Genomic DNA, 126,245 nt, shown 5'->3' with positions numbered 1-126,245 from the left:
TTAAGATTATTTTAGGATGAATGTAGAAAGTGCATAAATCAGGACAGAAATATTTTTAGTAAAAATAAGGTGAATTGGACTTCAACTATAAAGATTTTAATACGGTATGAAATAAGGTATGGGCTAAACTGACACAAACTGGTGTAGCTTCCAACACCCAATCTGTCTGGTTTGCTTTTTCTGTGATGATTCTGCTCCGTTCACCAAGATATACGTGACCTTGCTGCGGGCTGAACTCTGCTGCTGCTGCGCCTCCACCTGACACCCTGAGAGTGAGAGAGCCGGGGGACAGAGCAGAAGTGCCACAGTCGGACGGACAGCCAGGCCCCAGCCCAGCTCTGACACGGCGTGGAGGTGTGCAGGTGAGTAAAGACCAATTGGGGATACATTTTTTTTTTTTTTTTGGTATGTGTGATGCTTGATTTTTGTGTTATGTGAGACAAATGAGACCTGTCTCAGAATCTTCTAACAGCTTTGTCTGTTACTATAATTGCTCTGGATGCAAAAGAACATTTCAAATTGGAGTTCTTCCTGTAACTCGCGGGATTAAAGCTTTCAGATGTTACTGCAGGGTAGTATGTAACCACCCTGCTCTCTTTTCAGTGGTTGCCAGTGAGAGGACAAGGGGCAACGGGCACAAGTTGGAACGAAGGAGGTTCCACTCAAATATGAGAAAAAACTTCTTCACGGTGAGGGTGCAGAGCCCTGGAACAGGCTGCCCAGGGAGGGTGTGGAGTCCCCTTCTTTGGAGATTTTCAAGACCTGCCTGGATGCAGTCCTGAGTAACATGCTCTGACATGCTCTATGCAATCCTGCTTCAGCAGCGGAGTTGGGCTAGATGATCTCTATGGTCCCTTCCAACTCAAAATGCAGTGAAAATTCAGTGAAATTCAGTACAATGCCATTCCTACATATGTGCCACCCATGCTCTGACTGGTCTAGTCCAGCAGGCGTGACAGTCACCTGTGCGTGGATGCTGTCTGGGGGTTTAACAAATGCATTTTAAGGATGTGAGGAGTGCAGTGAGACACAACCAAACGCCACCACAGGGGCTGTGCAGTTATTTCAACTGGTACCTATTTTGGTGCAAACTTGGTTGCGGATGAGGTTATTTTGGTTCAGTTTCAGTTCACGCTACTCAATTGGAACGAGTGCAGGGCTTTGAAACCAGTTTAACTGGTTCACGTTGAAAAATGAAATATTTGAAGGTGACACTAGGCTGTCACTGTGGCCTTCCCCGAGGACGGTGCCCTGTTCCCCGGGGGCTGCTGGGGTCCCTGTGCCCAGCAGCGCCTGGGAGGGGGATACCGTGATGCCCGCCGGTTGCTCCGGTCGAGCCCGGCGGGCAGGTGCGTCCGTGGCGCGGCTGGGAGGTCGCTGCCGAGGGCGGGCAGTCCCGGTGCCGCCGACCCAGGGAGGGAGGCGAGGCGGTGGTGCGCTGAGGTGGGGGGGCAACGCTTCCGGCCCCGTTACCCTCGCGGGGGCGCGAGGGATTTCTCCGTTGAACAAAAAAACACGTGTCGAGCCTACCGGGCCCGTCCTTCGCCCCGGGCCACCGCGTCTGCGGAGGCAATGGGCGACCCGCCGGGGTTCCACCGGGGTCTCCGCCCGCCGCCGCCGGGGCACAGAGAGGGGCGGAGGGGGAAGCGCAGCGCTGCCGCGGGAGCCCCGCGGTCGCCTCGCCGCGCCCCATGGGGATCGAGAGCTTCTGCAGCGCGGACGCCTACGAGGGGGAGGCGGGTGGGACGGGGATGGTCGGACCGTCGGGCCCGAGGAGGCTGCGCCCGGTTGGGGGGGAGTGGGAGCCTCCTGTGACGGCGTTCACCGCGGGCAGAGCGCGGGGGGCTGCGTGCGGGAGCATCGGCACCAAGCGGCCGCGGGCTGGGTGGCGGGGCAGGGCCGTGGCCGGGGACCCGCGGTGTCCCCGCAGGCGGGTCGCAGAGCGGGAGCTGGCGTGCCTCGTGTGCGGGGGTTCTGGCAGGGAAGCGCTTGGAGGGGGGAACTGGTGAGGAGCGCTTGTCTAGGAGAATGGAAACCGGTTCCCGAGTGAGCGGAGCAGCCTCTTTCTACCGCCTTCGGCCGCTCGTCTGCCTTACTCAGAGCTGTGCGGGTAGTAACAATAACGGTGACCGACCGCTGCCATCCTACTGAAGGGTGGCGTGCTGTCCTGTGAAGGAGGCCAAAGATACGCTTTCTGAAGGTTAGCAGCTCTATCGCATGTTTGCACAGCAATCATTTTGCTCTTCCTTGACGAAGAGTGGTGAGTGCAGCCCGCTGTGGGTGAACTGAAAACCAGCTGTGCTAAAGTGAGTGATGTGGCAACGTTGCAGTGTGGGTCTTGCTCAGCTGAGATTACAGGGTTCCTCTGCAGAGGTACACAGGTGTAGGCAGTAGTGAGGCCTCTGGGAGGGCAGGAGGATACTGAAAAATCTTTCTAGGGAGCAAACAGGTTGCATGGAGAAGGAGGTTGTGTGGAGGAAGGGAGGAGAGAGAGCTGGAAGTTTAAAAAAAAAAAAAGTGGGGTGAGAGCTACTAAAAGCAACATACAAGTAGGAGGAAACACGTGGACTTTCTTAGACTGTTCAAAGAACCTCTCACATATTCATCGGATATTTGCCAAATAGTTTTGAGCAAATGAGCAGCCTTACTAGTAAAAAAAAATTAAAATTGCATGTTTCAACAAATGCCATTGTACTGTTTGTATCATGAACCATTAAAATATTATTCAGCAAATATTAACATAATTAAGACTTAAAGATATTTAGCTTTTTCAGCTGATCAGAAGTGACTGCTAACTTTTACATTGTTTAAGTTCCTATCAGTTTTCTGATCATTTTGGGGTTTTTCAGAAGTGGCCAAGTAAGCCATCATCAAAGGTATTTTTTTTCCCCTCTTTTAGGATGAGACATTTTACTTGAAGAGCTTTAGAGAATGCATGTTTCAGAATTCAGTTTATGGAAAAACTGACTTGAGGGAGCAGTAGTTTCGTGAAAAAGAGCTGCCAGTTCTTTGAGTGGTGGAACTGAAATGTCATGTAGAAACAAGAACTGCACTTAGGATGTTGGAAGCAATGAGTTTATATAGAATTTCTGATGGCAAATTCTTTCGTTATGAAAACACCTAGAATTCTTGTATATGCTACAGCCATTTCTGATGTTTGTGGTGTCATAACTACTCCATACATTTTTGTTCACTAGTTGCATTGGTTTCCAAGAATATAGATGGTTTTGTGATTTGTCATACTTTTCCAAATCACATGGAGTCAGCCTTTCATTTCTTCCAGCTAAAGATCCTGTGGGTGTGGTTGGTTGATTTTTGGATTCTTCTAATCCTGCAAAAGAACAGTTGTGAATTCTAGTTGGTGTAAGATGTGTCTGGAAAAATCTTTTTTTTTGCTGAACTTGACCTCATAAACAACATTCTGCATCCACTTTATTGTTGCACTGTTGCTAGTAGTGTGTGTGTGTGTGTGGTAGTAATGCTAATTTTGGTGCTTATGGATGCTCTGGCTACTTAATTTTCTGGTATTTCCATTGTTGTTACTATTTGAAGCTGAAGTTGTAATGGATTTTCAGAAAATGCCTATGGATATGCAGTGTTTTTCTGGGCTTCTAGGTATCACCAGTGTGTGTGCAATTGTCGTCTTGTCTTGTGAAGTGCACTCTTGCGCTTCTCAGAGCTGGGTGCTAGCAAGATACCCGATGGCACGTGTTACTGCATTCTTGTGGTGAACTATATGGCCACATCAGCTGTTTTGGTTGATGCTGAAGCCTTGCTAATGGAGCAGTGGGATCTCCTGACACTGGCAAGCTCGCCTTCAAGGGAGATGTGTTTTCTGTCAAGCATGGGAGCTGAGTTTGGGGCAACTCAGTTTTAAATTGTGGGGGTGACTTTGCAGGTCTATTGGACCCTTAAAGACTGTATGCTAATCTTCTTAAGCTTTGCTGGCCAGGATTTTTCTTGTGCGCACACCCAAGGAATGTTATTGTTGAAAGTTCTTGTCTGAGAATTACACAGATTGGTTTTATTTAATACTTACTCTGAAAGGTCAACAGCCCAAGCAAGTTTCCCATCTTCTTCGTTCTCTCTTTTTTTTCTTTTCTTTTTTTTTTTTTTTCCCCTTCTCACTATTGAACCTATCTCTGTGCCCCCACTCTTCTTTTTTTTTTTTTTCCCCCTTCTCACTATTGAACCTATCTCTGTGCATACTCAGCATACTAACTTCACTGCAATCAGATTTGCTTACAAAACTTAACTGTTTCTTGCTTCCTTTGAATCAGACTCCCTTTTGGAAAGAGTACTGTTTCATCCTTGCTTTCTGTAGCATCACTGGGTATCTTGGTATGAGTATCCAATCCATAATACAAAGAAAGGTACAACCGTGTAAGAAAAAGTTACTATTTACTAATAGCTGGTGATGACAGTGAAAGCTTTAAAAAACACTAGTGGGCTAGGGGTAACATTTTGCACTGGTTGCATTTCAGTTCAGTGACTTGAAGGGCCTGTTTAAAGTGGAAAACTTCTTTGTGACCTGACATGCTGAGGTAGCTTTGCCCAGTGTATCACTAGTGTATAAGTGCAGGCTACCTTGCTTTGATACCAGATTAAAAAAAAAACCCAAAAAACTAAAATGGGGTAAGGAACTCTGTCATTCTAGGTAAGCAGGAGAAACGTCAAGGCAGACCTAGAACTTCCTGTACACTTTGGCCTGCTGACCTGGCTGTCTGAACCATAATCAGTGGTGGTTTCAGTGTGGTTATGTTTTGAAATAGTCTGCTTGTTTTCCTTTCTTTTGAATAGTTTCAATTTTTCAGAGTTTGTAAACTATGCAATATCATATTTAGAGAAATCTTTTCATGTTTGAAATTGCTAAAGGAGGAGGTCAAGAGTTTTTGGGACACTTTGGCGATTAGCCTTAAAAGCTCAGAAGGGCTTTTATGAAAATGGAGATATGAAAGAAAAAGTAATTTCAGACTTAACAGTTCCTCACAGTCCTTCCCCAAGTGCTCTGCCGGGTTTTAGAGGAAGTCTCAGTTATTCATACATTAGAAGATGCTTATAAGTCAAACAAAATCTTAAACTTTTGAGGCTCTTGCTTATACTTAAAGGAATGTGAGAGAAATGGCTTGCATTTATATGAGCTTCTATCATGTCCTTCGCAGGCAAAGACATTGTGTTTTTTAAAATGAATTTAGATAAAGCTAAATCTAATTCTTTAGCTCAGTGGGAACTTAGTGGATGTTTTTGGTTTTTTTTTACATTTTTCTAGTTGGACTTCTGGTTGTTGAGGAAGGATTGAAAACAAGTCATTCCATTCACTTCTAGGAGAAAAGCAAATTTTCATCTCCTCTGTTTTGTTTTGAAAACTAGTGTCCTGTAATGATTCAAGCTGTGTCTGCCTGTGTAAACCCAGACCTGTTTCTTTGCTGTTGGTAGAGAAAGCTTTTGTGGAGCCTCTCCTCTGTCAGTGGAGAAAAATGCATCCAAACACCGTTCTAGGCTTAGCGCTTCTTTGTATGGAACCAAACTACAGGAGACAAACAGAATGGTTGGGAAAAGGTGAGGCAGAGCCTCGTACACGAAATCCAGGGTCAGCTTTGGTGGGATAGGGCTCTGCTTCTCGTGCTGTTCTGTGGAATTCTGTCTGAAGCTTTCAGGCATGTTTTATCCACCTTAATAAAGTGTACTTTATTGAGTATTTGTCCAAAGACATGTTTTGTATGTGGGCTGACGTTGTAGCTGGGGGAGATCCACCAGCCTCTCTTGGCTGGTTGCAGACACATTAGGATATTCTAAGACTATAAAGTTGCTTGGAAGGATTTTATTAAGAAAAAAAAATAAAATTAATATTCTGTAAGTCATTATAATGATTATCTGACACTTGTGAAGTGATATTATGTGAGACAAACAGCTGCTATGCTTATATTGTTTATGAGGACAGTAGGACACTGATAGTTTTCCTGAAATAGATTTCTGAAGAAAACCCAGGCATTTTATGTAAGGAGTAATTTCATGTTCTGAGGTTCTGTGGCTTATGCTTTCATGCATTAGATAAGCAGTTAATTGGCGTGTGTCTTGGAACCTTGCATTTTTTTGCACTGTAAAAATGTATCTTTAGTGCTTTTTCAGTGTGTTTGTGGCAGAGCTAGGGAGGGAGTTTGAGGCGCTGAGAGAGTGGTGCTGAGTGGGCCTGATAAAAGTTACCAGTTTAGGATCTTCCGTTAGTTGTAAAGGTATCAAGTTCATGAATGCATTTGTGACCAGCTAGGTATTAAGAGTTTAAAAGAGCATGCAGATCAGAAAACTATTTACATTAGCTGACACAGGAAGGTCATACATGGACCCCATTTGGAGCAGAGGAGGAGCAGCAGCGGAGTGTTAAACAGAAAAACCTTTACACAACGTGGTGCCTTTATTGTACTTAACAGCTGATTGCCTGGTTCTCAGAGCTTGATTGTCGCTGTTTTTTTTTAGCGATGAGCACCAGAGGCTTGTCACTTTGCTCTCATTTAAACCTGTGAAACACTTTATTAGTCATGTGATCAAAGGTCTAAATTTGCATAGAAATTAAACTTATATTAGAAATTAAACTTACCTCCTTGCATCCACAATAGATCAGTTTTGGGGAAAAACAGGAAAATGAAGCCTCATATTCTGTTCTTGATGGAGTTTTCCTTAACAGATGACCTGTCATTTTACAACTGTCAGTTCAAGGTTGTTCAGAAAAGTTAAATGAGGGGAAAACGTCTGAATAACTTGTGCTATTCTATGCAATTACAATGCAGTTTACATTGAAACACTGTACTATACTGGGACTAAGTGAAGGTTAACCCGGGTGGCACTGAAGTCATTCTGGGTCACATCTCTAAAAAGCCTACTGCCGGGTACTGACCTTTTGCTTACTTTTAATAGAGCAGAATTCCGTGCATTACTGTTTTCTCACTGTTTGCATCTGTGGTAGCTTTGGATACAGTTTATCCCAACTTAAGCTGTTACCTTAGTCTGTTTGTAAGATTATTACCCAGGTGTTCAAACTTCTCGCAGCGATTTGAACTCAAAATACAGGCTGTTGCATTATTAAGAAAAAGCCCTGGTTTTAATGCAAAAAGGAGATAAGAGCAGGAATCTTTTTTTCTGTATCCTTTTAAGTGATTTCAATGAAAAACTTTACAGAAGGACGAACTCCACCCTTTGAATTTTGAAATTGTGAATGGTAAATATTTTGTTGTCACGTAGCTGAATGTTGTCTCATGGTACTGGCAGACATGGCAGAGTATGGAAATGCTATGTCTGGTGAAAGAGGCTGAACATTTTAATTTTACAAGTGCTGACATGAACGGTCATATATTTTCCTAACACAAAAAATAGGCATAGTTCAGTGGCTTTTAGCTTCTAGGATTACAAATATCAGCTCTTGTAAATTCCACAGCCACAGGTGCTCCTTTCTCTAGCAACTTATTAGCACCAGCTTCTTATTTTAGGCTCAAGTGAAATAAAGGCAAAACATGCTTTTTTTCTTGTAATTTTACACACAGTTTCAGCTGATGCAATGGTGTCTGTAACAAAGGATTTCAGCTCATTGTAAACATTAGCAAATACCAGTGTTTGGGTTTGGGACAAGGAGGCCAGACATCTGATTTAAGTTCAGGACCAGGTGTAGGAGCATAGAGGCTTTTTCTTGGCTGTGTTAATAGGTCAAATCTGCATTATGTAAGTTATTACTATTGAGAACTTAGTCTTGCTAAAAAAATTTCTAATGCAAAACGTGAGAAATTAAGGGTATTTCTCTGTCACTAGAAACACTTACTGATATTTTTCACCCTAAATCTTCTTTATATAAAGGATTTAAAAATTTTAGCCTCCCTGTTTATTAATATGATTTTTAAAAAAAATGTTTCCCCTCTTACAATAAAGCTTAAATTTCAGAATTACTTTGAAACAAAGGAAAAAGAAGGGTCATGATCTCTTCCCTTATCTGAGGTCCCAATCTGAATGTGGTGTTTTGGGAGCATAATGCTGTCACTTCTCCTTGCAGAAGTATTTTTTGGAGTCTGTGGAGATCTGGGAATAAATCTAGTATTTGGTTGTGTGGCTTTTACTTTTTAGTAGAATCCTGATTTTGTGTGTTCTAAAAATATAAAAAAAATTCTCACGGCTGCCTTTTGTTAAGCATAGGAAGTAGCTGTTGGAAATACATATTTGTAAAATCTGTACAAGTATGTAAAATTTTTCTTCTACTTTCCTTTTTGCAGAGTACACCATTAAATAATACAATAAACCAGTAAACCACAAATTTCATGTAGTATAGGTATAGTTAGTATCCTAGTGTATAGTTAGTGTCTTCATAGGTATAGGTATAGTTAGTATCTTCGAATGAATTGGCAGTGTATCAAAAACTTTTATTTAAATGCAGCATAAGCTCTCTTTGCGTGCATCACAGCAGAGGTACCATTTTACTTGCACATCCTGTGTTAACTTCAGTTGCAAGAAGAATACTACATTGTGTCACAGGAGAAATCCATGTATTTTGGCTAACTTCCTGTTTATTTAGAAAAAAAAAAGGTAGAGGAAATAAATGTCAACTAAGGTGGAAAAGTATGTTTGTCCTTGTATATTATTCTACTTCAACTGGAATTGATTCTAGAGCAATTGGATCCTTTAAGTACTTTTTCAAAAATAATTTCAATATAATATGCATAGTATTTTTATAAAACTTATAAACATGTAAATAGGAAGTTTGTGATGGCTGCTTGTAGTGTTATATACCTCATTTAGTGCCTTGTTTGCCACTGTTAGGGATGTTGCTATTGTCTGCTGCTTGTTTCTGTGAATATTGCTGAGCAGACGGGAGAACTGTGAGTGTGGGTATTTCTGCTGCTTTTTGCAGGAGTTCTGGAGTTTTGTTTTTTTTTTTTTTTTTGTACAAATATCTGTTGCTTGTGTTATCAACCTGTCACCTCTTGTGATTTAGCCTGTACAGTAAGCACAACAGGGAAAATATTATGCTGGTGAAGATTGTGTATGATTGTACTGCTTGTAGGCTCTGTTCTAAATATACTCTTAAAAAAATGGTGAGCTTCATGTTTCATGACCTGACTCCAAAATGTGAATGACACAATAAAGATGCTGTGTTTACAGTGCTTTGAGAACATTATTTCTGTCCTTCTTCAAAATTTCTAACACTGAATCAAATAAAACTTACTTGGTAAGCTGAGTAACTTTGGAGAACTCTTTAAATTCATGACTTGAAAACAGACCTCCTTCTAACATACTGCAAAATCTGGATCACTTCTGTAGTTCCATGTTTTCTTTAATTCTCAGTGTGATCAACAGTGTCACTGTTTTTACTGTTGGTTTTGATGGAGAATGGTGGTATCAGGGACCTTTAAAGCAGCCTTAAGAGAAGTCCTTCTCTGCTAGTAGCTCTCCTGAGGCTGTAGGCTCAGTCAGATCAGGCAAATCTCCTATTTGGGGAGAGGCAGGCAGGAAACTTGCTGTCCTAGATAGCGTAGGCTAAAGGCCAATGGCCTTGTGGCATCTGAAGGAGAATGGTTGAGTCACTTCATGGGTTTATAGGTGCTACGCTGGAGATTTTTTTAATATGATATCTACAGCTGCCAGATTGTGAGAGTTCCTATTTCAATGAGAAAGTGATGATACTATTATAGTGAAAGTTGTCAGTTGCAATTACAGTGTTAGTGCCTGAGAGAGCTAGTTAATTGCATTCTACTAAATGTAAGCATTGCATTAAATGAAAAGTGTTTTTTATTGCTAGGAAAATAAGATTGAGAAACCGTATCTTGTATTACAAAGGAGGTGTTTCTTCTGTGGACGATAAAGAAGTAGTGGGTACACACCGATGTCAATGTCAAACTCCATTTGAAGGAGTGAGTGTTTACTGTGATATTAAGATTCCAATGTGGTTTTGTAATTTCATTTTCTGCGTAGGTGTGTGGTAATGTTTAAGTAATTTTTCAGTCACAGCTGGTTCACACAGGTGCATTTAACAGAGTGGTTAGCAGTCTGCATGTCTAGCACACTTGTGCACAGCAGGCTTGAACCTGAGTGATTTTTGGTCTCTCCTGTTTCTGCCAGTGCGAATTTTCAAATGTGCTTTGGGTCAAGTAGGATTATTGATATGAGAACAGGCGGCTGCTGGCTGCTCACTTAACGGCCTTTCCTGGCTGCCAGAAGAGAGGCAGCCAGCCACAAGGTCCCGTCCAGTGTCAAACACTGTTACTGCTCGGATTAGGCACACTGGAGGCATACACCTTCCTCATAGTCTTCCTTCCCTCAGCAGAGGCAGAATAACTGGTCTTCTGTGTTGCAATTCTGTCTTAGTCCTACTGCCAATGTTTTTATCGTGTCTGTTCCTGAAATTTTAGACAGGAATAGTGTTTTATTTTCTGAGCGCTTATGTACTGTTAAATAAGAGGTTTACTTGTGAATAGATCCATGTGATTCTGGGGAACACCAAGCATTTTTTGTGCTCTTCTTGGAGATAGAGCGTTTCACTTCAAATGCGATAGGATGCCTTTTTTAACAGAAAACATGCTATTTGGCACAAAAACTGTGGACTGGTATTTTTTTTAAGTCACGGTGCCGGTGATTGAAATGAAAACTGAGAAATAGGTCGGATAAATTTAAAAATACCCATTTGCTATTCTGGGAAACTTTAAAATTGTCTAGGGATTTTAAAAGGAAAAAAAAAAAACAGCTGGAAACTATTTAACATCTGGGATGTGATTCTTCTGGAGTAGACTAAAACTAACCCAACAGCAGATCTCTTTCCTCCCATCACCTACCAAGAAAGGAATGAGAATCACGTTGATTCTTCTTCTGTGGATTTCTGCAGTCATAGTTTAAATTGAAGGCTGCCTCCAGATTATACAGTCTAGTAGCTATAGACCTAACCTCTTTTTTTCCTCCTCCTCCTCCATTGCAGGAGGCTGCTAGTTTGCATAAGCTTTCAATGGATACTTGGGTTTCTGTCATTTGATGTGCCCTTGCAAAGTCGAAGGGTTAGCTGATTAGTCAGTGTGAAAATTGTTATTAATCTTTGAGATGTGAAAATGAGGCAATTTAGTGCTCTAATATAACTTGCTAAAATAGTGTTTCCAAACCTTGAGTTAGAAGAAACGTCATAACTTTTCTGAATTAATGTTTGTTAAATACAACAGTCTGTTTCAGTGAGTGTTCCTGCGTTGACTTGTAAAGAATTTTGGTTTGTGCTGGAAAAGAATAAAACTCTGAAACTAGGTTTATGTAAAGCAAAGGAAAAGCATGTGCTTCAAGCTGGCAGAACTAGTCTAGACTTGTGTAACGGAACATTGCAATTTGCATATGAATATGTGTTGGTTTCATGATGAGTGTGACATATTTTCCAGCTGGGATTGAATCTTATAAAGCTATGGCACCCTCCATGCAGAATGCAAGGCATGCCTTTCTTTTGAAACGGATTGAGTTCCACTTGACTTTGACTCTGAGGGCATTAACATCTCTGTTCAGACCAGGGGCCTGTTTCTGATGTGGCCTCCTGCAGTCCCCTGTCCTGCTTGTCAGCTCACTCCAGAGCGGCCCGAGCACCTTTTGGACAGGCATTAACTGGGAAACCTGTTCCAGTGGCTGATGGGCCGTCTGGTCAGCCTGTGGGGAGCCCGTAACTCAGCTGGGCGAACTGGAGTTAAAGGCATCTTGTGAGGACAGCGAGTGCTCAGCAGCAAGTATTGGGTCTGTAGCTCTATTGCTGCCTGGGCTACTGCCCGGTGTAGGCATAGCCTGAGAGAACTGCACCTAGGGAATTGCCAGGAGAAAATACCACCATCTCTCTCTTTGTGCATGCTTTCCTCACCTTTTGTCATCTGAAATGAATGTCAAATGAAAGGGGCCTCTGCACCTCACCTGTGTGTGGCCACTTCTCTTGTACTGAGACAAATGATTATTTAAACTAAGCAAACTGCTATTTGATATTAACAGCCTCTGGATCAAATCCTGGAAAAATATGAAAGAAGATACACTGATGTTGCTGTAGGTGTTAAATTCTGGCAGTAATCTTACCCCAAACTGCCCATTTGTCCCAGCCTTCTGTTCTTAACCCTGAAGTACCATTGCATTGTATCCGCTTGCCTTTCATGCACCAACGCCTCCAGATAACCTGCAAATATGGAGGTCAAATAAAAGATTGTACATGTTTTAGAATATCCTCCAGCCAATGTGCATAGCAGTCATGCATACAGCATTTCTTTCTTTAACTTACCCAGAGCAGTGATGTGCATTACCTGCTCTGGCCTTTCTGGCAATTGCCTGACTCGTTTTACAGCAAGCATTTAAAAACACCAAAAAAGGAGACAGTTACTTGCTTAAGCAGTATGTAGATCTCAAAAAAAAAATTACTCAATAAAATGTCAATGCTCTTGTTTGTTTGTTGTAAAGCTGATTACATCCTGTCAGTTTACTTGTGTAATCATATTAACTTAATTTGTGAATTGTAAACTGTTCTGCAGAGTCATGAGACTTTTTCTTGGCCATTGTGCAGGAGTGAAGCAGCTGGGACTTAGAAAGCCAAAAACATTTGTGCGGTGGCTAAATGTAAGGATGACTCAGCTGAAATTTCTGATGATGTTATGCCGTTGGGGAACTTAATAAGCATGTGGCTCGCCCACAGAGCCTCACAGCCGCTGCCTTGTCACGAACAACTTACATGACCCCTATGCAGATACACTAAAACATAATTGGGGGTTTCATGCTCTACTAGTGTTAATTTCCTTGAATTGGCGTTAGTAAGTTTGGAGATTTTTTTTTAAACTGAAAAATTAAAAGTTATATTCAGTGAGAGAATGCTGTGGAATTAGAGGAGAAGAATAACAGCTGTGTTCCCTGTGCATATTGTCTGTTGTATCTAACTGGAAAGAAGTCCTGTATCCTGACAGAAATTGAGCAGGAAGTTGGGAAGGAAAATATTTTTGTTTATACATTTTTCTAGAGAAGTTTGGGTGGGTGTTTTTTTGTTTTTTGTTTTTAAGCAAACCAAACTAAACCAGTAGAAACTATGATCTTAATACAGAACTGTCAAATTTGAGTGGAAGCTTGTGCTATAGTAAAATAACATCTAGTTAGCCTTAAATTGAAATTTTTGCAAGTTATATCTTTGATTTCTCTCTAGATCTATTTTTCTCTCTTTTTAATTGTGTTTGAAGCCCTCTAATTAGTGGAAGATGAGGACAAATAAAGATCAAAGTGTGGCAGTTTGGAGCAGTGGGATCTGTTTCCAGCTACAGTGTTGGAACAGAAGGGGCATGCACTACAGCTCCTTTTGGTTCTGTTTCCTCAACTATAAAATGTGGATGATGGCACTTGTTTCTGTGACCAGTTCAGGCTTTTATAGAGGAGAAGGATTACTGACTGCCATTATGTCCCAGTAGTGGTACTGGTGTTCTGTGCAGTTGTAAGCTGTGCAACCGTCTGAAAAAGTGCTTTGCAACTGAAAATGACATTATCGTTATCAAGCCTTTGGGCATGGGACTGCATCTCTTGGCTGTGTGGCTTTTAAACAGAAGCCTGTGAGCTATGCTTTGGCTGTTGAATTCTGTAGCCTGTCTGCAGCAGTGATATCTCTGTATTGCATCATTCTGTTGGACAGTCAGAAAGCTACAGCACTTGACAGGAGGTGTCCCTTGTGATAATTTTACAGGAAAGCCAGTAATTCTAAGGTAAAATTTCCCGCAATTTCCTGTCTTCTTGGGAAGGTTTAAAACTTAAAATGTTTCAAACTATGAAAAGTGCAATAGAATTAGATACATCACAGAATGGATCAAGTTTAATACAAGTATAAATAAATACACAGTAGGAGATACAGAATAAGGCAGATAGGGACTGGTGTTTTGTTTTGTTTTTAATTCTGGAGTTCTGTGTTTGCTTCTTCTTCAACTGGATCAGTTTTCTCTTTCCAGGATTGGAATCTGACATGGCACACAGAAAATCCAGACTTCACCCAATGCTTTCAGAACACAGTCCTGGTGTGGATTCCTTGCATTTACCTGTGGGTCTGCTTCCCTGTGTACTTCCTATATCTTCGTTGTCATGACAGGGGATACATACAAATGTCAAACCTCAACAAAGCCAAAACGGTATGTGACTTTTTGAAATCGGAATTTATTAAGCTTACCTGGAGGTTTGAATATATTTTCAGCTATGTTCTAGCACACTGTTTTTGTTGAGCATCAATGTTGGCCTGTGTGCGCACTACAGCTGCAACTTATTCTAGTTGTGTTTGATTTCTAGGCCTTGTGTGTTTCTGTTGCACTTTTATCAGTAGGCTTTCTGAAATTTACTCTGACATATCAAAAAAGCTTACAAATCCCGTGTAAGACCAGTTGAAGAAGACTATTTTAAGGCAACTCAATCTTAAGGTCTTTATTTCAATAATAAAAATAATTTTTTTATCCCATCAGCTTCCTAAATTATGCAGCATAGATTTCTAGAGCTGCTGCAGGTGTTCTATTCCACTTCTATTGTGAAATAGGTACTTTATGTTTTCTTACTTTTTTTTTTTTGTTCCTGTAGAATAAGTGAAAAGTTTTAAGGAGGAGTATAATAGCATGGTGGATTGGAGAGTTTTTTGTCTCTGCAGCCTCTTACTCAGGAGCGAGATTCACCAGCTTTCTGCTTCATAATACACTGAATTATATGGTACTAAAAATTAGTAAACTCTTTTCTTCTAATGGGGATCCAGTAGGTAAAGCCAAATTACTCTTCTTTTGTGCATGTTGTAGAATTGCCCCAAAGAGGTGATCTGATTTTGACTCCTGTTGAACTAACACATAACATCTAGTGTTCATGTATATATTGTGCTGCCTAATCTATGTGAACTGACGTATAAAATATGCTTTTGTATTGCAGGCTTTGGGCTTAATACTGTGGATAGTCTGCTGGGCAGACCTTTTCTACTCTTTCTGGGAAAGAAGTCAAAATATTTTCCGAGCTCCAGTTTTTCTTGTTACACCTACAATATTGGGTATAACAATGGTAAGTTCTGTTACCATCTTTGTTCACGCATCTTAGTATTATTCAGTGTTGTAATTGTTTAAGCTACAGTCTTTACTTACAGACTTAATCTGCTGTTGCACTATGAAATATTGACTCAGAAATCTCTGCTTCCTTTTAATAAAAAAAAAACAGGAAAAAACCCCACCAAACCAACCCAGTTGTGCCCAATGCGTTGCATGTCAGCACCCAGGCCAGTGATAGTTGCCTTGCCTTATTTTGATAGGCTTGAGCTACCATTCATTTAGTAGCATTCGAGCATGGGGTGGAGGAGTCAAGTTGAGAGAACTGATTAAAAGCAGATTAATACAAGTCACGCTGAACTTGGTAAAAGACGGTTGAAGGTGTTGCATTATTAAGTATGTTATTGCAAACTGTCTTGCATGTAACATTCTTTAGTGCATGTTTTCTTTGTTATATTTCATGGCAGGGTGGAAGATCTTAAAGGCCGTAAGGCACATACGTGTCCTCAGCTAACTCCTTCTACCTAGATGCACAAGTATTGTCTACTTTCACACCAGTATCTCTGCGGCCTGCATTTCAAGGAAAATGCCTTGCTATTTATTAATTTATTGTCAGTTGCCTTACATTTATCGCAGACTTGGAATGGTAGTGATTAAACACGAATACTCAAGGTGGGACAGGAGGGGACACAATAACCTCAACAGCAATAACAACAGCAAAAAACCAAACCAAAAAACCTCAACACCCATGAAACATAGTGACAGATGGGAGAGCTGTTAAGTAGTTTGTGGTCATTTAATAAAATGATTGTCAAGCTTTTGTCAGGCTGATTGAAAATGCATGTTGCAGCAGCCAAGTGAGATTACTAAATTATGCCAGCTTCCTAAAGGATTCTGAAAACACACAAAATACAGAAATAGGGTAATATTTGATGTTTGTGTTGGTGTTGTGGCTTATATGGAAACAAATCTTTTTATTTTAAAAATAATTAGTCAGGAAATACTTGGAAGGGATAGTGTGTCACTATAATTGCATGTTGATTTGCGACGTAGAACCAGAAAGGTAAAGAAATAAAGACTGGCAGCTTTTGACAGTGCTTTTGCATATGTGGTCTTTTGCTTCTATGTAATGTGTATTCCTTTTCCCTTTTTTTGTACACTTCCTATCATTACTGGTCCAGAGAATTTTCTACTTAGATATATTTTTTAATTACACTTAAAATCTCTGGGTGTTAAAATGTATGGGAGATTCTGGATTTGAAATATTTAATATGCATGCTTAAACACAGTATATTGTATATGTGTATAGCATGTTGTAAAGCTTAGAACTTGGGAATATATTTTATCTTATTTGTCCACAGTTGCTTGCTACATTTTTAATACAATATGAAAGAATAAAAGGAGTCCAGTCTTCAGGTCTAATGATGATTTTCTGGGTCATCGCATTGTCATGTGCCACAGTGGTTTTTAGATCCAAAATAATACATGCCTTATATAAGGTAAGTGATTGCTACCCTCATTGAGTTGGAAATATTCTGAAATGCTGCAGTAATAGAGTAGTTGCTTGCTAATTATGCTGGTCAGGTCAGTTAATGATCCTTCAGTTAATGTAATTATGCTGGTCAGGTCAGTTAATGATCCATTCAGTATACCTTCATTCCTTTGGTTATAAAAGCAAAACAAGCAAGACTTAATGACCCTTGTTTTGAAATGCTAGTGAAATTTGTAGTGATCTTAACTGTAGCAACAGTTGCCAAGAAGATTCTGCTAGCTGTTCCAGAAAGGAGATGTGTGTGCTTGACTACAATAAAAGTGGGTAATCTTTGATATGAAACTGTTCTGGGGGTTTACGTCATCTTCCTGTTGATTATATTGTGGATTTCCTGAAACACTTGCTTTGATGATCTCATCTGCTGAGAAAAAATGAAAGTGTGAAATATAAATATGTCAGTCTGCTTTATAGTAAGGCCACCTCAAATATCAGATTAATTGTGGAACTGCCAAATGGCATATCACTTTTATTTCTTGAAACCTTTAAGCCATGTTTTGAATTTTGAGAACTTCAAGCCAACTTTTGCCTTTAACTGTTGGGAGTGGGATTTTACTGGCGGGTGGGGTTATGTGTTGATGTGACTCCGTGCTTTGATTTCTGTGGTTTACGCTCTATGTATAAGTCACAGTCTAAAAAATGGAAAAACCTCTGGAATTTTAGCACAATGCAACAAACTATAATCTAAACTCTGTTCCTCCGATTCTTATTTTCTGTGTACATGCTAATTAGGATATTTGCTTTGAAAACTCCTTCCTATCCAGTGCATATCTGGCCTTTCTCCTGTAAAGAACACCTTGACTTCAAACTGGGGCATGCTGTGTTGGTACAACCCATGTCTTGAAGCGAACTTCTCTAGAGAAGAAGTTCATGCTTGTGTATTTATGGCAGTGGTTGATTAAAAGTAAATGTTATCTTTCCCCTCCTTCACTCTCTCTTCACCTTCTCTTTACCAAAATATACATTGACTTTAATTTGCAGGGGAGTGGGTAGTGTAACATTTATGTAGTTTGCAGAATTTACAGTAAGGAGCTGTTTTATGTTTAACAGTAACATTGTTTTAAAGAAATTCCTCAAGCCTTCTGATTGGAATATTATCTTCCTTTGCAGGATGCTGAAGTGGATGCATTTCGTTTTGTCACCTTCTGCATCTACTTTATCCTGTTACTTGTACAGCTCATCCTGTGTTGTTTTCCAGAACGACCACCTTTGTTTTCCGAAACAGTAAATGATCCTGTAAGTGTTGTCTATACTGAGTGCTGAATATCATACCTGCAGTATTCTGTACAATGAGTTATAGGACCATAGTCTCCCAGATGCCAAATAATTCAAATCTTGTTGACTTGTTTGCAATAGAGTGTTCTTTCTGTGCTTTAGTTGGTGATGCAGAAGGTGAAGCTCATAACATGCAAAACAGGGTGCGCTGTATTTAAGAGAAAGAGCAAAAATACTGTTTCAGTGATTCCTGAATAGAATTCCTGAAGGTTAAGTCATAAGTATTTGTATTCAGTAGTACTTCTGGCAGGTGGTGGGAAATGCTTATTTGAAATGCTGTCCTAGTCATCTGATACCATTCAGTAGGCAGTAACTCATAAGGATGTATATTCCCTTCCTGTGAGGAAGAATCTGCACCCAGAAAACCTGTGCGTCTGGATAGTTGCATTTGATTTCCATATTTATCTCTCTTGTGTGAAGCAAAAATTTAACCAGCGCAATTGCAAGAACAGTTAATGTTAGAGGGTGGTCTGGATGTAGAAATTTAGTTTTATATAGACATGATCTTTTTGCATATGTTCTTAATTATATGTGCTGCCTATATGGCATGGATTTAAAGATACCCAAAGGATGATGGGTCATTATACTGCTTGCTTAGCCTAGACCTTCTGAGTCCTAGTGGAGTGGCACTTGTCACTAATGGGAGTTTGGATGTGCCAAGTTTAGGAACTTCAGTTCTATGTTTTTTGTAAGGTGTAATTCTGGTTGAATGGATGTTAGGTAGCATTGACTGAAGGAAGGCGTAAAATGTGTGAGGCGGGGAAATAAGTGTTGCCTTTGTAACTGTGGAAAAGGTCTGTAACCAGCTGCACTTACTGAATTCCACAGTTACCTTCTCTGTTGATACCCAGTGTGCTGGTGGTGCTCTGCATTGCCACTGGCAGAGTCTGTGTGTACGTGTCTGGAGGGAAGAGTAGAGAGCTGAGTCTTTGGATCCTCTTCATCTTTGGGTTCTTTTAATCTTATTTGGGGATAAAATGTATTTGACAGGATACTACTGTGCATTTATGGAAACCTTTTCTGCTTTGATCGCAGTTACAATAATTGCAAGGTGCTTTGAGACCCCAGTAGTTTGTTTGTGGATTTTCTCTAGGAAATAAGGCAGACTTCAAATTTTAACCTTCTGTTTTCATGAATGCTGTGTTTGTTGAATGTTTTGATGGGGAAAACAACAAAGCTAGTCACATTAGTCGGTCTTAAATTCTGCTTTATTCCCTTCTGCCAAGCATTTCCAAACTAGAAATGTTTGTAAGTCTTGACTAAATTACTACTTTAAGCCAGAAAACTACAGTGAAATTTCTGTATACATCAGCATCTACATCTTAGAAGTCAAACAATGCATTTTGTTTCTTGTTTTCTCTTTGTTTACATTATATAAGTGCAGACTTGTTACAACTTGTGGTCTTCATTCTAGCTGACATGAATGTCGGTAGGATTAATAGTTCTTTGTGTGATAACTATTTAATTTTATCAAAATAGTATTATTTTAACAGTAATCTAATATGTTTTAATGTTTTCAACTTTTGCTTTGTGGGAATGAAGTCTAGTTTCTGGTAGCACAAGATCTAGTGAACTCTTGAATTTAGAGTTTCCACCTGTAAGTAGATTTAAAAAAGCATAAAGAAAAAAGTAATACAGCATTTTATGTAAAATTCAGAATATTTTGAAATTGTTGAAGTGGAAAGCATTCCCTGTATTTGGCGAAGTAGAAATCTGTCTGTCAGGAATGTTAATGTGGTTGAAGGCTGAAAGTACCGCTTTCTCCTGCTTCCTTTTTTTTTTTTAACTTTCAGTTTAAAAACTTTTATTTATTCATTAAGGGATGGTGTTGAGTTTGTTTGCAGTCATTTCGTTTTAAGTGTTTGAATGCTTTGGAAATGTAGAACTCTTATCCCTTTCAAAAAAAGCATCTGTCTCATACTTACTCTTATTTTTCCCTACCAAGTTGAAAAAAGTGTTGTGTGAAGAAGAGGAAATGCCGGAGTCTGTTTCATGTAGCTGGATTACAACACACTTCAATAGAGTTTAGTGGAGAAGCCAGGTTACACAAACATGAGTTGAAAAATGCAAATCTTGGAAATAATTGGCTCTGCTTTAATTGCAATACTCTAATGTTGTCTGGTGACTTTTGTAGATAGAAATACCTGAGTTGCTCCAATTATAGGTGATGATAAAAACCTAATGATTTGTGTGCCAAGGGAGTAGGTGGTTTTAGCATTCTTTAGATACTGTTTAGAGCACTGAAAGAGGGAAAAGAGAAATCTGCACTGGAATTCTGCAAGTAAATCACCTTTAGTGCCTCTGAAAATCTTCTAGCGTTCCTTTCTGCTGCTTTAATCCAACTGGATGAGGAGAGGATGGTAACCTGAAGAGTAGTTAAACCAGACAGTCGGTGGTGCTGGGTGTAGCACATGAGCTAGCTGCGTAACTTTATGGATACTTATGTTTCCTGTGATTATTGATGAATGAGATGCAGAGTTTTAGCGGCTGTTTTGGGATGCTTTTATGGAGTTTACAATTTTTTTTTTCTTTTGTGCATCTGTTCTGACAGACTCACAGTAATTAACTGCTATAACAGTAGAACTGAATTCTTCATTTATTACTAATGCCACCCGATTAACATATTTATGCTCTCATATGGTAGCATACCTTGTGTTGATACAGGTAGGCACTGATCCCGACATCTTGAGAGACTGTCTGTCCTGCACTGTCTTATAAAATTCCCTCAACTATTTGTTGTGTTGTTGTTATGGAACACTGCTATTCCTGTGTCCCAGTGGTCTAGTCCGCTGACAGCTCTGAAGCTGTGCTTGTGTTTTCTGAACAAGTTCTCAACAGCATGAATGACAAGTTTAGTAATGTGAAAAGTTTAGTAATGTGAATAAACAAAAGGAATTTTCTGATTGTTTTGTTTCTTTTGGCCTGGTATCAGTCATTTGGTATGTGGATTGATTTCTCTTTTTCCTCCTTTAGAATCCATGTCCAGAGTTTGGTGCTTCTTTCCTCTCCAGAATCACATTCTGGTGGATCACTGGGTAAGATCAAGATGATGCATAAAGCACCAATTAAAATTAGATGGCGTTTTAGGATCCTGCTTTCAGAGCTAATTTAGCAATAATCGTGCAATAATAATTTTGGTTGTCTGGGTTGGTTGTTTTGTAGATAGATTAAACTGATATTTTTTTCTAAGTGTGATTAAACTTTTTACTTCCTTTGTAGTGTCTCTGTAATTTTCAATTTTGCCAGTATTTATTTAGTATGTTTGATGAAAGAATATATATATATATATATATATATTTAAAAAAAAAGTTTGGGAAATATAAGGAGATATAAATTATCTGCTGTATTTAGAAACTAAGGCATTCAAAACTGTTGGCTCTTTTTGTACAATATGTTCTTTTTTTCATTAACTTAGCTTTGGTTATGCTGTATGATTTGATCACAACACATGTTCTTGTGAGTTAAAGCACAGAAACATGTAAAATAATATTGCTGTATAGTTGTGGTTGGTACTTGGCCAGAGTTCCAAGAGAAAGCTAGATGAAAGGAATTGCTTTGTAAAATTAAAGGCTAATAAAAAGTTTTGAAACTTGGTAGGCATGGAAATATTAATTGCTTGGCTGACTTTCAAATGAGATCACTTCATCCTTTATTTTCCCTGAAATTTGAATTCAGTAGCATATCCTGGCTCTTACGATGTTTTGGTGTCTAATTTTCACAGTAAAGACAGGAGGATTTATGTTTTAGCATCTGGACCTGTGTTGCTACAGTTATTAACTCTTGCATGTGTTTCTGTGAAGAGCTGGCTCTGTTTTGGGGCTGGATGTAAGGACCACTGTCTTGTGACATTATATATACACACGCGTATGTCATATGTATGTAACTCTAGTGTTCTTAAATATATAGTGCTGATTCTTTCTAATACAGGTTGATGGTTCAGGGTTATCGGAGACCTTTGGAAGCCAAGGATTTATGGTCATTGAATAAAGAGGACAAATCGGAAGAGGTAGTACCTGGTTTGGCTAGAAACTGGGCAAAAGAGTGGGCAAAGACCAAGAGGTAAGTTCAGTTATCCTTGCTGGCAGTTCTTCCAAGATGTGGAGGTTCAAACACTTAAGTTACTGAGCCTCTACTTAGAAATGTTTGTCATCTTTTATCAAGCCTGCTTTTGTAGGGCCCAAGAGGCAGCTCTGTATTTGTCCTTAAGTGTATACCTAATAGGAACCAAGTAGGGTGTTGTGTGTCATCTTTATGAAGAGTTACAACAAGTTTTTCTTAGTCTTTCTTGAACCAAAGCTGATTATTGTTACTTTTGGTGTGTGATGTTTCCCTGAGGAGGGAATTTTTTCAGTCAAACTTCAGTCCCCTAATTTAGGAGCTTGGGCTCCCTCTATAGTTAGTGAAGCCTAAGGAGGGCAGTTCAGGGTGTAAAAGTGAGAAGCTTATTTCTTTCCTTTGACTATATAGGGAGCCCAGGCATCTAAGCCAGATGACTAAAATTAGAAAGACTGCATGCCTGCAGTTTCCATCCTACTTTCATCATCCTTTACTGCAGTAAATAGAAGTACCTTTTCATTGAAGGAAAATTGCTTGCTTGCTTACACAGTGTAAATACAGTTCATCCTCAGAAGTCTGAAGTATGTAGTTTGGCATAAGGCAGATGTATGAAATGAGTGTGTTCAGTGCATTGGGGATGACTTGGCATAAATCTGACTGCAATCTTCTAACTGTGGTGGTGCAGTGAGACCCTTTAATGAAAGTTCAGCGTACTTGGTTCTAGAATAATAATGTCTATTGCTCTTTAAGTTTAACACAGGTTACAGCCCTATTTCTTATTCCCCAGGGCAGACCTACAGGAGAGATTCAACAGGAATGTTACCTATCCCAACAAAGATGACCATTTCTGAATGGCCATTTCATTTAGCTATGGTTGTATGATTAAAAAGATGTTTGGTTGACAGCAAAACACAGTTAAACTATTAAGAAGGGCAATAAACAGCTCATAAACATCCCATTTGTATACAATGCATTTTTCCAGTTGGCTTTTTGCTTGAATAAAGGCTACATTATATATCTACTCTTATTTCAGGCAACCATTAAACATGTTATACATGTCCAAAAAGCAGCAAAAATCAAGTGACTCAAATGGTGATGTGACAGAAGAGGCTGAAGCTTTGATTATAAAACCATCTCAGAAGAGCTCTGAAGCATCGTTATTCAAGGTGTTATATAAAACCTTTGGACCATATTTTCTCATGAGCTTCCTGTTTAAAGCTGCACATGATCTCTTGATGTTTGCAGGCCCAGAAATTCTGAAGTAAGACCTATATACTTTATTATTGTATTAAAAGTATGTGAACAGAATTTAAAACACACTGGTATTCCACCCACAAAGATACTGTGCCTTCAGCTGGTTTCATGGGGAAGAGTCGTCATGCAAGTTAGAGATGATGCACACAGATAATTTTGGTCCACTGGTTTTCAAATTGATGGATTAAATGGTTTAACTTTCTATGTTCCTTTCCAACACTAGGAAGGCCAGGAAGGAACATAATCAACAATAATAGGAGTTCATTTAATTCCATGGTAACCTGTAATGGTTGTGGAAATACAAGTCACAGTATGTGAAGCAACTGAGTGCTAAGGGGGGTAGGAGGAGTTGTATTGCCTTAAGGTGAGAAGTACTAAAACAACTGTAGGTAGTTGTATTTTATCGGGAGGGAATATGAGACTTTTAGTGTAGCTCCAAGAGAATGCTGTATGCATAAGGTATGTGATACTTTATGTTTTAAAGTAGTACATTGTTAGGTGGGGGAGGTATGTGTGCAAGTATAAAATGATCTCCAGTTTTTAAGAAGTTTGCTTAAGTGTTTTATTTAAGTTTGGTACTTTGGGTGCTTCCATTACCTATATAACATTTGGAACAATATAAAGTTGTAATCCCGACATTTCATTTTAATTTGCATATATCAAGAGGACTAATTCTCTGTCCACAGGTTGCTAATCAACTTTGTAAATAACAAAGCTGCCCCAGACTGGCAAGGCTACTTTTATACAGGGCTGCTCTTTGTTTGTGCATGTCTTCAGACACTGATTCTTCACCAGTATTTTCATATTTGCTTTGTAACTGGAATGAGACTCAAAACAGCTATTGTTGGTGTAATTTATCGAAAGGTAGGTGTTTCTTTAAATATATGACAATACCTCTCAGTTACTGTGTGAATGCATCCCTTAAGTCTGAATAATTGAAGTAGTTAAGAGACTCTGGTAGGCTGATTCCTAGCTCTTAATAGAAATAAGTGAGTATCTACTTCATAAATAAAACCAATAAGATAGAGCAATTTTCTGATTTACTATTTAAAGTTCAGGCACCTTCTTTCCACTGCCAAACAGAAACCGTGTCTCATTTAGACTAGGTACTGAAACTGCTTCAGTTTGTGCAGAAATGAAGAGGCATATACATTTATAGCTTCACTGGGGACTTAGCAGCAATGTCACTTCATCTTAGAATAAGCTGGAACATTTTAGAACGCCACAGGCTGATTGCTCTGTGTGAGAAAAGTGTGTGACAAGAAGTGAAGATTCCGCTTCTTATACTAAAAACAAGCAAACAATACCCCCTAAGCAATAAAACCACCAACTGACCAACTCTAACCCCAAAGACTGCCTGTTGTCTTTAATACTCTATTAGTTTAAACCCAGCTGCTTGCTTCAAGCAATGAAAACTTCCATTTTGTAAGATGTAAATAGAATATGAAGCAGGAACGGGTTTGCTTGTAACTTTAAAGGTGCTCTGTAAAGCAACTGAAGTCTGTGGAGAAAATGGAAATGGGTAGGTCTTCCTTCACATTGCCTTAATTGTTTTTTATTTTTAATCTGTACCTAGGCACTTGTTATCACAAATTCTGCTAGAAAGACTTCTACAGTGGGTGAGATTGTGAATCTAATGTCTGTGGATGCTCAGAGATTCATGGACTTGGCCACCTATATAAACATGATTTGGTCTGCACCTCTGCAGGTGATACTAGCACTGTACTTACTGTGGCAGGTGAGTATTGTATGTTCTTTCCTGGTTTGCCTTTGGCAATGTGCTGCGTCCTATGGTCATGACTACAGGGAGCTGTTTTTCAAACCATTGGAGGGTTTACAGCAGTGTGCAGAAAATGCTGTTTGTTGAGAATCCATTCAGAGCTGCTTTTGTCACTGCTGTCAAGAAGGAAGGCAGGAGGTTCTTAATGTGCACATCAGGAGTTGGACTAGATGATCTCTAGAGGGCCCTTCCAACTCTGTCAAATCTGTGAATCCATGAATCTGAGTGCATGTGGGGAGGATGCAGATGGGAGCTGCTGTCTTTTGTGGGACTGCAGCAGCTATAGATCCCACTTGTCACTTAATTTAAAGAAAAGTGGTCTTGGTTCTGAACTCTGAGAGTCACCGAATGAGGTGTTTGCTATTTCTAGTACAGTCACTAGGCTGACTTTCTCACTGTCAATCAGAAAGGTAATGAACTTCCCCAAGATGTCTGTCCCTCCCTGCATGGATCTCTACTTCAGAAGAACAGACAAACCAGCAAAAACTGGAAAGCATGAAACACATAAAAACACTCTTTATGTGTGTATAGATAGGTTATATAGAGAGATTGATTTATCTCTCCATATACACTACTCTATATGGAGGCTATCTATGTAGGTTTCAAAAATCAAAGCACATAAACATCAACCCAATCCCTTACTTCATCCTTCTTTTCTTCCCCCAAGCCGTTCTTGGAACGGGGAGAAGAGGTTGACTAGCTAGTTCAGAATGCTTTTCTGTAGCATATGCAGTGGTTTGAGCCAAGATTTTTAAAAATTAGTTTGAATAAATGTTTACAATTAAGTGCTTTTCAGAATTTAGGTCCTTCAGTGCTGGCAGGCGTGGCTGTCATGGTCCTTCTGGTTCCGATAAATGCTGTGATGGCGATGAAGACAAAAACTTATCAGGTTAGAACCTTTATTTCCTTTTAAATTTTTTTCCCCTGCCTCTATTTATCCCTTAAAAAAGGGAAGGGAAAGAAAAGTCAGAGGTGTTCTGTATGCAGAAAAACCAAACTCCTGTATTTTTCAGCCCTACAGCATACTGTACTTAATAGTCTAAAAATTTTACAGTAGTTAAGACCAAGGTAGCAGATTAGGCAGCTTCAGAAAAAAAACAATGATTGGATTGGAATTAGTTTAGTTTTTAACTTGCTGCCTAAGAAACTAAAGCGCAAACGTAAAAGACTCTCTGCCTTATAAACCTTAATGAGTGAATTTCCTAGATGGTGATTGCAGTGTTGGGGGGTGTGTGTGTGCACGTGGGGTTTAGTTCTTGGCTTTTTTAATTTTTTTTTTTTCCTGGAGGGATCAGGAGGAAGAAGTCTTAGTTCTTGGCTGTTCTTGATCCCTAGTTGATTTTATGTAGAGGGGATCAAGTTTGTTACAGAGAGCACACATAAGTAAATGTAGACTCAAACTCTGACGTTTTCTATTGCAAAAACTTCTAACAGCTCCACCACGTGCTTTGTGGTACAGACTTCACTAACTGAATTTACTGAATGTCAGAGGAGACTGTTTTATTTAAAGGAAACCTGTTAGGTCTAGATGTTCATGAAAATATACCAGAGCTTTTGGGTCCTCTATGGGAGAAGTCACAGCCACACTGCCACTGGTAAGAGCTGTCTGGGATAGCTGTACTGGTGTAGTCTACTGACTCTGCCTAGTCAGAACGTTTCAGCTTTGCACTGTGCTCATTAAAATACTTTATGAAGATGGAAACTTCTGAAGAGTGGGCTTTCTTCTTATTGCTGAATGGAAAACTTTTTGCACTAGCACACCATCAGAAAGCCATCGATAGTGCTGAAAATGAAGCAAAACCAAGTTTGGTCTAAGGTTAGATGCAGACTGCACATCGCTGAAGCTTTATTATAGTGGCTTGTTTTTTAACCGCATATTGTACCTAGGAGGAAGTGGAGTCCCAGGGCTCGCTGATGCAGGGTTAATCCCACTTAAACCAGTGCCACAATTGTTTTGATCTTGGTTTGGATTTTTAGTTGCATGAAGCATTCTTTTAATTGGTTTAAAACATCATGTTAACTCTGCATATTTGTTTGTTCAGATAGCATCTCAGATTTCCTGCTTGGGAAGCTAGTAAGCTTTTGATGATAATGAGGTAAATTTTGCCATTGCAAAATACAAAGCTCAGTACTTTGTGGGTCTGCCAAGTATTGTGCTCTGCTAATTATTCTTTGCAATGTTGTTTTTAGGTGGCTCAAATGAAGAGCAAAGACAACAGAATTAAGCTGATGAATGAAATTCTCAATGGGATTAAAGTTCTGAAACTTTATGCTTGGGAATTAGCCTTCAGAGAGAAGGTATTAGAGATCAGACAGAAAGAACTCAAAGTCCTAAAAAAATCTGCTTACCTTGCTGCAATGGCAACCTTCACTTGGGTTTGTGCTCCTTTTTTGGTAAGTGAAACAATCTAGAAGTCTGCTCTCCTTTTTGGGATCCTACTTTCCAAAGTAATGCTTAAGAATTTCTTTTGGTTTTTTTCTTTAATGAGTGGAAGAGTCAGAATGACCTCCACAGCAGTGGGAGATTGAACACTTAGGCCTCCACTTCTCTATGAAAAGGTGCTGCTGTTTTATTTGAAACATAGTAACATCCAGGTTGGATGTATTCTAGAAGTTAATGGCTCAAGTATTTAAAAGTAAAAGCCTCTTCTGCATCCTTCTCTATTTTTGGTGGTGTACTTGAAGAATTTAAGATTAAATGTATTGTTAGATTTGAGAGGTTCCCGATGTGCACAGTACCCTCCAGGTGGTAGCTGTGGCTGACAGAGGAAAACTTCCCTTATTTCAGCATCTTTCTGAGACCAGCAGGTCCTTAGAGAAGAGTCTTTGATCAAATGGGACATGATGGACCAGGTATACTTCTGGCCTGAATTCTTCCAGCGTCTGTTTAAGAACAATTTGGAGAGATAAAGCCATTAAGTACCCTGGAGTTGCTTTAAATTCTTATTTAAAAAAAAATATTATTCTTGATATTATTCTTGATATGTGAAACATCCCCACTGTGTTGTGGTTAGCTTACATTTAAACTAATAAAAGGGAGAGAAGGGTGAGATCACATCAAAATTGCTTCAGACCCTATTTGAACAAGGGGCCATTGCTCTTGTCTGCAGAAGCAAATAAAAGCCATGACTACATTAGGATAAAATATGTGCTGTTCCAGTTGAAGGTGTTTAAGTGTACTTTCCAGTCTCAGATTCCTTCCCTGCAAACATTTTTAGTGTTTACATTATGTTTTGTGCATGATGAAAGGCAGAAGAAGCAATGCCCTGGGTAGGAAACATCAGCTGCATTCTTAAGTGAATGCTTTTCTAAAAGAAGTCTGAGATGCTTTTAATATAAATACATTATTAAATGAAGTTTCTAAATAAAACTCTGCAGGTGGACTCTTTAATGCTGTTCTGTGGAGTCCGAGAAGACAATTGCCTAAGGAGTAGCTCTGTTTCAGCACACATGTGAATGGTCCTACACTGTAGGGGGTTTGCCACTGGGGTAGCATCAGTACAGACCAATGTGCAGGGCTGCTGTTTAACATCCTGTTTCTTGGACTTTTGTCCTTTCCTGTGTGTTCTTCTGAACTTTTAATTGTTGCAAGTGCCTACTTGAAAGCACTTTTGCCATGCAAAACTCTTTATTTCCTCTGCTCCTTCCATGGCCAGGGCTCTTTAAAATGTTGTTTAGTAATGGTGTCAGGAACTATTAATTTTGCGGTACCTCCCCAACTGCTGTGTGTGCTGATAAGGGTGTATTTCAGAGTAATTGCTAGTAACACAAGAGTGCAGACGTGCTGCTTGTGAGGTTATTCTTTGGACCCTGTCTTGTTTTTGATCACTGTGGGAGGGCTTTCACCCTGGGATATGCTTGTCCAAACTAAGGATTGTACAAACAAGCTACTGTACCAGGCACAGCTGAGTCAGCTGCTGTAGGAAGAACAATACATGTCTTCACAGCAGTCAGATCTTTAACACAAATACTAATGTCTTCAATGGATGCTGTGCTTAGATGAGACTGTTCCTTAGGCATTTGAGCTAATTGTTTCAAGTCCTGTGGGAGGGGGAATGCCAAAAGCTAGCCTACCTTGATTTCTTGTATTAAGTAGCAGTCTGTGGGAAAGAGTTGCTGGATCTTGTGATATGCTCTGAGGTTTTACTTAGTTTACTTTAATTTTACTATAATTTAAGCATCCACACGTTTTTACAAGATGTAAATAAGTATGGATTTTTGATTTATTTTTATACCTTATGATTGATAATAATGATTCAGTGTCGCTTTCTTGTGTGAATCTTAAGCTTTTCTGTTGTGAACTGCTTAGGTACTATAGGGCTTCATCTTTGTGACGCAGTAACATTTCAAGTTTCTTGGAAAACAATCTATCCATGATACAGTGGGCTTTACTTGGAAACCTAGGGTTGTGGTAGTCTCTACAAAATAAACAATGGGTTAGCATTGGGATGTTTCGATCTTTTATGACTATATATGTTACTGATCCAGTATCTGGTACCACGGGGAGTGCCTTAAAACTGAAGACAGTAGTGAGAACAACTAGTGATCATTCCTCTCCGTCCCTCCTCCTACAGTGTAACCACAAATAACCCGGGACATTTATGGTTTCACCTTTGCAATGTGAAGAAAGTGAGCACTTGATACCTTTCCAAAAGGAGCCATCAGCTTCCTTTACAACAGTAGATTTAAAGCAAATGGTTGTTTTGCAGAAGTTATCAGGAACAAGGATTTTCCCAGAACATTGCTCGCTCTTTGATTTGTAGATTTCTGATTCCAGTTGCCAGACTGTGTGACTCCCAAGTTATAGCTTTAAAAAATGTTACCCTAACTGTAACCATTACACTTTGTTTCAGGTCGCCTTGTCCACCTTTGCTGTGTATGTCACAATAGACAAGAACAACATCTTGGATGCTCAGAAGGCATTTGTTTCCCTAGCATTATTCAACATCCTCCGATTTCCATTGAACATGCTTCCTATGGTTATCAGCAGCATAGTAGAAGTAAGACTTCAGTTATTAACAGGGGTTTCTGTGCAGAAGTAGCCACTGGGTGGTTAGATTACATTCCTGTGCTTAGAAAATGTCCACTGGTGAAATTCAACTGTCTCAGAAAGGCAGCTTTGCATTTCCTGTCTTTTAAGTGCTGTGCAAGAAAAATCATCAATCCTAATTAAGGGTAGATGGGTGTTCCCAAAATCAACCATATTTCTTGTGGTTTGGGAAGTGCAAGTTTGATGGCTATCCAAGAAACTATGCAATGGATTTAAGGAGGGATTAACAGTGCATAATAATGATGTAATGTATATGTGGTGCAAAACAACAAGCTCTTAAATATAACAAGCAGAGTGTAAGATAGTTTTGCATCCCTTTCCCATGCAGGCCAGTGTCTCCTTGAAGCGCCTTAGGGTGTTCCTGTCTCATGAAGAATTAGATCCAGGCAGCATAATCAGGGGTCCCATCACAGAGGGTGAGTTTCATTTTCCTGTTGAAAATCAGCGTGTGCTGGTTTGGTGTGGCTTTGCAGTGTTTCTTTTGCTTTCTGTAACAAACTTATTGCATTTTGATGGATTTCGCTGATAAATTTTAGCCAGAAAGCAGAGAAAGGAGTTTGTAAAATGAAAATTACACTAGGTTTCTAACACCTCAGGTAATTTCTTTCTGCTCCCCAACTCCTGTGTCTAAACTGCAGGATGGTTGCATCCAGACACAGATGGTCACTTTAAAAATTACTTGTTAGGCTGTTTTAATTGTAGCCATTTGAAATTTATAGGCAGTTAACAGAATCAGAATTAATGCTGTGCCAAAACCCAGAGTTTTGGTGAAGAACAATCATCTAACACTTCAGCACCCTGGAAGGAGAAAGGATAAGTCCCAATTCTGGTAAATGCAAAGGGCGTTACTCCCAGCTTCATTCCCACTGTATCCAGTATTGCTGGTCTGGTTATACAGAGCCATTTAGGAGACAGATAAGTGTGAAGGCAGACTTTCTATGCCTTTTTCTAAAGAGGCATAGAAAAACTAATGCCCTTTTTCTTGCAAAACAAAACTTGACTTCAACTGTGTCAGTCATTTCTAAGTATTTTTCTTACTTCCTTTTTACAAAGATAGCGAAATCCCCATCACTCTCTCTCACATGGTTAGTTCAGCTCTGTATCATTTTAGTCACTTGGCTTTCTGGTAAGCAGTCATCGACTGTAATTTTTTGGGAAATTCTCTTCCTCTTTGTTAATTGATAACCATGAATACATTGCTCATAAATCTTTAGTGTGGGGTTTTGCTGGGTTTTTTTGTCCACAATGGGTTTTACTCGCATACTAATGCAAATACTTATCTAGGCTAAGTATTTATTGCATACTTGGTTGAATTAGGAGTGGTATATTTTGAGTTGTCACTAAAAATCTACAGATGACAGTATCATGCGACTTCATTTGGTAGTTTGAATTTTCCCCTAGAATTCTTATAGTAACTTGGCTTCACACATGGAATTGGCAGTTTAGCTGATGCTTCCACTGAAGCACAAGACAGGCTGAGGCCAAGTGCTGCGGTGGAGTTGGATAAAGGAGGGTGCAGCTCAGTAAGTCAGGATCTTTGTATAGTTGACATTCATGTACCTCCTGGTTACTGAATAAGTGTAACCTCAGAACCTTCTGCTGTCTTGATAAATTCAGTAAAAGCCCAACACAAGCTTTTGGTAAGCAGTGGATTGTTTTTCTACTGGAAAAGTAGCTTTATACCTCTGCCTATGTGTGCTTAGATTGACTTCTGTGGCCTGAGCACTGGCACTTTTATAAATATGATTTTTCTATTTGTCAGCTGAAGGAAGCATTGTTGTAAAGAATGCAACGTTTAGTTGGTCCAAAAATGATCCTCCTTCACTGAACAGGTAAGAATGAGTACCCTTCCTTCTGCTCCGTAATCTTGCTGCGTCATAAGTGACCTGTATTTGAATTATAACATCTATATGCAGAAGAGTTTGTTGCCTTAAGGGAACAGGAGAACAAATAACACTTGCTCTGTATCTCTTTCTTTTTAAACCAGGGGTTTCGTGAATTAGAGGAATTTACAAAGTATATTTTATGTTTGTAATACATAAAGGGGAGTAGCAAGAGGTATAATGGGAAAAGAGAAAGCCTGTGAGATTTCAAGCTCTTGCGATGTGCTGCAGATGGTATGAGCACCATCTAGAGGATGCAGCCAGATTAGCCCCTTGTAATTATCCCTTGTCCCTCATGTTTGCACTGTCCTCAGAGTCTTCCTTTTAAAATCTCATTCTTGCTGAACTGAAGCCATCCTTGATTCCTGTGCAGGAGAAAACCAGTGAAGAACTTTGCATGTTCTTAGAACTAACTAAGTAATGGGGGTGATGCAGCTACAAGTAGTGTCTTCCCTGTGTCCTGTCCCCTTCCTTTATTTTGGCTGCTCTTTCTTGGGTCTGAAATTGCATATTCTTTGGGACAAGGATGCTGTTTGGGAAGTATCCAGTGGTATTTACATTTGTGTTCACAGAAGATTTGAGAGGAATATCAAACAGCTTTTGTTCCCCTTTTGGCTAATTACATATTAAGATACTATGTCCTAAGTATAAGAAGAGCTGGTTGCTTTCTGGATGAGGGGTTTGCATTTGCAAACAGTTAAAGTTTCTGTGCTGTGTCAGCATTTGCAGTAGTGTTCACATTGCATCTGGCTTTATATGGGCTGTTCAATAGACTGTTTAACTACTGGGATGTGCCAGCAAGCAAGGCTGAATTCTATGTACTTTATTTCAGCATTAATTTCACTGTTCCTGAAGGCTCCTTAGTAGCTGTTGTTGGTCAAGTTGGCTGTGGAAAGTCTTCACTGCTGTCTGCGTTACTGGGGGAGATGGACAAAAAGGAAGGCTACGTGGTTGTCAAGGTGTGGTATCTGAAGAATTGTTGAGCTATGTGTGGGTATTGCCACAGGGATTCTAGATTCCCAAGTGATGTGAAGAGGGCAAGAGACAGCCTTCCAAATGAATACCTTTTTTAGTCTGATTTCCTGGCAAGTCACGTGTGTGCCTTAGCCTGTGCTCTGTGTAATTGCCTGATAAGCCTTGACGCAACAACTTGTAAATCTGTCGGTTTCAGATTTAGCCAAATAGAATGATGGGGGTCTCAAGTTTTCTGGTGAGCCTTGTTGGCAGCCAGGCATGAGGTGGGGAGACCTTGTTATACATACTCCAGCCTGATGGTTCTTACCTTCTTAGACATCAGAGAATTACAAGGAGAGAGGGTTCACCCAGATACCCAAACATGGGAAAAGCTGCTGTTGTAGTTGTACTTTCTTAGACATCAGAGTTGCACAAAGCTCACAGAGGAAAAATCACCTGTAAGTAAGTAAATAAGTAAAAAGTCCTTGTTTTGGATTTTGCTGCTGCTCTAATGTATGGAAAGAGAATTATTTTAAGAGCAAAACAAATATGTTGCATTTTAAAGAATGCACGTTTAGTCACCTCCAAAATTGTCCTGGAAAAATAAAGTAGGTGAGATCTGAATCGCTGATTGTGCAGAAAGAGAAGGCAGAGCTAATCTTCAAAGCAAAATACTTTGCAGTAGCTCAATCTCTTCCTTTGAAGTGACTTTAAAATAAAAACTGCTTTCCATACTTTCTGCAGAAATCTCTTGGCAGGGATGCATTTGTGAAACCCTTGCGTTACAGATTAAATTGTTTTATGCAGAATATAATTTATAACTATATGAAACAACTAATGACTTTTGACATTCAGTAATTGCACAAACATTCTCTAAACAAACGTTTCTTCCAAGTTTATGTTAGAGAATCATGTTTTGTTTGAGGTCCTTTATTTTCCACCTACACGCTTTGTTACATTCACTCATAGAGATTATTATAAAAATAACATTTTGGAGGAGGTGGTAGACCAAGAACTCCTTTGTGCAGTTTTGAAATGACCATAGGCAATTTGTGAGGTGATTAGCACAGCCTGCCTCACAAAGCCCTGCCGTGCTTTGACTTTTTGTGCAGACTTTCAGTCTAAAGTACTGAATAAGGAACTTTATTTTTCTTACAGGGCTCACTAGCCTACGTTCCTCAGCAAGCCTGGGTCCAAAATGCAACTCTGGAAGATAACATTATCTTTGGAAGGGAGATGAATGAGAACCGGTACAAGTGTGTGATTGAGGCTTGTGCACTGCTGCCTGATATAGAGATTCTTCCTACAGGAGACAAAACAGAAATAGGAGAAAAGGTATTTAAGTACCCGCTCTACCATAGCAGTGCTATTTCATGTACTTAAGGCCGTATGACTTCTATTCTACCTTATCTTAAAATTGTATTGAATTTAAAACATTCAGAGTGGAACTTCTCTAGAATAAAGAGGCAAATTTGAACAGTATGTTTTCCTTGCCTTTAACCCTCAAAGGGAGGAAACCTCTCCTCAGTTACAAACGAAAAGCATCTTCCCATGGTCATAGAGCAGAAAAATGTATGGAAACAGGAAGAGAAGAATCTTCTGAACACTTCAGTTTCATTTAAAACAAACAACCCTCCTCCCCAAGCCCCTTTTCCAAAGCCCCCAAAACAACCCACCAAAACAATCACCACCCCAAAACCGTCACTTGGTTGCAAAAGTATGTGTGGGATTTAGAAACTTGCATCGCTGTTGTAGTGCTCTGTTATAGGAGCAGATCCAGGTGCCCCCTACCCACGTGGCAAGCAGGGTATGTGTGTGTAACATGCTTGGTGTTCTGCTGAGCTGATGCTCCCCAGAAGACAGGAATGGTAAGGTTACGTGCGTTGCCTGCTGACTAGTTATAGACAGGGTATAGCTGCCACCTGACAGCTCCAGATTCAGCACAAGTGCAGCTTTATCTTCCTTATTGCTCATCAGGCCAACCAAATTGTAGAATGTGAACAGTCTGTTTATTAAATCAGATGTAGCACTGCAGAAATGCAGCTGAGAAGATAAGTAGCCTCTGAATGTACAGAATTAGCTAGGTTGGCCTGGGTTAATTGCTTTACAGGACTAGCAAACACTTTTATTTGTCTAGCCCCTCACTGACAGTGAGAACTTAAAAGCCATGCTTCCTTCCAGTGGGATTTTGGCTGCGATTGCTTATGCTGTTGTGGTAGTGGAATTATTCATGATGGAGATCTGCTTCGTACAATGTTGAAATTTCTCTAATTTGCATCAGCCACCTGTGACTTGTTTCTTTCACAAACTGCAGCAAGACATCTCTTTCCAGCTGTAAATAAAGGATCATATTTTCTTGTTTCCCCAGGGCGTGAATTTGTCTGGAGGACAGAAACAGCGAGTCAGTCTTGCTCGGGCGGTTTACTGTAATGCAGATGTCTATTTATTTGATGATCCTTTATCAGCTGTTGACGCTCATGTTGGGAAACATATTTTTGAAAAAGTTATTGGACCAAAAGGAATACTGAAAAATAAAGTATGTCATAATGAGATACTTGTCTCTAGAGAATGATTTGTTTTTCTTTGCTGAGTTCAGATGATTCCAAGATGTCAAGTTGCATATTCAGATTTTTGTTTCAAACAGCTGAAAAATGAAGGGATCCTTCTGAGATTTTGTGTTGTTATAATGAATACTGTGTTGTTATAATGAAATGTGCTCTGTTTTCTGTAATTCAAAATTATTTGATGCAAAAATCAAGACAAGGACAGTATTTTTTCTTAAAAATGCTGTGTATCTGTCCGTAGTTATTACTGTGTTATACTCAGAATTCAAACAGCAGGAGCAGTAGTTCAACCATTGTATTTGAGATGTTAGAAAAACTTCAGGTTTTTTTCTCTTGCTATTTAGACACGGGTTTTGGTAACCCACGCAATCAACTATCTGCCTCAAATGGATACAATTCTGGTAATGACTGATGGAGAAATCTCTGAGATGGGCTCCTACCAGGAGCTGCTGAAGCAAGATGGGGCTTTTGCCGAGTTTCTTCGTACATACGCTAATGCTGAACAAAACATGGAGAACAGCGGTAAGTTTACAAGTAAATTCTCATGGGATAAGCTGATGTGTGGCATGTTAAAGGAGTCATGTTAAAGGAAAAATATTAGTAGTGGAGGGAAAGTTAGCAGAAATTGTTATTTCTTGTGTTATACCTATACCTAGAGGTGCCTCTTTCTTGAGAGCATTGAAGGTTGTGAGAATGAACACACATTCTTTCTTTAAATAATTTGTCTCATTTGCAGGGATAATATTAATATCTATCAGATGCGTAAAAGATGGCTAAATATTACTAAAAATCACAGGTTCTTGGATAAACACAGAGTAATCTGGGATGGGAGTCAGTCTGAGGTAGCTGGAGGGGATCGGCACACCCGCTTTAAAAGGGAGGCTCCCTTCTGTCTGACGTTACATGTTGGCAGCGTGAAAACGCTTAAGCTGGAGCAAAGTAGAAAACTGTGGATTGGTGCTTTTTGCCTGGAATACATCCTGCTTCTGCAAGGGTGGGAAAGCCTTTCCTCCTATCCTGTGAGGTTTGGCTGTGAATCTGCTTCCCATTGCCTTCCAGCCTTTCTCTCCCATTGGGGTTCCTGAGGGTTACCTGCTGTCTGTGTGCTGTGCTGCTGCCTTTCCCATCCTTGGCTTGTTGGTGTTTCTTCTGTGTGTGGGAAAACTCCCTGCTCCACAAAGCTGCCCCAAGTGAGTCTTCGGGCTGGCTCAGAGGGGAGATATGAGCATCCCCTTCTTCTCCATCATCCTACTTGATGCAGAAGGCAGTGACAAGGATGGCAGCAGTAGGGAGTGCAGTGTGCAGTGCTGTCACTTTCAGTTGTGAATATATCAAATGGATGCCTTACAGTGTGTAATCTTCTCTGAAGTATGTGGAACTACATGTAAAAGAAACTGTGAGACTATCTAAAAAGCATCCACATTCTCTTGCTTTTAGCTGTTGTTTGATTCTCTGGCATTTAGTGTGGGTGATATGCTGATGCCAATGCTACTCCTCCCTGTGCAGTTTGGTCTGGATCATAGATATGCCCTTGACTCCTGTGAGTGTGTTTCTTTTTTGGCATTGTCCTGTGTCCTGCCCTCCGCCTCCAGACTTGTAGCTGTTGCTGCAATACCTCTTGCTGTAGAGGTAACAAACAGTTACTTTAAGATTACCTTCCTTAGGACTATTTTCACTCATTTCCTATACAAACTAGTGCAGCAGATGTTAGTTTTTGTTTTAATGTGTGTGTGAGTTGGTTTTGTTGTTTTTTCCAAAGGGCTTCAGTGTAAACTTTGTTTTGTCCTTGAAAAGCCTGGAGCTATTTTTAGCGTTTGTGCAGAGTAAAAGTGGCTCCACAGAAGTGCAGCTGCACCATAAGGTTGAAATATTTTTTAACTAACTGGTTCATCTGTGGTCTTGACTGCAGTGCCTGAAAGCTAGAGATATACAGCACAATTAGTAATTCTAAATCTTATTTACATTGTGTGGGCTGTGCTTCAGATGGCTGTCTCTCCAGCATTTGACTCTGTGACTTTGCAGTCAAATAGAAAGCTGAAAGACCTTTCAGTGGCTACTCAGTTCACTTTTTTTATATGAGAATTGTCGGCATCAACAGGCTTACTCAGTTTTGATTTGGAGGGAAAGGGGGGTAAAAGTACTCTGAGAACTGCTAAGCATCTGGACTGTAGGATTTAGTTCAACAATCTTGTGTATTTTGAAATTTGTGTAGTGGATGTTTTCCAAATGTTGTTGTGGAGTCTGGACCTGAGTTGGAGTCTGGACCTGAGTTGTAATTCAGGAAACAATCTTGACTTTCCCTTAAATTTATTTTACCTCTAGTAAAATTCAACCTTTTCCTTTCTCTTTCCTATTTGCTGCCTCTGCCCCAAATGGCAGAAGCAAATATTGATTCAAGATGAGTGCTGTTAGAGTATCAAGATGCTTGGAAATGTGAAATATCTCGCTACTTCTTACTAATCTGTCTCTGCGGGATGATGACTGGGGGCTACACAGGAGGAGATGGGACTAAGTAAACCTGTGCTGCCACAGCTCTCCTTCTCTCATTGTGGTTGCATGACTAAAGACAGAATAGCAGAGCTCTGGGAGGAGAGATGTGGACCAAAGTTACTACTCTAAAAGCTTGATGCTTTGCATCTTTTATGTTAAGGTCAGGGATTGTCTGAAGATTCTTGGGTGAGGTCTTTTCCCCATCACTGAGGAAAATGTGTGTGGTAGTTCCCTGTATGTAGTGAGGTTTTTCTGTCATTGAGGCCACTTTAGAGTCACTTTTTTGATTCACTTTTCATTAGTGCATATCTTGAAAGAAAGGAAGTTTCGTCATCTGTCACTTGTAGTCACCTGACTTAAAATTTTTCTTTTTCCTCAAGTTTGTCTTTTGACTCTCTATGAGGCTTGGGATTAAAAAGAGATCCATTTCAGCAAATTTGATCCTGCCGTGGGCATTTATGGTTTTGTGGTTTAGGTTGTGCTATTTAGATGCATTTGTGTTTGTAAAGATTGCAAATGGTTGAGTGTGTTCTGGAAAAAGTTAATTATATATACTTTTAGACTCAGATCCTTCTTTAGAAGGAACGATTCAACCTCTGGAAACAGGTAACTGCTTTGTACCATGTGGCTATATATTAGTGCTTGTATTGGAGTAATATGAGTAGCTGCAGTTCCTTGAGTCATTTTTGGAAGAATTTTGTCTGCAAAATAGAAGGTATCTGCTTGGTTTGCATGTGACTTGTTTGTGTGATGCTACAACAGTTGGTGTGTCAGCTTGCAGATAATTCAGCAGCAGGTCTTTATCATGAGCACTTCCATGAGGAAGCTTTAAATAAACTTTAAAGATGCACCCTGGACTTAGGAGCGTAGCGAGTGTACCCAGAGCAGCATTGGTCAGGATTGAGCCCCAAAGGTCCTTTTTGTTCTCACAGCTGTTCCCACAGAGCCCTTGTTGGGAGTTTATACCCTGGGTGCATGTGCCAGATCTACTATGGCAATCTTGAGCGGTTTTCATTCTCAAGAGGCAAATGCAGTATAAGCAGAAGATCTTTGTAGCCTACAACACAAAATCAAATTTAAGAGCTGTTAGGAAGATGGTTTATTTGTGGTTTTTTGTTCATGTGGGTTTTGAACTTTAGTGATACTCTAAAGCGATATAATGCTGGAATGTTTGCTGGTTTTCATATGGGAGCTTTTCAAAAGAGATGCTGTCAAGTGCTTAAAATAACCAGCAGTCCCATATGGGTTTGCTCTCATTCGTGTAAATAAAAATAAGAACTCAATCATTGAACTTTTAACTTTTTCTGCTTTTTTTTCCTGCTTTTAAACCACACTGAACAGTTTAGCTTTGGGTTTTTAAAGTAATGGACCAATGTTCAGTTTGCAGACACAGGAGGGAGCAGCTTTATGTTCAAACAGTTTACTCTTAATGTATTGACAAACTGGTTTATGCATATATTTTGCTTTAGTATAAAAACTTGAAAACTTCAGACTCTGAATCTACACAATTTTTCTTGCATATCATTTGAATAGATGCGGGTAGGCTTTTTTGTTTCCATAAACTATGCATAGTCTGAATTAACTTTTATATTTGAAAATAGAATTCCATTCAACTGAGAGTTAGTATTTTAGGAATTTGTCATTTGTGTAGTATTAGGAAAATGGTGACATAAGAGTCACCATGTTCAAGAGTAAACTCTTGAACATAAGAGTTTTACTCATGGCCCTGTATTACACTGAATTGAGTTGCTCAGAGAAAGCTGAATATTCAAGTGGGCAGCTACATGAAGTGTTTTAAACAATTCTCTCGTGTGTGCTGCATCTTGTTACAAATGGGATTTTGTGGGATAATGAGACTTTTTTTTTTTAGTGTCATTCATAGAAAGATCTATTGCTTATATTAATTTGGTTCTGATGGTTGCATAAAGCCACCAGGCTTTTGCATGTTGCTTCTTACTTTTTTTTGCAGGAAGGCTCCAAGCTAAAAGCACATGACTGTTGCTCTTACAGCTTTGCTCCATCATTTACTGGAATGTCTTCTCATTCCATTCTAAAATGAAAATAATTTATAGTTAACTGTGTAAAAGATGTGGTCTGAAAAGGAGTGGTTGTTTTGTTTTGTTTTTCCGCAGAGTGAGTCATAGCATGACTTGGTATTGCATGGTTTAACTTCAAGTATGTCCTCATAATTATATTACATTGTTACTATCGACTTACATTTGGTAGAAAAATAGAAAAATAAGTGTTTGCTGTATTGGCAACTAATCCTGTTGGGGTGGAACTAAACTGATTTATTCACCTGGTCAGTTATCTGTTAGTATATATAAATACTTGTGTTCCCCTCTTTGTGTGTGCATTAGGACTGCACCTGGCACTTAGGATTGAAATGAAACCTTTTTATTTTTTCCTTATCACTTTCAAGTTTTACTTTTTCACACCCCTCCAGATACAAATAGTCCATCTGGAAAGGAAGGAAAGCCTGTAGAAAATGGAGTCCTTGTGAATGAAACCCCTGGAAAGTTGATGCAAAGGTGTGTAGTCTCTCTTTTTTTCTTTCTTTCTCCCTACCTCCCCTTCCCCCCCTTCTATCCTGTTAGTCAGTTGTGGATAAACAGTAACTTGGTGTTTATGGTATTTATTAGAGGAAAATATATCATGCCAGATCCAGCAGCCTGAGAGAGGTGAGGCTGCTGCTGCTCCAGTGACTCCAGGTCTAACAGTAGTAGCAAGGCTGATGGTGTGCTCCCAGCAGGCACACTCACAGAGGGTGTACATACACACAAGATGTATACGTGGCTGGCCATACAGATCACGGACACTTGGAGCACCAAATGACATCCTGTTCCCACCTCTTGCTTGAGCAGGATGGAGGTTCACCAGTGAGAATGTAACAGATGTGTGTGTGCAAGGTGGATCCCTCCACCAGTTGGGCTCAGACACTCAGTCTGTCCAATAGCTGCCCCTGGACCCCGTCTCCCCAGTTGCTAGCCGCTGGGTGTACAAACCTCTGAGGCTGCAGGCCTGCTCCAGTGGCTGGTACATACAGACTGTCGCACATGCGTGTCTGCACACAGAGCTCTTGTGCTGCTCTTCTTCCGTGAAGAAATAATTGTGTTCTAGCAAGATACCATGGATTTAGCTGACCTAAGAGAGAGAGTATCGTATTGGCTAGTCCAGCTTTCCTATGCTTTCCTAAGCTATCCTTTCTCCATTTGACTGCTGTCAAGTGGGATGAAGTACTAAGTGGACCTTCAGCCTGACATAGTGCAGCTGCTGTTGTGCTTGAGAGAAGACAATCACTGATTATACCTTCCCAAAAATCAGTCTCATAGTCAATGCCTTATGACACTGTAGAGATACTGTATTTCTGGAAGCTAATGAGTTCCTGGGAGTACAATTGCCCATTTTGATGCCAGTGTGGGTACCCTTTTTGCAGTTCAGCAGCTGCACTGTGTACGATGATAGGGTTTGTAAAGGCTTATGTTGAAGATCACCAAGCATTTTTCTTTCGGGAGTTTGATTGCTCAATCAAGACTTCTTTGACTGGCTGTCGTGTTATTTGTATCTGAAGATGGATACTTGAGAACTGAATGCCATCAGGGAGGATTTAGGAGAGGGCACTGTGAGGGGAGGAGGGAAGCACTAGTAACCAATGGTCTGATGATGACTGTTTAGGAGATTGATTATCACTGAAGTATTGTAAGACACTGACTTGGAGCCGTGGACTATTGAGGTCTGTTTATGAAGTAAACACCTGGCCTGTATCATGCTAAGACTGAAAAATAAATGTCTTCAAACAGGCAACTCAGTAACTCTTCAACGTACAGCAGAGACACTGGGAAGTCGCAGCAGCAGAGCAGCACGGCCGAGCTGCAGAAGCCAGCTGCTGAAAAGAATTCCTGGAAATTAACGGAGGCTGACACAGCGAAGACTGGGAGGGTAAGGTCTTCCATTCCCACTTCTGCACTCTCAGTTTCAGAAAAATCCACAGGGTTCAGAAGAAAATAGCTTCCAAAGACTATGTAACTGGGGTGAGAAAGGCCTGAGCGGATTCTTGGACTTGCTGCTTGTTCTGTAGTACTTCATGGAAGTGTTGCTGTGCCTTCTGCTCCCCAAAGCGAAGCCCCAGGTTTGCGTGCAGAAAGAGTGCTGACAGTAAAACTTCTGTTTAAGATGATGGGCTTGACCACATCAAAGAAGAAATGAAAACCTTGCAGGTGTTTCTTAGAGAGAGGTTGTGACAAATTGTGTGACCTAATGAAATCTGCCCTTCAGTGTAAGGAGCTGGAATTGACTCAGATGAATTTAAGCCAAGTTTCCACTGTAGACACCAGTATCTAATCCCAGGATACCCAGGGCTTTCTGAGAAACCTGAGAGTGAAGTTCCTGGGAAAATGGCAGTTACACCTCCTAGCAATGTTGCATGTATTCTCTGGTTAAAGATAGATCATAGGCTACAAGGCATGTGGAGCAAGGATTTAAGGATTTAATTAAAGCCTATGTAATCCTGTGGTAAAAAGAGAGAGCCCAAAACTGGAACTCCTCAGTGAAGTTTTTGGCTTTGCCACTGACACTGTGTGTTACTTCAGGCACTCTCTCCCTACCCTTGCATTCGAAGACAAGGGAAGGATGATGTGTGCCTGCCCTGAAGGATGTTGGGTTTGGTGTGTCTCCACAGAACGCTTTACAGTTGCTATCTAAAGTGCAGCTGTTGTGCTTTTATGGCCTGATGCAGGGACACTGACTTTAAATAGGGGTTGAAGAAAAGGGAATTGCTGGTTTTGAAACAATCTGAAAAATATTTATTTTTTTTCATTTCTGTCATCAGGTAAAGGCAACAGTGTACTGGGACTACATGAAAGCAATTGGACTTTTTATCTCGCTCTTGAGCATTTTCCTCTTTATGTGTAATCATATAGCCTCCCTGGCTTCCAACTACTGGCTAAGTTTATGGACAGATGATCCTGTTATCAATGGGACACAGCAGTACACAGATGTCAGACTGGGAGTGTATGGAGCACTGGGAATTTCTCAAGGTTTGCTTGGTCTTCCCTATTTTAAGATTAGCTGGTTCAGAATGTTTCTAATGCTCTTGGTGACCTTGTATCCCTAGAACTGCAGCGGCAGTTTGCCAAGGATTTGAGTGTGGGTTGGTTTTTTTTCCCCTTTGTAGAAAGATGAAAAACTTGAGTGAATAAAGAGAATTAAAAAAAAAAAAAGGCAAGCAAACCAACCTATAAAATTATTCAGTTAGTGAATATCACTTTCTTTTGTTTGTACAAAACAAGAATGAGAGTGGTTTGCAGGGGCTGATGACCCAGGAAAGGGTTCCTTGGTCTGTAGACAAACTGTGCTGTACTGATTAGTAGGACAGGAGACCATGGCTATACTGTATCCCTTGCAGCCATGGCCTGGCTGAGCTGTATAAGCTGGTGTTTCCTCTGACTGGTTGAGGGCCCGTCCAAGGCACCAGGGGAAGGCCAGCTGAGTGGCGTTTGATGTGTCCTCTTTGTGGTCAAAGTTTGTTTCCCGTGAAACCTATCACCTCAAGTACTCCCCTTCAAAATTGCCATAAAGAACTTGTAATAAAAACTAAATGACACCTTAAAATTCAGTGATCTTTACTCAAGGAAAGTGCTCAAATATTACACAAAATTTTGTAATGGAGAAACAACCTCTTCCATGAGAGAAGTGTGGTGTTTTCACTGATACTTTTTTTTTTTTTAATTACTTGGAGTAATGGCTGAGTTACCTGTAGTGAACCCTTAGTGCTCAGGATTATTGTACTGGATCATGCTAATGCTAAATGATGACAAAATGAAGGGAAATGTTTTGTGTGAGAAGCAGAAGCAGTTAAAACAAGTTTTCTTTTCTAGGTATTGCTGTGTTTGGCTACTCGATGATTGTGTCAATAGGGGGAATATTTGCTTCACGACACCTACACCTTAACCTGCTGCACAATGTCCTCAGGTCTCCAATGAGTTTCTTTGAACGTACACCCAGTGGAAATCTGGTGAACCGTTTCTCAAAGGAGATAGATACCATTGACTCCACTATTCCACCAATCATCAAGATGTTCATGGGCTCAACATTTAATGTGATCGGGGCTTGTATCATCATTCTGCTGGCCACACCTATAGCTGCTGTCATTATTCCACCTCTGGGACTTGTCTACTTCTTTGTGCAGGTGAGGGGAGCTGGGGCACTAGGCACTAGGACCAGCAGTCCTCTGTTATTTAAGACAGTTCTCACTCTGCGCTAGGATGGATTTTAATGTGTTTGACTTGAGTCATGCTTGACTGACTGTGCTTTGCACGGTTTATTGATTAGCTGACGTTGGCAGAGCATTTCCTTCTGTTGTCAAGTATAGAATGACTTCTGTGCAGAAGGTAATCCTTTAATACCTAAGCAGACTTTATAAAAATGCCATTAGATTTTGAGGCAAGTTTTGTATAGCTCGTTGCTCCAGAGCCCAGATATGGAAAATGCATGAGCTTTTCTATTACTTGCTTCCAAACTAATGAGTAGCCTTTAGAGGGGTATGTGTGTATTACTGAGCTTTTCTATTACTTGCTTCCAAACTAACGAGTAGCCTTTAGAGGGGTATGTGATCTGCCTGTTTTGTCAGAGTATTGTTTACAAAGCAAGAGAGATGATGACAGGTTTTCACTCCTGTCTTGTGTAGGCAGGGTGTGCTTGCTTCACTCTTACTTTACTCTTAGAAATCTACTAGATCCAGTATGGATCAGAGAGAAGCTGGATTTTGACTTTGGCAGCGATGTGTGTGTTTTATACTGTTGAACTAAACTTGCAGAGGAAATAAAAAGGAGAAGTTGGCTCTCGCATGAGATGCTTTGATTGGCAGTTGTTTAAAGACAGCAGAGCATATGTAATGGGCTTTTTAGGCCGTAATGTGTTGGAAAAGGCTTGTATTCCCATGTGTAAGTTGAATCTCTGTAACTAACAGCCCAAATGGAAGGGAACTCTCTTATGATCCCCTTTTCAGATGCAGTCTGGATGTAACCATAATTCTCATACTCTGATTCGCAGAGGTTTTATGTGGCTACTTCTCGCCAGCTCAAACGCCTCGAGTCTGTCAGTCGTTCCCCTGTATATTCTCACTTCAATGAGACTCTCCTGGGAGTCAGTGTCATTCGAGCCTTTGAGGAGCAGAACCGTTTCATAAAGCAGAATGACGTGAAGGTGGATGAAAATCAGAAAGCTTACTATCCAAGCATTGTTGCAAACAGGTAACCGTGGGGTTGAAATATTGAAAGGCAGTTATATAGGGAGGGCTTGATTCTGCTGCCTGTGCTCCTTATCAATCACAGCTCTCGGCATACTTGCCCAGAGTAGGGATTCCTGTGTGGATATATCTGTTTCACAGATGTTTTTCTTAAACTTCTGTGATGGAATTAAGATTACTTCTGAATTTCTTTTCTTTCTGCCTTACTTCTGGGTAGTATTTTTTAAAAATATTTTAAAAAGTATTTTTAAAAAATTTGGATTCATTGATCCCAATGTTGACCACAGGTGCTTTCTGAACTGACAGGAATTTATGCACCTGAAAGGTTTATTAATTTTGCATACTAGTCTTAAAAAACAGGGTGGCCATATTTCTAATTCTCTATGGGTGAATTACTAGAAATATGCGTTGTACTTTTCTCTCTTGCAGGTGGCTGGCTGTCCGGCTGGAGTATGTGGGGAACTGTATTGTCCTCTTTGCAGCACTGTTTGCAGTGATTGCACGCAACAAACTCAGCGCAGGCCTGGTTGGACTCTCAGTGTCCTACTCACTGCAGGTAATTTTATGTGGGTGGGGTTTTTTTGGAAAAAAACCAGCTCTGAATTGCAAGACTGCATCAGAATGTCAGAATCTTACTACAGCTTTGGAGGGAAAACTAATATAAAGAACATAGAAAAAGAGTAATACCCACAAATAGCATCTGGAAAGATGCTGGGAAGTTCCTTCAGTGCCTTGCCGGTGTGAGGGGATGTGGCTAAGATGACTCATCCCCTGCATAGAATCATAGAATCATTCAGGTTGGAAAAGACCCTTGGCGTCATCGAGTCCAAACATCAACCCTACTCTACAAAGTTCTCCCCTACACAGTATCCCCCAACACTGCATCTAAATGACTCCTAAACACATTCAGGGATGGTGACTCAACCACCTCCCTGGGCAGCCTATTCCAGTGTCTGACCACTCCTTCTGTGAAGAATTGTTTCCTAATGTCCAGTCTAAACCTACCCTGTTGCAGCTTGAAGCCATCCCTCTTGTTCTATCGCTAATTACCTGTGAGAAGAGACCAGCACCAACCTCTGTACAATGTCCTTTCAAGTAGTTGTAGAGTCTCCCCTCAATCTCCTCTTCCTCAAACTGAACAGTCCCAGCTCCCTCAGTCTCTCTTCATAAGATTTATGTTCCAGACCCTTCACCAGCTTCGTTTCCCTCCTCCGCTCCAGCACCTTGATATCTCTCTTGTATTGAGGTGCCCAAAACTGGACGCAATACTCAAGGAGTGGCCTCACCAGTGCTGAGTACAGGGGGACAATCACCTCCCTACTTCTGCTGGTCACGCTATTTCTAATAGAAGCCAGGATGCCATTGGCTTTCTTGGCCACCTGGGCACACTGGACCTCCATGGGCTGCAAGGGGACAGCCTGCCTCACTGTGGTCTTCACCGTGGGCTGCAGGGGAATATCTGCTCCAGCTCCTGGAGCACGTCCTCCCCCTCGTTCTTCACCGACCTTAGTGTATGAAGAGTTGTTGCTCTCACATACTCTCACTCTTCTGTCTGGCTGAATTGCACAGTTTTGGGTGTTATTCTTTTCCATCCGTTCTTAAGTATGTTATCACAAAAGTGCTACCACCATTGCTGATGGGCTCAGCGTTGGCCGGCAGTGGGTCCATCTTGGAGCTGTCAGGCATTGGGCCTATCAGACACAGGGGAAGCCTCTAGCAGCTTCTCACAGAAGCTACCCCTGTAGCGCACCCACCCCCCAACCCTTCCCACACAGACCAAATACATGTTTGTTTTTAATTTATTGCAGGTAACATGCTTATTGTAAACTGCTTCTAGCCTTCTTTTCTTCTTGCAGATTACAACATACTTGAACTGGCTAGTTCGCATGTCGTCTGAGCTGGAAACCAACATTGTTGCTGTAGAAAGAGTTAAAGAATATGCTGAAATGGAGAAGGAGGTACACTGAATTGTCCACCATACCTGTAGAAGGCAGTGTCCTGTTCTGAGGGCTCACCCACACCCTGGCTGAATGGGCTGGAGGGTGCAGTTGGGCATGTCCTCTGAGCTGAGGGATGGGATGGAGCTTAGTGCTGCCCGTGCCCTCTCTCTAGGGACGGGCTGTATCTCAGCTAGTAGTTCCTGTGGGTGCTTTTGAGGTGTGTCCACTGGCATTTACACAGTGTTATGTAGGAAGTGTGCTGTTCTGTCCTAGGCCAAGCAGTGGAGCTGTACAAATATTTTGCTTTCCTAAATGCTTAAATATTATTTTTATTATTTGTGTTTCTCTTTTTGCTATCAGTGTGTGCAGTAAAGATGATTTACTTTTTTTGATTCAAATCACCTAACAACTAATTTCCTCTGCAATTGTGCCCCTTTTGGCTACAGAACAGAGTTCCCCATGGGTTCTCTTTGCCATGCCTGTCACTTGAACCTGACTTGAGTCACTGTTTTTGCAGCCAAACCTTATGAGGACCCTTCCTAGAATTTTTTCTCAAGTGCTGGTAACAGACCAGTGTTTATACAGTTAAAAACCTTTTTGTTTGGTGTTGGCAGTGAATGCAGTGGGATGTGTTCTCTCTTCTCCCACCTCTGTGGGAGACTGAGGCAGCAGCTGTTTACTTTACCAGCTTATTAATCTTTTAGTGCTTATGTCTCAGTTAAACTGCTTCTAGTTGCACGTCTGGCTTCCCCAATGGCTTCCTTACTGTGGTGGGGACGTACAAACAGGTTATCTGAATATGTGCTGCCTGTATGATTCTATTTATAAGAGGAAAGTTTATACAGCAAGTGGTAGCTGTGATAGCAAAGCCCTTGGCTAGATAAACCGTTTCATTTGCCTTGGGGCGGCTCTTTCCCCCTCTTTCCATCACCCTCACAGTGCCTTTTGCAAATTGCACACTGACAAGGATTTTTCTTAATTGCTTTCCTCAAGTCTTCTGAGCCCGTGAGTGGTTGAAATAGGAATGATCAGATGTTTGTGTGGTTCTTTCAGGCTGAATGGAGTATTGAACAAACGGCCCCAGCCAGCACCTGGCCCGAGGAGGGAAAGGTTGAGTTTCGAGGCTATGGTTTACGCTACCGGGAAGACTTGGATTTGGTTCTGAAAAACATCAATGTTACCATAAATGGGGGTGAGAAGGTAATGAATCTGAACTTACAGTAGAGTGTTACTCTTTATAAATCTCCATGTATAAGCCAAAGAGAGGTCTAACCCTGTTCTGTAGTGTATCTTGGGTCCTTAAAAACTAGAAGAGCTTCTGTAGAATCAGTCTTACTGTAACTGGCAGCTTTAGTGGGCTCTAACCCTTTTCAAGGTGTGTCCTGCACCATGGGATGAAGATACACTATTATGTAGGCTTGTGAAGTGTCTTTTGATCTGGTTTCATTAGGAAGTTTATGCTGTCTTCTCTCGCCTTCCCAGGAAATTTGCTAATTTGTTTGCCTTAAGCAAAGGGGAGTACAGGTTGCAGAGAGATTAACTTAATTACAGTCTCAAAGAAAATAAGCTACTAAGTAGAGGGGGGAAGCCCTGACCTAGTGGGGTGGAATTTGCAAGGTGAGACTCTCTGCAGACTCAGAGTAGATTCCCTGGATCTGGCCAAACTGATGGTAAAGGGGGGATGTTTGTCTGTCTCTTCCGCTGTTTCCTCACACATGCGCTTACGTGCCTCCTGCCTCAGTTCTATGTGGGTTCTCCAATGTCTAATAATAGTGTGATCTTGCACAGCAGCATAAAAGGTAGTGGCAGGACAGATCTGCTCTCTGGCTTCCTTTATTTGAGGTATACGACTAGACATCTGCTTTTTTCCTGATTGCACGCTTTGTAGCTACAAATATGGGCAGAATGCTATCTCAAGAGTGGCTAGAATGGGCAGATGACGAGAGATATCAAGCAACCAAAGTAGCAATCTCGTTTATTTATTTTTAAAAAAGAAAAGAATTGGTGAAGACTTCAGTCTAATTGGAAGCAAAACATACAGTGTGAAACTGAATGCTTTTGGTATATTTTTGCTATAAATTCAAACAAGATAAATATGAAGTCAGCAATTATGACTGTGAAGCATAAACCAAAAAAAGGATTAGAGAAACTTTGGTCTGCTCTACCCACTTCCATCTGCCTTTCTAGAAAAATTGAAAACTTATGTGATTGGCTTGCAAATTTTGAGACTGCTTGTTGTTCTTTTTTTTTTTCATATCCAGTGACTTGTCTTCCCTTTTGATCAGCCTTAATGTGTTACGCTGTTTTGGGATGTTGATAGCCCAGCAAATATGACAACCTTCTGAAAATGTGTCATTTTCAGGTAGATGCTTGGAAATGCTTTAACTCTTCCCTGGAGTAAGTTGTTCCTATATTTCTTCCCAACAGATTGGAATAGTTGGAAGAACAGGAGCTGGAAAATCCTCCCTTACTTTAGGTTTGTTTCGGATTAATGAAGCAGCTGAAGGAGAAATCATTATTGATGGAATTAATATTGCAAAAATAGGGCTCCATGACTTGCGGTTCAAGATCACCATCATCCCTCAGGTAGATGTGAAATCCTGAACTTGTTTTATAACAATACTTTTTCTGTAATGTACTGGGGAGAACACATTTATTCCTTTTCTGATCTATAGTGATGAAATAGTCATTTCAGCATCCTCTTTCATGGACTTTATTCCTAGACTGGCTTTGGTTTGCTTGTGCTGGGTAGGAAGTAGGAGCTTGGCTATGGCTGAGTCGTGATGTGGAAGCAGTACCTTGGCCTCTGGACTCAGGGCTTTGTCAGCACCCCACGCTGAGCGCTGAAATGCTATAGGCAGCTTAGCCTGAGTGGGGAGGTCTCATCCCAGCTGATGACCTGATGGGGGTCCCTTGGTTAACTGGGACTGTTACACCCTTGGCCAGGAAAGGGGAAGTAAAGTCTGAGTATTTCCGCTTATGGAGAGCCCTCAGGGATGTTTTTCTAGAGATTGGTTTCCAATTTCATTTTAGATAGTTCCATTCTTGTTAGTAATGAGAATTAAGTTACTATATAGTCTAGTTGTGAGGGATTGGGATTTTGCATCGCTATTTCAGGGTTGATATGCACTCTTTGGGCCTTCGTACAAAGCATTCTGACTTTGGCAGGATCTCGGGAGCAAGGTGTGCAGTACTGTTCACTCACACAACCCCCTACATGACCATCCCAGTCTAGCCCAGCAACTGTGGGTTTGATAGTCCAAAATGTTTGGAAATATGGCTTTACAAGCACTGGACTTACAGTCTCAAGTCTTGTTCTTGCTGTGTAGCCTTTATTGCCTGCCTGTTCTGATTCAAAGTAAGACCATAAAATGTGGTTATATAAATCACCGTTGCAGCACAGTGTAAAAGGTTTTCTATACCATTTTTGGAAATCTGGGGGGACTTTGCTCTCTCCTTTTGATTATTTTGCATCAGTCTGACACTTCTAGGTCAAAAGTATTTCCAAAATAGTATTTCTCCATGTCCAAGAAAAAAATGCATTCATTTCATTAATGCTGCAGCTGAAGACTTTTGAAATATTTACAGATGGTGTAATTCCCTAAGAAGTGAAAAGTGGTCCCTGCTGACAGAAGGCTGGGCAGGGGGTGCCTGCTCTTTAACCTAATATCCCAGTAAAGAGAAAGTTGGCTTGCTTTTTTTTTTTTCCTTCTGGATTCATGAGTTGCTAACTCATGGAGAGATTTGGAGTGCCATATCTGCAGAGGGCAGAGGTCAGGCCACCAGAAGGAATAAGGGTGAGGGAGAATAATTTACTGTTACTGGAAAAAGTGAGGTCTCACAGCTAAATTCACTAGATTAGCTTGCTTGCAACTGCATCTGGATGTGTTTTCCTTTCAAGTGTCTAAGAAATATTTTTGGATCACTTGCCATGTTCTGTGTACATTGTTAATTACTTCTTTCTGTGACTAGGATCCAGTATTGTTTTCTGGCTCTCTACGTATGAATCTTGATCCTTTTGACCAACACTCTGATGAAGACATTTGGAGGTCTTTGGAATTGGCTCACCTGAAAACCTTTGTGTCGTCCCTTCCTGATAAACTCAATCATGAGTGTGCTGAAGGTGGAGAGAACCTCAGGTATGTCAAAGAGCCATGCTTGTGAAAATTGCCTTAAGAGCTAAATGAGACCTGAGAGAGGTGTGGGGGGGTATGTGTGCCCTCCCACCCGCAAATAGATTTTCCACTTCCAGAAACCTTACAGCTCACTTGGGACAGTATGTAGCTAGACTCTAGCAATAGCAATGCAGTGTGGGGCTCCCCTGGGCCCCACATTAGAATTTGTGGAAGGAGTTGGGGAGTTTTTAATGCATGGTCAGACAATCAACCAACTAGACTTTATCAAATGTGTTTTAAAATCTCAAGTTTGAGAATTTGAAGTAATTTAAGAAATAGAACGCTGTGAGGTTTGACAGCTGGGGCAGTCTTGGAAAGGATTTTAGTAGCAGCAGCAGCAGCCTGCTATTTATAGTGGGTGCTCTGAACTTACCATGGCTTTTGCCCAAGAGATGCAATTTTTCTAAGGGAGTTGTCAGCTTGCTTTTTGCACCATAACAGGGATATATGTTCAGTCTGTAGAAACCATTTAAAGTCCAGTCCTCAACACTGCACTGGTTCAGATCTGCTGACACCGTTTGTCATGTATTCTCCAGTTGCGTTGCCGAGACTTCATTGTGAGGGGGATGTAGTTTCAGTTGCTGTTAGATAACTCTCCAGTGAAGTAGTAAGACTGACCATATCTATTTTGCTGGATTCTTGGCACCTTTACTTTAGAGAAGTTCTTATAAGGAATTTCTGGGCTTCAAAATGAATACTGCAAACTTGTTGTGACTTTTTTTTCCCCACCTTCCCATCCCATCTGCGTAGTGTGGGACAGCGCCAGCTGGTGTGCCTGGCACGAGCCCTCCTCAGGAAGTCCAAAATCCTGGTTCTAGATGAAGCCACAGCTGCTGTTGATCTTGAAACAGATAAGCTCATACAGTCAACAATAAAGTCTCAATTTGAAGAATGTACTGTATTAACTATAGCACATCGTCTGAACACAATCATGGACTACACGAGGTAAAGTAATACCGCTTTTATCTTGAAGAATGGCATGTGTGACCTGCATCGTGCTCTCCTTAAATGAGCATCTTTGTGTTAGCTGAATGTTTACCAGTGCGTTTTTAGGCACCTCTCTGCAGAGCTGCTGGAATTCCTGTTTTGATGGGTGGGTGTGTGTGTGTGTGTGTGTGTGTGTGTGTTTTGGCTTGGGAAGCGTGGCCTGGGGAGCTCCTCTGATCCCTTGATGTCGCGCTGTTGTTGTGCCATTCCTGTTCAGGCAAACTGGGAAGGGGAGGGAGGTGAGGATAGGAGTCTGTTCCTGGGTCTTGTCCTAATTTAGGCACAGCTAGAAGAGGCACCAGAGCTTTAGGGAGCTCTTACCCTAAACTAGCACTGACAGCATAAGGAATCAGAGGGACAGGTCCTGCACTTGTCTGAAGTTTGTGCAATGTTTCTCTTTCCATCACTTGGCTATAGTTCATACAGCCTCCCTCATCCTCAACCGCTGTTAAGGTGCGGTTGAAGACGGAGCTGTCTCATAATTTGAGTTTTAACCTCTCTTGTCCTTTTTGTCACAGAATGGCAGAGAGCAAAGTGACCAGTGATAAGATTTTTGTGTACTTTTGTAGACCTCTCTCTGTGCTGTCAATAGTGAAAGATAAGAGCCAGGAGGGTGCCAGGTCCAGCACCAGCAGTACTGTCACCAGATGAACACCCAGTTGGGTCACTGCAGCAGATAACTCTGTGCAGCAGCACCTGCTAAGGGCCTTGCAAGCATCTCTGCAGTGCCTGGCCAATTAGTGGAGGTAGCTGAAGGCAGTGTTTTAACTGTGAACTGACTTTGCTGGCTTGCTTTGTAAACTTCCTAATTCCGGTTGCATGTTTGTTTTGCATAAGCTTTATCTGCCTGTGTATTTTCTCAGCAGCAGCTGTGTAACAACAGTTGATGTGATGAAGTATTATGAGAAGGTTATCCCAGATCTTACAAGGTCTTAGGGCCGCCCACCTTGACAAGAAGTGCTGCCATCTAGTTTTTTGCTGGCTCAGAGCACAGTTAAGTCTCATGGCTGCCTGCAAATGACTGGGGAAACATCTGCTACACAAAAAATAGACCAGACAGACCATCTGCAATGAACTCAGGAAGGTTCTCACCTCTGTCCATTCACAGAGCCTGGATTGTCTTCACTCCCATAAAATGTCTACGCTGCAGTCAGTGTCTCTGTACATGTACATCTGTGTTTGTTGGCCTTCTGGATTTTCTTGTGACCATGTTTTTCCCCTTCTTTTACAGAGTTTTAGTCCTGGAGAGAGGAGAAGTGGTGGAGTGTGGTAGCCCAGACCAGCTACTTCAGGAAAAAGGCATCTTCTATAGCATGGCCAAAGACTCAGGCTTGGTGTAGCACTTGAACTTGGTTAGTTTGCACGGGAAAGAGGGAGGTGACACATTCAGAGAACTGTAACTTCCCCTGAGCTGGGGTGAACCAGGCAGTTCAGTTTCAGACCTAGTGAAGTCAGCCAGAACATGGCAATGGAAGTAACATAAAAATGCAATTTTCTTTTTTTTTTTTTTTTTTTAATTCTCATTAGTATTGATTTTAGCCAGCTTTAGGAGAAGCACATACACTGTGCAAAACACTTAAGAGACTTATTTTTGCCTGAAATCTGTCATTATATGCTCAAATATAAGGCGGAGTGATTCATCAGAGAAGTTCAGAAAAGCTTTTTCTTTTCATCTGCTGTTATGTTCTGAAACCCCCCTTTGCCTTTTTTGTTTAAAACATTTTTGCAAATGCTAGTTATTTGCTTGTTTGCAGATTCCTCATTTGAAGAGCCATCTATTGTGGGATGCACTCGGAACATTTTGTGGCATATAGTACTATAGTCCAAAGATTTTTCTTCTTGTGAAATAACGTGTGCCAGACTTTCTCATTATGGCATTTACTGTACATGGTTAATGCTTTTATGCATTCTCCAAAGGTTTCATGTGTTTACAGTGTATAGCAGCAAGTTCACTATAATATGTCAGTAGTGCTGGTGTGAAAAAGCACAGTCAACTTCAAAGCAGTATTTAAGCATGTCTAGAATGACAATCGCTCCGAAACCAAATCCTGGCAGCAGTGGGTGTGTTGTGGTGTGCAGTACCTGACCTTACACCCGGTTCACTCAGGAATTCTGACGTGGGTGGTGAATCCTCCTGGTGGTGCCTGTGGGGACCAGGATGGGAAGTGAGGATTTGCCTGAGCGGAGGTCGCAGGCTCGGTGTGACGCTGATTGTAATATCCTTGGCTTTGGCAGTTCTGTGCTTTAATAGAAGCTCTGCCACATCCAGGACCACTAGCCTTATATCAAAGAAACATGCCCTTCATGCTGCTGCTGTTGACTCTTAAATTTTGTGGGAAACTGTTCTGTTACAGTTGTTTAAAAAAAAAAAAAAGTTTTACTGTTTTTTAAGTTGTGTGTCGGAGGGGTCTAAATTCAATTAACAATGGAGTCTGGTTTTCAAGATCTGTGTTGAATGTTCAGTTTTCTGTGGGAAGAAAAAAAGTTACTTTTCTCGTGTTCTGATTAGTCTTATTTAAAGGAAAATGCTGGAAGAAGGCAAACTCAGTCAGATGGACCCAATACTCAGCACTCTGAGAATGTGGACTTCTGTGAATGATGTTGCTGACCTTAATACTAGACAATTGTCTTCTTTAGAGTAAAGCTATTTATTTTTTTGTAAATTATGAATCTCTGAGATTGAATAGACCGAAATTTTCTTTGGTATTTTTTGTAATGACTATACAAATATTTGCAAAGAACTTGCAATAAAAAAATTGAAAAATAACCTGATGTGTCATTTCTTGCTTTATATTTGATAAAGGGTTAGCTTTGGCAGTTCAGGTTTTTGCCTTGAAAATAGAAAACAGAAATTGTTACTGCTTAGACTAGCCAGGCTGCTGAGACTGATGTCTGGGGGGTGTTAGGGTGGGTAAGAAACCTGGAGTGCAATACCTGTCTGCTGTGGTAGGGCTGGTTCACACCTCGTGGTTTCTCTTGGAGTTTGAGCAGAGCAGGATTCAGTGGTGCTCCACACCTTGGCCGTACCTGTGGTGTCTCTGGCCAGTGTCTGCCACATTTCCTGGGCAGCTTGGTGTTGACTTCCTCTGTGGAAATGGAATAGGCAAGAGGTGTTGGGAGTTTGGGGAGAAGCAGTAGGTTTCGGTTTTTCGAATCACTTAAAAACTTATGCAGTGTTGTGATGGACAGAAGGGTGGAAAGATTGGAGCAAACGGTTAGTCAGGAATGGAGTATAGAGCAGAGGAATGAGCTTGTCAGGTAAGGTGTGTGGCTGGTATTGTTTTAATAACTGCATTACAGTGGAGACAGATCTATCTGCAGAGGAGGAACTGTGAATACCAGTATGAGACCTTGCCCGCTTGGGCACACTCATCCTCCAGGAACACCTCCTAGGAGAGGGAGAAGGGCCACGGGCATTGGACATCCAGGCAGTAAAGCTCCCTGTGCTCTCTCTGCCTCCGCAACTAGTTACCACCAACACCTTCCTCAGGGCAGAGCTGCAGAGAACATCAGGATTTCAAATACCTTTGAAAAGTCTTGTGGGTTTAGTGTCACTGGTTACTGAGCTGGGGACTCTGCAAGTACTCTGCAGGTTTGGGGCTGAATTCAGAGGGAGCTGTACTGCTGGAGTTCTTACTTGGTGGAAACTGATCTCACATTTGAGGAAATGGTGCTTTCCATCACACACCGATTAACGAGATTTGCAAGCCTTAATATATTCATGTGAGTGAGTGCTTTGAAAACAATGGACCTGCGCTTAGGAGCGTGGTTTGTTTGAAATACAGAACTTGCAGAATTATGCTTCCGCTGTGTAAAATGTTTGCTGTGGAGGAATGGCTTAAACTGCATTTGCAAGGTCAAACTAGGCACACTGGAAAGTGTCACCGGCTGTTCTCTGTCCTATTTATGGGCTGTTTGTGATCATTTGGGGAACCGTGTGTCCAAAATGGTGTATTTTGCAGGATAACCTTCTAGATAGTGCAGCAAAGGGTCAGAAGACGACTCTGCGTGTGCGCTTCAGTCTTGTTCTTTGTCACTGATGTGGTTATTAATATGCATCACTGTGTTCTCCTGGTTTTATACATTTATGCACTTTCTAGCACAAACTGTTCTGCCCCAGCTCGGGAGTGGGTGCTCTTTTCTGTTTGCCCTAAATACCTGTCAGTGCTTTGTGCCGCTGCTGCATTGATTCATGATCCCCATTCCAAATGTCTGTCCTCATAAAAATGATGAATATCTTGTCTGGATGTGACTTGAACCAAATTGTATTATGCATGATGAGGATCAGTCTGAACTAACCTTCACCGCACACAGAGCCAGCTGAACAAACACAGCTTTCTTCCCCCAGAACCTACGAGTAAGGGCGGTGTCACGTAGGGCTTTGGGGCTGCCTTGAGGTGGGAGCAGTATAGCTCTGAGACCCTCTTCCAGCTGGGAAAGAGAGGGTCACATACTGATCCCTGCAGGCAGTGTTACTTGCTGCAAGGTAAGGTATTAGTCTGGCATTAAAACAAGTAGATTTTCCTAATTTAATCTGTTTTCACCTTTATTTTTTTCTCTTTTTTTTGGCATGTGTTTGGACCTAAAGCTTATTTAGTACCTGGGACACTTGCAGCACTTTTGGGTAAGGAAAATCCATCCTGACGGCTTGTGACTCCCACTACAGGAGAGTCTGGTGCCATTCGTGAGCCTGCTGTAGTTATCTCCTCTGCTAATTGCATAATTCAATCAAATAGGCTAGTCTAGGAAGAAGTACCTCTGCAAAGACCCAGCAGACTTGTCCTTTTAAACACCACTTTCTGTTCCTTAAACCAGATTTTCAAGAAAGGATGGTATCTCCAAGCATTAACTCCTTTATGCATTTTGCTTTAACCAACTTCCAGATACCTTCCTTGTGACGGCTGTCACCTTTTTTGTGAGACTTGAGCTCCTGATTTGTCACTCAATTATGGTAGCACTTGGGCTTAAAGTTGGGGACTCTGGCTCATCTGAAACATTGGGGGGTTTTGTCAAATGTAATTTTGGGAATCTCTTTTCAAAGTTGGGGACTCTGGCTCATCTGAAACATGGGGGGTTTTGTCAAATGTAATGTTGGGAATCTCTTTGCCTTTTCAGCACAGCTTGACCTGTGAAAGCTGATGATATTTTTGCCTGCTCTTACTTTGTGCAAGCCAACAGCCAAACTGCACTCTTTCAAAAATTACCAGTGTGAAAGTATGTTCTGTTTTTTTTCTCCTTCTGTTGCCTTCTCTCTTCATTAGCAACTTATGAACAGACAGCGAGCATGTAAAGATGTTTAAATCAGAGATGATGGTATGCTAAAAGATGTCTGTTTCTGAATTACCCAGCAACGTGGGCACTTCTGTTCCTCTTTGACCTCAGTTAAAATACCAAACCAGTTAAAATACCAAAATTACCTCTCACTGGTTGTAAATGCTCCTGCTTTTGAGATCCATTGATAAACCTTTAGAGTGCTCGTAACTTGTATCTGTTGTTGGGAATTTTTTTTTTTTTGTCTATGCCCTTGAGTAAGGTTTGGAGAAAGTAGAGGGAAAATATCACCTCTTTCCTGAGCACCAGGATGGCAGCAGGCTCAGAGTGGACTTCGATGTCTCAGGCACTTGTCCAGCAGAAGCTCTTAATTGCTCTGAATGTGGCTGAAGAGGCTACAGAGCAGCTGCCAGAGCAGGAACTGCTGGGTTTCACTGGTGTGGGTTGATTCCTGCCATTTTGAACTCTCTCATCCCCTCCCCAGTGTTCCTTTTTATACTACATTTACTTTTTCTCACTGAAGAGAGACATTTCAATACTTGATTCTATTTTTATTTCAGCTTTCTCAAAAATTAGGTCCTTTAACAAAAGTCACAGTAAACAGCAGTATCTCACAGTGTGATTTGTCACATTTTCTTGCTGGGATTCCTGAGACCTGGGGGCAGCTCTCGTGCTTAGTGGCACCCCACTTCCTTTTCCTGCGCCCCCAGTTTTGTGCACTTTGGGAGACAAGATCCAGCTGCTGCCTTGGAGCCCCCCCCACACGCGCGTAAGAGCAGGGCTCAGGTGAGCGGGCCTTACGACGTTGGCAAAAGGTGAAATTTGTTCTGCCTGGAACTTCAGGACACGCTGTAAACAGTTAAGTTTTCTTACTACCAGTGAAATTCTTGTTTGCTGTCCATAAAATCTCGTTGGCCTTTAAAAACAATCTCTGTAATCTTTAAGTGTGGCAGTATATTCGGGCTCCGTTTATAGTATAAATCAGAAAGGCTGTTGTATTTTTCTTTTGCCTTGTTTGCTTTTATACCATAAAAGCAACAAGGTGTTTAAGTTCTGACTGGCTCATTTTCAACAGAAGAGTGAGGTTTTGGTATCTGGAAACATAATGAAAATGGAATTGCTGAGTTTCCTATGGAAATAACAGGGTATCCCTTTTGATCTACTCACTGCGGTTATAGCTCAAACAAGATTTGGTTGAGCGTCAAGCATTTTAGAGTGAAACCAAGATAACTCAATTACAAGAACAATTATTCCTGATAGTAGTGGCATTACGGTGTACTCTGAGAGTCACGCGAGGCCTGATTCTTCCATCAGTCTGTAGAACAGTCCCTTCTGAGCTATTAAGTTTTCCAGAGTATCAAATTCTGCGATCCGACCATTGTCCAAGACTAAAATCCTGTGAAAATTAAAACAGAAGTATAAGCTTGGGGATACACCAGCGGCTGTAATAAACTTAGTTATTTATTTCTAATTATTTCTAAAACAGATGTCAGTACTTGCTTGTTATTCAAGCTTTTCAGCAGCTTTTCAGCTGGGAAACAGCTGTGGGGTAGAAACAGGTTTCTGATGAGTGACTATTCAAGTACTGAGTTTGTGGGAGGAGAGTTTTTGGCAACTGAGACTGGAATAAGCTTTGTGAAACATGTTTTAGCTTCATGATTTTAAGATGAAGCAAAGAGTGGTAGCCATGGTTTTACTGTCAGTGAGGAAAAAGGGGTATGACAGCATCATGTGACAATAAATGGTCTTCGTTTAACCTGTTGGTGCCTACCTGATGTAAGATAACTCCTACAATCTCTAAAGCAAAGTTTTGAGGGTTAAACAGGAACATGACAGAAATGCAAGTGCTGCTCACTAACGCTGGTCTGTGTAGTGCTCACAGGTTGCCTGTCCCTGCCTTCCTCCTCGGGAAAGCAGCTGGAGGGATTACCTGTCGCAGTCCATGAGGGTGTTTATCCGGTGAGCTATTGTTAACACCGTGCTGTCTTTGAAGTGAGTCCTCAGGGTGGACTGAATCTGAAGATCGGTTTCTAAATCCACTGCTGCTGTGGCCTCATCTAGAATGAGGATTTGGGCTTTCCGAAGAAGTGCCCTGGCCAGACAAACCAGCTGTTTCTGACCAGTGCTGCAAGTAAGAAGAGGGGTGGGTCAACAGAGAGCAGTAGTCACTTTTCCCTGGGGTGAATGCTAATATGTGATTAATTTGAAAATAGTAACGAAAAGGTGATTGTCCCTGTCCCTGGAAGGGTGATTGTGGCTGGTGGCACTGCAGGTAACAGCAGGAAACAACCTAAGGCAATGATGGGAGTGCATTGCTACAGCACACGGGAGACCTGCACTTGGAATAGGATTCCAGTGTGTAAAACCCTACGGAAATATAAGCCACCACAATGATTAAGTCTCAAAGGTCTTCCCCTTGGTGTCTTATGATTTGATTTCATGCTGCTAAACAAGACAATAATGCAGTAATTTGCTGTCTGGATTCTGGATACCTTTTTTTATTTTATTTAAATTAATTTTACTGCATGTCCCACTGTTTGTATGTTCTCCTGGCCCCCAGGCTGGCACTGCCCTGCCACTGGCTTTCTGCAGATAAGGTACCTTAGATTTTCCCCTTGGTCAGCGCACTTATATTCCAACTGATCTGGCAAATCTGCAACAAAGTTCTTGAGCTGAGTCAGTTCCAAAGCTGTCCAGATGTCTGCATCAGTGCATTGGTTTAATGGGTCGAGATTCATTCTTAAAGAGCCAGAAAACAAAACTGGGTCCTGAGCACAGAGACAGTACAAACAACTCCTGAAATGAATTATATAAATAAGCGCTCCAGTTTTCCCTGCTGGGTTCAAATCTGTGGCTCATGTCATATTGAATGGGAGACCACCATGGCAGAGCTTATTTTATTATTGCTTTGAAATTTCTGAATGTCTCTCCTCTCACAGAATCTTTAGACGCCCTTCCTAGGTGTTAAGGCTTACAACACTGCTGGAGCATTTTGGAAATTAATTTCGTACCTGGGGAATGACAGTTATCTTGGTTCTGAGGTCATGGAGGCCTAGTTGAGCAATATCTATTCCATCAATTAGGATCGCTCCTTCTGCAGCTTCCACTAATCGCAGCAATCCCACAGCAAGAGTCGATTTCCCAGCTCCTGTTCTCCCAGTTATGCCGATCTGTAAAGTGCAATGGGAAGCTTTTGGTTTTGATGTTGATTGTTTTCAACAGTCGTACAGACCTGTTACATAATTGCTCTTGGCCTTTTGAAGAGAGACAGCTTTGCATGGATCGTATCTTCAGGGCTGTTCAAGATTCATAGTCTAGCAATACGTTCTTAAAGGGGTATAATTTGTAATTGTTTTGTATGAAAAGGAATCTTGAAAGCCTTTGATGGGAAGAATAACTACAAGGCTTGGCAGGAGGACAGGGCCTTGATGTGGCACTCGATTTAAAAAGTGGAATTCCTTTGCTGTAATTGCTAACCTTCTGTGAAATGGAATTTCACTCAGAAGAATGTCTAGTGTATGCAGCAATTCTGGAAACACTTCCTTGCACTAGAAGAGGTGTGCAGGGTGACAGAAGGGCTCTGACCTTAGTGCAGCTTTCACGCTTGCAAGTGACAGTACCCTGGTGTGGGGCAGGGACTGTGTGTCCCAGATCCAATCACTGCAAAGCACAGTTCACACCTCGTGGCTCTTCTGAAACAAATGGCTTTTCTTACCTTCTCTCGCCCGTTGATGGTGAGACTGACACGTGTCAGTGCTAACTCCAAACCGGGCCTGTATCGCAAACTATAGTTTCTAAACTCAATTCTTCCTGCAGTGGGCCAAACTTGATCTTCAAGTTTGCCATTCAGAGTCCAGGGTGCCTAAACACACAAAAACAAACAGTTACATATAAAGCTGATTTTAAATTACCAAATCAAGTGGCCATACTGAAACGGGACGCTTATGAAGACATCTGTGCCAAATTTCCCCCATCTATTTACCGTTTCCAAAAGACGAAAGGGCCTTTAACCTTCATATTGCAAATGTTGAGTTTTTACTTTATGCAAAGATGCCTGAAAACAGGGATAAACATTTGTTCCGTGTCAGAGTTCTGACATTATGAGTGGTTCAATTAAAAAAGATTTATATGCCCCTGTAAACAGAACTGTGAAAATTCTCCTTTAGTAGGGCCTCAGGGCAGCATATGGAGAAATAATTTCAATGATTACAGAACAAAAATAATCACACTGGAGACTTGTAGTGGCTAAAAGGCTATCTAGCAGCCATCAGTTATCAGAGTTGCATCTGAACTCGTGCAATAAAGACGTACTCCAAATATGGGCAGAAAATACAGCTCATTCCACGAGTGTTACCAAGTAAAGCTATTTTAATGGCAATCTAATGCTTAACTGTCTTAAGGAAATAATGATGATCAGAGGTTATAAAACAAGTCTAGTCAGTTGGATAAAAAACAAATGCTGCAGTTCTTTACAGGAAATATAACTGGCCTTTTAGAAAGGGAAAACTAGGGGGTTTGTCCAGGTGGAACAGAAAAATTACTTGTTTAGTTTGCAGAGATGTTCCCTTCTGCTAGTAAGGTCACTAGTTGGTTAGATACCTCCTTAGGAGTCTTCAAGTATTCTCTCACTCTCTCCACAGAAACAATGTTGTTCTCTATCTCCGTCCAGGAACGCACCATCCAGTTCAGAACACCAGTTATCTGGCAGAAAGAAACAGAAGTATTAGGGCAGATAAAATAAGTCTTGACCTGTGCTTGTGAGGTACCTGGTACTTTGTCTTAGTGTTTCTTTATAAAGACCTCCTCATCAGCTAATTACTTCAGAAATCATCCCTTAAAAGGCTAATAACTAACCATAGATCCTTGTGAAAGTGTTGGTAAAGCTGTGTTTAAAGACCCTAGCCAACTCCCCCCATAGTTTCTCGGCGAGTTTACAGAGAATGAAATACTACTGAATTGGATGCTAGAAAATAGTGTAGCTGTTTCTCAGGCTATTGTGTAACTAGTCTGCAAGTAGATGCTGAAGACCTTGCTTCAGCTGCTCAGAGCATGCTGTGATTAAATATGAGTTCAGAGGCAGGAGGGAAAAGATGGCTGGTGCATGTGTTTGAGGTTCATTCCCTAAGGGGCCATGTGCTCCGGATGCTCTGGGTTTCAGCACTGACAGCAGGGTTTGGTAGGAGAAGGCATCTAGAAAGCCACAGAAATAGGCCATGATTCCTTAGAAATTAAAATGGTAGCAGAAATCAAAATGCAAGTTGCTTTTGATGAAAGGCCAGCATGGTATTACTTCAACACTGAGTTACCTGAAGAGCATATGAAACGGAGAAGCCAGCAGTTCCTGGACTAAGATGTGTTCTGCCCATTGCTGCAAATAGTGCTGCAAACAACACGATGCCATTGCCTAGAAACTCCAGGTTTGTAGCAAGCCACCTGCAAGAGGAGGAGAGGACAGGGCTGTTGCTGCGTGCCCTCTTCCTTTCTCCCAACAGACTCTGTGATTACTTTGCAAAATACTTGTGGAGCTGCCTGGATACAGAATACTCAACAGAGCTCGTCACATCCTGGCCATGTCTCACTGGAGCCTCAGCCAGATGCTTCAGTCTGTCCAAACTGGTTGGCTCGTGGTCTGTGCTAGGATTTTCTCCAAGGCCTGTTGGATGAGAGCAGCCAGCACACAGTGTCTTGGGTGAGTTGTAACATCTCTCACTCCTTCTGGTGCTCCTCAGTTGTTTCATGATGGCTCTATTGTCTGATGGGTTCTGTGTGTACCACAGGCCTCATGCACTCTGTCATGTGAGGATGGGCCTCACCAGGAATGTGCTACAGCTTTCTGCATTTTGGACACCATGATACCTCTAGCAGTGTGTCAGCATATGTGCATGCCCTGCCACCCAATGGAGATGGGGCCACGTTGGTTGTGTGAGGGGCACGTTGCCAGAGAGGAGCACAGTGTGAGTGATAATGAAAGAGGCTACCCCACCCCCAAACACTGCACCACTGCCTCATCTTCTATCTACCTCCACCCAAGCCCCAAGAGTAGTTATCTCCACTCACCAAGGCTGTGAAAATAAATTTATGGGTTTTTTTTTTGTACTGCAGATTTGTACCTGTCAGCAACTGCTCCAGGGAAGCATATTCGCTGGTTCTCATCCACCAGAAAATTGTTCTTCAAAATAAACCTCTCCTGGTCCTTGTAAGCACGGATCACAGTGCTCCCCTGGAAAGTTTCTGAGATGTGGGAGTAGATGGGTGACCTGCTGGCAGCCTCTCTGCGTCTCAGCTGGCAGGAGGTGATGACATAGAAGTGCTGGTACAAAGGGAAATGGAAGGGGAAGTGATTAGAAGGTTTATGCATCTGGAGGAGTGCTCCACAGAAAGGCCTCAACAAGCGTAATGGTATGTACTGTCCTAGTGTTATAAAACCTCATGTACAGGTAGGAGATGCCCTTAGAAGGTGAGGTAGCATTCTGCCTGTGCTGTCCTATCTTCATTAAGAATAATCTTGTGGTTAGTTAATTCAAAGCAACCAGGGTACTCTCAACTCACAAAGCCTCTGAACTCACACTTACTTTCTCCTGCAGACTGGCCCTTTGCTTGATGGAGAACAGAGGTGTTAGTTGCACCCTTACTTGCCCTGCCCTCGTGTTAAGTCCTAGCTGGCAAAACACTTGAGGTTTCAGAGCCCACCAAGGAGAGGCACACATGGATGTATTAAAAAGCAGTCTAAGAATTCTGGAGGAAAGGAAAAATGCCTTTGGTCTTAATGTGATTGCATTTACACTAATAGAGACAAGGAAGATAGCTCCAGATTTGATCTGGAAATCAGAAAAGCACAAGCCTCTTTGTGAAGTCTCTGGGATGCTGTGCAAGGGGGAGGTGATGTGGGAAGAGCTGCTGACATTACTCTTGCTCAGATGCAATTTGAGATGATGAAACTAGTTTCTGCATGTCTCTGTTCCTGAGAAATGGAAGGAGGCTTTCTGCAGGGGCACAGCCCTGTTGCTTCAGCCTCTCCTGCCTGTGTATCTATCTGAGCTCCTACCTGGATTGCAGCATAAAGAACAGTCAAGGGCACTATGGCCATTGCTGCCCTTGGTGTAGCCACTATTATCACAAGGTAGATCTCCAGCAAGTTGAACAAGAATCCCAGTAAGGACTTTAGCTTGTCAGGGATGACAGAATCAATAGCATCCATTTCTCTGGAGAAGCGGTTCAGCAAGTTTCCAATGGGTGTTTGCTCAAAGAAGACCATTGGGGATCTGGCAACGTTCCTCAGCAACTGCACAAACAGCTTGTGTGATGCTAACACGCCACCTAGAAGGACTGCTGCTGTGGAGACAAATCTGCCAAGGGCTGGAATATAAAAAGAAAAAGTAATTATTACTAGGTCTGAATAACCTCACCTTGGAGTTCTCCTTTGTGAGATCATGTTTTTCACTTAGTGCTGTGGATGCTATACTAGTGAAAGGAGCTGACTTTCTCTCTGAAGTGGTAGCAATTACGCAAAGCCTCAGAGCTGCAGGGTAAATTACCCTTTATGCAGGGCAGTTACAGAGGGGTGGAAGACCTTCTAGGCAAGCTTGATGGTGGCCACGAATTCAGCAACGTAAATACACAAAGCAAATTCTTTATTCTACACAAAATGAGCTTGACTGGAATTACTTTGAATTACTCAAAGTCTTAGGTTTCCTGCCTACAGATTCACTGTTAGCACAGAAGGGTTCCCATGCCCTCCAACTTGTTCAAAGCTTTCTCAATCTTTTGTCACTTGGGCTGTGATTTTTCTAGATTTGATTTCTGTCCAAAAGCAAGTTAACTTTTTTTTTTTTTTAAATTTAAAGACTGACCCGAAGAATTGTGGCCGTTTTTAAAGAGAAGGATTAAAAAATTGTAGAATTCCATGTGTTCCTCTTTTTCTCTCTCTCTTTACACTCAAAAGACCAAAACCAAGGTTTAACTCAGCATAGAGAAGAGTCACAGCTTGCACTTTGATATAATTAATTGATATTGGAGGAATGGAAAGGGATAAAAGGAAGAAGGATATGCAGAAGACGTTGGATACAAGGGGCAGGATACAAAAATAAGGATGTTGTAGTTCTTCCATTGCTGAATGTTTTTTAGAGGCTCAGGTCATTTAGCACCAGCAGGAAATACAGAGGAAGACACTATTCATCATGGTCTTCTAAAAGGCACAGAAGAACACTTCTAGCACACCATGAAGTGGAATTTCAGAGAGCAACACTGGAAATATTGTTCAGATCCCTTAGAAATCCTCTCTGTGCGTCAGAGCCTGTAGTTTTAGGTCTTGTGCCAAACCTTTAGGGCTGGTGCCAAAAGCCCAGGAGGCTAAGAGCCCATGGGTATGCACTTGTTTATATTCTGAGAAAACATCCTGGATATGGGAAAGGGAGATAGGAATACAGAGAAGAATTAGGTGAGCAAGTTAAACGAACCTTGAATGACTCCTAGTGCACCAAAGACTGCAACTCTCAGCTCCGTGTGCTGTTGTGTCCCATTGTGAACAGGGTCATCTGTCCACAGGCTGAGCCAGTAACCACGAGAGAAGGACACAGCTTGCTGACACATGAACAACAGAATGATGTACACACACAGTGGTAAGCCCATCGCCTTCAGGTAGGCTGCATAAATCAAAGTATTAACCTAGAGTGACACAATTAGGGAAAAACAGGAAGAGAGGTTGGGAGGATCAAGCTTGTTAGCAAGGAAAAGCAGCTTTGCAACAAGGACTGATTTATTACAGTGTATGTACTTCCTGGACGAAGGGATGGAATGTACCCTCTCCAAGTTTGCTGATGACACAAAACTAGGGGTGTCTGACACCCCAGAAGGCTGTGCCACCATCCAGAGAGACCTGGACAGGCTGGATAGCTGGGCAGAGAGAAACCTAATGAAATTTAACAAGGACAAGTGTAGGGTGCTGCACCTGGGAAGAAATAACCCCAAGCACCAGGCTGGGGGCTGACCTGCTGGAGAGCAGCTCTGAGGAGAAAGACCTGGGAGTCCTGGTGGACAACAGGATGACCGTGAGCCAGCAATGTGCCCTTGTGGCCAAGAAGGCAAAAATGGGGTGCATCCTGGGGTGCGTCACGAAGAGCGTGGCCAGCAGGTCAAGGGAGGTTATCCTGCCCTTCTACTCTGCCCTGGTGAGACCCCATCTGGAATCCTGTGTCCAGTTCTGGGCCCCCCAGTTCAAGAAGGACAGGGAACTGCTGGAGAGGGTACCGAAAAGGGTGCCACAAAGATGATTAAGGGCCTGGAGCATCTCTCCTACGAGGAGAAGCTGAGGCACTTAGGTCTTTTTAGTCTTGAGAAGAGAAGACTTAGGGGGGATCTAATCAATGCTTACAAATACTTAAAGGGAGGGTGCCAGGAGGAGAGGGCTGGTCTTTTTTCAGTGGTGCCCAGTGACAGGACAAGAGGAACACAAACTTGGGCACAAACTTGAGTATAAGAAGTTCCACCTAAACGTGAGGAGGAACTTTACTGTGAGAGTGGTAGAGCACTGGAACAAGCTGCCCAGAAAGGTGGTGGAGTCTCCTTCTTTGGAAACATTCAAAACTCGCCTGGACAAGTTCCTGTGCAACCTGCTCTAGGTAGACCCGCTCTGGTGGGGGAGTTGGACTGGATGATCTCCAGAGGTACCTTCCAACCCCATAACCACTTGGTTATGTGTTATGGGTCATAGAAACTATCTTAATCCTTTTTTGTTTTCCTCATGGATGAATGATGAAGCCATACCTAAATAAATCCAAGGTGTTAATGAGCTATTATTATCAACTGATGAATGCTACTGCAATAGGTTCGTGTTATTGCTGAAATGCATGTAAGGTTTTCCTTATGCTGGTTAGTGGTTTTCATTTGTTCTTGGTGTGAGTGAGAATGTGCTTTCTGTAATATACCTGCATTATTCCTATTTTGGAACCAGTGCTTAGATCAGGGCATCCCGGGAGATACAGTTTGCACAGAAGGTGCTGTGTAAAATAATGCAGTTGAATTGCACTGGTTTAACCTCGGCAGTGAGCTGACCTGCCTGCCCTGAGTGGGTCAGCAATGAACCCACGGTGTGTGTCTTTGCCTTTATAGGAAGGTGCTGTGCTTACCCTGCCGTGCTGGGTTTTCTCTCCCTTGGTTAATCTTCCTTTGGTGGCTGGAGCAGTGGGACAATCTTGGCTTACAGGAACGGTCTCCCTTTCCATAGCAGAAGATTTGACTGAACTGTCACTTCAGAAAGAAAACAAAAATCCTTTCAATTTTTAGCCAAGATAATAAGTATTTTAAAGTTGGATCTCCTCCTTATCCATCCACCCCTACGTTCATGTCTATTTTAGGGCTGCAGTTTTTGGGGTCTTCCAGAGTGACCCAAATCATTGTGCATATTTATCACAGGGACTGGGTTCTGTCGAGCTATTGACAGAGGCTTCAGGCATTCACTGGCTGGGGCTGGTGTAAAGTCAGACCTTACAGCCCCACTGGGAAGTGAACAGCAAGCAAATGTATCAACATGCTTTGTACGTGAGCTCTGGAATAAATTCTGTCTCCCTGTGAAATTTGGAGAAAGTGTTGGTCATCCTCCACATTCAAAAGCAGTTTCTTACCTATTCTTCAGTTTTTCTTGTTTGCTAGTATTATTAATTTACAGATCAATCCCAAACCTGTATAATAGCCAGTAAGTATGGGCTTTTGGAGCAAGTTCTTCAGTGCCCAAGACAGCATTAAGCTTACCTAGAGAGCTTCTCCTGTGATGGACCATTTCTAGAGGTGATGGTGCATCTGGCGTCTCCTATAGCTGTGAAATAAATGCATTTCTTTTCTAAATGTTTTAGAATGCCATTTTGTCCGGTATAACTTCTGAGAGACTGGTAATAGGGAAGAAAAATTCATTACAAAGAATTGTTTCTAAGGGCAGAAATATCAAGGTGAGGCTTGAAGAACAGCATATATAGTGGGTAATTCTATTTACTGCATGACTGTTGTCTACTAAGATGAAACTGTTTATTCAAGAACCAATTTTGAGGTAATGAGTCAGCTAATTTAACAGACATTTTTCCTTACACAAAGCAACAGCTTACTGTGATTGATCTTGGCTTTAAATGTCCATAATAAACAAATATAAGACTGGCTTTTCCAGTTTTATTCTCTTTTTTCTCTTCCCAACTGTGATCCAGTGCTGACTCCCTCGCCCCCAGTTCTTTAATGTTAAGCATAATATTAAGGAAACAATTGACTGATCTACCTAGGAAAAATGATTTTAACTCATTCAGGTTACCTGGAAAATCAGTGCCTGCCTTCTCTTCTGCAGTAATGTGTGAATGAAGAAATTCTGCAAAGGCCCCATTTCTCTGTAGAAGTTCTTGGTAGGAACCTACTTCTGAGATAGTTCCATCCACCAGAAAAACAATGTTGTCCACTTGAGGTAAAATGTTGATTGTGTGAGTCACCAGCACACGAGTCTGCTTGAATGAAGAGGAAACAGTTAAAATTGTTCAGGTGTTTCCCTGCTCATTTGAACTGCTGCAGTCAGCTGCCTTCTGAAGACAGACATGCACTCAGCGTGACCTATGATTTTTACTAACTTGGAGATATGTTTGTTATTTATCACTATCACTTCTGATGAAGTTTATCTTTGCAGCACAGCTTTGTGCCTGTTCTGGAAGTGCAGAACTCAGGAGTAGGGACTGATCAACTATAAACTTGCCGTAGAAGTAAGGCTGGAACTAGGCATGTGGTTTGCATGAGGATAAAGACAGTCTTTCAGGAGAACCTAACTTTTCAGTCTTCCTCCTAAGTGAGATTCACTGGAGGACTTCCATGTGCTGTGTGGACTGCAGAGGTGACCCGTTCCACTCCCAGTGTTGTTAACAGCAGCACACCTGCTGCCACTAGGAAAAAAGAATTCAGGAGTCTTGGATAAAGGGAGTAACCCGACTTACTGGAAACATTTCAGAGGCTCTGGTAATTAGATACATTTTGTAATCTTTTACAGTTCAGAAATTACAACACACCTTATCCTTCAGTAAGCCATTGGGTCCCAGAACATGTTCAAAAATGTGCTGTCCAACATGGGCATCAACAGCCGAGAGGGGGTCATCTAGTAGGTAAATCGAAGCCTTCTGGTACACGGCACGAGCAAGGTTCACTCTTTGCTTCTGCCCTCCAGATATATTTATTCCCTGTAAAAAAGTATTGACACTGTTTATTGCAAAGCTGCAGCATATTTGACAACTGTTGGCTCCATTTCACACTGAAGTTTTATGACTTCCTTATTTTTAAATCATTGCTTATCTCTCTCCTCTCCCTCCCTCCAAACAGGGCTCCTGAGTTGGAGGCAGATGCTTTTGGGCAACTCCACTCTCCTGCAAAAGAGGACCCAAGAATGACCTGGATTTGTTGATTTTTGTCTTGAGCAACTCGCGTATCTCTGGTTAGGTTAACTGTCAGGAGGTGGGCTTCAGGAAATCATGGCCTGACTTTTCAGAAATTACTGTGCACCTGCCCCCTGCAAGTTTAGTCCTTTTGTCGGTGTTTTTAAGCAGGATACCCAAAGTTGTAGCTACTCATGGAAAAGCTGGCCAAAATGTAAACCTAAGCCAGTACCTTCTCTCCTATTTCACTCTTCCGCCCTGCAGGGAAGCACTCCAAATCAGGTTGCAGTGCACAAGCATCTATCACTCTATTGAACCATGTTTCATCCATCTCTTTCCCAAAGAGAATATTATCCTCCACTGAAGCATTTTGTATCCAGGCTTGCTGGGGGACATAAGCTGCGATGCCCTATAAAAATGGAAGTAGAAGAACATTAACAGTCTTTTTCCTAAGCTCAACTTGACACTGTGGGAACCCGTCTTTGAAGAAAAACTCTCCCAATTAGCTTTACAGAAATCTGGAATGATCATCACCATTAACAGGTCTCAGAGGGCTTTGCAAAGTATGAGTCTGCAGTCTTATTATTTTATAGAGGAGGAAACAAAGGTGCAAGTACATGCTGTGATTTACCAGAATGGCACTTCAGCTCACTGTCAGAGTGGGAAATCTAACTGGATCTTTGAAGTCCTGTTCTGGTTCTCATTCCCAAGGGTCAGGCTCATCTGAGAGGTCTTAAGCACCTTCAGATAATTAAATGCAGGCTGCTACATACAGCCTTTGTTAAAATTCAGCAGTAAATGGGTCTTCATCAAGTATGCGATGCCTTAGTTAATACCTTACTGTTCCTGAAGACAGCCTAATTAGAAGCAAACACTCGGGGGAAAATGTACCTTCATGGTCACACAGCCGTCGGTCTTCTCCAGCTCGCCAAGTAATGCTGACAGCAGTGAGGACTTTCCAGCACCCACCTGGCCAACTACAGCAAGCAAGGAGCCTTGGGGCACAGTAAGATCTATTCTAGAGAGAAAAGGTAATCTCTTATCACCTTTTAGATACACTTTCTGAAAGAAAATGACCAAAATTCTTGCTACTGTTTTGTAGCAATAAAAATATACCAACTACCCCCCCCAATTTCATATTTGAGGCCTCAGTTACACAGGATTACTCTTCCTGTCATGCTGACCTTTTGCAGCAGAACAGGAGTCATCCCTTCAAAGACACCTGTTTCCAGAAAGTCTGGAAACCCAGATCCAAGACTCGGGTCTCCACTCTTGGAGACAGGGCTATCCCAAAGCATTAGATATGAAACATTCTTGAACATCAGAACTTTTCAACACTGTTTCTTCTCTAAAGTTGCAATGCCTTTTTGAAATAGGCAAGTAGTGATGTCTTATATAAGATCTGCAAACCATCAACTCTACTTTTTTGACTTAAATTACTGTAATTTCATATTTGGACAAGAAAATTGTGTAAAGAAAGCTGTCTTCATATATTAAGGCAACATTCAGATACAGGCAACTTCCCGTTGATATGCTCCCAGGCATAAAAGCAAGATGACATTTTGTCTGACTTTATAATTTCAGAATTCAACATTAAATATGAAGCAAACTCAGAAGCCTCTAAATATTCTACACTGGGCCTTGAGGAATTACTTCATTCAGCATCCACCCTGATCTACAGAACTGAGATGACTAAGGGTAAGTCTGTACCTTCTAAGACAAGAGGTTTCTTTGCTCCAGCAAAAAGTCCCATTTCTTATGGTGATACTTGCCTGTACTAAAATATAAGGAGAAATAAAACACTTGTAAATTCAAACGTAGGTACAGAAACATTCTTGTTTATTTGACTTTATGTGTCATTGTGTATTTCTATTATATAAAATGAACCTTAAGTATAGAAAGCAGGGGTTAATTACCAGATTAGATTTCATCTGTAGAAATAAATAGGCCTAAGAGAGAAAGTGACAGTGAGGGGCAAATATTTAGGATGCCTACCATAGTCAAGAGAGAAAAGAGTGGAAACTGAACAATGGAAGCTACTCCTCTTACAAGACAACAATGCTAACACAGAAGCTCACCACAGTCAGAAGTGTTTCTACTTGAGCTCTCAGGATTCAGTTCTTCCAGATTCAGAAAAGCTGCTAAGCGGTTTAAAGAAACTTTGGCCTGAAATGAAGAAGCACACAAAAGAATAATTTGGAACAGAAAGGGAGCTACAACTCAAAGTGAACACTCATCTTGAAGACCCGCTTAGCCTGTTGACTAGGTGCTTGACAAATGCAGCTCTACAACTCAAAGTGAACACTCATCTTGAAGAACCGCTTAGCCTGTTGACTAGGTGATTAGATTGACAAATGCAGCTTTTCCTCATGTTAACTGCCTTTATTTCCACTTTACTTAGCAAAAAACCCATATTCTTCCCTGTGTTTTCACTTCTGTTCACACAGTGAAATTAGTGCTTTTTCTCCAGTTCATCATGCAATCTTTCCAATGATTGCTTCTGTACGTGAGGACTTGTGGCAGTCTTCTTAGGGTGCAAGAGGGAAATCCAATTTCTTACTGGACAAGGACTTGCTTTTCTCTCTGGCTTGGGCTAACAGGGTTTCCACTGATCTCCCATGGAGATTTTGCTCCATCTATTCAGATTTCCATGGTTAAAAACAGAACTGGAAGCACCTCTGAGATCTAACGGTCCTCGTGATTGGCCTCAAAAGACTTAAGAATAGTTCTTGGTGACTGTTTTGCCAATGTACGGAGCCTTTCTGAAAAACAAAACTACAAAGTACCTTTAGCTGCGAGTCCTTGCACTTCACCATTTCACAATAGCAATTAAATAGCAAGCCCTGATGTTCGAAGCCCTAAGAAATCACCTCTTCATGGTGATATATGAAAAATTACCTATGGCCAAAGAAAAAGGAACAAAGCTTGCAATTAACCTGGACAGCAGCATTTATGGAGAATGGCAGGAAGGAGTGTGCAGTGTTGAGAATATTGATCAGTGTTAAAGATACAAAGGCCTTCTGAGCATCCAGGACGTGTGAGGTATCCACCAGGGTGTAGACAGCAAACATGACAAACGCAATCTGAAAGGGAGCAAAGGAAAAGCAAACCATTTGTGTCAAACAGGGAAGAGAATGGTTTAAGGGTGACAGGCCCCTTCCTAAAGACCCTGGAACCCATTTAGTTAAACCCAGGCTATTGCCCACATACATGGTAACCATCCTGCAAATGTCAGAGGCAAAGGTCTTGCATGTTGGTGACAAAACCAAGTCTGATCATTTTATGCTTGCTCTGCTTTAAGGAAGTTTTGTTGCTGCAACCACAGCAAGGTCTTTATCTTTAGATGTCACACAGGAAAAATCTGTCCAGACAGGAGTACAAAGAGAAACAGAAGTAATAGCATGTTTTATGTAGGAAGGTGAACCACTCACCAGGAAAGTTGATGAATGGAAAGACGCCAGAGATGCTGAGAAGAGAATCTGAGATTTTTTTAGCGCCTGAAGTTCTTGCTTCCGGATACCAAGCACTTTCTCCATGAAGGTTTTCTCCCAGCCATACAGTTTGATTACTTTAATGTCACTGAGAATGGCATTGGTGAGTTTGGCCCGCTCATCTTTATGTTTCATCTGGATCTCCTGTAATAAATGTTAGACTTCTATCATTTAATAGATTGAATGTTTAACAGTGCAATTATTCTGAAAAATGCCTTATTCCTGCCTATGAATTCTGACTAAATTTCCCTGCAGTTGAGCTGTGTATACTGTTTTGCTTATGAATCTTCCAGGCTGGGCTTCCCGTTGATATGCTCCCAGGCATAAAAGCAAGATGACATTTTGTCTGACTTTATAATTTCAGAATTCAACATTAAATATGAAGCAAACTCAGAAGCCTCTAAATATTCTACACTGGGCCTTGAGGAATTACTTCATTCAGCATCCACCGTGATCTACAGAACTGAGATGACTAAGGGTAAGTCTGTACCTTCTAAGACAAGAGGTTTCTTTGCTCCAGCAAAAAGTCCCATTTCTTATGGTGATACTTGCCTGTACTAAAATATAAGGAGAAATAGAACACTTGTAATTTAAAACGTAGGTACAGAAACATTCCTGTTTATTTGACTTTATGTGTCATTGTGTATTTCTATTATATAAAATGAACCTTAAGTATAGAAAGCAGGGGTTAATTACCAGATTAGATTTCATCTGTAGAAATAAATAGGCCTAAGAGAGAAAGTGACAGTGAGGGGCAAATATTTAGGATGCCTACCATAGTCAAGAGAGAAAAGAGTGGAAACTGAACAATGGAAGCTACTCCTCTTACAAGACAACAATGCTAACACAGAAGCTCACCACAGTCAGAAGTGTTTCTACTTGAGCTCTCAGGATTCAGTTCTTCCAGATTCAGAAAAGCTGCTAAGCGGTTTAAAGAAACTTTGGCCTGAAATGAAGAAGCACACAAAAGAATAATTTGGAACAGAAAGGGAGCTACAACTCAAAGTGAACACTCATCTTGAAGCCCCGCTTAGCCTGTTGACTAGGTGCTTGACAAATGCAGCTCTTCCTCATGTTAACTGCCTTTATTTCCACTTTACTTAGCAAAAAACCCATATTCTTCCCTGTGTTTTCACTTCTGTTCACACAGTGAAATTAGTGCTTTTTCTCCAGTTCATCATGCAATCTTTCCAATGATTGCTTCTGTACGTGAGGACTTGTGGCAGTCTTCTTAGGGTGCAAGAGGGAAATCCAATTTCTTACTGGACAAGGACTTGCTTTTCTCTCTGGCTTGGGCTAACAGGGTTTCCACTGATCTCCCATGGAGATTTTGCTCCATCTATTCAGATTTCCATGGTTAAAAACAGAACTGGAAGCACCTCTGAGATCTAACGGTCCTCGTGATTGGCCTCAAAAGACTTAAGAATAGTTCTTGGTGACTGTTTTGCCAATGTACGGAGCCTTTCTGAAAAACAAAACTACAAAGTACCTTTAGCTGCGAGTCCTTGCACTTCACCATTTCACAATAGCAATTAAATAGCAAGCCCTGATGTTCGAAGCCCTAAGAAATCACCTCTTCATGGTGATATATGAAAAATTACCTATGGCCAAAGAAAAAGGAACAAAGCTTGCAATTAACCTGGACAGCAGCATTTATGGAGAATGGCAGGAAGGAGTGTGCAGTGTTGAGAATATTGATCAGTGTTAAAGATACAAAGGCCTTCTGAGCATCCAGGACGTGTGAGGTATCCACCAGGGTGTAGACAGCAAACATGACAAACGCAATCTGAAAGGGAGCAAAGGAAAAGCAAACCATTTGTGTCAAACAGGGAAGAGAATGGTTTAAGGGTGACAGGCCCCTTCCTAAAGACCCTGGAACCCATTTAGTTAAACCCAGGCTATTGCCCACATACATGGTAACCATCCTGCAAATGTCAGAGGCAAAGGTCTTGCATGTTGGTGACAAAACCAAGTCTGATCATTTTATGCTTGCTCTGCTTTAAGGAAGTTTTGTTGCTGCAACCACAGCAAGGTCTTTATCTTTAGATGTCACACAGGAAAAATCTGTCCAGACAGGAGTACAAAGAGAAACAGAAGTAATAGCATGTTTTATGTAGGAAGGTGAACCACTCACCAGGAAAGTTGATGAATGGAAAGACGCCAGAGATGCTGAGAAGAGAATCTGAGATTTTTTTAGCGCCTGAAGTTCTTGCTTCCGGATACCAAGCACTTTCTCCATGAAGGTTTTCTCCCAGCCATACAGTTTGATTACTTTAATGTCACTGAGAATGGCATTGGTGAGTTTGGCCCGCTCATCTTTATGTTTCATCTGGATCTCCTGTAATAAATGTTAGACTTCTATCATTTAATAGATTGAATGTTTAACAGTGCAATTATTCTGAAAAATGCCTTATTCCTGCCTATGAATTCTGACTAAATTTCCCTGCAGTTGAGCTGTGTATACTGTTTTGCTTATGAATCTTCCAGGCTGGGAAATATTTGCTTTTCATCTTCAGAGCTTTATTTTTACTGGCAATACATAAAAAACACAGAAAAGGTGGGCAAACAAGTCAAAAGACTGAACATGTTCCTTCAGACAGTCATGGTCAGCATGAATAAATATTAAACTGTTACTTGATGTGAAATGTTAGTGATATACTTCAGTACATTTTTTACATTTTTTAGTACACTTTTCAGTACAGACTTTCTGGTTTTTTCTTCCCATCATGCCTGCTGTAATCATTGGTAGCTTTTGGGTTCCATGTGATCCTTCTCTGGAAAAGCACAGCAGCCTTTAACTTAGATTTAAAAGTAGTACCCTAGCCTAATTCAAGTCAGCAAACCACTTCATTTTTATGAAGCAAAATGTACCTGAAACTGACTCCTCTTCTTGGTGATCACAAAATTCAGAGGCAAAAGAAAAAGGAATACAGCAATTGAAGCCAAGGCAGATGGCCCAAGAAGCTGCCAGGAGAGAAAAGGGAAGAGGAAGATTACTAGAAATGACTGTTTTCCATTCCCCCTCTCTCACCTTCCCTCTTATTTGAACTTATGCCTAACATCCCTAATGGCTAAGGCTTTACTCTAATCTTGCCTTTGCCTTTCCTGGGAATTGTGCTCCCCAAGCACTGTGGATTGTTAGCTCTCCAGGCCGGGGAACTCCTGTCATCATGCTCTGCTGAATTTATTTGCTTCCCTAAAAAGGACCTACAATAGCGCTGAAAGTGATCCAGAGGCACGCTGACTATTCAAGTCATTTCTGCTGCGGTCCATCTGGTCGTGGATGCATTAAGGAGGACATCTTGTGGCTGGCACAAGTAAGTGAACCGAAACAAATACAGGTTTTGTTTTAAAAAACAAACCCAAACTGTCCACAAACTTAACAGCTCAGCTTGTCTGAAGCTACATCAACTCGTGAGATGAAATGGTAGCACCATACTGTGCCACGTACTCTTTGGACAGCTCTTGGCTACCAGGGTTCATAATGAATTGAGTATCAAAATAGAGAGCTTGTTTCTCATGGTTTAGTTACATCTCTCTACAGACGGCTTACGTTGGCAAGAGAGGTGAGTGCTGCTGTATACAGAGAGATAAAAGTATTCTCTATGCAAATGGTCGCTGAACACTAGCAAACAAAATGTTAATTATGCTCCAACTACATGCAATCATGTTCAGCTTGTCAACATCGATAGAAAAGTGATGATGATTTTTCAAAAGTCTATACTATCGCTATAAGGTCATACTATCCTGCCAGGCACAAGGCATAGTCCATTCTGGACTCAAAGGCCTCTGGAAAGCTCCTGGGAATCACCTGTATCTGTAGTTCCATTTGGTGTGCTGCCAAAAACAGGGACTAAGAAACAGGGCTTTGTCCTGCTGAGAACATAGCATATATTGAATTAAGGGGAAAAAAAAGATATTTTAGATTATCATCCTTTATTTCTAATTCAGGTTTTTCTCTCTCCTTTCTAAACTCCTTGATACCTATGAAATTCAGTGTATCCAATACTCTTTTTGAATATCATATAACTTCAAACTGTTTCACTGAGCTTGTGGTAATCAGGCTTCAGGATGAAGTATGTCAACTTGCTATTTCTGACCATTCTCCTTATGTTCTCTAACTACACTGAGGAGCTTAAAGTGGACTCTCAGCCTGCACTGGGCCACCACATTTTGGTTGAAAAAAAGAGGTGACACAAGAAATTCTGAGGCAGAACCATATTCACAGTCTTTTTCCTACAAGCGACTGAATGCTGAATATACAGGTGAGAAAATGAAGTGAAGGATAAGGTACGGATTTTATACCAATAAAAATATCTTCTAAAAAGAAAAGTGAATCCACAATGCTTCAGAGCTAAGAGAAATATGGCAATTTCAGGATATTCAGACCAGCAAAGCTCTAAGCAGAATTTTGAAAACTCTTTTCCTTTGATACCTACAATAGGAAGGGATTGATAGGGACTGTTACCATATTTTACCTGCCACAGGAAGACAAAGCAGATGATAATCCGAATAGGAGCAAGCCAGGTCCCATTGAAGTAGATAATCAGATCCATTAGCTTTTGGACATCAACAGATACCAGATTAACAATTTCACCTACTGTTGCTGCTTTCCTTGATGCATTGGACATGACTAGGATCTAGACAAGGGTAGAGAAGAAAGGAAAGGTGTCATCAAACAGCTTTGGTCCAAAAATCTAACAATTTTCTTACACAGAAGGAAAAAAAAAAAAAAAGAGATGGAGAAAAATGTCAAATCCTAGGTACTGAAAATGCGCTGTTGCCTGGAATATGTAACTTCACTTTAAGATGAAGAATGTACCATAATCTACAGCATAAGAAAGTTTATGTTGCTTTTTCCTCTTTCCTTTTCTTGGCCTTCCCTTCAGCGGCAAGAGCTGAAAAACAAATAGTAAAATACCTCCCACACACTGTTCAGAGATGAATACAGCACAGAATTATAACCTAAAAGCAGTTTCTAATAACATCTACCCTGATATTGTTAAAAACAAATGTCAAAACTACTAATGTAGCGGTAGAAAAGAAATGAGGCTGAGTAGGATGCTCCAGGCTCACCTTCCTGTACACAAGCCCTGTTACTGCAGTTTTCAGTCTCAATCCCAGAACAAGACACATGTACATATATCGTTGTTCAAACAGAGTCTGGAGACAAGCCAAAAGGAACATAGCCAAGGCATAGAAATAGCCGTGCCAGGCAGGGGCTTCTTGATCTTCAATGAACTCCAGGAAAAGGCTACAAGACAAGAGCAAAATGTTGATGAATCCACATAGAACTGATGAAATATCTGACACACAAAAATACCAGGTTTTTTTTTCTGTATTCTCTCTGGCTGATGTTTATCAGTAAAATAGCAGAAGAATTGGAAAAACTCCTAAGTATCCTATGTCTTATAATATCCTGATTTCTGACGTTTGACCATTCTTGGTTTTGAAGCAATCTCTGATCTCAGCATCTTCTCAGCGGAGACCTCATTTTCAGTGTTAAGGATGGCTCCTGAATTTCATGAATTTTTCATAAATATGCAAATTGGGAGTCATAATCTAAGTAAGTCTTTGACATTTCCAGAACTTCTCTTAATCTTAATGACTAAGAAGTGATTTTTGCCCTTGAAAATATACTGTAATGCAAGTTTGTGTTGTACCAACACAGTCTACAAAGCATTATGTTAACTGACTAAAGAAGTTATTTAAGATGTTTAGGATGCACAGCTGGGCTTTATAATTAGTCAGGCAACACAGAGTCGTAAGACTACGGCAAGTTGTTGACAGCCTGTATAAATGATGTGATATATAGAACCATCAAATAACTCACTCCTGTTCTAGTCAAGTAAAAAGGCTTAGTAAAAGCAAAAAAGTAAAAAGCCTAATGCAGCCTGTCCTTTCCACTGTTGGAATACAGCAGTGGAGAAAGCGTGCACAACTTTTGACAGTGGTTTGTTGTGTTTTTTTCCCCAGTGAGTTGACTGTGGGCTTAGCACACATGATAATCCATCTCTTTTCATTAGCAATAGGAGATTTCAAAAGATAAGTGTTTGTGTGTCGACCTCTGTGGGTGCTGGCATACGCAGCTCTGTGTGAGGTCATGCACAGACCAACCTTGTACATGTGACAGAAATACATTACAAATGCACACATACCTCAGTAACTTTGGGATGGAAAACAAGAAGACATCACAGATAACTAAGCAGACAGTGCTGAGAAGGAAATAGGTTCCAAACATACTCCAAAATGTTTTCAGTAAGGGCCCGCTTGGACTGTGCTCTGTCTGCAGTAGAACCTCGGTCTCTTCAGCTTCTGCTATGCCAGTTCCACTCTTCTGACCCTTTTTAAATGTAGCAGACTCTATTTTTCTAAAGAAAAAAAGAATGAGAAAGCTAACCGCAATTGGAAAAAGCCTGGGGATTTGGTGTTTTCAAAAAATGATTAAATATCTCACACTGGGTCTGGTGCCATGTCCAGTATAAATGCTCATCAAAAAACCTTATAGTTCTGTGCTTCCAGGAATGAAAGGATGTTCTCCAGCAGATTTCAACACTTAAAATCAGATTTTACACAAAGGAAGTCACCCATTGAGCGCTCATCCACTGAAGAATAAACACCCCCGAGTTTTTATAGCAGAGTTACTTGGATGATTTTATGTATGCTATCCTTTTCTTCTTGATGTTTAATGTACAAATAATTCAGTGGGATTGAATCTTTCAACCTTCCTCTTGTCTAGGTAGGGAGCACCTAGCAGAGCCTGAATATGTGCTGAAGCAGTCTGCCTGGCACTCCACAGGGAATGGAGGGGATTAAAGCTTGTTCTGAGAATGCACACCAGCACCTGTGAGCATATTTGTTTATATTATCTAAAGGCAAGAGAGAAACTGCTCAGCTGAGCCCACAACACACTCTCTAAGATCAAGTACTCACTGCTGGGTTCTGCTGTGATACTTCTTCCACTCTCTTTCAGCCCAGGCAACAATTTCTTCAGAGGAGTCCTCTTTCCTCACTGTCCACAAGTCATCCCCGCACAAGGACTGCTGACAGCCTTTCCAGACCAGCCTGGGGAACACACAGACTGCTGTGAGGTAAGCACAGAAGAACTTGTTGTGCCTGTAAGATTGTCAAAATGGATGGGCTTTAAGTCAGTGCACCACAGGCAGCACATAGGGACTTGCTTATATAAAACACTACTCGGGACTATCCTTTCCCAGGATAAATATGAATGTTCAGGAACAGCAATTTTGCTTCAAGTCCCCACACTTATCTTCTGTCAACATAATGAGGATTTGCAAGTAAGTCCTAATTTCTAGTCCATACTGAGAGCTGGGTCTTGGGCAGTTGAGGACAAGAGTTCAGTTTAACTTACTCTGTGGCTCAGTGAAACACAGAGGAGGCCTTATCATGGCAGATATTAGGCCCAAGGTATGTAATCGTTTTAATTCTCAGTGCTAAGCAGTAGGCTGGGCCAATGTCCTCACTCCCTATTTTCCCCTTGCCCATCACTTGTTACAGGAGGGGCTGGCAGGCAGGTAGGCCTGTGGCTGGTGCACAGTGAACTTCTGAGATTGCTGAGGTCTACTTCAAGATTGGGAGGGCACGGGAAGGGTAGTTGGAAGGGGAAAGAGAATTATCTAGAATCACAAATTTGTGTTTTGAACTACTTTGAGAAAAGTAAGTTAAATTTTTGTAATTTGATCTTGTAAGAATACCTCAAAACCCCAGAGAAAGAATTTAAATCCTCACTGCATAAGCCAACTCGGAGGCTGAGATGTACTGGCTGTCATCTTCACCCTCGCTTATGCTGCTGGTTTTTTCTGGTATTCTAGCAAAAACATGTCTTTTTTTTTGGTGTGTTTTCTTACCCAGAGAACCACCAGTACGTGATTTTGGAAAGAAAAGAGCTGCTGGCTTCTGGACACTGATGGGAGGAAAAACATGGGTGATATTTATATATAGAAAAGGGCATGTGTCAGATGAATATAATTCCCTTCTGTGCTTCCCCAGGAAAAGAAATCAAAAAGTTACACCACCACCCCCCATTCATTGACCCTAACAATGTACACGTATTGTGGAGGATCAAAGAATATCATTCTTCACACCCAAAGACATTCATTTTCTGAAGCACAGGGCTCTGCCATACTCATGCCTCAGAGTACCGCTGCACAGGAGAGCAGAGGGAAGCAGTATGAGCCCCATCTACTGCTTTCAATGAAAAAAAGGTGAGTATGGACAGAAAAGGTTTTCAGTTTTTCAAAACATACCTAGGGAGACAGGGTACTGCTATTCCAAATTTTGCCTGTTAACCTTTTAAAACCATCAGCCTTTATAAAGAATGATGCATCTTTTATCTCCCAGATACTTGTGCTCCTGTGTATCTCCATAAATTCAAACTCCTGTTTGAGCAATGACACAATGTGTTATGAAAAGCTACGTTACACTTACAGCATTGTTGACAGCTTTAGAGAAGAAGGGAGGGTGATCAACTAAGCAGAATAGCACAAGTTCTCCTAGCACCAGGCTAGCATAAAGGTAAGTTGTAACCTGGCGGAAATGGTCTTCCAGGAAGCCCTAGGAAACAGAACACTGTTGAGAATGAGGTAAAAACCTTCATCTGAAATCAGCAGAGAAAGATGGCTTCTCACATTCCACCAGCCATAAGCTCTTGAGTTTCAGTTTGAAACATGAGTTGCATTTATTTTAACTGTATTTATGTAGAGCTGCTTAAATAAGTAACTCCTGAAAGTGGAATATCAGAAAATGCTAAATAAAGGACACATTTGTTATTTATAATGATGGTTTTAAGTGAGAGTCCATGAAGGGTGCTCTAATTTGTCAATGAGAAAAACCAAGGAAAAAGTCTGAGTGTTTTTGGAACTGTATTTTGGTTGCAAGAAACGGTAAAGTGTTATTTCTACAAGAAGCCTGGTGCCTGAGTATCATTCAACATAGCAATGTATCTTCAGAGGAACAAGCAAGTTCCAACTCTCTTTTGTTTAGTGGTGGCGTGGTTTTCCCCTATTACTTAAACATACAGGTAATACAAACTTTTGCTTATTCCTTGTGATGGAAAGGTACAACTGTTTGCCTGAGGAAAATGGCCACTGACAGTGCCTCAAATGTGTAAACCCAGCCAGTACACAACTAAATATTTATCACAATTACCCAAATAAAAAAAAGGTATAATGTATCAACATATTTATGATGATACAAAATCTGGCATAAGGTCAGTTTTTAGTGACAGCGTTTGTATTCAGTTTGTCTGAACATATCACTTTGTCATCTCCACTTTGTCCTATCCCTTGATATTCACTCCGTCTATATTGAAAGGGATAGGATAAAGCGGAGATGACAAAGTGTCATCAACTATTTTTCTCAGCACATATCTTGGGAGGAATTTGGTTCTCCACCTCACAACCAATGAGCCCTGTAGTTTAGAGACTTCATACCCCTGTGTGTTACAGGTACATGATTTCACTTACTCTTTCCAGGGCCTGTTGGACTTTGGAACTAAACATCACAACTGCAGCCATGAATGAGAGCAGCCAGAAAACCAACAAGATGCCTGAAGACCGGATGCCCATCACTCTTTCCACATGGATAAGGAACATGGCAAGGATCTGCAAGGAAGTACAAAGTTGTCCAAATAAATAGTTGGTAACAGAATGCCAAAATTAATATCAATTTAATGGATACAACAGAGAAAAATCAGTTAGTTTCTTGCCCAAACATTTCAAGGTGTTCAGAGCTGCAGTATGTGTTCCTAAAAGGCTAAAACTAAAAAGCATTTTGTGCAATTTTGCACTCAAGAATGTGTCTCCAGAAAGGGCAAGTAACAAAACTACACAGGGGCCAACAGGATCTAGGCTACAACTTGTGCTCAGAGACATTGAGAAACACAGTATCTGCCCCAGGAGGGCTACGCTGGGCCACATGCAGACAAAAAAAAAGGAATAATTACCATTGTGATTCCCACCATGGTGGGGCTAATGAAGAACACTGGAGCCCGTGGGATTCCATGGCTTATCTCCCACAGTGCAAAGAAGACATTAGAAAAACACAATATTACCAGGGTGAATCCAAGGACCTGGGTGAGAGACAGCAAACACACATTAGAATGGACTGAAATGATGATGGGACCATCTACCAAACTGAATGCCCCAAGCAGCCTGGCTGTAAGGCTGGAGAGGTGGAGCAGCAGGTTTGGGACAGAGTGTTACAGGAGGTAGCGGGGAATTGAATGGCAGTAGAGGAGATCTTCTGACAGTTCTTCCTAAAACTTTACTTGATTTATACTGACCTAACTTTACCCGAGTGAGTAAATGTCAAAGCAAAGACAGACATGGATCGTCAAAAAAGAATTAATGATTTAGAAAAATTAAATTCTGCATCAAAGTTGTGATAACATTAGGATCAAACCCCATCCTCCACCCTTACCATTTTGGCTTTGAAGATGTGGGATATCCTGATATAGCCATTTTTTCTGTGTCGAAGATACAAGTAGTAGAAAGGAAAACAGATCCAAAGATAGACACAAGGGATCCAAGCAATGACTGTACTCTCAAAACACCAGGTAAATCTTGGGGTGCTTGTATACCATGTCTGGTTCCAGTCCTGTCACAGAATCAACACAGCAGTGAAACAGTAAAGCTAACGTATGCAGAATTTCACCAGCTAATGGAAGTTGGTAATGCTACAACTGAGATCTACTGTAACACTGGAGAGACTTGATTTAGGGTTTCAAATGTAAAAAACCCTTGGCGACAGAGGGGCTGCTGGAGAACAGCAAGGTGTCACAGGTGTGGGTGGGAGGACTTGGCAGTAGCATTTTTAGAGGGAATGGAAGTAGAAAGGAGGGGGGGAATGGTTGGAAAAGTAAGAGATGCCAAAGAAAGGACATCATGTATCAGAACTAGAGAAAAAAAAAAAAAAAGAGACGAATTTTAAGTTATTGAATGTGGAATACGTAATTTGGGAATGAAGAAAATAATCAGCATTTGGGAACTATCAGAATAGTCACTAAGGAAAGACTGCTGAAATGGAGATGAGGAGGAAAGAAGTATCCTAGTGCATAAACTGCATCACAACTCCATTCCTTCAGCTGTATTTATAATCCATTTGTAGGTTTTGGGTTTTTTTTTTGAATGAAGAGTTGCATCTCACCTACTAGCATAAAAATACAGCAAACTGTAGATGAACAGGCGAGGGTTATTTCATTTCAGCAGCTAGTGGAGGTGGTTTGAGCCCTTTGTGATACAAAGCAAGGCTAGTGGAAAGGAATCACTTGATGAAAAGAGGAAGCAGGTAACAGCGCACAAATTATTATGGGAGTTTATCAACCTTCAGGATGGAAATCCACGTGAGACTGGACTGATGAGCTCACTGGAGCCCTTTTAAAGGTATTTCTGTAGCGGGTCGTTCAGCAGACACTTTCTGAAGTCAATAAAGGGACCAATTTCAACACCCTTCCAGCAGCGCACGCTCCCCTCACCACATCTACTGTCCCGGGATGAAGTTCTCTATCTGGGTGAAGACCAGGTGTCCCTGGGAGGCAAAGTCCATGACACCAGCAGCCCCTGGTGGAACATGCTTCACCGCTGACAGCCCGCCGCCCTCCCCGCTCTAACCCCGCGCTGGCACCCGCCCCGGGCGGAGGGTCCGCGGGTACCGGGCGGGCGGGGAGCGGCCCCCGGGCCCCCCGCGGTGGGATCCCCCGCACCCCGCGGCGGGGCAGGGGCTGGCCGCCTCCCGTTCCCTGCGCTCGGTCCGGGCGGGGGGTCTGAGGTGCCGCGGCCCTCGCTCGCTCACTCACCCAGAGCCCGGCGGAGCCTTCCCGGGACCCGCACAGCGCACCGCCCGCCGCCATGGTGCCCGCCGGGGGTGCGGGCGGGGCGTCACGGCTCGGCTCGGTGGGGGCGGTCCGCCTGCCGCCCCGGACCCTCCGCTCGGCGCCCCGGGGCGCGCCTCAGCGCCGGCGGGACGGGCCCGTCCTCACGGGGCAGCGGCCGAGGGCGCCGTTCGCGCCTGGGGGAGCCCCGGAGCGCCCCGTCCCGTCCCGGCTGGGGGCCGCGGGGGCAGCGGGCAAAGTCCGGCCGGGAGCTCCTCGGGGACACGGCCGGGTTGGTGCAGCCCGGCAGCGGGATGGGGCGGGGGCTCCGGTGCCGCTCCCTCGCCTCAGCCCCGGCGGGGAGGCCTCGCCGGGAGGCAGCGGCGCGTCGCCTCAGACGGGAGCGGCACGAAGGAGCTCGGGGTGATCCCCGGGGAGGCAGCGGGGAGGGCTCCGCTGCGCGCTGTGGAGAGCTGCCGGCGGGGGCGGGACACCCCGCGGCGGGCCCGTAGGCCGCCGGGCCGCCAGGGGGCAGCACCCGCCGGGTCTGCCCGGCTCTTCCGGCGGCGCTGAGTCAGTGAAGCGGCGGCGGCGGCGGGATGCGGGCCTGGGCAGCGGCGCTGCTCTGCGCGCTGCTCTGCGGCCTGGCGCGGGGCTCCGAGGACATCGTCGTGGGCTGCGGCGGCTTCGTCAAGTCGGACGTGGAGATCAACTACTCCCTGATCGAGGTGGGCGCCGCCGCCCCGTCCCTCCCCTCCTCTCCCCTCGCCTCAGCCGGCCGGGGCCGGGAGGGCCGCCCCTGCGCGCTCGGGCTGCGGCGTGAGTTCAGCCGCTTCGCCTCGGCCGCTGCTGGAGGTGCCGGGTCGCGGCGTGGTGGTGTCGGTAGCAGCGGGGCTCTTCTGTGGGCGTCTCCTTCCCGGCCCTTCGCCGGCTCTGCCCGGCAGGGTGTAGCCTTCTCGCAATCAACCGTTTCCCTGTGAGCCCCCGGGGACACCCGAGTGCTGCTGTGCCCAAAGCGCCGGGGTAGGGAATGCCAGCTTTCAGCCCTGCTCCCCTTTTTTTAAAATACCTTTTTTTCCTTTCTTTCTTTTAGATTAAGTTATATACAAAACATGGTACTCTGAAATACCAGACAGATTGCGCTCCAAACAATGGGTATTTCATGATTCCCCTCTATGATAAGGTAAGAAGCTGGCATACCTGTGCTGTCTGTCAGAGGCAGGAGCAGCCTCCACATCCTCCTCCACCTGCACATCTGCTGGCAGATCAGACATCAACAGCACCAACCCATGAAACGTTTGAATCAGGACATAATTTGGACCAAACGTTCAGCTGTTTATTTTTGTACTCCATATTTTATTTCTCAGTGCTAAGAATTATCATGAGAAAAGGCAGCTTTAGCTGTGGTGTTGCGTTTGTGCTGTTTGGCTGTAGCACTGGGAGCCTGAGTTACTGCCAACAGCCCCGTGCTACCAGCTGTACAAACACTGCACAAAAAGTACAGGATCCTACGGGCTACAGATAAAGCTCTCGTTATCTACCCATAGAAATGAAAATAAATCTGTACGAGAATGTGTTTTGATATGACTGAATTGAAAATAACTTGAATGACTAATTGAAGGTATTAAAAATGTCTTAAGAAAATAATGATACAGGAAGCTCGGAATGTGTCAGAAGTTTTGTGTCTATTTAGACTGGAAAGATGTTTACATTCAAATGAAATACAAGCTGCCCTCAGGTGCTCTGTTTTGCTCATTTAAAGAACTAGTGAACCTAGGGATCAGAAATAGAATCATAGAATGATTTGGGTTTGAAGGGACCTTTAAAAGTCATATTTTCCCAAGTCCTTCACTTCCCAATCTAAGCATTAATGTGCTTTCTAATCTCAGTGAGTTCATTCTTACGTCTTTGAGCCTTTCCTGAAGTTGGATGAATTTCAGAACATATGTGTGGCAGAATGTATGTGGAGCCCATTGATTTAAAGAGGATCTCTGTGTAGATTAATACCCTTTTGGCGCAAAGCTTTTAATAGGATTGAAGTTTTTTTATCCTATGTTTGGGCAGAGTGGTTGAGTAGGAGCTCCTGGTGCAAATACTAAAGGCTGATTTAGAGCACATCTGTTGGGGCAGGTAGAGATAGATTTGAACACTTTCTAACGCTAAGCTGCTTGAACACAAGCCAGGTTTGGTCTGGAAGCGGTTTAAACATGATGATACTTAGTTTTTGCTCCTAGCTGGCTGGATGTGAGCCCAGCATCCCAGCCTGTCTGGGTAGATGTTGCTGCTGCTTTGAACAGAGTATCTTGGGCAGGAGGAAAGGAGAACAGGCCACTTGAATCTTGTGTTACTCTCTGCAGCATGGTGCTTGTGTTCTGACTTTCTTTTTTCATCCTTTAGCTAAATTGAATTTACATCAGTGAATACAGTTATTACTTTTTTTTTATTTTTAGGGGGATTTCATTCTTAAAATTGAGCCTCCCCTAGGGTGGAGTTTCGGTAAGTGCCCTTATGTCTTCTTACAGTAGGACAGTGTATCTGCAGTGTGGAACTTAGATACATCTAACTTGCAGTTAGCAGGAAAAATCAAGCGCTTCTCAAAAGAGATAATCCCTACTGTATGGTTTTAATAACTAAAATGTGCTTATTGTACCAGAGGAAAATAAAGCTATGATGCAGACACTGACAAAGTAACGCATGAGCTGATTTGAAGGAATTGGGGTTCTGACAGAAATGGCTGCAATGGGAGGGGGAAAGAGGATTTTCAACATCAGGATTTGTGGATGCTTTAACTTTGCCAAGGCAAGACTTCCACGACAACATATTTATGCTTGAGTTAATGCATTTTTGTAGAGCTAAAGTAAAATTGCTTCATGACTGCTCTCTCACTAACTACCACACTGTTTCATTGTTCTTCCCCTTCAGAACCAACCAGTGTAGACATCCATGTGGATGGCATTAATGACATTTGCACAAAGGGAGGTGACATTAACTTTGTGTTCACAGGGTTTTCTGTGAATGGAAAGGTTAGACTCCTTTATCTTTATTTATTCCATCTTATGCTAATTTTACTTTCATAAAAACATTCTACTTTGGCTCTGCAAGTTATTTTTATCCACTTATACTCTGGTTTCTCCTCATTTTGACAGGTTCTCAGCAAAGGTCAGACATTAGGTCCTGCTGGAGTCCAGGTTGTACTGAGAAATGCCGGCAGTGACATAAACATACAAACAACTACTACACAGCCTGGAGGAAAGTGAGTGTGGGTGGTGCATACTGTTCATTTATACAAGATTCTGTCAATTCTGCCATACCGACTGGGATTATAGTACTTCTGAAATATTTTTTCTAATGTATATAGAGTCTGAAATGCTTGTGGCTGTTTCTAAAGAGACGTAACCTCTTTTTTTGCCTTACAGGTTTGCTTTCTTTAAGGTGCTTCCTGGGGAATATGAAATCTTTGCATCTCATCCTACCTGGATGTTGAAAGAGGTTAGAGCCTACAAAAGTTCTGGTTTACCTGTTTAGTGAGGGTGGGTCTTCTAGACCTTGTCTTGGTCAACTAGTGGGAGGAAGGGTTTTTGTTAGTGTACAAGGTTAATGGAGTTTTCATAAATTTAATTTAGGTTGTCAAGAAACTGCCTTGTGCAGGCCCAGTTCGGAGATAGTGGAGCCAGCCAGGGAATGACTGGCAAATAAGGTCATCTAATCCTATACATTTTCCAGGAGCTCGAATATTATAGCAGATGCTGGAATCCTTGCCTCTCAGATTGCTTCCTTTCTGAGGAGCTCAGAGATCCTGGCCAATTCCTAAATCAGTGAAACAGGAAAAATACTGTTTTGCAAAGTGTCGTGTTTTGGATAGCCTGTGGACACTCTTTGAGTACTGCTGCTGTAAATGAGATCTAATGCCTCCTTTTGATGAAAATGTATGTGTTTCTGTATTTCAGTCAAACACGGTGGTGCGGGTGACAAGTTCTAATGCTTATGCTGCTAGTCCTCTGATCGTCGCCGGCTACAATGTTTCTGGGTCAGTAAGGAGTGATGGAGAACCAATGAAAGGGGTCATGTTTCTCCTTTTCTCTTCTTCAGTTGCTAAAGAGGTAATGGTATTTCAGTACCTTTTCAATGTGAGTGTGGACATAAATAAGAAGCGTATAAGTAAATTCATAATGCTGTGTTACTCATCTCTGTCCTTCATTGAGCTTGGCTTATAGAGAACATAAACTATACAACCCGTCAAGCTGCATTTTTTGTTTGTTTTTTTTTCAACATGGCCCTTGTAATACAACATTTGTGTACATGCTGAGTGTTCACATCACCTCCATGTAGTTACTCAGATGTGTAACACAATAGCTATCTGTTTAAATGTTGGCAAAATTGAGATTTAAGATCTACATATTTTTCGGACACAAGAAATTAGAAAATTCTTTTAATTTCAACTCTTTTGAACTCTTCGTTATTGTTTTCAACCAACCAGGTTCCTCAACAGTCAGGCTGTTCAGGGGCATAGATGATTAAGACCTGAACTGAAGCAAGCAATGAGTGCAAAATATAGTAAGGTTCATAGCATGTTATTGATCTATATATTCCCTGTGGGTCAGCAGGGTTAAGGGCTACAATTTTAGGGCAATATTTTTCCAGTTACACCTTTTCGCATGTTAAATGTTGGTTAGTGAATGTCTTCCTTCATGAGGATCACACTCTTCCATGGTGAATTATTGCCACAGGATGTTGTAGGCTGCAATATTTCTCCTGTGGATGGATTCCAGTCAAGAGATGAGTCCCTGTCCTATTTGTGCAATGTTGTATCAAAAGAAGATGGATCTTTCAGCTTTCTTTCTCTGCCAAGTGGTAAATACACTGTGGTGAGTAGCTAGAAAGTTCATTGCTTGTTTATCTGTTGGGTTGTTAACTTCTGTTTTCTAAACTAGATCATGTGTAACTTTGTAGCTGTTAAAACAGAAATAGTTGAAATATTTGAAGTGGGTAAAATAATTGGAATAGGAACCTCCAATCTTAAGTATATGAGAGTCAAGTAAGTTGCTGTGATAGGGCTCTGTGGTGTGGTTTCTGAGGAAGGACTTACTTGCAAATCAGGCTCTGAATTACTGAATACATTGGCCAGTAACAGAACCACTCCTGGAGGCTGCTGGGAGACTGAAAGTTCCAGTTGACTACAGCGACTTCATGTGCTTTAAGTTCTCTGTTTTCTTTTTTGCCCATTTTCTTTATTATGTCTGGCTAGTGTGGGAGCATGGGTGTGCACTGCCTAGAGTGACTGTTCTGCATTCTCAGTCTGCATCATCTAGAGTGAGATTCAAACTTCTCTCGTTCCTTTGACTCTTCTAGTGATTATTTGTAAGCTCTTGCACATCTAAGTACCTTTGCTATATTCTAGGTAGTGGGTTACTTTTCTGTCTCTTTGGATAATCCCAATATGATTTCCATCAAACAGATGTGAAATACTGCCTTTATCCTTATCTTCATCCCTCTGAGTTACTTTTTCCAGGAAGTTTGCAGCCCATTTGACCCTTCATAGAGGTGTCTGATGGTGATAAGGACATGGAAAATGGTAAAGGAAGACAATTCTGTCGTCATAGCCTCTTAGGAGTCAAAATAATGTGTCTTCTTTCAGATACCATTCTACAGGGGAGAGAGAATTACCTTTGATGTTGCTCCATCTAGATTGGACTTCCTTGTAGAGCATGATAGCTTACAAATTGAGGTAAGGCATTCAGAGGAAATAGTCTTTTTGTGCCATTCATTCCTGTAAAGTTATAACTGATTTTAGCAGAAAGCAGGTGTATTATGGAAAAATTTCTTTGTAAGAAGTTTGAAGCCATTTGTTACACATACCCTGGAGCACAGCAGGTAGAGGACAATATCTAGAATTGTGCTGCATTTCTGCATTTCAGTCCCTCTTACTAGGAAGAAACAAGATAGGGAAAAGCTGTCTACCATGTTCACTTCCATGTGCATATTGCAAACAGGCAATAATCTTTCAGGTTGCTTAAATTTATTCATTGAGTTTGTCACATCTCTAGGGAAGAGCCTGTAAGTGTGTATGGTTTGCAGAATGCCCTCTGTAATGGCATAGTGATCTGTGGCTTGGGCCTTCTGAACTGTCCTGGTGCAGATAAATTGAGAATCTGTTCTGCTAATTAGGGGAGCGGTATGGCTGGAGATTGATATGTACTTGTGTTGTGATTATCCTGGTAATTTTTTTTCCTAAAGCTGGAAATAAATTTCCTTTATGTGCGTGTATGTGGGGAAAACAGGCAGTGTTGATTGCTGTAGGTGTGTGTTTGCTTTTACTGAGTAAAGGTTAATGTTAACTTTTTTTCTGTTTCAGCCTGTTTTCCACGTGATGGGTTTCTCTGTCACGGGCAGGGTATTGAATGGTCCTGAAGGAGAAGGAGTTGCTGATGCCATTGTGACTCTGAACAATCAGATTAAAGGTATGAAGTGGTCTTGGTCTTTGTTGCCTGTATTAAGCTTAAGTAGAGGACTAGTGTATGAGATGGAATTAAACCTTCAGGATAGTACACTCCTTCTGCTGCAATTTATTTGAAATATTAAACTGGTTTTCATGCAGTTGATTAATTTTGCATTTTCTGGCTTAGATGACAGTATTGGGTGTTTGTTTGTTTTGTTGTAGAAATTTTCTTCTATTTTCTTTCAACCAGATGCCAAATTGTGCTTTGAAATACAGAAATTAAGGTTGGTCTAGTAAGAGAGCATACTGCTCTTTCTTTGTTGTGCAATGTAAAGTATCTTTTGACACATAAGGATAGAGTTAAATACACATAAGGATAGTTAAAAAACGCTGTTTTTTAACTCATCTCTTTACTTGTTACAGTAAAAACAAAAGCTGATGGCTCTTTCCGCCTTGAGAACATAACAACAGGCACATACACAATTCATGCCAGGAAAGAGCATCTCTTCTTTGATACAATTACAGTGAAGATTGCACCAAATACACCTCAGCTAGCAAACATCATTGCAACAGGGTAAGTACTGGAGTCATGACGAAAACGTAATTTGCTGTGTGGAAGAGGTCTTGAAAATGGGTGGTCCTTTCCCGTGTCATGCCCAGTCTTGTGTACTGTTGTCAGGAGCTAAATACTGCTCAAGGAATTCAAGGTAAATAGGACAGCGTGAGTGCAGGGTAGTGTTTTTTCCACAGTGTTTTGCTCAATACTAGTTAAGGCTTAGAGCACCCTCTTAATAACTCTCCCTTGCAAATGGAGACGCAAGGATGTGGGTATATTGAGCAGTTACACGCCGTATTCTGACGGCTGGGCTTTATTTGACAGATTCAGTGTGTGTGGCCGGATCTCAGTAACTCGTTTCCCTGACACAGTCAAGCAGATGAGTAAATACAAGGTAACCATGATGCCTCAAGACAAGGACAAAGCATCACTGGTTACAACAGAAACGGACCCTCACGGAGCATTTTGTTTTAAGGCAAAATCGGGTTCATACAACGTTCAGGTAAGAATGAGCTTCCATTTCTTTGTTGTAGGATTTGAGGTTTTAAAAGATTTGAAACATTTAATTTCTAAAATTTGAGGAGCTGAATTTAGATTTTCCTGGTCCTTTTCTCCTGTTTGCACTATTTAAACAATGCCAGATATTTCCTTTTTTTTTTTTTTTCTTAATAAAGCAAGATTCCCATGCTCCTTGTCCTTTGCACTTGTTCAAAGGAGATCGGGTCATTTGGGGTTGAAAGTTCTTATTTCTCTTTAATTGTGATGTCCCTTAAATTGCTGCTTCTTGTGTATATATTATCCTGTGAGTGGGATAGGTAATGTGTACCTTTCTCAGGTGTCTAAATCATTCCTGAGATTACAGGTCACAGCAGAACCTGTAGCACAACCACTGAATTTTGCATTGTGGGAGATAGTGCAGGCTGGAAGATAAGAAGTGTGTGGTTATAAGGCCTCTAACTGTCTTCATAGATAATGAAATAGCCTAATGTAGAAGCAGAATCCTGAAGCGAAATTCACTCAGACTTTTAAAACTGAGCTGTTTGGAGGACTTTTAGCTCAGTTTTATTGCAGTTCTTTGGAGGATTTTTAATACATAATTTTGCAAACCATATTTGTGAGGCTGGTTTTGTTTTGCCTGGGGCTTATAGTAAGTTTCCATTTTTTAATTTCTGATAACTGTATCGAACTCAGCAGAGTGGGTGTATTTGGACTGGTACCTAAAAGCTGATGATGTCTTGATGTCATATACTCTACAGGTAATTATTCCAGAGGCTGAGACCAGAGCAGGATTGGCTTTGAAACCCAAAATGTTCCCTGTTACTGTTACAGACAGACCAGTAATGGATGTGACCTTCTCTCAGTTTTTGGCGTCTGTCTCAGGGAAGATCTCTTGTTTAGGTAAGCCAGTTTTGAAAGTGAAGTGGAAATGGGAACAGAGAAATTAAGCACTGCATGTGTGAATGCAAGCTGTTTAGATCAAGATACTTGCTGTGGGTAGCCCCGTGAGCAGGTAAGTAAATTAACTTCCAGCACATAGGTAAAGCGGCTCTTTTTTTGGGAGATCTTACAGCCTAATAAAGTACCTTAATAAAATTTGGAATAAAGCTATGTACGTATTTCTAAGACTTGCTAGGAATAAGTATTCTTTTGACTTGTGCGAAAGATAGGTAAGTTCTGGAAGGAAATGCTCCTGGCTGACAATAGGGATACTGTATATCAATCAGAGAAATACTGGAGGCAAAAAAGACATTAAAAAAAAAAAAAGAAAAGCAGTACTTGTACAAACCTGTAGGATAGAGGCTCAGGCTGTTAACAGAAGCTTGCAATCTCTGTTCCCTTTCATAGCTTTTTGTCTTTATTTTTGTCTAAGGTCCTCTCTCCTGCTATTTTCCTTGATTACCCACTGATTTCAGCAGTTGGTGATTGGAACTTGACTTTTGTCATTTTACCCCTTCCTTTTTCGTCTCTGAATTGTCTCTGCACTTGTTGTTTTGTCTCTCAGGGGTTTTCTGGACCCTGTAGTCTCTGCATAGCAAGGTGGACCCAGGGATTTAATGTTGGCCTCTGGTTGTTACTTGCCATTCAATAAAAGAATATGATTAACAGTCTCAAACTTCCTGAAGAATACAAAAAAGCCCTGTGATTAAGAAATAAGACTTTTAATTGGAAATGTTCTCTACTGGAAGAGAGTAATCATTTGAATCTTAGTACACATGAAGCTTGCTCGGAGTGGGGGTTTTGGAGGCAAAGCTGGAAAGCTAGAATGAGTCTCATTTTCTGCTCTTTTCTGCACAGATGCTTGTGGTGATCTAATGGTGACGTTACAGTCTGTGAGCCGCCAGGGTGAAAAACGCAACCTGCAGCTCTCTGGAAACAAGGACTCAGTGGCTTTCACATTTGAAAATGTGCTGCCTGGCAAATACAAAGGTAGGATTGTGGGGAACTGCTTGACGTGTTACCTTAGTAGCTAAATCTGTGACTAAATCTGTATACTTCTGTTGTAATGGGTACTGTTTACAATATGCCCAACATGGAACTACTTCTGAAACTTGAGACAATCTGGAAAAATACTATATAACAATGGATCAAGTTTTCTTAGTCTTTTATATTTAACCTTTTTGTCAGATTACAGGTAACTGCTCCCCTGAGTTTTAGGGTCTACATGGCTGGTGGGAGGAAACAAGGCTTCATTGTAAACGGACTTGTCCCAAGCCTAAGAGCAGGGGCACACCCTCATTCTTCTGCTGACAGAGTCCGCTTACAATACATGTTTTGACCAGCCTGCCTTGGCCTACTGTGAAAATAAATTGTTTTCCAGTGAAAGGTGTAGAAGGAGTATATGCAGATTGCTCTTTTTATACACGAGTCAGGACATCTTTCTGCCAGGTGAAACTGGAGTTAGGTTCTGATGTTCTTTGGGCTTCTTTGACTATCGCAATGGTAGTGCACATTGCAGAATTCTCCAGGGTGGCCAGACTTCATTATTCCTTTTTATAATAGCTTTTCTGTTGTGAGAGGTGCTGGATTCTTGGTGATCCTGCAGTGCTGTGAGCCAGGTCTGTTACTACAGTCATTGTATATCTGGCTTTGAAGATTATTGCCAGGGAAGTTAGAGTGATAGAAGCCTTTTATACCACAAAACTTGCCCTGAATCACATAGTTTTACATTACTAAAATGCTTTGTGTGGTGTGTATTCTAGTAAGCATTGTACATGAGGACTGGTGCTGGAAGAATAAGTCTTTGGAGTTGGAAGTCATGGAGGAAGATGTTTCGGGAGTAGAATTCAGGCAAACTGGATACATGCTGAGGTGTTCTCTTTCTCATGCAATTACACTGGTACGTAGGTAACAAATTTCCTTGTATTTTTTTAATGAGCTTGTGTAGGTGTTGTGCTTGAAATCAAGGCTTTCTCATGCCTCTAGGGAGTCGTATAGCACAGCAACATTGATGTTTAGAGTGCTTGTGGGACTTGTCTCTTGGATTTGGTAAAATTGTCTTGAGTTGTTAGTTGTTATAAAAGAGAAACGTTAATGTATCTTTAAGCAAATACTGTTTTCATTTTATTGTTTGGTAGTTAATAGTGAATTGTGCTGTGGCTTCACAGGAATTTTATCAGGATGGAAATGGACCAGAGAATGTTGGTGTTTATAACCTGTCCAAAGGAGTTAATAGATTCTGTCTTTCAAAGCCAGGTAACACCTCTAAAATGATAATTTAAAAAACAAAAAAGAATCAATTAACTATTCTGCTGGGAATTTAAAAAAAATAGTAAATAAAAATATGTTGTGGTTTCTGAGAGGCATTGTTTTATTTACATCTGTATGTAAATGCTCTAATTTTTTAGAATTCTACTATCGGTGAAGGGCTTTGATCTTTGATGGATGAAGAATGCATTAAAATAATTATGTTCATATGAGTTCTATTTGTCACTCACATTAGAATAGACTGATTTTTGATGGATAACTCTTAAAAGTACTACAGGGTTATCTGTAACAGGAAAAAAGAATGGTTTAGAATCAGACTTTTTTTTTTCTCCTCTTAATGTCTTAGAGCTAGTTCTCTCTTATGGCCCCTTAGCAAAAGAATTAACAAATGTGCATGGTTTTGATTCAGTTTTCAGCTTTGAACATTCTATCCTTAGAGCCAGTGGTCTCATTCACAACATGATAATACATTATGTTTATCTGTAGTGATGCCTAATTGTGTTTTATATCAGTGTACATTAGAAACAATGCATAGCTTCCAGTAGTCATTTGTGACTGAACAGAGGTGGATTTAACTTACAAGTGTCTATGTGAAAGGCAGTAGATATATAGTCAAATTTTGTAATTGTTTCTATACCTTAGGTCTCATGTGATCTTGAGAATTCAGTCAACACAATAAGCTTGAGTTTTTTCAGTGGATCATTCTTTGGCTTAATGTTTACAGGTGTATATGAAGTGACCCCACGTTCCTGCCACCAGTTTGAACATGAGTATTACACTTATGACACGTAAGAACAAAATATGGTTTTGATCTTATTCCTATCATTATGCTTTCATAAAGCTTCCTTCTGCTGCAGCTGCTTGCTTTCAGCAATTCAGGATATTTTGCTGCAACTGTCTCTAACCTATAGAGGGAAGCTTTAGCAAAGTGTATCATATGTCTTCTCTTGCCCTTCCTAGTCCTAAAGAGAAAAAAAATCAACTAATGATAGGCTTTAAAGATGCTTTTACTACTTTAAATGGATATTTGTTTCAGCTTTCTCTGTTTAATGTTGGTTTTGCTTTGTAACAAAGCAGAGGTATTTAAGTGGAAACTGTTGAACATTTGTGACAGCTGAAATGCAGAAGATAGGATAGTAGGTTTTCTAAGAGGCTTGTACCACCACTGTACGTCCCTAGTGCCATGACTCTGTAGTGTTTTGATTCTCCTCCCCTAGTTTTTGCAAGTTGTATAAATATTTGCCCTGATAGCAAGTTAGCAGTGCTGATCTTCCTATGTCAGCCATATTTTATCAGTTATTTATAGGTTATGGTCTGGCAATTGTGCTTAATGGCTCTTTGCTTCAAAAAACAGGATTTCTGCTCCAAGACTACTTCTAGTTCATTAACATGGCAGAAAACAAATTCAGCATTCAAATCTGATTCTTTTCTGCCGTGTTAGTGAATTAGAAGTGCTTCGAAGACAGACGTGCTAAACGTGAGAGGCAGCACAAAGTGAATGAATGGATAGAAGCAGAAACCCTCTTTTGGCTGCAAAGCACCGTTAGACTTGGGGCGTCTTGGTGAACTGGGTCTAGTATGACACACTTTGGAGTGTCCTTTTGCTGTGTGTAAAGGTATTGTACATATGAAATCAATCAAATTAGCTTTAGCTTGAGAGGAAGTAGGAGGCATAAAGGAAGGAATTGATTTGGGCAATATCATGCAGTGGTTTGGGGTTTAGAACTGGAAAATGCTCGGTTTCCAATATGCCATTGTCCCAGCCTTACAGCCTTACTGTGTAATTTGTATATCGTCTTTTATAAAGCACTTCAAACTTAGAAATGGGAGCACAAACTGCTAAATAAGATTTGGTTATTTTCCTTATTTCCTTTAGGAGGGGGACCCTGAATTAATCTCTTTGTTACTTGGATTTACAGGTCCTCCCCTAGTATACTGACGCTCACCGCAGTTCGACACCATGTCCTTGGCACGATTGTAACAGATAAACTGATGGATGTGACTATTACCATTAAGTAAGAAAAAAGAAATCTTGGGGCTATAAAAAGGGGAAGAAAAAGGCATCTGTCTCATAAAGTTTTACTTTGGTTTTGATGCCACAGTGACTGCTTTCTAAGGGGATGGCATCCAACTCTAGACTGCAAGAAGTTTTTATGCTAAGCTGTGCTCTGAGTTCTTTGTAGATGGATAAATAATTCCCAGACCTCATTTTGAACACTGTCACTTCATTTCAATATTGCCTTTTTCTACTTGTATGTCATGGTAAAAAGGAATGTTTTTCTGAGTTTTTTTTACACTTTAATGAACTGAAATTTCCGAATTCAGAGGGTATTGTTTTAGCTTAGGTCTGAGCTCTTTAGCACTGGCATCTTTTTTTTTTTTTTTCCTTTTTTCTTTCCTCAGAATAAGAATCCACTGCTTTAGAGCATTGTTACTGGTGTGAAGAAGATTATAAAAGAAAAACCATGCAGAGTGATTACACACTAACGTGCCAGTTTATGTTTGGCTGAACAGACAGCTCACTAGGGAGCAGTGATTTGTGAACAGCTTTAATTGTATGAGGTGCCAGATTTGCCTGGAAGTGTCTGATAATGATAAGTGTTTTATTAATGTTCTGCTGATGCCACTTGTTCTAGACTGTGGGTTCTCAAAACTTTTTGAGTGTAGAAAACATCTTTTCAGAGAACAAATTACCTGCAGAGCATTGCCTCGGGTTCCCTGAGTTTAATAAACCTATAACTGCAACTTCTGGGCAGCTACAGCAGCTGGAAAAGAAATATTGAGATATCACAGAGCCAACAGGATTTTGAAAACAGTTTAGGAAGTGAATGTTGTACCGACCTTCTAGGCCAGTTGGGTTTTTTGAGAGTATTAGCAAGGGCTTTGAAGGCAGCTCAGTCTCTGTTCAAGCCTGTCTGAAGCTTTTCAGCCAAAGTCCACTTTGCCATCAACATAAAAGGAACAGTTCTGGATTTAAAAACAAGACAGTCTATGCTTGTGTATCAGATCCATGGCAGTGACCTGTTAGCTTTCAGTTAATAATAAAAAACCCACCAACCCAACCAAAATAAAGCTAATTCTTAACAATTTTTGATGATGGCTTGTTATGTTTGAAAAGTGAGACTGTAGTAATATATTATTAATATAATGAGACTGTGTTCATGTCTGTACAGATTTTTAGTAGTTTTTAAGGCTAAAATTTTTTTGATACATTTTTGTATTGTCTCTGGACTTGCAGAGAAAGAATTTAAAGCCTTGAAGAAACTTAGTGTCATAGAGCAATAGTACCCATTTCTCTTAAAGAAGAAAAAATAGAGTGTAGATGAAGACTGAAGCAAGAGACCAAACCATCCTGATAATCCAAAGTGGTTGTAGGGAAAGTAATCCTGATCATTTCAGTTCACTCCTCGTAGAGAATTTTGCAATGTTCTGCTACAGTTTTTTCAGACTGTAGGAGAGGAGACAGAAGATAAGATACAAAGAATGGTTGGATACTAGAAGAAATTGCTAGGAAAGAAAGAAAGATCAGGGAAAGTGAAATGATATGCATTGTTCTGAGCTGATTTAAAGAACTTGGTTAAACTTAACAATCTGTTCAGTGGACAGTGGCAGGATAGCTGAATAGTTGAAACGTACAGGGCAGATAGGTTAGAGCTCAGAGCTTTTCCTGGGAATTGCCAGCTATTGGAAGTATTTATTTTTTGATAGAAGTTATTTTCTCTGTGTATACTCTGCTCCTGAGAGGTAGACTGAGTGAAAGTTCCTTGTACTGAAAAAATAAGTGAGCTTACCAGTCTTTTTTTTAATTTATTTCTGTATTAAGCTTGTTGTTGGGTTTGGAATTCTAGTCTTTCTCTTTTAGTTTAGGGCTTTGTTAAAGGTACTCCTGCAAACTGGTCCTTTGGCTTAAGACTTTACCACTCCTGCTGGCTTGTCAGTGCTTCTGTGGGAGGTTATTGCCCCTGCAGCAGAGCTGGTGTCTGGAGGTGGTGCAAAATCAAGACTCTGCTACTGAAGCCTAAGCTGAGCCCGGATGCTGGGCTCTGCAGAGTGGCTGAGATGTCAGCATGTGGCACTGGTTCTGCAGTGGGATGCTGAGGCATAGCAGAGGGGAGGAGGAGGCAACAGGGCTGTAACTTCTGGAATGGTTATAGCACGATGGGACAGAATTTGTGAAAGTTGCAAGTAGGTCCCTTCCTGCTATAGGCCAGGTAGGCTACCTGTGTGTAGTCCCTATGAATGAGACTTTCTAGTAGTAATGTTGATACAGAAGTTAAAAGTTTTAGTCATGCTTGGAGTAAATAGCAGAACTAAAACGGAATGGATGTAAAAAAAAATATCGTGGTACTTGTCTGTTGTGGTATATAGGCAGTAATTAATAGATGTAACAATCTCTTATCCCTCCATATGAAAGGCGATGATTTTGTTTCTCCTCCATGTTTTCAGGTCATCCATTGACAGTGAACCTGCCTTAGTTTTAGGGCCCCTGAAATCTGTACAGGAGTTACGTAGGGAGCAGCAGCTGGCAGAAATTGAGACCCGCCGACAGGAGAGAGAAAAGAAGGGTCAAGAGGAGGAAGGAACAAAGCCACCAGTGCAAGAAATGGTGGAGGAACTCCAAGGACCCTTCTTATATGAATTTTCATACTGGGCAAGGTAATACCAAGCTGCAATGGCTGAGGTGTATACTATTTCCACTGAAGAGAATAGTGATATATTCCATAGAGGAAAGAGCTGCTGTATGGGTTCCTGTGCCTATTCATGTTGACTATCAGCTAAATGGAAACTAGTACCACATAATATGAATTTTGTTTAGGTGATATTTTTTCCTTTGGGTATTTAAATGGGTTCTTGGGTCAATAGGCAGTACTCCATTCTACATGAGAGCTGTTAATTCCATTTTTCTTCTGATCATATCTTATTTGTGTTTCATAGGTCTGGAGAGAAAATTACTGTGACACCCTCATCAAAGGAGCTGCTTTTCTACCCGCCTTATGTGGAAACAGTTGTTAGTGGGGGTAAGTATAAATAAAATCTAGTTTGAAAGCAGTAGATTTTTAAGGCAGAAACGTATCCTTATGGATGAATGTATGAATAGCTCTTCAAAGGTAGTGTTAGGAAAGTTTCAACTGCAGCTATTTTTTTGTGCCAGTTTGCCTCTGGAGTTTGGAAGCATGGGTATTTGATAGAAGGTGCAAGTAAAGTTTTTATTATCAGAATGTGCTTCCAAGTGCTGTGAAAGACCACCTGGCACAAGAGGAAGGACTACATTTCTGGACATTACACCAGATTCTCAGAGTTGTTCATATTACTCTCATCTAGAAAAATAGTTCTGCAAAAGCAATGACTGTATTCTCATTTTGGTACCGAATTCAAGTTTCTGTTAAGTTTTGTTTGCAGTAAATTAAAATAATAAAAATACTCCCAACAAAGTAAACATAAAAATTGTCAAGGTTATCATCAATCAGTTGATTCTACTTGTTAAGTCAGTGTCCATCTTGCCCTCAGGTTCCCAAGAGAACCTGCTTCTTTTGAAATCACTAGAAAATGTTAGTTGCCTTTTTTTATGCGCCTCTTTCTTGAGCACATTCTAAATACATTGGAGGGGGGGTGGTGTAAAATTTTACTTATGTCATCAAGCACAACATATGCTGACCTGAATTTGATCTCAAAAAATTTTGTCAAAGCTCAGTGTAATATCAGATAGAAAGGGATGTTGTTGGAATCCTTTCCATGTGGCTGCAGTATACATAACTTAATGAATCCTCAAAGCACTTAGAAGATCCAGAATGTTTGTTTTGGAGATGTGCTTATAGCTTTGGAACTTAGGTATTGATTTTGTGAACGTTCAGATGTCTTAAGGTGTGTTGAGAGGCTGTAGAATTGTGTGGGTTGATTTCTTATTCTAAGGTAAAAGAATATCAACTGATCACTTTGGAAGTAATTAAATTCTTTCTGTAAGGCAGAATAGTGAATGTATTTTTTACTTTCTTGTTTGTCTTAAATCCCCTTTGCAATGACCAAGAGAGTTGTCCTGGAAAGCTGATAGAGATTCATGGAAAAGCAGGCTTATTTCTGGAGGGGCAAATTCATCCTGAATTGGAAGGTGTTGAGATTGTCATTGGCGAAAAGGGAGCAACTTCTCCGCTCATCACGGTTTTCACTGATGACAAAGGTGCTTACAGGTAATTAACAGATTTGTTTTGAACTTTTGGATTCTTTAGTTTAAGTGCGATAGTGACTTGACAATGTGTGTGTGATACCCAAGTGCTTTTTTAAAAATGAGTTCTTTTTTCCTTTAATTTGAAGTGTTGGCCCACTCCATAGTGACTTGGAATATACAGTTACTGCTCAGAAAGAAGGATTTGTTTTGACTGCAGTGGAAGGAACAGTTGGGGACTTCAAAGCTTTTGCTCTTGCTGGGGTGACGTTTGAGGTAATTTCTTAACATTTTGCAATCTGAATGAATAAGTGTGTGCAGTTAGAGCTAAACAGGCAAAAAAATTAACCCATGTGTCCCAACCAAACACAAATGAGCGTAGAATTTGGGGATAGTTTTGTCATGGGGAAACAGATCTCAGTGGATGAGCTTAGTTGCTCAGTTGGATGAGCTTCTGCCATGCAGAAGATTTTACAAGGTTTATAGAGTGAAAGTTAGAGCCTGCAGCGCAAAAGACTGGCTTTATTTGCTTTTGTAGAGTTGGACCACCTTCTCTTAGTGAGTTTTATCTCTCAAGGTGATTTTTTCATGTACATTCCAGTCCAACTAGTGCCTAGTTTCAGTCTTTGCGATACTTTGCTCTGGCTCCCAGGGTGTCCTGTGAAGTGATTGAAAATGATTGTTCTGGTTGCACATGCTATGTGCAGCTGTGGCTGCCCAGATGTTGAGAACACAAGCTTCTGCAGTCCTCAAGTCCACATCTTGCAGGATGCAGATGTGACTTCTGCTTGCAGCTGAGCGCTCAGAGCCAGCACATCTGTACACTTTGTAAGAGGCTTTTGAATTGAACCCTACTTCGTAAAGCAGCCCTGGCTTACACTTAAAACTATCGCTTTTTCAAAAATAGATCAAATCAGAGGATGACCAGGCTCTTGCTGGAGTTCTCTTGTCTCTCAGTGGAGGGGTGTTTCGGTCCAACCTCCTCACACAGGATAATGGCATGCTGACTTTTTCCAATCTGGTAAGTTGAAAGACTCTTCTGACTGTTGCTGCATGTGTGATGCTGTGTTACTTTGTCCTCCAAAACAGGGATGCTATTGGCTCGCTTCAGTGGCAGGGGAATGTATGGTCTCCTTTGAAGTCATTACCCACAACAAGAGATGTAGGTCCCTCAGAGTGGACAGCACTTACAATCTTAGCAAGTGAAAGATGTGAAATCTAACCTGGCAAGAGATTTCTCTCCAACAGGAAGTAGATAATGTTGATTGATTTCAGTTACTAATTTGTGGTCTGTAGACATGAAACAAGCCAATTTGTTGATGATCGTTTGAGAGTCTTTAGAGGAAAGAAATCTAATTAGATTATTGATATGTACATGTGTGTAGACATGCCTGAATAGTTTCCTTGCAGACTTCTTTCTCTCTTGGTCACTTTTGCGTCCTCAAGATCTTGCAGTAAGATTCTAGGGCCATAATTATCTTTCCCTCTTCAGACTTTATCACCTGCTGAAGTTCCATTGGTTCATTGTCCAACATGCTCCCTGTTTTTCAGTGCTCCTGTTTTCTGACCAGTTTAACCTGTGGTTGGGACAGAGAACTTTACCTCCTTAGGGAGCTCTTGCAGAAACATAACTCTGGAGTTGGTGAATTTTTGTGTCACTATCAGTAAACAGCTTGGTTTATCCCTCTTTGCAGAGCCCTGGGCAGTATTATTTTAAACCCATGATGAAAGAGTTTCGCTTTGAACCATCATCACAAATGATTGAAGTGCAGGAAGGACAGAATCTTAAAATTCGGATCACTGGTTACAGAACAGCTTACAGGTCAGTAGAGCTGAAGTGTTGTGCAAAATGTGTGTTTTGTCCCAATACACTTCTGTTCTGGAAGTTTGGAGGGCACTTTTGAAGGTGCAATTTAACTTTATTATGCTGTAAGTACTTCTTTTAGCCTTTTCTCATGCATGTGGCTAAGCCCAGATGGCAGGACTGTCAGGAGAAACATTACTATGAAAGAACTGTGTCAATGGCACTGGAAGTGGCTTGTGCTATGTCCAGTGGGACGGGAGAAGACTATTCTAGGGACAGTAGACCACATTCAGGGATCTGACTTCAAGATCCTTCCTTTCCTTGCCCTCTGGGTAAGTGCTGCTGTTCAAGGTCAGGTAACTTGAATTCCTGAAGTTGTGCTCTGAACTGCAGCTAATTCTAATGCTTTAAACAGTTTAACATACACATTATAAATTCCCCTGTTATTCTTCATGCTATGCTAAAGATATTAAGTACTTTTTCCATAAGTTATAACAATAAAATGTCATTAAAATGTGCATTAAAACAGCATCTACGCATCTGTAGCAATTGGTTCTTTTTATACTTCTAGCTGTTATGGCACAGTTTCTTCTTTAAATGGTGAGCCTGAGCAGGGAGTCTCAGTAGAAGCTGTGGGGCAGAAGGATTGTAGCATCTATGGAGAAGACACGATAACTGATGAAGAGGGCAAATTCAGGCTACGTGGCCTTCTGGTAAGGATAGAACCCTGTATGTCATTTACTTTTATGTTAGTGTGACAATGGAGCAATAAAATGTGTTTTATTAATTAGCTACCGATTTCTGTTTTCCCATCACATTTGCTAGCTCAGATTCCCTTGACTCTCTTTGTGTTACATTATCTTGTAGTGAACATTCATTCTAGTAAAGGGGGAGAACACTTTTAGTGTGAGTCTGTGGGTCTTGGTTCCGGCATCTTGTGATGGTCTCCCACAAACACCAAACAGGTCCCGTGACGTGACAGGAGCCCCTGGTCAATGTGCTGAATGTGTCAGGTGTTAGAGCAGGGCCTTTCCTTAGGCAAAATAATTTGGAGAAGCATTTAGTTTCTTTTGTGAAAATACTGTGACAGCTTATTTTTAGCAGGATATTGGGTGTATGTATGATGGTGATCGTGCAGCATGTTTGTGAAAGTAAGCTGTTCTTCAGGAAATGTGGAAGCTGAATTTCTGTGATGACAATGTATGGAATAAGCAATTATGCTGAAGTAGAAAGCAATGTTTGATCAGGTTTTAATCCTGTTTAATATTTTTAATATTTTCTTTCTAGCTATAACACTTCACAGCAGATGATTTATTTTAATTCTGTCATATAATAAACTAGGGAAAGTTCTGTGATAGGCCTTTTATTTGCTGGCCATAAACACCCCTAATGGTGTTACTGAGTTTTATTTTCTATTTGGGATAATGAAAACTTTAACTGGATAGAGTTAGATTTGTTTGGGTTGTGTATCTTAAATGAAATCTCTATGTTCTAAAATTTAAGTACGTATTACTCAGTTTTGGGATTTATCATTGATTGTTGCTTTTAGCCTGGTTGCGTGTATCATGTCCAACTCAAAGCTGAAGGCAATGATCACATTGAAAGAGCTTTACCACAGCATCGTGCAATTGAGGTAATTTTTTCTTCTTTTTTGTAGTATCACTTAAGTATGAAATGTATCTGTCTGGGCATTATGTCTGTTCTATCAGCAGCGATGTAATTGAATGTATTCTGTTTAGACAAGTGGCTTTCAGCAAGTTAGCTCCCTGAATATGGGCCCCATATTGTGTATCGGCACCATAGCTTAAAATTGAAATAAGAAAAGCCCTAACAGTAAACAAGTGAAAAGAATTCTTTCACAGTCACAAAAATTGTAATTCAAGGAACGAGAAAATAAATGTGTAGAATACCTTTCAGCATTTCTTTATGGTGAACAAAGCATTAGTGTCTTGAGGATGTCATAAATTGTCATATTATGCTATATTCTTATTAAGTTATTGATTGATAGATTGTGTTATGCTTTCTTTGGTCCAAATCCTGCAGTCTTGATATAGATTAAATTGTCATTTGGACTAGCAAATCTTTATGAAATGTAATAACAACTTTGAATTGAAAACCATCCTTACAGATTCAGATTAGTTGCCTCACATTTATCTCTTGACATCCAGCAAAGGTTAATTAGCCTTTGTTAGCTGACCAGAACTTTTCAGTGGGAAATGGTCATTATTTGAGCTCAGACACAGGCCTGATCAGGTTGCTCTCCTTTGCAAAACAGAAGGGCAGAAATTTTTCAAGTCCTTAGTGTCTTCTTTCTAAGAGTGCTCGCTCGTTGGGAAAGGGACTTGAAGGTAATGTACTGCAAGTGAGGGCTGGATGCAGTAGCTTACACTAACAGTATCCTGGCCAGCCTGCTGTTTTCTCCAGGAGAGAGAAACATTTAAGGACACTTTCAAGAAAAATCTACAGCCTCGGTGGCACCAGACTGTTGATATGGCACCTGGCTGAACCATAACCTGTCTGTTACTGTTACTATTTGAGTAAATGTCTTTCCTTACTCTGGGGTTCAGATTTAGAAACACAAATGTTTTGTATTTTAAACTATTTTGAAGAATATAGAGTTACGTATTTATGAAGTAGGTTATACTATGATATGAGTATATTCCTCATTAATCAACTGTATAAACATCCCAGCATGGTAATATGCATCTCTTGGCACAGATGCAAAATACTGAGACCAACATTCAGATATCAGATGTAACCCAGCCTCTTCCCAAATAATGCATGCTTCTGATGCTTCTTCCCTCTTTAGTTTAGCTTAATGCCATCAGCCTTGTGCTGATAATGCACAAGTCTGCAATCATGAGCTGTGCAATCTGGAGGAAAAGTACTTGCAATTGGAAAGCCTTCAAGTTTCCGTGTTGTTAGTATAGGACAAAATTAACTTCTTATTTAAAATTATGAGCAATATTTGTGTTGTGCTTGCTGTCCTCTGTTAGTTGTTCCTCTGTTGGTAAAAACATGACTGTATTTTATGTTGCAGGTTGGGAACAGTGACATTGATGATGTTAATATTATAGCATTCCGGCAAATTAATCAATTTGATTTAAGTGGAAATGTAATTACATCTTCTGAATATCTCTCCACATTATGTGTAAGTTCAAGACTTTCATCTTTGTCAAGCATACTTGCCATTGGTTTCCCAATGTTTTTTTACAGGGTCACTGGAAATCGTTCAGTAGCCAGAGTACACATTTAATTCAAATTATGACTCAATAAAGGTGAATTTGAATACTGCATAGAATTAAGATTCCAGTGTTCCTCGCTCCTTTGCTTTAATGTTTCCATTTTTCATGGGAGTATGTTAAAGAAAAACTTTCCTAAATTGTCCTGTTTTGGGGTCTGCTTCTCTGATTAGGGATTCCCTAATCTGATTCCCTGCTCCATAGGGAAGGCAAAACATCAGGGGTGAAATGAGTCCTCTGCATTAATTCTTGACATATCTTCAATTCTTGACATACCTGTCTGCTAGCAACAAGATATCATGTGAATGCAACAATACCATAGGGCACGTGAATTTAAAAGTATGGTTAGAAGAGAGAGTATGAGACAAATAGTAAAGCTGAAATTTTCAAAATTCAAAAGACTGCACTGTGATCTGAAAAAAAAATCTTGCTGAACACTTATGATCCTTCTGGCTCAGAGTGCAAACGCTGGAAGCATCTGCAAGAGGTGTTAGTGTGGTAGGAACTGTAATACCATTGCTCAGGTTTAAAAGCGTATTGAAATGTTACCTACAAATATAAATGCAGTGCCTGGATTTCTTTCAGACTAGTCTGTTATGCATCTCACCTGCCAAGGTCTCATTGCTAAGCTGTTGGGTTTTTTGGGAGACATCCAGAGGATCCAACATTCAGAGCAGGTGTGAAGGGAAAATGTATCACCTTATTGAAGAGCACCTGAGCAAGCTTCCTGTTTTTCTGGGGCAATGTAGACACTTGCAGTTCAGCCTAAGCAAATGGGGATTGCTGTCAAAATGTTGTGTGGAGGTTATCCAAGCCTGTACCTGTTTCATATGAGGTTGGGTCTTGTGTTGCACGTAATGCAGGTGTGCTGTTGATGGGTGCATGTCACCACCCTTGCTTTCAAGGCACAAATTTTTGTCTTTGAAAGATGTGCTAGGATTTGAAACGGACACAAGCGAGCGGTTTTGTGTCTTCGGTCTTGTCCTTTCTGGTTGCATGAGCTTGATGAAACAACCAGAGGTGCTCTGGTGAGCTGTGACTGGAGCTGCAACCGTGGCAGCACTGGGCAGAATCAATGAGAAGTTAGTTGGGTTGTGTGTGCAAGGAGAGATGAGTCTTGGCAAATACCTGATCCAGAGGTTTACAAGCACTGGTGGAGATGCTAGAAGGCCACTTCAGTCATCCACAAAACCCACCACTTTTCTTACAGTGTACCCCACAGGAGGTGCAGTGGCTGATAAATGTTTGTGTGTACTGGCAGCCTCACGTAAGGGGGTGCTGCTGCCCCTACCAGCCTTATTCGACTGTGATACAATCCTCTCTGAATTATGCTGGTTTCTGAGGAAACTGTGTTTGCAGAGGATTTCAGGCCTATTCTGTAGCTTGAGGATGTCTAGCTTGTTAAATGAGTGTAGAAAAATTGGAATCAAGCAAAATGACCCTATCAGAGAAATAGGAACAACCTCCAGCTGCACATTCCTGTGAAACTGCTGGGATTATTTAAAAGAATTAGTCAATTCTCATTGATGCACAGCATAGGCTACTTTTAATACACTAGATGCATGAAAATGTCAGACATCAATTGTTCGTAAGTTATTTCAAGTTCTTAAAAAAGACTGTTTCTGTGACTTCATGTCCCAGATTAGAACAATTCCTGGTGTTCTTACTGAACAACTTTCTGTTTATAAAACACATGATGAATTTTGAAGTGCTTTTCTCCCTTAAGAGGTGGGATGTCTTAACTATCTATTGTGGTGCAGGCTTAGAAATACCTGGTTTGTGCTTTCTTCTTTCCCTTACAGGTGAAGCTCTACAAAAGTGAAAATCTTGACAACCCAATTCATACAGTCAATTTAGGCCTATCCCTATTTTTCCATTTCCCACCACTGCTCCGAGATGGAGAGGTAAGAATACTGCTGAATAATTAGCTTGGCTCACTTTATTTTTTTTCCCCTAAGGACACTGAAGCATTATTTCTGCTGTTCTGTGGTAATGTGTTCATGCTGAAGTGACCAGTGTCTCAGATTTGAAGCCTGTTAAACTGACTTTGGCCTCTAAATCTAATTTTCTCTCAGCCTGCTGCTAATGTTGTAGACTGAGCGTATTTTTTACCCACAGAATTACGTGGTGCTCCTGGATTCTACGTTGTCTAAATCACAGTATGACTACACCCTGCCTCAAGTTTCGTTCACTGCTATTGGATACCATAAACACATTACACTGGTCTTTAGTCCCACTGTAAGTACAAAATACTTAAATGTACAAATGTTCACCTTGAGAGCAATTCCTGGTAGTGTAGCCAGAATGTATTTTGTGGTCTTGCCCAAACTATCTATTAATATAAATGTAAAGAGGTTTCTGAGCGGCATTAAAATGACAGTGAATTTGGATTTGGCCACATCTAAGGCATCAGGCAGGGATGTAATAACCTGGTGTATTATGGGAGGCAGGTAAGGAGTTCAAGAAGGAGTTGTAGCTGTGACACTAACTGAACTGAAACTAACAGATGCCAGGGAAACATGAAATGGCAGCTATAAATGATGAAAGAGGCTGTGCTAGTATGGTTGCTGTAGTGTTACCATTGGGATCATAGAGTTTTGGGCAGCGTGTGACAGGTAAATTAAGGCACACCAGGTTGACTGTAAAGTGGAGACTGACCATCAGTGAATTAGCTTTAAAAACCAGAAGACTCCAGGAAGAAGGTAAGAGAGGAATGAAACTGGTCGAGGGGATTGCTTTAAAGTTGAAGGTGAAGTAAATCTTAGAGCAGTACTTAGATGGAGGTCAGATGGGAAGGGCTGGACGTGCCACATGATCATCGCTGACATTGCTTAAAGCTGAGGGATTTCATAGTCAAAATGACGGTTTTAAAAAAATAATAATCCAGGGTCCTCATTGTTTTCAGAGAAAGCTGCCTGAACAAGATATTGCCCAAGGATCTTACATCGCGTTACCCCTGACGCTGCTTCTGTTGTTGGCTGGTTACAACCACGATAAGGTAGGTCATGGGGTTTTTTGGTCTTATCCAAATATTATCCTATCAATACTTTGTGCTGAGCTAAGTGAGGGTTTGTTGAGGTGGTTATCCAGACAGAGATGGAGTCAGCAGCCACTTTGTGACACATTTCAAGGAAAGCCACAATTTAGCCAAGTTTTTGGACAATTACGTTCCTTTAAAAAAAAAATAGTGTGAAGGTGAGTTGCTGTGCTGTTTTTGAATTTTGTTTTCTCATTTGAGGCTCAAGGGGGAAAAAATCCAATACAGCATAATTCAAATAGCCAGACCCAGTGATAACAGCAATGAAAATAATTATTTTATTGGCTTCAGGAACAATCAGACTGGAAAATAAACTTACAAGTCATTGAATCTGCTCTCTTTAGCTTTACACCCTCCCTAGTGAAAAGGTCTCAAGAGGAATAAAACTATCTTCTGTAGAACCCTCTCTGTCTTTGTTAACAAGCCACGTGCTTCCAGTCTTCTCTGATGTGACTGGATTTCTGTTTTGCTGATAAGAGAAAAGAAATCTGTCTGTACAGTTTGGTTTCCTCTCAAACATGGGTAAGACAGCACAAAATGTGGGATTCACCAGGATTTTCTACACTGTCACTCAAAGTGTCTCGAGGTCATCTTCCAGACTCAGGACTCAACCTGCTGTTCTTGGCCAGATGACTGCAGGAAAAAAAGTTACTGACAATCATTTGAGTTTTTGATTATCAGAAATTTCGAGAAGTTTGGTTTGAATTCTGCCCAAGATTTACTACCATTTTCTGTTATCTTTGTAGACGTGCCATGTACGCAGTAGAGTCTATTTGCCTGGGGATGCATGGGTCTAAAAAATGTTATCATTCAGACGTTACATAACATTGTCATCACAAGCTGCTTCCCATTATTATTTATTTTTTAAATTTTTTTTTCCTAGCTTATTCCCTTATTGCTACAGCTGACAACTCGACTGCAAGGAGTTCGTGCTCTTGGACAGACAGGTTCTGATGCAGGTGGCTCGGAGGATGCAAAGAGACAAACAAAAAAACAGAAGACAAGACGGACGTGAGATGAAAGGAATGATTGCATGAAGTGGTGCTCTGTCAAACTGGAGCCTGAGGAAGCAAAGCCACTAAAATGCATTTCTGTTCAATTTTTGAACTTTACATTTTTGTTGTGCTATGTGAGTGCCATTTGTCACACTAGCTCCATTTTTGGTTGTAAATTTTCTATGGAGTCTATGTTGTAAAGTAATGAAATTAATGCCTCTGTTGTCACTGTGAGTGCATCTCCCATACTTGAAGACAATTAATGATTTTTTTTCTCTTCAGTGAAGCAGACCATGCTGTCTTCCCTAATGATTTGTAAAACCAGTGGTAATAGACTGATTGACTTCACTTTCAGTCTCTAGATTTTGGAATCATTTTTCCTTACCTCTTGAAATACCCATTTACAGAAGCAGCACGTTAGGGGTTTTACTAAATCAGTGGTGCTTGACACAAAGTTTGGGGGGACATCCATGAGCTGGTGAATTATGTCTTTGGCACTTCCAGTTCAGCACCTTGATTGAAGAGTCTGTCATCTGCACAGCTGTGATTTCAGTTCTTATTCAATGATTATGTTATCTTTGATTAAAATCAAGTTTTTGCCCAATGAAGACAAATTCTTATGTCAGGTAAGGCTAGTTGTTGATGTCAGGTAAGTTCTACTGCACTAAGTAAGTACTGTACTACTGCAAAAGCAGTGTTTAAATTTCAGTTTCATGTGCAGTGTGATCTCTGTAGACCTCCAGCATTCCTGAAGTGGCTCCAGCCGGTTGTACTATTTTTTCCAAAGCCGTACTGTGTTGTCAGTGATGCCTGTGTGGCTGTCACATCTCCTGCTTGGGCCACGTGCAGCCTTTTTGCCAACTGATTGATTTATTTATTTTTTTACTTTAAGAAATGTGAGCTTTTCAAAATCTTCAATGTGCACGGTCCCGATAATGTAGCCTGTAATAAATAACTGTTTCTTACAGGCTATCTTTCGATTCTTGTTTGAAGTAGACAGTTGGACATACACAGTTTAAATGTTAATGGGGCTTTTTATTGACAAATAGTATAAAGGTTAATAGAGCTTTTGAAAGATGCACATAAATGGCTACAAATATTGCAAAGACATTGGTACTGCCAGTAAGTGGCAATGTTTCTCTTTTATAGTACTTGAAATAAAGTCCCTTTACATTTAAATATCTAAGCTTACAAACCCTACCATTCTTAGAAATTTGGATGCTAAAGGTTTTATACTTTTTTTTTGTATTTTGCATTAGTTTGGGCCTAAATAATTAAAACTTAATTTGATGATCATTTTCTCTCTCTGAGGGAAATTCTATCAAGATTATAATAAAAACGAAGAATATTGAAAAAGCATGTATGTAGAGAGTTTGAGATGAAGCTCTAATAAACTATCATGCTCTCTACTTAATGACCTTGAATTTTATATTGCTGTGATGAAATATATGGGGAAAAAACAAAGTGTTGTAAGACTTATTATAAATTGTGTATTTTCAATACATCTTTATTTTAAGCTGGTGAATGTAAAGAAAGGTATTACTACTTTGGGGGAATGTATGAGGAAGAAATGCATGTGTCCGTGTGCCTTGAGGGGACTACCAGATGTTCTGACCTCTGAACTGTGGGACTTGCTGATGATTGACCTTAAACATTGAAAATGTTGCTAATAAAAAGAGAAATTTAAAAAAAAAAAAAAGTGCTAATGCTTGCTAATTTAATGCTTACTTCTAAACCTAGGATTTGCCCAGTGTCTCTTCTCAAAATTTTCTTTGCAACACACTGCTGGTCTACTTGCTCCCAGCACTGTGTTTGAGGTTTATTCTGCTTTTGAAGTGTTTATTTCTAACAAAAACTATAGCTTGCAGTTTCTCACTTGCCAGAGAAGTCATGGTGCTCTGGGAGAATATGGGGAAAACTAACGCGTGACATAATTTTCTAAAGCAGAGCTGACATACTAAATGTCAATAAATCAGTATCTCTGTTATATCTCGGTTATATTTAGAAACCAATAATCAGATACACAGACCCAAGCAGAAAAATCAGCGGTCTCTCGCATCCCCAGAGCCACATGCATAAAGCCAGGACAGGCAGAGCTCTGCACATACTACCCATGAGCAGTCTGATGGGGGCACAGGAGGGAGCATCCCTATGAACACGGTGGCAGACTCCTTCAGTATTTCCTATTGAAAGTGTCAGTTAATGCTGCTAGTTACATCTTTAATTGATTTAGGTTAATATAGAGATTAAATGCAGAATGGGACCAACATTTAGATGTTGACTCCTACTAGAAAACATTCAAGGCTCAGTGTTTACTATTTTTTGCAGGCACAGTAGTGAAAGAGTGATTAATTCATTTGCTTGGTGAACTAAATACGGGCAAATGGCTGAATTCTGTTGGAAACGAGAGTAAAGCCCTCCGGATAAAGATGGCATTGCATGTTACTTGATATTTCTATTGAAAGCAATGATGAATATTACATATATTTGGTTGGCTCATCAGCGATGCACAGAATTCTGTTGTTTAAGAATGAAATGGAACATTAATATTGAATTTTACAATTTCATTATAAATGGTTCAGCTTAGTTTCTAAAGTGTCATCTTTATTAGATGGCTGTCAGATTCCATGAACAAGTGTTTTTGATGTGTAAGCAGCAATGTTAAAAAAAAGATACAGCAATTAAAAAAAAAAGTGCTTAAAATCAAGAAAACAAATACTTAAGACAGAGAAATAAGCACTCTCGGTAATGGTGGAGAAGGACAGGTTTCTTCATAGGTAAGTCTTTTGTTGCATTTATTTTTAAAATCTAAATTTCAATATTTGCTGAGATGCACTATTTAATGTAAGATACACAGTTGTATGAATCGGATTCTTGGGGCTAAGTGTTCATTTGTTTTTTCTTAATTCTGAACGCATCGGGTGAATATGATCATGTAGTGTGAGACTGGGTCTGTAGATCAATTTGGGGCTGCACGGGGGGTGAAGTGCCCAACGTGCCAGCCAGCTCAGTGCTTCCCTTCCTGCAGAGGACAGGATTTCAGGAGGAAATCTCTAAAATGAATGTTACTGCTTCATGTGCCAATATACCGATCAAGGCGCCTGACCTCCTACCAGGTTATTTTTAACGCAGCAGACTAGCTATGATCCTTGCCAACTTCTCTAACTCGCCAAAGAAAGACAGAAAAGAAAATTAATTCAGTCAAGGCTGACAGCAAACCCACCATCTTCTGATATGGCGGTTCGATACTACGGTGTTATCCTTACATATTTTGCTTTCTATCAACAAATATGTCTATACTGTGAAACCTTGTGTCTATACCTGCGAACAGCTAATATGTCTATACCTGTGAAACAGATGGGTGTTGCTGTGGACCTTCAGCAACACCCATCTGAGATCATAACTTGATTCCTACTGCTGTTCTTCCCTGTGTGAGTTTTGTTCTTCAGATACTGAAACTGCAACTGTAGAATTAGCAATTTTAGTAAGTAATGAGTACCCTTCTCAGCTCTCTGCTGAGGAAACATGGACTAAGCGCTGAGGCTTTTGAAGGTAAGATGGCTTTGGAAATCCTACTAGACATCTAAGAAACTGACCTGTCCAGAAAAGCTGAGGCTGAATGTGGACTTGAACCCTGAGATTATCGATGTCTAATTTCCCTCCTGCTCAGCATTCTCTACTTTCTATGGTATCTGTATTTCTATTTTTTCCAGTCTGAAAGTAATTTAAATTGGGCTTCTTGCAAAGGCAAATGCAATAAAATGAGTGATGTAGGAAAGGCCTGAAAGGCACCAAATTTCCTGAACTGAGAACAGCAGCACTGGCTCAAATCACACCAAACGATGGGTTCATGTGATATGTGCTGAGACATTGCAGATGGATTGGTGGCTTTAGAAAATCTCTGAATGTCTCTGAAAATCCAGTAAATCTATTTCTGGTGCATTATTGACTGATGCCAGAACTCTGTAATTTTTTTTTTTTTACTTTTAAAAGAACACCAATTTGTCATTCAGTCATTTATTTAAACCTGGAACAGGCCCATACATCCTCGTACAAATGAAGAGCTGCTCTATGCTAATTAGCATTCCCTGAGCCTTCATGGTTTATTATTAGCAAACGCAACTTTTCCCCCTTGAATGTTTTACAGAGCTTTTGTGAGCTTTTTACACCAACTAGCTTGTCCTTTCTATTTTCTATTATACCTTTTGTAATTGCTTTCTGTCTGTATTTGATATGTTGTTGCTTTACTCCAGTAACTTCCATCATCACTTTTAACTGTTCGCTATTACTGGGATCAACATGATTGCATTATTTACTCTGTTTGCTTTAAATATCACTTTTTCCTTGTTCTCCCCCCTCCTCTCCCATCATCTTTCTGGGAATATTTCAGTTTAGCAACAAGATGCTGTGTGAAGTCTTATTTGTCACCTTTATAACCTAAGACCATGATTACTTTAAGCCCAATGATATATTATCATAAAGCACTAAACACCCATTGGACCATTATTGAATTCATCATATCTAAAAGCTCAATAAACAGTGAAGGATAAACCTGTTTTTTACTGCCTATGGAAGTCAGCAGGTTGATTCCTCCTTTAATTCTCATTTTTGTCAATACCAGAATAATTAAATCCCCATCACAAAGACTCTAGTTTCCTCACAGGTCTCTCATCACTGAGCCTAGCTACGCTTTGTTTTTTCTTGCTAAGCATAGGGTTGTTGTAAACCATCAACAATTTCCCACTCCAAGCCTTCCTTCTCAGCCCACTCAGGCACAAAAGAAAGTAATAGGAGCTTTACATGAAAAGAAACTGTTCTGTTGCTATGGTCTCATGTCTGCTGCACTGAAGTGGTTTCTACAGCAGTGATTAGGAAACACGTTCATGTGCTCCATTCTGTTCCATGGGGCTTGCTCCTTCCGGAAGGAGGGGATGGGATGCTGCCCAGGCCCTTCTCCCCCCTTTCCTCAATACACGATATGTGACAGACTGGATGATTTCTCTTAGCAGGCAAACTCAAGAGTTTGTTAAGTGCATACCTGGGGCCTGGGTTGTTGTTTCCTGCTGTGCAGCCAGGCCTGACAAAGTTAAAACCAGCGCCCGTGATTCCCAGCCCATCTGAAATGGCCCTCTCTGCCACTAGAGGAGCAAAGCCTGTATGTACACAGAGAAAAGATATTTTGTTTTAATAAGCATAGAAATTGGATGCAAATTTCTTATGCATTTAAAAATCAGAAATGGTGTTTCTCTTCTGTTCTGAGCTCCAGCTGTATGTACTATTACCCCTGGGGAGGCCTGGTGCCATTGCAGAGCACAAGTACAAGGGACTGCCTGTCATTTTTTCTGGTGCAAGGGAAGGAAAGACTAACTTTAACTGGCAAGTGTCAGCTCTGAAATAAGCTCTGTAAGAAGAGCCGACACTTTCTTCACCTTTCTTAAATACGAGCAGGCTGATATCTTTCTCTGTAACTCGGCTTCCCGGAGCACAGAAGGCCAATGTCTAGAGATGTATCAGTGCTTAAGAGATAGAGTTTCAAAAATTATTTAGGCAAGCACGGCCATTATTTCACAGGATTTTAATTAAAATTACAGAATTACATACTTAACAAAAACCTATTTGCATTTTCACATAACTAAATAAATCTCTTTACACTTTGGTCCTGTGAGCCCAGCACGGTGGTCTCACAGTGCTATTTATGCTGACTTCTTGTGACACTTTGTCCTGTCCGCCCAAACCAGGGAAGTTTTGCCATATGTTACAGTTTGAGAGCTGGCTGTTTCAGCATTCCTGACTGACAGCTCACAAAGCAAGGGGGAAGCCATTGCAAAGGCCCATTGAGGGATGGGGATGCTGAGGCAGGATTCAAGTCAGCAGCAAGTCAGGTCATTTGCCTCCTAATTCTGCCAGAGCCACTTCTCAAAGTGGGAGTGGGGGGATTCTAGGCTCTAAAAATCAAGCAGTAGGAGTTACAGTAAGAACATAATATTCATTATAAAATGAAAATCTCTGCTTCTGGTCCTTGAAACCTGCTACCGGCTCCCCCTGCTGTGTCTTGAATATATAGAACAGATAATGATTTCACAAATAGCTGTAGGTTTTCTTGCATCGACTGCCACAATGGCACCAGGTAGTCAAATATTTATTACCAGGCTGCAAGGATCCATGATCCCTCTGGAAGACTGCGACTATGCCCCAGCAAAATGTTTGTTGTGTAGGTCCAGGCTCAGTTGTGGACTTGTGTGTGAACATAGCTTCAGTATTTAGATATGTTTCTGTTGCACTTTAGCTACCCAGACAGATCTTCTATAGCAAAAAAATGCAAAATAGTGAGAAAGTTCAGCTTTTCAATAAAGATGGCCTGCACAATTAAAAGTCTTCCTCTTTGTTACGGTCTTCAGTCATTCACATATCAGCTGAATAAATATGGAAAGGAACTGGCAGAGAAGATTAAAAACAAGGATGCAAACATATTTGGCTATTTAGCTTTTATTCCTCATCGTGTTGTGCAACTTTTCTTTTCTCCATCAAACTAATTAGCAAAAAACCTCTATCCATAAAGCTCTGCCTGAGCTTATTGCTAGGTCGATGAGCCTGTGTTCTTTCTGGTAGTGAATGCTGTCTGTGATTACTGCATTCATTAATTTTTATATAGGAAATAATACCTCTGCCTTGATCTATGTAAACACATGGATTTCTGTTCCAAATCAAACTTCCTCTGTACTCTGCACTGTTGCTGGGAGGGAAGCAGAGAGCTAGTAGTGTCAGATCAAGTTAAAGAATGCAATTTCATAAAAATAACCAATGGTATTTAGTGCTTATTATATTATGCAAGATAAACCAGGGCAGACAAGTTGCATTGATTACAGTTTGGGTGATTTGTAACTCTGAAAACTCAGAACAATTTGTAATTTGTAGATCTGTAACTCTGAACACTCAGTATGTCCTGATTATGGACATGGATGTGCTCTTAGACAACTGGGCTCTTTTCTATATGCTCAAGATAACAGCATTAAATAAGGCTGGACAATGATCTGCTTTCACTGATCACAACCTTGTTGTTCAGGTTGTTGTAGATCCTCATCCATAGTGATGACGATAGTAATCTGGAGGATGAAGCCTCAGTGGGAACATTGCAGTGCTGAGCACCAGGTAAAATCAAGGGCAATTCAAAGAGAACTCCTGACCTGCGCAAAGAGAGTGGGGTCCAGAATGGGAAGAGTTAGCCCCTGGCATAATTGGGGCCAAAAGTCCTCTGCGAACCTAGCTTTGATTATCAAGCAGGCCATAAAGAGAGTGGTGCTGATGTGAAGCATCTCTCTCCAAATCAAGTCGGGCAATTACTGTAGGAATACTACTGTTCTTATGCACCTTCCTTCCTTTGAAATCCCCACCAAGAGGCCATGAGATCCAGTGATTCCATCTTTTCCAGCTGTGGTTCCCAGAGGCTGAGAGAAAAGAAAAGCTTCTACAGGTACATCAGTGAACAAAGATCAGGGAAAATGTGGCTCTCTCCAGAAGGAAATGGGAGACCTTGTTACCCAGGATGTGGAGAAGGCTGAGATACTCAATGACTTTTTTTGCCTCAATCTTTACCAGCAAGGACTCCAGTCATACCACCACACCACAGAAGGCGAAGGCAAGGACTGGGAGAGTGAAGAACCACCCACTGTAGAAGAAGACCAAGTTCAAGACCATCTGAGGAATTGGAAGGTACACAAATACATGGGACCTGATGAGATGCAGCTGCAGGTCCTGGGCAAACTGGCAGATGAAGTTGCTAAGCCACTATCCACCGTATTTATAAAATTGTAGTAGTCTGGTGAAGTTCTCACTGACTGGAAAAGGGGAAACATAAAAAAAAGGTGATACAGCTCTTACCTGAGCATGTGACAACTTACTTCCTTAAAGTAAACCTTAAATATTTTCCTTTCTCTTTGCATGAACCCTTTTTAGGTGCATTGTATCAGTTCTATTCTCCATATCACAAGAGGAGAAAAGCAACAGATGTGTTTCTACATTTTCTCCAGGGTCTTGCAAATCTTGCCTGGGGATATTTGTTAGTTTCTGTTTTCTTCTAATTTCCTTCCATTTGAAAGAATAAGATACAATGGGGTGAAGCCATCTGCGTATTTGTACTTCTCAGATGACAATTATTTCATATGCAAGGGGCTTAATGGAATTCTGAAGAATCAGATTTGTTTATCATTTTAGGGAATGGGATGACATTTCTGCTTAAAAAATAATTACTAGAATATAGCACATTTGTGAGACCTTGAGTGGATTGAGAAAAAAACCAACCCATATTCTCATGAGAGCTATCGGTCCTTTTGCCATTTGTAAAATCGACTCTAAAATGATGGCTTTAGTGATTAAAGACTGAAAGAAAGAAGTTTCAGAATAACCAATGGATTCTCCAGCATATGTTAATATATTCTGTTTGGAAAGGTTACTTCCATTTATATTTCAGATGAAAATACTTTGTGACTTTATGGCATGCAATCACATTTTTTTCTACAGAAGCTAAGTACTCTGGTTAACATGGGGAATAAGAATCTAAACAAATTGTGATGTATTAAATTAATGAGGAAGTGTTGATTTCAACAAAAACCCATTTTAAAAGACTGGAAATAAAGAAACATAATGACAGAGACCATTTTCTCTCCTAAATAATTTTTTCATTTTGTTACATCATATATAGTACATTTCATACTACAATGGTAAAAATAAAAAATGGAACAAGACTTTTTAATTTAATAAAAATGTGTCTGTATTTGCCTGAAAAACTTCTGGAAATTTAATTTTACTGGATTTTTATGTTTTTTCATTTCATGTCATAACAGCAAGAAATCTGAAATCTTTCTCCTGGAAAAGAAACTTGTATATTCAAATGGCTGCAGCCAGAGCACTCAAAATGTTTTGCAGTGAGCCAAGACTCTTTGTGAAAGCTCATATTTCTGCAGGCCAGCTGTCTAATCTGAGAAATTCAGGTGGGTGTGTGATACACCTGGCATTCCTGGCAGGCAGTGGGGTCCTTCATCTATGTCTTTGCCATTGTGAGAAACAAGCTTCTCTCCCTGCAGAAACCTGCTGCCTCATCCTTCACCCTGCTCAGGGGAAATCTATCAGTAAGGTAAATTAGGTCTAAGCAGGAAAGAATTTTCCAGATCCCTGAAGTGGTTTGGAGATCGGAAATTTTTTCCTTCCTTTTCCAGGTTAGGGCATAAATAAGGCCTTCCTCAATTTTTCCCTGAAATATTTTCCACCCCTTTACATCCAGTCTCACCCTTGCCACATGAACCACTCATTTGGAGTAGGAAATCATTCAGAGTCCTGTCACTCCTCCCTGCTAGACTGGGTGAAGGGGATTTCAGCATCTTAAGAAGGTGTTTTAAACATAAAGGTAGGAGGGACCACGATCTGGGCTGTGAATTTGCTGTTGTGGTGTTGAACTCAGCTCAGGAAAACCTGAATAAATAAATCAGGGAAGGTAAGTTCACAGCACCCTGGTTAAAAAGCTACTAACCCTGAAGGGAACTGGTTTTAGTGAGCTCAGATGTCTCTACAGTACACTGCAGTCAGGTGGCTGTGAGCACCCCCTCAGCTGATGACAATAACATGTTCTGCAGATGCTGATTGCAATAAACCCATGCAGTATGTGAAGCTGGGGGTAGGACAAGGAAACCCATGATTCTGAATAGTTCAATCTGTTGGAACCAAGAGGATGTTTTAACCAGGGAGAGAGATAAATAGCCAGATAGATCTATTACACCTCCTAATGTATGAAGTACCAAACAGGCTATTACTTAGAGCATGGGTGCTAGTAGCCTTCTGAGAAATTGTGACACAGTGTGTGCAGTGCATGTGGTGTCAGTGAGACTATCTAACTGCCAGTGCCAGCCTGGTGAAGCGGGAGAGGGCCTTTGCCTGCTCTGCAGTATTTCTTCTGCAGCATCACCAGGCTCATGTAAACCCCTGAAAGCAGAAAGATCCCCTACAGGATGTGCTCTTTCCCCTCTGCAAAATAAATATGAGCCCCAATTCTTATGCTCCAGTAAATGCCTCCTGGGCCGGTCATCAGCATGTGTGAAGAAGAGCAATATACCGGCCGTGCTTCAGAAAAGTTTCCCTGATTATTGATGAATATCTCAGAGGACTACCACCTGTACCTTCCTATTCCCCAATTTTTAACTAACCTGGCTTACATAGCCCTACTGCTTAAGTTTATGCTGGCAGCAGCAGCTTTACTGGACTGTTCACCTTTCAGCAGCTCCCCAGCTGGGGCACCGCCCAGGGTGAGGGCCTGGAAGGGGAAGACCTGCTTGTTAGTGAGATGAACTGTGGCTGTGGGCTTATATAAAAGGCCCAGCCCACAGAGAGGTGAAGCCTTTGTTTAGGATCAGCTTATGAGAGAGGGAGCCTGAGAGGAAGGACTGATGCAATTTGGGAGCTACAAGCAGGGCTGGGGCCTGCAGCAGTAGAGGGGCCTGGCTGTGACTAAATTTCCTGTAGAAACAGCAGAGGAGAACTTTCCTCTGTCCTGGGAGAAGACTGTCAAACCCCCAGAAACCTAAAGCTGTAAACCAAAAAAACTTCACAGCCAAAAGGCTTAATCTTGTGAGATGAGCCACTTTCCATGTAGGCCTCCTGAAGAAAGGCTTTACCCTGGAAGGCTGCAATGCAAGCTGGGTTTGCAGAGGAGGAGACTGCAAGGAGACAAGGCCTTCACTTGCACCATAAGGTACGTTCTTCCACCTGGTACTTTGTCACTTTTGGGACAGCATTGTGCCTCAGCACTTTGTGTGGAAGCAGCTGTATATCTGTTTTTATTCATGGGGTAAAACCAGAAAAGCTGGCTTCCAGTTCCTGCAGGAATTCTGATGTTCACTGGTATCGGGTACTTTCTTTTATAGGTAGTGAATTATTTTCCCCCGAAAAGAGTGGGCCACAGCGCTTTGTGCAAAAGTTTAATGGAACGGTGGTCTTGCACGTCTTATTTGACCTGTTCCAGGAGTCTGCTGTGTCTGCATGGAGATGAGTTGGAAAGCAAGGAAGAGATTGTAGCAAATTCCTGGGCTTTGTAAGACAGAGAGCTTGCTCATTGCAAATGGTGCTCTGATGCTTTCCTTGCTCAGCTCTGAACTTACTGATCAGTCTGAGCTCTTCAGATGCTGTTTTGCTCTGTGCTACGATTGCTGTAAATGAGTGGTATTCTGTTGAATACTGCTTCTTTTAACTGAGGATCTAATTATTACTGAAGTAAAGATGCACTTGCAAGCTAAATACTTGAGCTTGCAGACTGTTTTGGAGTTTGAAAAATCACTTTTCTTTGCCACTATCATTTGTTTTAATATTCTTTTTCCTTTTCAAGTCTTGCTTTTTTTCTGGGAGGAGTGAGGCATAGATTGTTTTTATTATCATATTTCAGAATGGGGGCAGGACATTTTAACAATCCTATTTCACACTTTCATGACTTGCCATGTGGTGATGACATACGCCCTCCAGCAGGAAGCACTACCAGGTGGCTCTCAATTTGTGCTGAGCCATATTGCCATTCCCAAAACTCTTTTTTCTGCAGTATATATAATCTGGTGCTCCCTAGACCTTTGTAAATAATTGATGTTCACAATTCCTATGCAGTAAGCAGAGGATTTACAGGACATCTCTCGGAAGTCCGGCCTTCTACCTTCTGCCTGTTCCTTTGATCTCAAAGCAGAAGAGTTGTTTAATAGGCACGACAATAATACATGCACCAAACCAGAAAAGAAAACTAGGGTTGCTTGATAATATGGTGGAATTTTAGTAGGATATAATTATGCATGAATCCCAGGTAGCACGCAAGACTTAAAATGTAACTTCTACAAGGGGAAACGAAAGTTAACATTTCATCTTGAACCACTGTGATCTCAAAGAGATCTCCTGTGTGCCAGATCTTCAGATCTAGAGCAACTGTTGTCTCTGTCATTGCTTTTCATAATCCTTAGTGTACATATGTTCACTCTCAAGATTGCAATATGAGATGACGTGGCTGCAAGCCAAGCAGTATCTCTAGTGTTGTGTGCTTTCAAGAAAGGGGAGTAAAGCCTTGCTGATACAATGAGAACTGAAGTATCAAAACACATCTGATCTTTCTTGAAGCCGTAGGAATAACTGTACAATACCTGACTGCGACCATGCTGGAGTACAGATTGATGCTGTACAGACTTGATGACTGGGTGTTAATATGTGCGGAACAGAAAGCTGAAGACAAGTAGGTGAGTGTAGTGAGATGTAATGAAGAGCTGAAAAATAGAAGAATTTGGAGGTGAAACAAAAGCTGCATCTTCCTATTCCTGTTTAAAGTATCAGCTGCAGCAATAATGTATCTCTGTAGATAGTATGGAATAAGTGTGAGGTACAAATGTCATTTCCTGGTATGTCACACATGAAACAGTCTTCATAGGATAACCCAATGTGTGTCCTGGGAATGGGCCAAAGATTTTTCTCTCTTTCATTTGTAGTAAGCAGAAAAGATATCACAAATAAATCAAACGTGGGAAGAGTAATTTTTACTCCTCAGGTTGCTCATCAGATCTGAATATGGTAAACATTAAATGACAGCAATTTCAGTATAAAGTCAATTACCTGTGCATAGCAAATTAAAATTAGACACATTCTTTAGTCTAGAAATTCATCCTAATGGAGAATGCAATTTACTTCCTATTGAAGAGTAGTGTGTCTCTTGGGTAAAGCATCACTGTGCATCAGTTCAGGAGGAGCATTGACTTGACAGGCATGGGAAGCCATTGACTTTCCCCTCCCTAATCCTGCTGGAGAGCTTTTACAGGAGTGAGGTAGCTGATTGAAACCTCTGAGCCTTTAGAGAACGATGAATGTGGCTTTTAATGTTTTTTTAAGAACTGTCAGAATTTCTCCAACCCATGTGCTTATAGATTTCGGGAAATGGCGTAGCAAAAATAGTGTAAAATTACTGGAATATATGGGTTTTTTTAATAGTGGAACCAAACAAGAATAGAGTTCAGAAGTAGAGTCAGGGGGATTAAAAACAAATGGAGTTATGTCTCCTGAAGGTGTGCTCATGAAAATTCATTAAAATAGTGTTTTCCTCCTCTTCTAGAATTGGAGGAAGGAGGTGGTAGTGATGGACTGAAAGAAAGGGAGGCAGGTTTATTCAGAATTTAGGATAGGGATGAAGATTTTTAAAAGATCTTTGCTTTTGTTTCTGCTCTCCCATATAAGCTCCACTGGCACCTTCACTTCTGACTGATGCTTTACGTTCCCATACTTTATTTTTTAGTAGTCTGAGGTACTTGAATGTTGTAGTCATTTGTCTTCAATCATTAGCATAAAACAAGATGCCTTCAATTTATTAAAAAAAAAAAATTGTAAGAGAAATTTATGAGAAATCTGTAAATTGGATATTCTGTCTGCACCCCCACCCATCATGATCTTCACACTCATCTGCAAATAATGTATGAACCATTTGAGGATGGGGTGGAACTTCCACCTGCTGTGTGGATCCAGTTTTTCTAATACATATCTGTGGGCCAGAGAATTATGTGTAGCTTGTATTTCCAATGGCTTTGGCAAGGTTTACAGAAATTGTCAAAATATCCAGCTCTAATGCTGTGAATGCTTTTTAAGGGAGGAATTCTGAATCCATAACGCAATAGGTAATGCTTATTAAATTGCTTTCTGATACTGTGCCAATATATTTTATAAACCACTGAGCTACTGGTCTTGAGACTGTAAAAAGCATATTCCAATGAGCCTTTGTAGCATCTGATGCTCCCTTTTAATTCTGCAGTGCTTTTCTACCCTTGGCAGCCTGAGAAGGAGAGGAAGTGTATTGGAGGCTGTTGTGGAACCTCACAAAACCTTGGGTGGCTCCAAAACATAGGGAGAGTCCCTGACTGCAGACCTGCTGCTCTGAGGAGAACCAACTCAAAATAGCTCTCTGGTGGGGCTCCATTTATGCCCTAGCCGAAATCTGGTCTGTAGTCATATGCTCCCCCTGCCACTGGCTGAGGATCCCAACTTTCTCACCTTTTGACCAAAATGTGTATGCGCTGACCACCACACATGTGGGTGTGACAAGAGCCATAGCAGGAAGTTTTCATGGGCTTTTGTCGGGGTGGCTGCATCTGCCACAGAGGCAAACAAAAAAGATAAATATTATAATCCAGAATCAAACTATTAGACAAAACATTCTCTAGTCTGTTTTGAGAGACTGGAAGGTTTGTGGTAGAGGGAGCAGGAGCAGGTTTGTGTGCCACACTTCCGCATGAACTGGCCCATCCTATGTGGACAGGGTACATTAATGGCAGCTCATGTGAGTGTATCTAAGCTGGCTCTAACCTATCTGTAGCAGTCCAGATCTCAGCTTGTGTTGTAGAACAGGTTAATATTTATCCACCTGGTGAGATTCAAGTGCCCAAGAAGTTTCTGGAGGGCTGTAATACTGGTATATGGCTGCCCCCTTCCTTTCCTAGAGGAAGCCTGCTGTGTGGTTCTGCATTAGCCAGCTTCCCATGCAGCTGCTTTCCTGCCTCACATCTGCTGGAGACTTCTATGCTTATAGAAATTAGTGGCATCAAACTTCGGTACTTCCAGGGGTCTCTGGGATCCAGGTAGGACTAACTGGCATCCACTTCAGAATCTTGCTAACACAGAGAAATAGTGGCCTTCCAGTACGTGAAGAGGGCCTACAGGAAGGCTGGGGAGAGTCTGTTTACCAAGGCCTGCAGTGACAGGATGAGAGGCAATGGCTTTAAGCTGGAAAAGAGCAGGTTTGGATTGGATATTAGGAACAAGCTCTTTACTGTGAGGGTGGTGGAACACTTCAACAGGTTGCCCAGGGAGGTGGTTGAGGCCCCTTCCCTGGAGATATTCAAGGTGAGGCTTGACAAGGCCCTGGGCAACCTGGTCTAGTTGGGGGTGTCCCTGATGACTGTGGGGCGATCAGACTAGATGACCTTTGGAGGTCTCTTCCAGCCTGGACCATTCTATGGGCAAAACCCTGTAACAATTGTTTGATCTTCCCTGCTGTACGGAGAAAGCTCCTTTAGTCAGCTGAATCTAGGAAACCTGTGTCTGAAAGACTTCCTACACCGTTAGTTCAAAGGGG

The 126,245-nt window shown here is 41.1% G+C and overlaps 4 protein-coding genes and 1 long non-coding RNA gene across 8 annotated transcripts; 3 read left to right on the top strand and 2 right to left on the bottom strand.

The window, feature by feature from the left end:
• Positions 1-13,647: 13,647 nt before the first annotated feature.
• LOC106884767 (multidrug resistance-associated protein 1) lies at positions 13,648-69,831 on the top strand. 4 transcript variants are annotated; one of them, XM_014936329.1, is made up of 32 exons: positions 13,648-13,709; positions 13,950-14,126; positions 14,899-15,024; positions 16,367-16,504; positions 17,665-17,790; positions 20,803-20,864; positions 21,757-21,888; positions 22,919-23,146; positions 23,826-24,003; positions 24,716-24,877; positions 25,716-25,808; positions 27,110-27,313; positions 29,773-29,919; positions 30,298-30,385; positions 31,732-31,801; positions 32,685-32,811; positions 33,965-34,141; positions 35,175-35,342; positions 35,715-35,892; positions 40,283-40,391; positions 41,661-41,799; positions 42,689-42,896; positions 43,737-44,047; positions 44,911-45,110; positions 45,536-45,662; positions 46,963-47,064; positions 48,100-48,246; positions 49,474-49,632; positions 51,019-51,185; positions 51,972-52,166; positions 53,440-53,560; positions 69,813-69,831. In XM_014936329.1, exons 2-31 carry the CDS (start codon positions 14,100-14,102, stop codon positions 53,546-53,548), a joined length of 4,404 nt encoding a protein of 1,467 aa, XP_014791815.1. In that variant the 5' UTR covers positions 13,648-13,709; positions 13,950-14,099; the 3' UTR covers positions 53,549-53,560; positions 69,813-69,831. The 4 variants fall into 4 exon arrangements, with proteins under 4 accessions (XP_014791815.1, XP_014791814.1, XP_014791816.1 ...); XM_014936328.1 differs by lacking the exon at positions 69,813-69,831 and adding an exon at positions 53,963-54,972; XM_014936330.1 differs by lacking the exon at positions 69,813-69,831 and having other exon boundaries at positions 13,649-13,709; positions 40,307-40,391; positions 53,440-54,972.
• On the bottom strand, positions 58,019-85,361 carry LOC106884771 (multidrug resistance-associated protein 6-like). The gene is made up of 31 exons (XM_014936334.1): positions 85,172-85,361; positions 83,797-83,973; positions 83,321-83,446; positions 82,842-82,979; positions 81,805-81,930; positions 81,225-81,280; positions 80,290-80,421; positions 79,515-79,727; positions 78,433-78,610; positions 77,835-77,996; positions 76,228-76,320; positions 75,491-75,694; positions 74,996-75,142; positions 74,215-74,302; positions 73,847-73,913; positions 70,757-70,883; positions 70,098-70,274; positions 69,506-69,673; positions 68,770-68,953; positions 68,226-68,289; positions 67,604-67,724; positions 65,936-66,143; positions 64,525-64,835; positions 63,590-63,789; positions 62,786-62,912; positions 62,079-62,180; positions 61,195-61,341; positions 60,491-60,649; positions 60,081-60,247; positions 59,410-59,604; positions 58,019-58,875 (listed from the first exon to the last, which is right to left on the bottom strand). Exons 1-31 carry the CDS (start codon positions 85,223-85,225, stop codon positions 58,767-58,769), a joined length of 4,527 nt encoding a protein of 1,508 aa, XP_014791820.1. The 5' UTR covers positions 85,226-85,361; the 3' UTR covers positions 58,019-58,766.
• On the bottom strand, positions 72,211-73,500 carry LOC106884770 (multidrug resistance-associated protein 6-like). The gene is made up of 3 exons (XM_014936333.1): positions 73,297-73,500; positions 72,802-72,948; positions 72,211-72,640 (listed from the first exon to the last, which is right to left on the bottom strand). Exons 1-3 carry the CDS (start codon positions 73,489-73,491, stop codon positions 72,551-72,553), a joined length of 432 nt encoding a protein of 143 aa, XP_014791819.1. The 5' UTR covers positions 73,492-73,500; the 3' UTR covers positions 72,211-72,550.
• LOC106884772 lies at positions 80,073-81,502 on the top strand. The gene is made up of 3 exons (XR_001411285.1): positions 80,073-80,202; positions 80,330-80,447; positions 81,367-81,502. It is a non-coding gene; the product is annotated as an uncharacterized LOC106884772 (long non-coding RNA).
• Positions 85,362-85,745: 384 nt separating the features above from the next.
• On the top strand, positions 85,746-112,530 carry LOC106884769 (nodal modulator 1). The gene is made up of 31 exons (XM_014936331.1): positions 85,746-85,914; positions 86,280-86,369; positions 87,637-87,682; positions 88,109-88,209; positions 88,333-88,439; positions 88,603-88,675; positions 89,134-89,286; positions 89,914-90,051; positions 90,822-90,911; positions 91,539-91,644; positions 92,046-92,196; positions 92,503-92,680; positions 93,435-93,576; positions 94,474-94,605; positions 95,379-95,515; positions 95,784-95,871; positions 96,608-96,671; positions 97,803-97,898; positions 100,330-100,539; positions 100,819-100,901; positions 101,909-102,068; positions 102,193-102,319; positions 102,951-103,064; positions 103,738-103,865; positions 104,419-104,560; positions 105,397-105,480; positions 106,888-106,998; positions 108,892-108,993; positions 109,208-109,327; positions 109,995-110,087; positions 111,010-112,530. The coding sequence occupies exons 1-31, from the start codon at positions 85,786-85,788 to the stop codon at positions 111,139-111,141; spliced, it is 3,627 nt and encodes a 1,208-aa protein (XP_014791817.1). The 5' UTR covers positions 85,746-85,785; the 3' UTR covers positions 111,142-112,530.
• Positions 112,531-126,245: the final 13,715 nt, after the last annotated feature.

Source organism: Calidris pugnax, unplaced genomic scaffold (assembly GCF_001431845.1).
Source record: "Calidris pugnax isolate Ruff unplaced genomic scaffold, ASM143184v1 scaffold17, whole genome shotgun sequence".
Taxonomy (NCBI): Eukaryota; Metazoa; Chordata; class Aves; order Charadriiformes; family Scolopacidae; genus Calidris; species Calidris pugnax.
Note: the sequence above shows the minus strand (reverse complement) of the source record. Positions and strands in the feature narration are given on the sequence as shown.

Bases quoted from the DNA above. Each gene is read 5' to 3' on its own strand.
- LOC106884771 (XM_014936334.1), bottom strand. From the start codon at position 85,225: ATGGCGGCGGGCGGTGCGCTGTGCGGGTCCCGGGAAGGCTCCGCCGGG. The intron at 78,611-79,514 runs GTATGTGTGCAT...CTTGTCTTGTAG, and splicing joins TCCATCCCAAAGTTACTGAG to CCTTTTCCTGGAGTTCATTG. The intron at 69,674-70,097 runs GTACTGGCTTAG...ACTTTTTTACAG, and splicing joins AGAGTGAAATAGGAGAGAAG to GGAATAAATATATCTGGAGG.
- LOC106884767 (XM_014936329.1), top strand. From the start codon at position 14,100: ATGTCAAACCTCAACAAAGCCAAAACG. The intron at 14,127-14,898 runs GTATGTGACTTT...TTTGTATTGCAG, and splicing joins ACCTCAACAAAGCCAAAACG to GCTTTGGGCTTAATACTGTG. The intron at 24,004-24,715 runs GTAGGTGTTTCT...ATCTGTACCTAG, and splicing joins TTGGTGTAATTTATCGAAAG to GCACTTGTTATCACAAATTC.
- LOC106884769 (XM_014936331.1), top strand. From the start codon at position 85,786: ATGCGGGCCTGGGCAGCGGCGCTGCTCTGCGCGCTGCTCTGCGGCCTG. The intron at 103,065-103,737 runs GTAAGTTGAAAG...CCCTCTTTGCAG, and splicing joins TGCTGACTTTTTCCAATCTG to AGCCCTGGGCAGTATTATTT. The intron at 105,481-106,887 runs GTAATTTTTTCT...TTTATGTTGCAG, and splicing joins CACAGCATCGTGCAATTGAG to GTTGGGAACAGTGACATTGA.
- LOC106884770 (XM_014936333.1), bottom strand. From the start codon at position 73,491: ATGAAACATAAAGATGAGCGGGCCAAACTCACCAATGCCATTCTCAGT. The intron at 72,949-73,296 runs GTGAGTGGTTCA...GCTCCCTTTCAG, and splicing joins TCCATTCATCAACTTTCCTG to ATTGCGTTTGTCATGTTTGC. The intron at 72,641-72,801 runs GTTAATTGCAAG...GGTACTTTGTAG, and splicing joins CCATAAATGCTGCTGTCCAG to TTTTGTTTTTCAGAAAGGCT.